The sequence below is a fragment of the Talpa europaea genome (genome assembly GCF_964194135.1).
Source record: "Talpa europaea genome assembly, chromosome: 2".
Classification (NCBI taxonomy): Eukaryota; Metazoa; Chordata; class Mammalia; order Eulipotyphla; family Talpidae; genus Talpa; species Talpa europaea.
Window position 1 is genome coordinate 149336258 of NC_140068.1, and position 141434 is coordinate 149477691.

A 141434-nucleotide genomic window follows, 5' to 3' on the forward strand; every position below is an offset into this window, starting at 1 on the left:
ACTGCTTTCAAGGCATGGTGCAGCCTTACACAGCCTTGCCTTATTCAACATTTTGTCAATGATTTTGGAAAATCAAAAGTTATATTTGTAGCCAACTTGAAGATGATAAATCTTAGAAGGACAAGTACATTATATGAGGAATTTTAGACACAAAAAGAATATGACAGAATAGAACAACAGTCTGAACTCAAAAGTATCCACAAACTTCTGCTTCAGATTATATATTTCATTTATAAAAGAACAGAGAAGGAAATATATGGTGAAACAATAGTATGTAAAAAGATTTGTGATTTAGTTTCTGACAAAATCTACATGAAATAAAAGTTCAGAGGCTAAGTTTTTTTAAGTATGTTACATTGACTATATCTTATTCTCTTGGCACTCTTATCCATCTGGAATAAATATTGTGTTCAGTTCTGGCTGACATAATTTAGAAAGTTTCTTCAGCAAGAATCAATTAACATAGATTTGCTTAAGAGAATATATGAAGTTCATAAAATTGTATGTAACATATTTTGGAGTTTTCTAAGGAAAAATCTATAATTTCTTTCAGAGCCTCAAAATATTTAGAACCAATGTTTTGAAAGGAATGCTGACAAATGACTGTGTATCCAAAGGAGATGACTAGGATAATAAAAATTCTAGAGAATAAATGCTGAGAAGAAAAGTTGAGAAGGGTAAGAAAAAACTAAACTACTTGGTAGAGAGAGATGAAGGCTGATTTTAAATATTTGAAGGAATTTCTTGTTGGTGAGAGCTTGGATCTAGTTATGCGACTCTGGAGAGTAGAACAGGATGAAAAAGCGAACGTTTCTAAGAAGCACTTTCCCACACTTTGGAATCAGAATTATCTTAAGATGCTCTTGGCGTCCCTGTGAGTTAGCAAGTCTCTTTGGGGAGGTATTCATAAAGCTAACAAAGATATTATAAAAACCCTGCCTACTGTATTTTCTTCCTGGGGATTTACATCATGCATGTAAACATATTAACATATTTGGGATGGTAAAGAAACTAAGCATTGTTCAACCCCACCTAATACCTAACACTTTATTAAAAGATAACTTTTAAAAAGCTGAAAATACTATATGGAGGGATACCTTGATCTCAAGGATCAGTAAACTTTTTCTATAAACGGCCAGATAGCAAAAACTTTAGCTTCATGCATCATATGGCCTTTGACACAGCTATTCTATTCTGCCATTCTCGTGTAAACAGTACATGCACAAAGGAGCGTGGCCATGTTCCAATAAAACTTTATTTATATAAAACAAAACACTGGCTAGATGGCCCCACAGTGTAATCTGCCCATCCCCAGACTAGATACCTATTCCTAAAAGCTCTTAAAATTCTAGAAATCTTTGGCTCTGAGATCCGGTTACCCACAACCATAAACAACACCCACACCAACCCCCAGAGTCTTAGAAAGGCTACAGAAACAAACAAGAATATAGAACAAGGTTTATCATGTGGGGTGAGCAGAGATGAACCAATTTACAATTTTTTCTTCAGAGAATAGAACTTAAACTTATCCCAACCCAATATGGTCTTCCAGATAGATTCAAAGACTCCTACGCTCAAGGATCCAGTGGAACATGGTAGAGCATGGGCAGGTGTGAAAGTTTACATTTGAGGAGGTTTGAACCTCTAACTCCCCAAGCAGATACAAAGATGTAAACCTACTCTACCTAAAAAAACATAATTTGGGGGGTCTTGTTGGTGGCCCAGGGGTTGTGTCTCAGTGCTACCTCAAAGCCCACCACAACAGCCTGGATTCGATTCCCAGCCAGGGAGGTGGCCCACATGGTGCAGCAGACCTCTCCTGCCATGCCCGCTGCTCCCCTCAGCAGTGTATTTCAGTCAGTCTGCCTGTTCTGTTCCCCACTCTGTCTCTGGTGAATCTCTCACCCCCTGTGCCTCTGGCCTACACCCCAGTTCTTCTATGCAAAAATACATAAATAAAATCTTTCTAAAAATAGCATAATCTGGGAGAAAAGGAAGATAAAAATTTTTTTTTAAAAAAAATCAAATAAACAGGTTCTACAGCCACAGGTAGGAGGTGAGCAGGTGATTAGTGAGGACTGTATCTTGGCTCCAGCTTCTTCTTCCACGGTCAATTGCACAGCTGGGTGCGTGTGTGTGTGTGTGTGTGTGTGTGCACCTGTTCAAGCCTTCAAATGTGCTGATCTCATATTAATTAAACAACTCCTTCAAAGCAGGTTAAAAACAAATTAGACCCTGCCATCCTGCGCCTGTCCCAACCTTCCCTCAGTGGCCCTTCATCTATACGGAAGCATCTACAGCGGGTAAGATCAGTTTACAAGTTTCCTTGTAATTAAGGAGGCGCTCGTTATCCCCCATCAATTAATGCTGCCACTGCTTAGTGAAAACAGTTGTTTGTACAGAGTGCAGATTAGTGACTAATTAATAGGGGTTGATTAGTTCAGCTCCCTTACAAGGTGGAACAGACAACAGCCACCTTGCATGGACCATAGATGGTCTGGATCGGGTACATCATCAATCTAAAATGAAAGACAGGCATGCTGATGACCCTTGTCTTTTTAAAGAGGTAAGGAGGGCCTCCCCTGGTGGCGCAGAGGTTGAGCACTGGGCTGTGAAGCTGCCTGCAGCCTCTGCAGCACCGGTTCGATCCCCAGCCGCCAGCGAGGGTCCCACACAGCACGATAGACCTCTCTTGCCGCCCGCTGCTCCCCTCAGCAGTGTATTTCGTCAGTCTGCCTGTTCTGTTCCCCACTCTAGCTCTAGTGAATTCTCTCACCCTCCCGCACTTCTGACTGTACCCAGTGCTTGTATAAATAAATAAATTTTTTTAAAAAAAAATTTAAACAGGTAAGGAGTCAGCAGCCCATAGGTATCAAGCTCATCTTTCAAATGTAACATTTCAAATGACCTGAGTTTTCAAGGATCCCTAATTATAATCAGTGAAAAAGGGAGGAAAGCAGAATTATGACAGATGAATGTGGGGACTTGTCTCGGGGCTGTAGAAAAATTGACCCTGTATTCGTAGGACACACAATATACTGGGACAAAGGACATGATATTTACCAATTTTAATCTCACTGTAGATTATTTTTTTAATTGGCAAAAGGATGAATTTTTTTTTAATTTTATATTTTTTACATCATTTTTCATTTTTGCACAATGTATGCCCTTTCATCTTGGTTATAGTCCCCATACAATTCCCACCCCCCTTATTTTGACCCTAATCTCTCCTCTCCTCCCTCCCTCCATAGTGTGTCTCTGATTTATAGTTGCTTGTTGATTTTGATTTTTACTTTATTATAATTAGTCATTTTTCTGGTCCCTTATTTAGGTCTTCTAAAGTCCTGCTATGAGTGAGACCATCCGGTATTTTTCTTTTTCTTTCTGGATTATTTCGCTGAGCATGATCCCTTCCAGCTCCATCCATGTTGCCGCAAATTGCATGAGCTTACTGTAGATTTTTTTATTGTTATTTTTATTAGGAGCATGGAATACTGGATTTAAAAAAAGAGACTAATATTTGAGATTTGACCAGTTACACAGCAAGCAAAGTATTCATACTTCTACTACAGTCATGGCTGTATAACTGTAATAATATAGTTATTGTGGCATATCATAATTACCTGTTTATTATCTGTTTATATGTAGAACTCTTTGGATCTCAGAGCCAATAAATTCCTAACATGCATATAAGGCACCTTTCTATATTAGTAACTATATAAATTGCCATGATTAAACTTTAATTTTTGAAACACTATAATCCTAAAAGCATATGGTTTGTAGCAGATCTGTCATCCATTCTCTCCCTTAACCAGAGGTGTCCCCCAAAAGTAAAGAGAAAATCTATATTCATCAACACCTACTATGTATACTGTGCCAGGCACAACAGCTTCCCTTCTCTTAGATAGAGCTTACATATTAAAGTTCACGTAAAAAATATTCCAGAATTAACACGTATATAGTTGCAAAGAGCAACTAAACTACAAATGCTCTAAAAACTGAGATATAACATTTTCTATTACTTCAGGCTTCCAGTTACCAACATTTCAATGTGGATATTTTTGTCTCCAGTAGATGTCATTATTACCTTTGAATTCTCTCTTCTTTCCTTTCCTCATATTTAACACCTAGTAACATGCATATTATCTTATTATTCTTTGCCTATCGATCTGGTAATTTCTTTAAATGTATACTATACAGTGTCTACAAGGGTGTAAGTGTCCATAACACTAATACACTGCTGGAGGAGATGTATGCTGGAGAACAATTTGAAAATATGTTGAACCAGCATATATACTCCTTGAAATTTAGCCTTCAAAAGCACTCCCACAGGTAGAAGAATCAAAACAGGGGCAAAAAGAGTACAAGGGACTATAGTGATGGTTCATGGGTGAGTTGGTGGTGGGAATTTTACGGGGAATATACCTTAAAGGAGAAAGCATAGAAACATACATCAGACAAAAATGAACAATGATGTAAAAATATATATAAATAAAAAAATTTACAAAAACAAAAGCACTCCTACACTAAGTCAGGTGTAGAGTGAATGGTTGGTTACAAGATAAGGTAGTATGAAGGACTTCCACGTTCTATATTATACAGTAGACCAGTTAATATTGATAAATTCTTAGAACAGAGATTAAACAGAGTAAGTGCACATAAGCCTTATTGACCAAAACCAAAATAAAACATAATGATATAAAAACTGTAAAAAGATAATATCATATTTTGTTTGAACTAAAAATGAAACTGAAGTTTCTGCAGATTTCACATTTCTTTGAGTTGACACCTCCTGTGAATGACCATCCTAAATCTTATTAGAAATACTAAATTATTGTTTTTGCTTTATCTTTCCAATAGAAATACCACCAATGGTTTAAGAAAGTTTTGTGTATCTACCTATACCTTACCCTGAGAAACGGTAGAACACTAAGGAAGTTTGTGAAAGCCAATTTCTTTTCATAGGATATATGACACTCTTCTGCTTAGGGGTCATTTTGGAAATAAAGCAGAAACACTTAGCTTGTTCTCACTCAAACATTCTTTCATGAAAGGTGCTGATGAATGTCTCTAGGTCAGAGACAGGTGGCTTGGGCTAAGTTGATGACTGTGGACATGAGAGCTGCAGGTGGATTGTAGAACTATTTAAGAAGTTAAAGATGGCAGGACCTACACAACTGCAGTTCAGAATACTGGACTGCTTGGAAGCACAAGGAAGCTGCCAAAATTGCAGCAACTGGACTTTGGCTGCAGCTTTTGAAAAAGTACAACGAAGGAGCTGAGAGATGGGAGGGAACAGAAGAAGGAGGCAAGAAGGATCTAAAAGCTAGTGACATCTTCAAGTGAAAACATCACTGCTAGACATGATTTCTCTCTTCCTATAGAGACCCAACAAATGTTCCAAGATCTCAAAACATCATGTTTAACAAACAGAAAGCAATTGACATTACCTACTAACTGGGTCTATCTCTTCTCACATGCTGGAAGCTACCGAACGGACAGTCTGGGAAGCTCAGGAGTGTTACAGCAAGATGCTGAGGGCAGGTCAAGATTAGGACATCTCTTGGCAGCAATTTTTGTTGTTCTCCTGCCAGGAAAAGAAATTAAGAGAAGCGAAGACATTAAGGGCAAAGAGCAGCATGGCAGTGTGCAGGACATAGCCCAGCAGGTTCTCCTGCCCATCTACAGATCGAAGCATCCTTTTTAACACAGTAAAATGTTAGCACTAAAGTTCACAGAGGGAAGCATTCAGGGGAGGCCTAAGGAGTCTGGGACCAAAAGGCAGTGCCTTGTCACTAAGCTTCCAGGTTTTATGGAGGCAACTGATCTGATGGAGATTATGCAGCTGTATGTGAAAGCTCTTGCCACATGATGTGAGTTTTACTAAGTTTTTGTTAATTGTCCAAGTAAGTATTTTGTAACATCTCTCTAAAGTGTCACAGGCTAGAATGACAGCATTCTAGCCTTTAGCAATGTTCCCAAATTTTTAAGTGTGAAAGCCTCGCAAATATTGAGATACAGCTTTGCTGATTCCCCACAAGTGATAGTTCTGCTCTGAGTGTCCATGTATTTAAAAATATATGACATAGTTTAAGAGAATGTGCACAAAATGCATACAGTACTCAATAAATGCCATTTAAATACAGGGAAAAGAATAGAACATATGTAAGATATTTAATCAACAGACTATAGATTATTTAATAAACAGCTGGTAGGGATCAGTTCCTGATCTACAGATTGGACTATTTTCCTCAGAGTAGAAATCAAGGGCCACCTTTTTCCACTGTCTATGTGTTTGAGCAAAGCTGAAGTTATTGTGGCCTAGTGGTTAAGTCTGCACCACGAAGGTCCACTGCAATGGCCTGAGTTTGATCCCCAGCCAGGGAGCTGACCCACATGACACAGCAGACCTCTCCTGTCTCGCCTGCTGCTCCCCTTAGCAGTGTATTTCAGTGGATCCACCTGTTCTGCTCCCCACTCTGTCTCTGGTGAATCCTCTCACCCCAACCCCTGCACCTCTAGCCTATGCTCCACTACTTCTAAATAAAAATAAAATCTTAAAAAAAAAAGGAATCTTGGCCTTGCCGAGACTCCACCTAATTTTAAGTGGAAATTGAAGAGTTTTCCATGAGCCTTGGTCCTGTTATGGTCCTCAGCTTTCACAAATGTCAAATCCACTCCCTGATTAGCTGCTAAGGATGTGTTCAAAATTACAAGAGCTGGCAATATGGCTGATCTATTCTTCAGCTATTACTAAAAGGATAACCTTGAAGTCACTGAACGTTCATTTTATTAAACCTTACTAAAGAGGTTTTATTGTTTTAAGAGACTATTGGGCATTCTCTCTTTTCCACTAGATATAAGATTTATGCTCACATCATTGATCTCACTTCTATTTGACATCTAAAACAGTAAAATTCACTGAAGCAGAGAATAGAACAATGTTTGCTAAGAACTGAAGGGGAGAGAAAGTTACACAATAAGGTAAGTATAGTTAACAACACTATATCAAATACTTGAAATTTGCTAAGAGTGTAGATTCTAAGTACTCTAATCAAACACACACACACTCAACAATGATAATGAAGAAGAAAGTGGTAACTGGAGGCCTCCCTGGTGGCATAAGGGGTTAAGTCTCAGCACTATGAAGCTGTCCACAGCTAATGCAGCACAAGGTCTATCCCTGGTCAGGGAGCTGACCCACATGGCGCATCAGATCTCGCCTGTCTCGCCCACTGCTACCCTCAGCAGTGTATTTCAGTCAGTCCTCCTGTTCTGTTCCCCAATTTGTCTCTGGTGAAACCTCTCACCACCCCCCAACCCGGCACCTCTGGCCTACACCTCAGCTCTGTATGCATAAATAAATCTTTAAAAAAAAAACTGGTAACTATGTGAGGTGATAGATATGCTAATAAACTTGTCTTTGGTGATCATTTCTCAATGTATACATATATCCAAACATTAAGTTGCACACCTTAAATATATATATAATACCTATTTGTCAATATTACCTCAATAAACTTTTTAAAAAAGTTTATGTTCATATTAATTTCATCAAGTCACTACTTACCTAGACTAGTAGGAAAGTTTTCCCAATTCAGACTCCAGAAAGTATAATTTTCTAAATTCAGTGATACATTTTGGCTCAGCATTTTTCTTTCCATAAATTTATTGTGAAAAATAATCAAATGTATGCCCAAAGATTTTCAAAACCAAGTCCACCTCAGGTACCTATTTGGGAATTTCTTTATTTCTTTGATCTTCCCCGTCCTTCCTTCTTGATAGAACCAACATGCTCACCATATTGGCTCCCAACTCTCTCAGCAATGCTGACAGATTCTCCAAGATCTCTGGATTTCTGGAGGAGGCTTTCAGTCCACCACAATTTTCACAGACTCTTTGAAAAAGAAAATAATTTTCTCCTGCTAATACTAACAATATTAACTTCTAATTGTTTTAAAATTTCAATTTGTCGGGGCCTCCCTGGTGGTGCAAGGGGTTAAGACACAACCTATGAAGCTATGAGCAGTTCATATAAAACATACGAACCAGGGCCTCCCCAGTGGCACTGCGGTTGAGCGCTGGGTTGCGAAGAATGCCCGCAGCCTCTGCAGCGCCGGTTCAATCCCCGGCTGTCAGCAAGTGTCCCACATGGCACAGCAGACCTCTCCTGCCACCCGCTGCTCCCCTCAGCAGTGTACTTCGTCAGTCTGCCTGTTCTGCTCCCCGCTCTGGCTCTGGTGAATTCTCTCACCCTCCCGCACTTCTGACTGTACCCAGTGCTTGTATAAATAAATAAATAAATCTTAAAAAAAAAAACATATGAACCATATGCCTATCAAAAAGGCTGAACTTATATAATTCATGTTTTTTTTATTTTATTGAACGTGATTAAACTTTCTTTTAACTTACTTTGGAAATTTCAAAATATTTTAAATGGCTATGCCTGCTGATGGAATTATCCATTGTGATTTTCTGAATTATCCACATTTTTACACGAACTTGGGATACATTATAGTCAAAGGGGAAAAGTTCATTTTTTTAAAGTAAAATATTTAACATTAATGTCTTTAGATGGCATCACAAAAGTCATACAATCCCATGAGTCAGCCTGAACTCCTACAGATACTAAAAGAAGTGTGATGACTCTCAGAGTAATTAAGCAAGATGCACCACCAGATAATAAAACATATTATGACACTCCTGTGATGCAATGTGACACATTTATAAAAATTGAAAGTGGAGCTAAATAGCAGAGAAAAGGAATATAACACATATTTACTTAAAAAGAACTTAGTATCTGGCATGGGTCACACTACTAATCATGGGGTAGGAGGAAGGATAATTTAATAAATGGTGCTAAAACAGTCAGCTATATTTTTTTATTGTGGTAACAGTGGCTTACATCACTGTGTTTTGTAGGTGTAGGATCCCCCCCATTCAGGTGCTGTTACCACAGTACCCCCACCAACAAAGCACTCATGGTCCACTGTGCTCCCTCCCCACTTTGCATTGACCCCTTCCCCTCCACCTTCCATCTCAGTTTTGTAGTCAGCTTTCAAGGGTTTGTTTTTGAAGTTGGCTTTATCTGACTCTTTGTCTGGTTTCTTTATATTCCACATATAAGCTACACCATCCAGTATTTGTCTTTCTCTTTTTGACTTATATCCACTTAGCATAATCCCTTCAAGCTCCGTCCATGTTGGCACCAGTGGCATAAATGTATCTTTTTGATCACTGAGTAGTATTCCAGTGTGTGTGTGTGTGTGTGTGTGTGTGTGTACCACATCTTCTTTTTTTTATTTTTAATTTATTTTTTTATTTTTATATTCCCCATACAATTGTAACCCCCTGATTTTGACCCCAATCCCTCCTTTCCCCGCCCGCCCTCAAAATGTGTCTCTGGTTCATAGTTGTTTGTTGATATTGATTTTTTTCTTTCTTACAGTTATTCTTTTTCCAGGTCCCTTATTTAAGTTTTCTAGATTCCTGCTATGAGTGAGACCATCCAGTATTTTTCTTTTTCTTTCTGGCTTATTTCACTGAGCATGATCCCTTCTAGCTCCACCCATGCTGTTACGAATGGCATGAGTTTATCTTTTTTGATTGCTGAATAGTATTCCATTGTGTATATATACCACATCTTCTTGATCCAGTCATCTATTTTTGGGCATTTGGGTTGTATCCATAGCTTACCTATTATAAATAGTGCTGCAATAAGCATAGGGGATTGGGTGGGGATGGATTGGTGGTGGGAATTCTATGGGGACTACATCTGAGAGGAGAAAGCAAACATTGTACAAAAATGAAGAGTGATGTAATATATATAAATAAACAAATAATATTTAAATATTTAAAATAATATTTAAATAAATAATATCTAAATAATATTTAAAATATATAAATAAATAAATAATATTTAATTTCCACAGGCATTACACCAGTCTAATGTCCCCACTAACAGTGTATGAGGGTCCCTTTGTCTCTACAGCACGTGTTTCTGGTCTTTATGAGATAGGCCTTTCTCACAGTGTGAGACAGTCTCTCCTTGTGATTTTGATCTAAATTTCCCTGATGGTAAATGATGATAAGTGTCTTGGCCATCTGTATGTCTTCTCTAAAGAAGTATCTGTTTAAATCTCCTGCCCATATTTTAATTCAGTTGTTTATTTTCCTGTTGTGGAATTGTATGAGTTCTTTGTAGATCTTAGATATTAGCCCTTTGTCAGATGTATTATGCACAAATATTTTCTCCCATTCAGTAGGGTGTCTTTTCATTTCAATGATAGTTTCTTTTGCTGTGCAGAAGCTTTTTTGTTTGAAGTAGTCCTGTTTGTTTATTTTTTGTTTCGTTTGCTTTGTCATTGCAGTCAAGTTCCCAAAGAAATCACTGAATCACTGAAGCCAATGAAAAGACTCTATTTCAAAAGAAAAAGTTAAGGGATATTTTGGGGGAAAATCTCTGCAAAATTGTATATCCACTGAAAGACGTATCTGTACTATATAAGGTATTCATACAACATATTCTTTTACACAAGCGAAATATTTGAATTACACACACTTCCCTAAAGATGATGTGGGAATGGTAAATGAGCACATGCAAAGATGTTCAGCTAATTAGTCATTAGAGTAATTGATCCCAAGTAAAACCACAATGAGATACCACCACAAATCCAATAGAATGCCTAGAATTTAAAAGACTGAACATACTAAGTTTTTCCAAGAAAATGGAGCAACTGAAAATCTCATATACCTCTTTGGAAAGCAATTTCCAAAAAAAATAAACATACGCCAAACGTATGATCCAGTCCTTCCATCCTAGCTATTTATCAAAAGGAATGAAAACATGTACCCAAACAAAAATTACAAGAATATTCTTAGCAGTTTTATTTCTAATAGCCAAATACCAGAAACAAGTTGAAAGTCCACCAATAGATAAATGGACTTAAAATGTGGCATATTATTACAATGGAATAAAACCAGGAATGCACACCACAAGTAGGAATTTCAAAATAATTATTCTGAATGAAAGAAGTCATAAAAAATAAAATTCTAACTATATAAAAATTCTCAAAACCGTAAACTTGGTTATCACAGGGTTATTGTGAGGCTAAAATGAAAAACCACAATGCAAAGTAATTTGTAATAACAGAAAGCACTGGTAGTCTGGGGTCAGGGGAGGGGCATGAGAGAGCTTCTGCAAGTGATTATATTCATTTATTTGATTTTGGTGATGGTTTCACAGATGTGCAAGTAAATGTGAAACCATCATTAACATGAAGTGTCTATATATATATATATATATATATATATACACACACACGCATGTGTTTATATATTGTGATCAAATGCTGTATTTTAAATATGTGAAGTTGAACATCAATTACACCTTAAAGAAATTGCAAAACTAATAATAATAAAATAAAATCCATGTAAGGAAAAAAAATAAAAGTGTTCCTTTCCCTCAGGTGAGTTCACAGGTAATTTTTTTTTTTCCAATATGGTAAGTGCATAATAGCGATCCACTTAAAATAAAAATTCCTTTTGCCCTGACAGGGGAACAACCTGATTGATGACTAGAGACCAGAACTAGGACAGCATCCACATCCGTCACTGCCTTGGTGTGTTAATTAGAATTTTCAGACCTTCTTGTGGTTATCAATGGACGTTGCAATTCTGGATGCTTTATTTTCTTTTTTATATTTGTGTCACTTTCCAAGTTTTCTCTAATGATTATATAATCCTTTCCTAATAAAACATCATTATTAAAACAAATTTTTTATGGAAAAACTAATTTAAAAGACCTTATAAATACTGTGAACATTGTAAGGTGTTGGCACCTTGCCTCATGGCATCAGGATTCTTCCCCCTTCCGGGATTAGCTGTGCTCCTTTGGGCCCAGTGCGCATGACGACCTCCGGTGCACCGAATAAGGTCATGTGTGTAATCATCGGCCAGGCACTGTTGGCCTGCCTCTTCCGCTTTTCCCCGGCTATAAAGCCCCACTGAAACCGAAAGTGAAAGAGACTTGCTTTAGCTGAATCGAGTGTACGTGTCTCCCTCCGTGGTGTACCCCTGTTCTTTCAGGTCGCTGCTCTCCCCCCGAGAACCTCGTTGACCAGTCCGCGGGCTCTGACAGGTGGCGCCCAACGTGGTGCTTGAGTACGAGAGATTTCCAGTAGACCCAGACGCGGCGCGAGTTACTCAGGCCCCGACCTACCTTGCGGGACAGTCATTAGGTAAGTCTCAGCGTCTGATTTGCTTAAAAATGGGACAGGCACTTAGTGAGCACCAGCTTTATGTTTCCCAGCTCAAGGAAGCTCTTAGGACACGCGGAGTTAGGGTTAAGTCCAAGGACCTCTTTTTATTCTTTGATTTTGTCCAAGAAACATGCCTGTGGTTCCCTAAAGAGGGAACTATGGATGAAAAACGCTGGCAGAGAATGGGAGATGCTCTCAACGAGTTTTACCGAGTTTTGGGGCCTGAAAAGGTTCCCGTAACGGCCTTTTCATATTGGAATCTTATTAGTGATCTGTTGGCTAAGCGAAAAACTGATCCTGGCTTACAACATGCTATTTCTCATACTGAAAATATCCTTAAAAGTGCCCCCTCCTGTGTAGCTGAGGCTCCCCCTTCCGGGGCTTGCGGTGAGGACCTAATTTCATTCCATAGTGAGGATGAAGAAACTTTGCCCCCAAAACATGCAACAGGGGCCCCCAAACCTTATGATGAGACTAATCCCCAAAATAATGCACCCCCAGTGCCAGATGGTGCCCCCCAACCTGCCGGCACCCCCGTAAAGGAGCCCCATCCAAATACACTTCCCCCATGCAAAAGCCTCTACCCTTCTCTGCCGCGACCCCGCCGTGGGTCTCCTCCGGCTTCCGAGGTGGACTGGGGCGAGTTGGCAGAACAAGAGGGCCGCTATCGGCGCCCCCCCCCATTGCCAAGGACCCCATTAAAAAGCCTGTTTTAATACCAACACTTGAGACCTTGGGAAACCAAATTAATACTCTTGTTGACCGTTTTGATAAATTGTGTGCGGCCTTCCCCGTGTCTGCTGACGGCCCTTCTGCTCCGCCCCCACAAGTTAATCCGCCGCCATTTTGTCCTTCTTCTGTTCCCGCTTTGCCGCCATTTTGTCCTCCTCCTGCCTCCCTTGTTGCCTTGCCGCCCTTTTCTTTGACTCCTCCCGCTCAGCCGCCCTCTCCATCCCTCCCTCCTCCTTCGCGCCCTGCTCCATTACATCTCTTTCCGGTGGTTGAAACCACCAACGCCCAGGGCGTTGCGCAACGTCATCATGAGCCTCATAATTTCCGCAACGTTAACTAAAAGAGGCCCTTTATGGAGCCACGGCGCCCTTCACCCTCACTGTTTTGGACCCCTTAGCCCAATCCTCTCTCACTCCGTCGGATTGGTACTCCCTGGCAAAGGCCACCCTTTCTGGGGGCGATCACCTCCTTTGGAAGGCTGAGTTTGTTGATAATTGTAAGGTTTTTGAAAGACAAAACCACGAGGCCCGCAATGGATGGACCCTTCAAATGCTAATTGGAGAAGGCAATTATTCTGACCAAAATAACCAAATCAATTTTCCACCCGGCCTTTATGCCCAAATTAGTGTTGCTGCCCTTAGTGCATGGCGCAAACTTCCCTCAAAAAACAACACTGGTACCCCCTTAATTAAAATACATCAGGCTTCCGGGGAACCCTATTCTGATTTTGTTGATCGCCTCCAAACTGCTGCAGAACGCATGTTAGGAGGTACAGCTGGATCCTCTGACTTTGTCCGTCAACTGGCCTTTGAAAATGCTTCTCCCACCTGTCAGGCCGCTATACGTCCCATTCGCCGGACCACCTCTACCATTATGGATCATGTCCGTGCGTGTGCAGACATTGACCCTGACTGCCAACAAGGACTGGCCATGGCCGCTGCCTTCTCGGGACAGACGGTCGCCGCTTACGTGGCTGGCCAAACACAAGCTCAGGTTACTTGTTTTAAATGCAAAAAACAGGGCCATTTTGCTAGAAATTGTCCCTGGCCTGCTGCTCCTGCAGTATCCTGTTCGTCTCCGTTTCCCTTCACTAATCAACAACCTCAGACCACGGCTACTACTACCTCCGCTTCTTCCCGACTCCCCAACTCTGCCCACGCTGTCGTAGGGGTTACCATTGGGCCCGCGAATGCCGCTCCCTCACTGACTCAGATGGAAATCCCCTACCACCCCCCCTCACCCCGTTCAGGAAACTTCAAGCGGGGCCAGCCCCAGGCCCCGCAACAAACAATGGGGTTCGTTCCATCAACGACCAGTCCCACCCCGGTAAGTGGCCAACTTCCCGAGCCACCTCAGGTAGTGCCGGATTGGACCTCTGTGCCGCCACCGACACATTATTAACTCCAGAAATGGGCCCACAGGTGTTACCCACCACGTCCACGGGACCGCCCCCGGCGGGCACCTGCGGCCTCCTCCTCGGCCGTTTCTCTCTCAACCTCCGGGGCCTGCATGTCTTTCCTGGAATCATAGATCGAGACTTTACGGGCACCCTTTCGGTTGTTGCCTCCGCATCTCTCCCGTTACAAATCCGCCAGGGCCGAGAAATTGCCCAGTTGGTTCCTCTCCCCCTGTTGTCCGGGCCGCGACAACAAACCCTTCCTCATCGAGGGTCGCGCACTAATGTCACAGATGTCCTTTGGGTTCAGCCCGTAACTAAGGACAAGCCCTCCCTTACTCTTTCTTTGGACGGCTGCTCTTTCACCGGCCTTATCGACACGGGAGCAGATGTCTCTATCATCCCCCCGTCTGACTGGCCTCCCTCCTGGCCCACCGTAGCCACGCTCACCAACCTTCAAGGTATAGGACAATCTGCCAATCCATTACAAAGTTCCAAACTCCTACAGTGGACAGACACAGAGGGCCATGCTGGCCACGTTCAGCCTTATGTCTTGCCCGGCCTCCCGGTTAATATCTGGGGTCGGGACCTCCTCTCTCAAATGGGTCTCATGATGTGTAGCCCTAACGAGGTGGCTACCGCTCAAATGCTGTCTCAGGGCTTTCTTCCGGGTCGCGGCCTTGGATCCCGCCTTCAAGGCATCACACAGCCCATCCAACCTAAGGGCCAGGTAAGCCGTGCCGGACTGGGAAGTTTTCCGTAGAGGCCATTGACGTTCCTGTACCCTCCCCGGACATCATCTCTATTTCTTGGAAATCCGATGACCCGGTCTGGGTCGACCAATGGCCTCTGTCCCAAATTAAACTCCAGGCAGCATACCAACTGGTGCAGGAACAGTTGGATGCCGGTCACGTTGTGCCTAGCACGTCGCCCTGGAATACACCTATTTTTGTCATTAAAAAATCCGCAGGCAAATGGCAACTCCTTCAAGATCTCAGGGCGGTTAATGCCATTATGGCACTCATGGGCGCCCTACAGCCCGGCCTTCCCTCACCGGCTGCCATCCCAAAAAACTTGTTCCACTTGTTGTGGATCTTAAGGACTGTTTCTTCTCCATCCCACTTCACCCCAATGATCAGAAAAGGTTTGCGTTCAGCCTTCCTTCTATCAATTTTCAACAACCTCTTCAGCATTTCCAATGGGTGGTTCTTCCACAGAGTATGGCTAACAGCCCTACTCTCTGTCAACTTTTTGTTGCCCGCGCCATCCGGCCGGTACATCTTCAATGGCCCTCTATTTACATCATTCATTATATGGATGACATCCTATTGGCAGGCAACCCCCCCCAAGAGGTTCTAGCCTGCTTCCACTCCCTTCACTGCCATTTAACTCGGGCAAGGCTAACAATCGCCCCTGAGAAGGTTCAAATTTGTGACCCTTACACCTACCTTGGTTTCCGTCTCGATGGTCCGTATATTACTGCTAAAAGTGCAACTACTGAGACCGACCATCTTCACACTCTTAATGATTTCCAGAAACTTCTGGGGGATATTAATTGGCTTTGCCCCTATTTAAAGTTGCCCACAGCAGACCTTAAGCCCCTTTTTGATACCCTCCAGGGCGACCCTGATCCTGCGTCTCCGCGATCTCTGTCCCCTGAGGGCCAGATTGCCTTACAAAAGGTACAAACTGCCATTAATGATCATTTTCTTGTAAGTTTGGACTATTCCAAACCATTTTCCTTGCTTATCTTTTCCACTCAACACTATCCCACTGGGCTCTTTTGGCAGGACGACCCTGTCCTGTGGCTCCATCCATCAGTTTCCTCAAAAGGGACCTTTCTCCCATATTATGACCTTATGGCTGACCTGATTGTTCAGGGACATCTTGCATCCCGCAAATACTTCGGCCTTGAGCCTTCTTCTGTGGTCACTCCTTATTCCAACCACCAGATTGACTGGTTGCTACAGTCCACTGACGCTTGACCCAACGCACTGGCTTCCTATCTGGGCGTTCTGGATAACCATTACCCTCCTGACAAACTTGTTCAGTTTGCTTCCAGCCACCGCTTTGTCTTCTCCAAAACCACACAAAGATCGCCCCTTCCGTCGGTCCTCACAGCTTTCACCGACGGATCCTCCAATGGAACAGCCGCATATGTGGGCATGGTCACTCCACTGCCTGGAAAACCCCTCATTCCTCGGCCCAGCTTGTAGAGCTTGAGGCGGTGATCACTGTTCTTTCTTCCTTTGCCCATCAACCTCTTAATTTATATACGGATAGTGCTTACATCGCCCAGTCGGTCCCCCTACTTGAAACCGCCCCATTTATCAAGACATCCTCCATGGCTGCTGCTCTTTTTCAGCGGTGCCAGGCGGCCATCCGGAACCACACTGCTCCTTTCTTCCTCGGCCATCTTCGGGCCCGTTCGGTTCTTCTGGGACCCTCGACACACGGAAACAACTTGGCCGATGCGGCCACTCAGACAATTCACGTTCTTTCGGTCACCCAGGCCCAACAAGCCCATGACCTCCATCATCTCGATGCCCGGTCCCTGCGTGTGTTGTTCCGTCTCACCCGAGACCAAGCCCGGCACATTGTTCGCTCCTGCCCAACGTGTGCTACTTCCCTTCCTGTCCCTCACTTGGGTGTCAACCCTCATGGTTTGGCCCCTCGAGACCTCTGGCAAATGGACGTCACCCACGTTTCTGAGTTTGGTAATCTCAAGTATGTTGTCCATGTTTCCATTGATACCTTCAGTGGATTTTTAGTGGCTTCTCCCCATGCTGGGGAGGCCACCAAACATGTTCTCTCCCATCTCCTTTACGCCTTCTCTGTTTTAGGCGTGCCTAAGGCCCTTAAGACTGATAGTGGACCGGGCTACACTTCCAAGGCATTTTCTGAATTCTGTGCCACCCTTTCCATTGCCCATGCTACTGGCATACCCTATAATCCCCAGGGACAGGGCATCGTTGAAAGAGCCCACCAGACACTCAAAACCGTTCTTCACAAAATCCGCCAATCTTCCTGGTACCCCTCCCGGTGGGCGCCCCGCAATGCCCTGTGTCATGCCTTGTTTATTTTAAATTTCCTCCACCTGGATGATGCTGGTAAAAGTGCAGCCGACCACTTTTGGCACGCCTCCACCTCCACTGAGTTTGCGTTGGTCAAATGGAAGGACCCACTTACCGGCTCTTGGAATGGTCCAGACCCTGTTTTGATTTGGGCTCGTGGAGCGGTTTGTGTCTACCCCCACGACGCTGACTCTCCTCGCTGGCTCCCAGAGCGCTTGGTTCGTGCTGTACCTGCGCCACCCAGTGCCACTGCAAAACCTCTGGACGCCACCGAGGCGCCCCGTCCACCCCTTCCGCCCAGGGAGGCTGAGTCCCTCTGAGGTGTCTTTTTGGTTTCCTTTTCAGGATGCCTGTGGCCACCTGGATTCTCCTGGTTCTTCTACAGTACCCTGTCGCCCGTGGCTTAGCCGGCCTCGGACCACCCCCCTCTCTCGCATCCGCGTCTTCTTCCTTGGATTCGCCCTGCAACTGCAAGGCACTATCTAGCACCATCCAAGATCTTCAGGACCAACTAGACTCTCTGGCCGAAGTTACCCTCCAAAACCGACGTGGTCTTGACCTCCTCACCGCCGAAAAGGGGGGCATTTGTGTGGTCCTGCAGAAACGTTGCTGTTTTTACGCTAACAAGTCCGGCATCGCACGCAACAAGATCCGCCAGCTCCAAGAGGACCTAGACAGACGTCGACAGGAACTTGCAACCAACCCCTTATGGACTGGCCTTAATGGACTTTTGCTGTATTTGCTTCCCCTGTTGGGTCCCCCTATTATCCCTTTTATTGCTACTTGCTATAGGTCCTTGTGTTTTAAACAAAATTGTTGGGTCTGTAAGGCAACAAATACAGCCCCTGAGGCGAGACCTATCCAGGAGCACTATCACCGCCTGGAAATGCTGGAAAGCGGGGACGCATGTACGGATCTCCGGTCGCCGTCTGCGCCTGGCCAGTAGGTAGCACAGCCTACATGCTATGGGAGTCCCACCGTCCTCACCTTTGGTAGCCTTTAACGTCAGTCATTATCCAGCTTCCTGGCTGGGCCCACCCCCCCCCCTTGAGGATGCTGGAATGGATAGCCAATGACGGGTAAGATGGAATGCGGGACGAGACCAACCTAGACAGCCCGTGCTCCCCTTTCATCTAGGACTGTCGGGTGATGACGGGTAAGGCTTGTCCCTGCAATTCACAACCTAAGACAGGCACATTCCTCCTCACTAATAAAGAGAAAAGGGGGATCTGTTGGCGCCTTGCCTCATGGCATCAGGATACTTCCCCCTTCTGGGATTAGCTGTGCTCCTTTCGGACAAGGTGCGCATGATGACCTCCGGCGCACCGAATAAGGTCATGTGTTTAGTCATCGTCTAGGCACTGTTGGCCTGCTTCTTTCACTTTTCCCCGGCTATAATGCCCAGCTGAAACCGAAAGTAAGACATGCTTTAGCTGAACCGAGTGCACGTGTCTCCCTCCGTGGTGTATGTACCCCTGTTCTTTCAGGTCGCTGCTCTCCCCCCGAGAACCTCGTTGACCAGTCCGCGGGCTCGGACAATAAGGATCAAGCACTTGAGAATAGTGGAAACGTGTGCCTGAATATTGACATGGCCACACAGAAGGATTTCCGAAGAAACCACACCTGTCTAGGAAGAAGGGACTGAAGGAAAGCTGAATAATTTGTTTTCTTTAATAATGCTCTCCATTCAGCTTTGGGATCATCTACCACAAATCCTTGCCTTCTGTTAACTGGCAGGACAGTAAGGTCATCCTGCTGGACCAGAGAAAGTCAGAGGAGCCTCCTGCCCTTCACCCCAAAAAATCCAGACTGCAGCCAGGGTTAAACAGCCGTAGTCTTTGTTATTTGTGCACTCTTGATGGACACTGAGCCATAGCAAGGACAGTCTGACCTTGACAGCAGTGACAGCAGGCTCCAGAGCCTGGCAGCAGAGCACCGCCTCTCTGCAGCTGTGGAATGCATGAAAAATCTCCCGTAACTTCTCAGAGCAATACCAGCCTTTGGAGACATTGCTGTTTTGGTTTTTTGTTTGTTTGTTTTTAATACTTTCACCACGTGAGTGTTGCCTTGCAGACACAGCACACACTTGATGACTGCATCAATTCACCTGACAAGAGATGTCTGGTCCCATTCACCTACAGCGAGAGAACTGTGCCCTCCTGAGTCAGCGTGACCCCGACACAGGGTGTTGCAGACCCTGAACCACCACAGTGGTCAGGTTCCAACTACAGCACTGGCAGTCCCAGAAGTCCTGTCATGTACAGCTGCATGTTCCCAGCTACCCTCACCATCCAGATGTTTGTGGGAATAGTGGGAGTGAAACCACGGGCCTGGAGGTTACTAAAAAGCCAATCAGAATTTTGAAGACACAGAATTTTTTTCTTTCATAGAAATACTCATGTTGAAAGGATTCGGCGCTCTCACCACTTAAAACCCATTTCAGCTAACCTGAGTTTGTCTCACCAGTTCTAAATTGGGAAAAAATATATGTGCACCTCAAACACCAGAGATTAGGGATCAGGGCACCCTCCTACTCCTCACGATCCCGATTGATTCACAAAGCTCACTAGCCCAAATGCCAACCAGAATAGCAGCTTCATAAGTGGCTATTTCATCTTCTTGAGAAACAAAAAGCGAACACCAAGCTCTAAGGCCAAGACAGGACCTCCTTCCTAGCTCTTCTCCTTGAAACACGCTCAGCACAGCAGTCAAGGTCACCTGACACAGCCATCAGATACCGGTAAGCTGGACCCTGTGGTGAATCTGCAAAAGAAGGTCCCAACCCATCTGCTTACCCTGGGAAGGAAAACCCATGCTAACCTCTTGCCCTTCTTGTAGATTTATGAAAGCAGCACAAATAGACTCAAGTCGGATTTATACTTTGGAAGAAAAATAACTCTAGCCATTGTGCTGTGCACAGCCCAGTAGTTCACACCCACCAATTAGCTACTTATGTTTCTAGTTACTAACATGAGCAAAAGGTAGGGTCAAGGAGACAAGAAATGTTTACTCCAGAACAGCCTGAGGCGGTCCTATGAATGACTGGGCTATAGGTTTCATGGAACTGGATATCCTGACACAAGTTAAAAACCCCAGCTTGCAGGGCCTCCCTGGTGGCACAAGGGATTAGACTCAGTACAATGAAGGTATCCGCAGCTACTGCAGCATGAGTTCGAGCCCTGGCCTGGGAGCTGACCCACATGGTGCAGCAGACCTCTCCTGTCTTGCCTGCTGCTCCCCTCAGCAGTGTATTTCAATAGATCTATCTGTTCTGCATCCCACTCTGTCTCTGGTGAATCCTCTCACCACCACCCCCACACCTCTGGCCTACACCCCAGTTCCTGGATGCATAAATAAAAAAAAAACAGCTTTTAAAAAAAAACAGCTTACTAGAAAGTTCAAAAATATATTGTCAAAGATAAATATTGAATGGTTTCACTTATATGCAGAATATAGAGAAAGCAAACAAAGGGTCAGGAAAAAGAGAAAATTAGCAAGCTGACCATAGATCTGCGGCATCCAGCAGAGCAGGGGGAGTAAGAAGGGTTAGAACAGGGGAGGGAAGAGCGCAAAGGACTGTGGTGATGGATCGCGGCTGCAACATTGGTGGGAAAACTATGAGGACTACACCCAGGGGAGAAATCAAACACTGCCAAAATTAACAACAATGTAAGAAAATAATATTTAAAAAAATAAGTGTTTTTTCAGCAAGTGTTAATAGAGAACATTGAGCTAGGGAAATGCTAAAGGAGGAACAACTCTCAAGTGTCCCCAGTCTGACAGCAGAAGGACTCAGGCTGGTGGCCCTGGCAGTCTGCCTACCCAAAGGAAAACCCAGCAGGTTGTGGGAAGTCCTGCTACTCTGAAGTTCTGAACAACTGCCTTGCACGGCTGCAAAAACTAACATTTGTTTCTTACATCAGCTGCTCTACCATCCAACTCTAAGAGCATTTGTTTCCAACCCCACTGGTGCCATCTTGCTTTCCTGCCCAGAGACATGACAATCACTTGGCAGTCACATGACAAGTGTTTCCTAATGGTCTGGGTGCATGCCCAAACAGCATCGGTTGAGGTCTAGAAAGATTGTGCACAGTAGGGCTAGCCCCTTTAAAATGATTCCCATTTTACAGATGAAGAATCAAAACATAAGCACCCAACATTCACAGCCAGTGTGTTGTAGAATCAGAAACTGCACCCGAGTGACCTACCTCCAGAGTTCATATCAACCACTGCACTGTGATTTATTGCAAAAGGGAAAATCACTCTCCTCCGTGCAAAACAAAGACTGAACTTTGCTCTGGTTAGAGAGAAGAAAATTAGCCTCCACTCAGATTCTCCCCTCAAGAGAGAGGTTTAGCATTCATAAGGGGCTGAACCATCATCTTGTCTAATCTCTGATCTGGAGCATAGATCTTTTCTATAAAACACCCCAAACAGATCATACATCTCCCAGTAATACCACAAAGCCCAGAATTAATGAGAATATTTATTGAGTGAACCTTCTGCACATGCTTTTCCTAAGACCTTCCCATAAGTTTAGTCCCTATCATGTAAGAAGTTCAGAATCCTCCTTTTCAGATTAAAAAATATAAGACTGGGGACCTCCCTGGTAGTGTAGGGGTTAAGTCACTGTGCTATCACGTTAGCAGCACTGCACCTGAGTTTGATCCCTGGCCAAGGAGGATCGACACCCCTTTGCAACACCCCTTTGCCTGTGAGCAGGTGGAGATGCAGGTGGGGGATGCAAGCCCATGCAGGGCTGCAGCGTGCAGGGAGCATGACATGACACCTGAGCCTCTGTCATTCTCCGTGACATCAATGGACTCTTTCTGTGAGCTGCCTCTCTGCTGCTTCTCTTTATTTAATCTGTTTTAAGCAAAGGAACTGACAAACTAAACCAAAACAAACCCTAGGAATGACTGCAGAATGAAGACTACTAGAGGGGCAAGAGAGGTAGGGTGGGAAGAGTGGGGAGAGGGGACCCGATGGTCCAGGGTAAAGGACTGGGGGTCTCGGATGGCAGGGCTGGTGTGTGACGAGGAGGTGTGAACAGATTCCCTAAATCATATACAGTGTTGTAAACCCATGCTCCCTCAATGAAAAATAATAATCATTCACTTGCTTCATCTTTCATTCATTCAACAGGTATTGAATGAGTGTGAAGTAGGAGCCGTTGATGGAGGTGGGCACTGAAGATAAAGAGTGAGTAAAATAGTAATTCCTCTCCTGGAGCTTTTATGCTGTTGGCAGGAGAAGGAATATGGGATGGGAGAGAAGGGGAGAAGAGACTTAAATATTTAGATCTATAGATATCTATAAATACCTATATTTTATGTAGATAGATATCAATATTGTTCCTCTTCATAATGTTTATCTTCATAAGGTTTTACCTTCTGTAGGTTTCTATGGATAGATTAGGTAGGTAGGTAGGTAGGTAGATGATAGACAGAAGAGATTTAAATATTTAGATCTATAGATATCTATAAGGGCTTCCCCTAGTGGCGTAGTGGTTGAGCACTGGGCTGAGAAGCTGCCCACAGCCTCTGAAGCACCGGTTCGATCCCCGGCTGCTGGTGAGGGTCCCACATGGTGTGCAGACCTCTTCTGCCACGCCCACTGCTCCCCTCACCAGTGTATTTTGTCTGTCTGCCTGTTCTGTTCCCCGCTCTGGCTCTGGTGAATTCTCTCACCTTCCCGCGCTTCTGACTGTACCCAGTGCTTGTATAATAAATAAATAAATCTTTAAAAATAAAATTAAATTAAAAATGGTATCTGCAAATACCTATATTTTGTGTAGCTAGATATTAATATCGTTCGTCTTTATAAGGTTTAACCTCATAAGGTTTTTCCTTCTATAGGCTTCTATGGATAGATTAGGTAGATAGATAAGTAAGCAGGTAAGTAGATGTCAGATAGAGAGAGATAGACAGACAGACAGACAGACAGATAGATAGATAGATAGACAGATAGATAGACAAATAGACAGACATACAGACATGGAGAGACAAGACAGGAAGAAGGAAAGCTTCGGTGGTAAGGATTATGATAAGAAAGAGGGACAGACAGCATAGGAAGGGGGAAGTATTTTATATCAGATGGGAAGGGAAAACTTTGCTGGTAGTGTCCTGTAGAGAGACATTAAGCAAATATTTCATGTACTTTGGGGGAAAGGATAAGGCCATTATGTCCCATCTTAAAATACCAAGAGAAATGCCTACAGATCGCCATTTATTCATCTTGGAGTATCTTAGTGATTTTCTTATGTTGGACTGTGGGAGACACAAAGATGAAGAATAGCTGTGAGTTGTCTTGAGTCAGGTTCCTTGAGAAAGATTCTGAGACTGAGATTTATTTGCAGAAAGGAGTTTTATCAAGGAGTGCTTTGCTCTTTCCCCTCCCCCTTGTTCCAGAGTGGCTGAAAAGGGTTAGTTTTTCAGTTTGTCTTCATCTGACTATTAAGTTAGTTACTTTATATTCCACATACTAGTGACACCATCCAGTATTTGTCTTTCTTCTTCGAACTTACTCCATTTAGCATTATCCTTTCAAGCTGCAACTATGCTATTGCAAATGGCATGAGTTTATCATTTTTGATTGCTGAGTAGTATTCCATTGTGTATATATACCACATCTTGATCCACTCACCTGTTCTGGAGCACTTAGGTTGTTTCCATAGTTTACATGCTCACTGCTCTCATAGGGAGCTCTGAAGCTGGGATGGCCCTGCAGAAACCAGGACAATGGAAGGGCCTCTGAACTCCAGCCTCATCTGGTCACTAGGTATAGACTGTCCCCAAGAATGGCGTGAAACCTGGCTCGACTGCATTTTTCAGTAGAAGTAATTGAAAGCAAGGGACTCTGATCATGACTGCAGCCAGCACTCCCAGCAACTGTGGAAATAAATGAATGAGCATCCTGGTTCCAAAAAGAGGTCTAGACAGCACCCCGTGCACCATCTTTGCCCAATGTTGTCTCAGTAGGCAGCAACATAAGACTTACAAGTTAAGAACATCCTGGGTCAGAGTCTCTGGGTAAATCTTGTCTCTGCCATTTATCAGTCCTATGATTATGGGCAAGTTATCTAATCTCATCGTGCCTGGGCTTCCTCAGCTGTAAAGTGAAGGTGTCTATTTCCAAAACAGCTCTAAAGGTTATATGAGTTGCTTAGGGAAGCATCTGGCTCACCATGGCAAGTATCAAACAAATGTTAGGATGTAAATTTTCCCTTTTTGCTCTCAGGACACACCCTGGTATATATTACTTTTTCCATTTTATTTTTTTTTAAGATTTATTTATTTATACAAGCACTGGGTACAGTCAGAAGCACGGGAGGGTGAGAGAATTCACCAGAGCCAGAACAGGGAACAGAACCGGCAGGCTGACGAAATACACTGCTGAGGGGAGCAGTGGACACGGCAGGAGAGGTCTGCGTGCCATGTGGGACCCTCGCCAGTGGCCAGGGATCGAACCGGTGCTGCAGAGGCTGTGGGTAACTTTGCAGCCCAGCGCGCTCAACTGCTGCGCCACCAGGGGAGGCCCTACTTTTTCCATTTGAACAAATTAGTTCAGATGACTCATAAAGGAACCACATGTGCACTTGCCTGTGCAACCTTCTTCCCTTCCTTGCTTTGTAGCCTGAGTGTAATTGAATTCCTGTATCCCACCATGCCTGAAATTAGCCTTTGGGTTTGCTAGATCATGAGTCAAGAAATTCTTATTTTGAGTCAGATATGCGTTGCATTTTTTCACTAGAAATTCTTGCCTAGGCTAGCAAACCTGAGCCAGGGAGAATTCAACTTTGAATTCTGTGCAAATAAGCACAGAATTAGAGTCTGGCTTCATGAAATTAGATGAAAGAGAATGAAGAGCTAACAAGCAATCCACAACCACAGCCTACGAGGGCCCTGTCAAGTGGAGAATAGTCATTGATGTGATGCGCTCTGTGGTCTTCCTTCACCAAAACCCTTAAGGTCAGTCTGATATGAGGAAAACAGACAAATTCCAAAAGAGGAGGCTTCTACAAAGCACCTTCAAAACTGCCAAAATTATCAACAATAAGGGAAATCTGAGAAATAGCCATAGCCAGCATAAGCCTAAGGAGACTTGATGACTGAATGGGATGTAGAATCCTGGGTGAAATCATTAACAGAAAAAGGACTCTATGGAAAAGTAATCAAAACTGAAGAAAATATGAAGTTTACCTAACTTTAAAAAAAAAAGAGAGAGAAAGAGAGACAGGCCTCCCTGGTGGCGCAGGGGTTAAAGACAGTGCTATCAAGATATCACCAGCCACTGCAGCAAGAGTTCAATCCCCGGCCAGGGAGGTGACCCACATCTTGATCCACTCACCTGCCACATGGCGCAGCAGACCTCTCCTCTCTCACCCACTCTCAACTCACCTATTCTGTTCCCTACTCTGTCTCTGGTGAATCCTCTCACCCCCGCACCTCTGGCCTGTACCCTAGCTCTTGTATGCATAAATAAATATATATTTTATTTTTAAAAAAATTAAAAAGAGATAATCTGTGCATTCATTTCCACTTAGTCTTTGCTCTGAGGATTTGAGTGGCACAGTAATATGATGATAAAATGTCACTCTTAAATCACAAAACTATCTCCCATCTCCCTGGGTTACACTTTTTCATCCCAAATTCTCTTCTATACATTCAGCACACAAGACTTTGATCATGAACTAGGGCTCCAAGAAGTGCAACCCATGGCCTGCACTCGAGAAATCTGCAATCTGGGGAACATCGGGTGCAGGAGGTGGGTACCCAGCAGAGGCTCTCAGACCCAGCACCACCAGCAGAGCTGTCATTAGGGATTGGCTTGGAGAGGTCAGTCCTTGACTTGAAGGACCTTGAACTTTGGACAGCTGGACGCTTACAGGAAAAAAGAAGGGATTTTTGAGTTGACTCACTGGGTCTTCTTTGAGAAATGACAAAATCCTTAAGCCAGATATGCTTCAGAATTGAAAAATCTTCAGAATTTTAGCAAGTAAATATGGTGAGTCTCTGAGAAATCTAGTAGAATCTGGAGCCATTGTCCATAATCAAATGTATTAATATTATCAAAGCAAAACACTAATATTCATTCTCAGTATAATAAGCCTAACCATTATAAGTAAACAGTGTTTTATTTATAATGAATTCCAGTTAGGCTTTGCACCAATGAATTTTGGTGCCAAACAAATTGAAATTATTGGTTTTCAGAGATGGGAGGTGTTGGAATTTGGATGATCATGATTAACCCTTTCAACTCCAACCTCAACCATCCTGTCCCACCCTATCCCTGGCTGAGCTTGGTTTATTTCCTAATCCTAAGAAGGATCATCTTTAATGCTCTGTTCAAGTGTCTACCAGCCATATAATAACAATATCTGTGTTTTGGAGGAAGTTGACTTGAATTGGTTTATCTCCCCAGCATGCTTCCTTAGTTCTGCCCTCATCCTCATATTACCCAGTAGTTCTTAAACTTGAGTATGCATCACAATTCCTTGCTAAAAACAAACTACTGGGGCCTGCAGTCAGAGTTACTGGCTCAGTAGATGTGGTCTGGGACCCCAAACTGCATTCTGAATAAATTCCAAAGAGCATCACTCAGACACTGCTGGGCCTGGACCATACTTCAGGCACCCATTGCAATCCACATTCTCATCACACACTGAAGTGAAGCATGAATAAGCACTCAAACCCATTTTTCATCTTCATAAAGATTACCTCTCAAATGACCCCAATGTGTACTTGATGACTCACAGCTGCCTGCCTGTTTGACACATATAGAGATGGAAAACCAGCTGGATACTTGTTGTGAAAAGCTCGGTTGCCATGGAATTTTATGGGATGTCACACTGAGAAGCCCAAGCTAAATTCTTCACTGATGCAGGAATCGAAACAGCAACTGTACATTCTCATGGGTGTTGTGATGGTGGACAGGGTGTGGGGACAGACATCTGAGGAGGTGTGAAGCTATTCCCCTAAGTCATACACAGTATTGTAAACCAGTGTTACCTTGATAAAAAGAAATTGTAAAGATAAATATAATAATAAAATTAAAAACTAAAAAAAAACAACAATTTTAAAGCAGGCTGGGGAGGAAGGTTAGACTTTTAGGGGTGAAGTTCTTTCTTTCTCAAACTACTGTGCCTTGTTGCTATGTGAACAAAACAACTTTGCAACTAATTTCCAAATGTCACTAAAATATGCAAAACACTGTTCTCTTTTTATCATACATGACTGTCAGCCAACATGGTAAGTCAGTGGATACATATTTACTTACTTCAGGAATCAGGAAGTTATGGAAACCTTCCTGAGTTGACTTGCTTAATTTCTCCACTTGCAGACCAGTTGCTAACTTCAAGAAATATCTTCCTTACAGTCATCTATATTTTTTCCCAAATCTGTTCTTCCTTAATTATCTTTCAGAGTTTACCCACTAAATTCAGGGAAAAAAAAACTTTCCTTTTCTTACTTCCTCAGTGGTTCATTTCTGAGGGAAGAAATGACCATATTTGATAAGTAAAAGCTAGTATAGATCTACTCAAAGAAAAGAAAGTCACACATTTTTAGACTGACTTAGATACAAGAAGCAGCACCACCAATATCTGAAATTATTGGACTCTTCTAAAATTGACAAGATTTTTTTCTTCTTCATATTTCCCTAGCACTGCATTTACACAAATATCTTAATCATTAAAAATATACTTCTGTTGTATTTTATCTCCTTTGTAATTTTGAATATTTTAGATGCATTCTTTTTATTTGTTTCAATTTTTTGGAATTTTTATTATTTAACCTACATCACCAGTTCGATGATTTAGGAGGGGTGATCTGGAAACCTAAATTTATAAATTTATAATTTTGTAAATAAAGGAATAGCCTTTTTGCTTCAATAAAGATCTTTTTGACTCAATAAATATGTAAGTCAGCCCATTTCTTACTGAAGGACTGGTGAATGTTTGTAATCCTTTAAGCAAGTAACATGTATTTAGCAACAAAAGCCCTAACTAAACATATCTCAGTTAGCTCAGGGATTATCAGGCTGAACTGTGTGAATATTTACTTTGCAAAAGAGACTCTTTGCTTTTCAAAAGAATTAGCCACAGTTTCCTTTAAACAGTTTTCCAAGTGACTAATCTTACTTCTGGATATAAAGCTTGGGGCTGCTAAATGGATTTTTAACATTTTCTCTGCTTTGTGTCCTACAAGCGCTCATTCTTTCATATGCCTTAATCATCCTTTAAAAACAAAATCAGTCTTGGGCCTCCGTGGTGGTGCAAGGGGTTAAATCTCAGCACTATGAAGCTATCAGCAGCCACTGCAGCAGGAGTTTGATCCCTAGCGAGGGAGCTACCCACATGGCGCAGCAGCCCTCTCCTGCCTCACCCGCTGTTCCCCTCAGCAGTGGATTTCAGTAGATCTGCCTGTTCTGCTCCCCACTCTGTTCTGTGAATCCTCTCACCCCCCACACCTCTGGCCTACAACGCAGCTCTATATGCATAAATAAATAAAATAAATCTTTTTTTCAAAAAGTATCAGACTTGGCTCTAGAAAAGGACCAGGCTGTTATTGGTCCTTTAATGTTATAGGTTCCCCTGCTCTGGCTACCTGCTTCCATAGAACAAGAGAAGAACCCCACAACTTACTAGCTGAGAAAACTGCTGCCCACAAGGTATACATTTTCCTCATCCAGATACCCCTATGCCTGCAAATCGTACCATCAGTGATGGATCAAATGTGTATTTATTGGTGCTTATTATGCAGCAGATGCTACTAGGCTCTTGGTGTGAAGATAACCAACTTGGTCTACCCACTGAAGTGACTCAGAGTGTATGGGAAGATTCCCTTCTTTGGAGTTAAAGCTTGTTCTTTTTCTGTAGCCCTTTCAACAGGCAGCTGTTCATGGGTATATTTCACAGCACAGCATGGTACGAATCTGTTCATCGATTTTTTTTCCTCCAAATCCTAAGGTATCTGTGGGAGAAGGCAATTTTTAAAGGAAACAATTCTCACAAGACCCAGTTTGAGAAAAAAACTCACTTCTGCCTCCTGTAAGACTCATTTTCACTATGCCTGAGAGCCGGCCAGCTGCCATTACTTCAACAGAACACTAGATGGCGCCAGAAACCGCCTCGTGAAGGTAACTTCACAAGCACCCCTGGGTCCTGCCTCCTTTTTCGTGGGGAATCTTAGCTTTTCACACAGTGCTGCGCATCTGCCCTCGAAGGACACGTCCTTTTCCTCCGACAAGGGCTAAACAAACAAGCATAAGCTGATATTCTAACAAAAGAAGCCCCCACCATGATCACCGACCAGATCCAAGGAACCAGCAGAAAGGCACCCAAATTTCACGACTTTCCAGTAATCCTGAGTTTTCATTTCCTTCTATGTTAATAAGTCAGAGGGGCAGGGAAAGGAAGGACTAGAGTCAAAATAAGGGGGGGGGGGTGCAATTGTATGGGGAAGATAACTATAATGAAAATGCATACATTGTGTAAAGATGAAAAATGATGTAAGAACTATATAAAATAAAATATTTTTTAAAAAGTCAGAATTTCACCTCGCCCCATGAGCAGGATGTGAGAACCAATGCAAGCAGAGATCTGAAAGGCTTTTAGTAACTGTGACAGATTATTTAGCAATTGCCATTAGCACACATTTGTGTGCCCCCAGCCCACACACATACACTCCCTCCCACCCATTCCAGATCAGAGGGTGTGAGGAGGCAACACCAGCTGAGCAGTTTCTCTAAGAAGGCCCGAGGTGTTCTGCCCAGGAATGCAGTGTTTCCATTGAACTTGGCCAACATACTCAATAGCATATCGGGGGAACAGACGTGTTATTCAGTTTTTGGATACCAAGGCCTTGCTCTCTTCACTCTGGTTTAAGGTAGGGCCCCAACTCAATTCCAGTCTCAGGCAGAAACCCTGAGGCACTCATTCCTTATCCTCTCAGCAAACTCCAAGTGAAGCTGAAATCTAAGCAAAACAGGTAAAGTAAAGGAAAAATAATTTAAATCTCCCTTTTCTCCCATATCCTGGTTTTAACTTTCCCTCCATAGGTAATCCCAGGCTGTCTCTATTAGGTAGGGAAATAAACAGTAAAAGGAATAGATACTCAAGCATGTTATCCCTTCCAGATGCGTTTATACGTTAGGAATAGTAGCAAAAGAGCAATGTTTCATCCAAATGAATACATCTCTAATGGTTGACTATGAAGCACTGTAGGGACAGAGATTTTTTTTTTTAAAGATTTGTTTATGTATACATACAAGAACTGGGGTACAGGCCAGAGTTGTGGGGGTGAGAGGACTCACCAGAGACAGAGTGGGGAACAGAACAGGCAGACTGACTGAAATACACTGCTGAGGGGAGCAGCGGGAGAGTCAGGAGAGGTCTGCTGCGCCATGTGGGTAGCTCCATGGCTGGGGATTGAACTCACGCTGCAGTGGCTGCTGATAGCTTCATAGATTGTGTCTTAACCCCTTGCGCTACCAGGGAGGCCCAGGACGGAGATTTTAAGTTACTATTTCTTGACAGCATTTTTTCCTTCTGTCCCCCACCTTCTTCTCTCTGGCCTTTGCAACAGATCATTCTCTGAAATGTGCCCGCTGTGCTTTTTTCCATTCCACCATAACCTTAGCAACCATACTTTTAAATTTACATTATCTTTCTTTCTGACTCTAAACTCATTGTTGAGATTCTTCTCCCTCCCCATACATACACACTCACAGAAATGAAGCTAGTCCCCAAACAAGCCCCAGAACTTAATTAATAATAACACTTTAACTCTTGCAATATTTTACAATTAACAAAGTGTTTGCATCCAGTAGTCAAAGGAGAAAAATGAGACACCATTCCATTGCCTGTGATCTTGGGCCTAACTGACCGCACGATTCAAACCCAAACACGGACCCCTGGTTCTGGGCAACCAAGGTCTGCTCTGGAGGAAAAGTATGAAGACTAAATGATACTGCCATACTCCACCTGCGACCTGAGGCCCACAGACTTACCATGAGCCCCAAAGGCAAATTATATCTATAGTCAGCATGGGGGAACCTCACTATCAGGGGTGGGGGAAGCAGAACAAAGAAGTCTTATCTCAAGCCCTCCACACTGTTATGTCCCTCAGCTTCGTTGAAACATGAAAGCGAAATTCCACTCTGAGCTGAACAGAGTAATCTTCCTGCATCCCAGATTCAGCCTTGGACTCTGGACACCCTGAAAAACTGTGAGATAGGGGGAGGAAAGCAGAACTGTCAGAAGCAAAGAAATCAGGGCTGTAAAACCCTAGTCTTCACTCCAGATTTCTTCATCCTCCCTGAGGACACCCATATGGAAAGTACATTCTAGGTGGTTGTGAAAGAAAGAAAAGCACCGCATACCCCGCATGGCTACTGAAATCCCCACCAATGCGTCTTCCTCCCATTGGGCCTTCTCACGTGGGTTTTGCCTTTGGCCACAAAGGGTTGCTGGGTCACCCCTTAGGACAGCCCCCTCCTGCCACACACACAAAAAGCCTTTGTGGGAGCTGGCACCCCTTTCTGACTGGGGATAGGAGTCTGGAGAGAGCCTCTGTACTGAAACAGAGCACTTTTCACTCCCGAGAAGGGGATAACTGGGGATTAAGGAGAATTAAGAGAGCTACTGTGGGGGCCTCCCTGGTGGTGCAAGGGGTTAAGACAAAGCACTATGAAGCTATCCACAGCCACTGCAGCACAAGTTCAATCCCCGGCCAGGGAGCTAACCATATGGCAAGGCAGACCTCTCCTGTCTCACCTGCTGCTCCCCTCAGCAGTGTGTTTCAGTCAGTCTGCCTGTTCTGTTCCCTGCTCTGTCTCTGGTGAGTCCTCTCACCCCTGCACCTCTGGCCTGTACCCCAGTTCTTACATGCATAAATAAATAAATCTTTAAAAAAAGAGAGAGCTGCTGCACAGGGCCACCCATCACTCAGGGTAGAGTCCAATAGTGGCAGCTCTACAAAAATCTCTTTTCAACATCCATATGAAATGGTTTCCTCTGGGAAAGCTGGGGAAGTGGCAGTAGCCCTCCAGAGCACCCCATTTCCAACACGGCCCCTCCATGTTGTAGCCGGTGAATCCTCTCACCCCTCTACCTCTGGCATACACCCAGTTCTTGTAGGCATGAATAAATGAAAATAAATCTTAAAAAAAAATTTAACCCATTCACATCTTCTCAAATTTATCCCTTCTAGATCTGCTTCTTGATCTGAGAGTTGAGCTCAATGCCAACCCTGCCTTTTAAATTGTGAATGTAGGGCCTCCCTGGTGGCGCAAGGGGTTAAGCACCACACTATGAAGCAATCCGCATTCTCTGCAGCACAAGTTCAATACTGGGCCAGCCAGGGAGCTACCCACATGGCACAGCAGACCTCTCCTGTTTTGCCCACTGCTCCCCTCAGCAGTGTATTTCAGTCAGTCTGCCTGTTCTGTTCCCCACTCTGTCTCTGGTGAATCCTCTCACCCCCCATACCTCTGGCCTGTACCCCAGTTCTTGTATGCATAAATAAATATTTTTAAAAAAAGTTAACAATGCTAAGAAAATGCCAATGCTAAAAAAAAAAAAAAAAAAAAACCAGGGTCACCCTACTTGGAATTTGCCCAGGAAAATGCTTTACTTGGAAAAGAAAAAACTTTAGACAGTGGCCACAGGCCATTATTGCGGTTGTGGGATTCCTTCCGCACAGCCCCAGCATGGCTTTGCCCAGCACAACAGGGGCCTCTTCTGATACTGGCTCAGAGGGCATTCACCCCATCCAAGCTCCTACACTCTGTTTTCCTTGGAACTTTCTTTATAAACACTTAACTATAGCCCGACCCCACTTATCTTAAATGAATGTACCAGGCATGACTCCTGGGACCAAGCCAGAAAAATAAGGAGACAAACAACTCTGACTACTTTGCTAATGTCTTCCTGATCAAGGAAGGAGAGGCAAGGAGTCTCAAAGGGGGAAATATCACTGGAAACAGTAGGTGGAAGAACCAGAGGAGGAAAACATGCCAGTTACCATTAACTCAGAACAGGTAACCAGTTGGAAAGAACCGAGCTGCGGCTTCTCCACAACACAGGGGTTAGGTCATGGACATTGATGGGTAAGTGGTATGTTTTGCCAAACAGAGAACGCACTTCTCAAGTTCATGCTTTGCATTCAAGAAGCCTTAATCCTTAATACACCATTTTTTCAAGGTTTATTTATTTATGTATATAAGAACTGGGGTACTGGCCAGAGGTGTGGGGGGCTGGGAGGGCTCACCAGAGACAGAGTGGGGAATAGAACAGGCAGATCTACTGAAATACACTGCTGAGGGAAGACAGGAGAGGTCTGCTGCGCCATGTGGGTAGCTCCCTGGCTGGCCGGGGATTGAACCGTGCTGCAGTGGCTGTGGATACCTTCATAGTGCTGCAACTTAACACCTTGGGCCACCAGGGAGGCCCGGATAATTAATTTTAGATGAGGTTCTCAGGGTGGTGGTCCCATGGCAGGATTAGTATCCTTATAAAAAGGACTCAGCGCTCCCTTCAAGAAGAGGTTGTGCGTGCACAGCGAGATGGAGGTGTCCTACAAGCCCAGAGACAAAGCCTTGTAAAGGGAAGACAAACCTTGCCAGCAGCTTGGTCTAAATTTCCTGGCTTCTAGAACTTCGAGAACTATGTCTCCACTCTCTCAGTCACCCAGTCTAAGATATTTTGCTGTGGAAGCCAAGTTGACCAGAACAGGAGGACTCAGAAGTCACAGTCCTTCCGTTAAGTTCCTCCCCAAGGCCTGAGGCTCAGGATATCCTAATATCACCACAGGAGGTCAAATAAATCAGGTCACTGAGGGGCCTCCCTGGTGTAACAAGGGGTTAAATCTCAGCACTATCAAGTTGTCCAAAGGCACTGCAACATGAGTTCAATCCCCGGCCAGGGATCTGACCCACATGGCGCAGCAGACCTCTCCTGTCTCCCCGCTGCTCCCCTCAGCAGTGTATTTCAGTCGACCTGCCTGTTCTGCTCCCCACTCTGTCTCTGGTGAATCCTCTCACCCCGGCTCCTCTGGCCTACACCCCAGTTGTTGTATGCATAAATAAATAGTTCAACTAGCCCAAGAACCTCCTATTTTCCAGTAAGGGAAAATTTCCCCTCCATTCCTACATACCTAACACCTCAACTGAGTCATCCAGGAGCAGTCACTGAATCAAAAGGAGGTGAGCATAGCATTTACTCAAGTGTTGAGAAACACATGTTTCAAACAATATATGAAACAAGACATCAAGAGGAGCTGGCAGTTGTCTTTGCCTCTGTACAGTGAGGCCCAAGACAGATGTTCTTTGGGTTAAATGGTTTCAGCATCTGCAAGGCCTCTGAAAAATATCAATTTCATATTGTGAGTAACTGAAATGACTTCTGTATCTCCCACATCTGATTCCACATTCCTGGTGATCAAGCTGCTTCCGCAGCGTCCACAAGGACTCTCAATAAATATTAACCAGGAAAATCTCTCCCCTTCCCTGTTTCTGGCTTTGCCATTTCATTCTGAAAGGTCTGTCTGAGGCCTTCGTGTTTGCTCTATTCCTGTGGAAAACCCCCAAGTGAGGATCAGGCCTGGTTTAACCTGCTTCCGACTTAGTCAGGAGTTAAACTTTTCTGACTATGAAAAGGCCTGTTCCATGTTCCAACACCCTGAGGGAGCAAGTTAATCATAGGGGGACCCTGCTATGTTCCTTCTGAATATTCTAACTCCTCAGCAGCAGCAGTGCTCTCTGTTCTCACCACTGCTGTCTCCCTCTCCACATCAGTCCATTCCTGAAACCTTCCCATGCCTCTTTTCAGAATATGTCTACAGGTCTTCGAGTTCACCCCTGTTCCAGATCATCCCCTACTCTCTGACACATGTCACAATGACTTGAAAAGATGCTCAACTTACCCACGGAGGTGAACACCAGGAGAACGTGAACTATGTCTTGTTTATTATCACCTCCCCACCCTCGACCTTCATCCATAACACCAGGCCTGTTCCGTCATGAACATTCAACACACTTTGTTCAGTGGCTTGATTGGGGTTTTCCTTCCCATCTCAGAGTTCATTTCTGTCTAAAGTGCTGTGGAACATGCTCCAAAGAGGTGGGACCCTGTACCCCCAAATTGCATACAATGCTGTAAACCGCTGTTACCGCAATAAAAATAATACAATGCAAAATTTTAATGAAAAAACAATGGTAGGGCCTCCCTGGTGGCGCAAAGGGTTAAGACACAACCTATGAAGCTATCCACAGCCACTGCAGCACTAGTTCCATCCCCCGGCTGGCCAGGGAGCTACCCACATGGTGCAGCAGACCTCTCCTGACTCACCCGCTGCTCCTCTCAGCAGTGTATTTCAGTAGATCTGCCTGTTCTGTTCCCCACTCTGTCTCTGGTGAGTCCTCTCACCACCCACACCTCTGGCCTATACCCCAGTTCTTGTATGCATAAATAAATAAATCTTTTTTAAAAAATGGTAATAATAAAACCAAGTCCCAGGGATTTCTTTTTTTTTTTTTTTTTTTTTGCCATAATATTAAGAGAGAGTATTTCAATAGAATGGCCAGGGAATAAAGGAAGCTACAGAGAAGAATGAAAATCTCTGTGGTCTTCAAACCCGGCCTCAGCTCTCTGGTCAAGGCACCCACCTACTTGCCTAGAGTCACACCAGCTATTCTTATAACAGTGGGGGACGGACTGGTTTTACCTGAAAAGCAGCTCAATCAGCCTGGAACTTTCCAGGGCTCCCTGGATCTCTAGTGAGAATGACCCCGCATTTAATTTAGATTCCTTTTCACCATAATCTCAAAGCATTCTCTAAGTAAAGAACTGATCTTTATTAAATCCTATGTTCAGTCCTCCTCCCACCCATAATTACTCCCTTTTGGGTCTTTGCAGGCAGCCTGAGCTGTGACACTGAAGAAGGGGAGGGGCCCCCCACAGCCATGACTGCTCACACTGCTGGCCTCCAGCTGCCCCTGGTCACTCACAGGCTGGACTGGCGACTGCTACTGTCACCAATTTCACGCATGATGTTGTCCAGGAAGTGATGCTGGGAGCATTTTGCAGCGACTGGAACAATGTTTCTGCCATATGTTCCTGCAGCCAGAACAATGACAAGGCTTCTTCCAATTCTGTCTCCCCCACAGGCTTGGAGAAAGCTCTTTGTGAGGCCTGGCTGAGTCACAGATGGACACTGGGCTCTGGACAGCACCCCCCCGCGCCCCGTCCCTCACAGATGCTGAAAGAATTTGCATATGATGAATTCCATCTGCCAAGTTTTTTACAAAAGCAAAAGAGAGGCATTTTTCCCCCTTCAGAGCTGATGGTGGCTTTGACCATTAGAATGCATCCAAAGGCAAGAGCAGCTAGAGACATGTAGGGTAAAGAAAATGTCAGGCTTTTCTGCCCTTCCGCCATCAGGATAGATGATGGATCCTTGTCCTGAATGCATGCCTGATGGCGGGCACCTGGAATAGGGTGTGGGCATAGGTAGATGGGATTCACCTGGGCTAAGACTGTGCTTTTAAGGGCGGCATCACGGGGACGCCAGCAGAAGCTGAGAAAGAAGCCGATGAGAGAAGCAAAGAAGCAGAAGCAGAGAACACCAGAGAGCCCAGAAAGAGTGAAGACTTGCTGGGGGCTGGGAGGCCTGCCAGCCTGCCAGCCCCCGAGCCAGCACCCCTGCCTGCCATATGCCTGGTGAACGCCAATAAAAAACCTGCAAAACCAATGAGGACTCTGACTCCGCCTTTACCCGGTCTGCATGGGACCAGAAAACCTGCACTGTGGCCAGTCCTGCCCTCTACAATTGGCGTAAGTCGGCAGGATCCATGCAGACGGGTACTGGAGCCCTCCGAAGACCTGGAGGGACTAAGGAGAACAGACTGTTTGCCTGTGATGACGCTGGAGGCGTCATGGCGGCACAGAAGGTGGACAACGTCCACGAGCTACAGGACAAGACCTGGCGTGAAGGACACGCCCGAGAGAACCAGCCAACGACACCCGAAAGGACCGGCCAATGACCCCTGAGGCAGCAGAATCGTCGGGGAGGAGAGGACCACGATTCAGCGCTCGCCGGTGCTGATGCAGGGAGAGGCCAATGGACTTCAACTGATGGACATGGACTGATGAACTTGGACTGACAATCCCGCCAGAAGGCGGAGGACCTTGGCAGGTTATGGGTTTTTTTTTGTTGTTTGTTTTGAGAATCTGGGGGTGGCCAGTGGGCCTTGATGGCCAAAAGCAGCCTGTGCATGCCCAGCAGCCAGGTGGAGGAGAAAAGCCAACTGAGAAGGCAAAAGCTGGTGCTGATGCTAAGTTGAGAAGCCCTGAGCGGCTGTTAAGCAGCCTGGGTATGCTGAAGCCCTGGGAGTCTCGTAAAATCACCTGTGGGTGATGCCCTGCTCATGCTTGAGTGAGGGTGAGGAGCTGAGGAACCCGTCCTTGGGGGACGGGTGGGGAATGTGGCTTGGGGTGGAACCCAAGCCAAATGTAGAGTTTGGATCCCCGACCCATGTGCTTGTGCAGTGGGTTGGCCTGAGTGCAGGGGTCTGCGAGTCCCATGGGTGGCCATGAAGGCCGAGTGTTGGAGCGACTGCAGACAGAAACCCTGAGGGTTGGCGATTACCCACAACAGAAGAGAATCGCCAATCCCAGAGCTAGTGCATCCTGGGGGTGGATGCTGTGTGTGTGTGGCTTGTAGCTGAGACGACAGCCAGAGAAGGCCAGGAAGCCCAACGGCTCCTGGTGTGTTGCAATAGATGCCGTGAGTGATTCCCCTCCCTCGTATGAGCAGTGCCTTCGGCAGCAGATTTGGTGGCTCACCTGCTGGTACCAATAATTGTCTTTTGCACTAGGTTGGGGCCCTGCCTGGACTTATTTGTGTTCTGTTGTATTTTGTTATACTGTGATGTATTTGCTTTTGTGGGCCATGGCTGCATTGTTTGTTTGCTAAGTTGTATATATGTAGATTATATGGCAGAAAACCCTGAGGGGGTGGACTGTAGGGTAAAGAAAATGTCAAGCTTTTCTGCCCTTCCGCCATCAGGATAGATGATGGATCCTTGTCCTGAATGCATGCCTGATGGCGGGCACCTGGAATAGGGTGTGGGCATAGGTAGATGGGATTCAGCTGAGCTAATACTGTGCTTTTAAGGGCAGCGTCACGGGGACGCCAGGAGCAGCAGTAGAAGCCAAAGCCGTAGCCAAAAGAGAAGCAGAGAAGCAGCAGAACGAACTCCAGAGAGCTCAGATAGAGTGAAGACTTGCTGGGGGCTGGGAGGCCTGCCAGCCTCCCAGCCCCCGAGCCAGCACCCCTGCCTGCCATATGCCTGGTGAACCACAATAAAAAATCTGCAAAACCACTGAGGACTCTGACTCCTCCTTTACCCGGTCTGCATGGGATCAGAAAACCTGCACTGTGGCCAGTCCTGCCCTTCCAAGACATTAAGCAAAAAGCCCAGCTTCCCTCCATGATGATTCCCCCCAGTGGTGATTTGGAGAGGCTGAGTAGCCTAGGGGTTCTGTGGCTGCATCTGAATTCAATCTGCCCAGCACTCTGCCCTTCTCCAAAGAGACCGTAGGAACTATGGCTGTGGCTTCTTACAGACCCTTGCAGAGATCCTAGAAGACTGTGACCTCTATTTGGGAACTTTTTATCCCATATGTTGGAAAAACACACAGGACATCCCAGACTCCTACACACTCATCTTTAAAACCAAAGTCACAGGGAAATATCTCTCTCCAGGTCCCTACCACGTAGCCAGTGGCTGAACTGGGAGCCCAGAAGTCCTTCAGGTTGCTTCAATTTCCCTCTATCGGGTGAGTTATTTCTAAGCAGTTGGTTACTCTCCTTTCCTCTACCCTGATGATTACATGAAGTTTGTTGCATTTCTCCTGTTCCTCCCCAAACCTCTGCCCACAAAACTATCAAGAGTCATTTCTCTGATTTCATCACCCCCGGCTCAAAATTCTTTTTTTTTTTTTTTTAAAGATTTATTTATTTATTTGTACAAGCACTGGGTACATTCAGAAGCGCGGGAGGGTGAGAGAATTTACCAGAGCCAGAGCGGGAGCAGAACAAGCAGACTGATGAAGTACACTGCTGAGGGGAGCAGCGGGCACGGCAGGAGAGTTCTGCGTGCCATGTGGGACCCTCACCGGTGGCCAGGGATGGAACTGGTGCTGCAGAGGCTGCGGGAAGCTTCGCAGCCCAGTGCTCAACCGCTGCACCACTGGGGAGGCCCCCCTGGCTCAAAATTCTTCAGCAATGCCCCATTTATCTTGGAGCTGACTCTCCGGTAGCTTCAGGCCCTCCCAACCTGTCACCCATACTAACACCCCAGCTCCTCCTGGACTCCAATGATCGTAAATGGCATTGAGCTCCACAAACCTACCAGCCTGTTGCATTGTAAGGAACGTGTTCTTATCTTTACCATGCATTTACTCTCCGTTTTGTTTCCAGCCTTCAAGACCCCCAAATATTTAACGGACTTAACTAATTTCTTTTTTTAAAAGATTTGTTTATTTATGCAGACAAGAGCTGGGGTATAGGCCAGAAGTGTGGGGGGTGAGAGGATTCACTGGAGACAGAGCAGGGAACAGAACAGGAAGATTGACCGAAGTACACTGCTAAGGGGAGCAGCAGGCGAGACAGCAGAGGTCTGCTGTGCCATGTGGGTTGCTTCCCGGTCGGCCAGAGAGCGAACTCATGCTGCAGAGGCTGCAGACAGCTTCACAGACTGCATCTTAATCCCTGTGCCACTAGGAAGGCCCCTAATTTCTTCTTTTTATGTAGAATAACTGGGGTGTAGACCAGCAGACAGGGGTGAGAGGATTCACCAGAGACAGAGTGGGAAGCAGAACAAGCGGATCTACTGAAATCCACTGCTAAGGGGAGCAGCGGGAGAGACAGGAGAGGTTTGAGACAACATATGTGGGTCAGTTCCCTGGCTGGGGATCAAACTCTGGCCATTACTGTGATAGCACTGAGACTTAACCTTTAGGCCAACCAGGGAGGCCAGGATTTAGCTAATTTCATTCTGTCCCCCTGTCTAAATCATTAGTCCATTCTTATCTTATTTTTTTTATTGCCTGAGATCAGCCAAAATTTGACACATTCATTTTCCCCACTCTACCATCCCCAAGCAAGGAAATTTCCAAGGGTGTCTGGCAAGGAGTAAGCTCATAGTGAAGATGACCAGGTGGCAGGCAGAATAAAGAAGCAGAAAGGAACTATGTCTTTGGTACCTTGGAGTGACTGAGTCAAGTCTGTCTGGAGTGACTCTCTTATCTAGACTTTTCAATTTTCATCAGCCAGCAAATTCCCTGCATTGTTTAAGGAAGTTTGAATTGAATTTTCCATCTCTTGAAACACAGAGAACTTTATCTGGTGCTGCAGAAACTAACCATATTCTCTTTGAAACAAACAACTTTCCTGAGAATAAATGATAAAAGAATATAAAGCCAAGAGGGCTCAGTACACAGCAGCCAATAGTCTCAGGCAGCTTGCATTCTAAAGGGAAATTTGCCTGCAACTTCTTGAGGCTCTAGTTTCTTGTGCTTTTTCCTTCAATCTATAAATTTCATGCATTCCCAACAACTCTTTTTTTAATTTATGACACAGTTGCTAGTAATAAAGTCTGGAGAGATGCCCCAGTCTGTTTGGACAGCTACAACAAAATACCACAGACAGGGTAGTTTATAACACAGACATTTGTTTCTCACAGATGTGGAGGCCAGAAGTTCAAGATCAGGGTGTGAGCCTGGGCAAGTTCTGGGGAGCACTGTCATCCAGGTTGTAAGCTGCTAACATCTCTCTTTGTCCTCACATGATGGAGAGTAAGCTGCTCTCCGGGAGCACAGTTAAAAGAGCACTAACTCCATTTGTGAGAGCTTTGCCCTCATTATTTAATCACACCAACCCCCCCAAACCTCACTTCTTAATACCATCTTGGATATTAGGTTTCCAACCTATGAATTTCAGTGTCTGAATTCAGACCACAGTGAAAGAATTCTACAGTTCCTTCATGCATGCATTCAGTTGTTTTTGTTTTTCTTTTTAAATAACACTTGTATTGAGCATGTACTATGTGCTTGCCAGTGGGAATCACATACTCATATGTACCTGAGATCTTCTAGCCTCAGGTCACAGTTTGCCAAATGTGGCCCCTATCCTGTTTTTGTAAATAAAGTTTTATCAGAACCCTGTTGTGTCCACTGGTTTGCATTCTGCCTGGGGCTGTTTTCTTAGCACAATGGCAGAATTAAGTCATTGCCACAGAAACCATATGGCTTGCAAACCCTAAAATATTTACTATCTGGCACTTTACAGAAAAAGTTTGCCAACCTCTGCTCTAGGCTATTCACCACCATGAAAAGTTCTGGTTACAATAAACCTCCCTTCCCTGAAGAGCTGTAGTGAAACATACTTAACCAACTTCCACGCAATGCAGTCCCAAATATCAAATTACACTCCTTAAAAATAAACATAGGGGAAGAAAAAGAATGTTTTTAAACATACATTCAATTGAATGCACTTTGAGTTTCCAGAACTAACTGGTATCACAAATGAAATGCAGGCCCCATGAACCATTATCAGGATTCTCCTTGATGGAGGGGGAGGGAACCCAAAACCCACCCCAGTTGGTGCCCACGAAAAACCAAGACAATATGACAGACAATATGACTCATTAACAAAGAAAAGAGGTCAGTGTTTTCTCTATCTTTTCCCCTGCTCAGCTTACTGTTCAGAAAAAATGACCTGATTTCAACAAATGAAAGCTTAGGGCTAGGAGAGAAAAACCAATACCAGTCCATTTTTAAGAATGAATGCCAAAGGGCCTCCCTGGTGGTGCAAATGGTTAAGACACAGCACCATGGAGCAATCCTCAGCCACTGCAGCATGAGTTCCATCCCTGGCCAGGGAGCTACCCACATGGTATAGCAGATCTCTCCTGTCGTGCCCACTGCTCCCCTCAGCAGTGTATTTCAGTCAGTCTGCCTGTCCTGCTCCCAACTCTGTCTCTGGTGAATCCTCTCACTCCCTATATCTCTGGCTTGTACCCCAGCTCTTGTATGCATAAATAAATCCTAAAAAAAAAAATGAATGCCAAAGCTGAAATCTAGAAATTAGGTCTCTGTTCTTCTATACTGGTCTGTGGCAACCCACAGGTCAGCTTCTAGTCTAAGTAGCCCCATTACTGGGAGGCTTCCTCAAAGCTCTTCATGGGAACCAGAAGGATGAATCACTCCTATTAGTGCACAATGGAGTGGAAAAGCACAGCTTGTTGGCTCCAACATATGCCTACGAGGATTTGCTTTGCCATTTATAATGTCTACAATATAAAAGAATGTGTTTTCCTTCTCTGAACTGTGTTTTCCTCAACAAGATGCAGGATGCTAATTCCAAAGGTTGCTAGAGCATGGGATGGGGTCATCTGTGAAAGTATCTAACAACATTACAGACACAGAGCAGCTTCCTTCCTCTTCCCTTCATCCTTGCACATGTAAGAAAATGAAAAACCTATCCCAGCCTGAACAAGAAAATCAATTTCCTAGTAGTGGGAGTCTTTCCTGCATTCAAGGAAAAACAATAGTTAAATGTTGAGCAATACAGAGATTGAATTATGTTCTAGGACTTTCTCTTCCCCATTACCTTGACTCCCAAGCCCAAGATTAAAGATGAGCATAGGCTGCTATTGCTAAATGAACAGACTGCTGCAGGCATCCATCAGTTGTAACCACTGATGGAAACTTGGCCACTGCTACCCTCTCCGAGGCAGCCTGACACACTTGGATCTAATTGGCAGTCTCTTTTAGAGCAGCCAAAAAATATAGTGTCAAACACATCACAGATCAAAGCAAAGACAGACTCGCTAGCGGCCACAGGGCTTTGATTGCCCAAATTAGGCAGGCAGGTCTGTGGGCTTTGTTTCAGAACAGGTAAATGCTCACTAGCTTGTTTAATGGAAACTTCTAGAAGACCCAGATTTAGCTAGCGGGATGCAAAACATGAAGGAACAAGAGACAGCATTCAGGCTAGCTGGCAGCTTGGGTGGTCAGAAGGAGAGACCAACTTATTTTCATCTTACCTCCAAGTAATTAGGAAATTAATTAATACACTCTTCTGCATTTCCATATGATGAGTGAGTTAGGCTTTTCAAGAAGAAATATGCCCCAGTCGTGAGCTCAAAAATGTCAACGACACCTATCAACACTCTTAAACACTTTATTTGTAGGAAAAAACAAAATTTCTACTTTTGATAGAAAACAAAAAAGAAATTCTAACTCCAACATTACATGGAAATACCTATCCACTAGGACTGAAATGCTATATTCCCATTGAATATGGTTCATCTTTTTCCCCTGAAAAATACAGAAAACTTTATCCAGTAAAATATACATGCCACACAATTTTGCATACAATTTCAGGACTGAGAGTTTTCCTGAGAACCGCCCACGGGTCCCCCTCTCTAGCTCTGTACATCCTAGGTTAGAGATTCCTGGGAAAAGGGCCTCCCCTGGTGGCACAGCAGTTGAGCACTGGGCTGCGAAGCTGCCCACAGCCTCTGCAGCATCAGTTCGATCCCGGGCCACTGGGCGAGCATCCCACATGGCGCGCAGACCTCTCCTGCTGCCTGCTGCTCCCCTCAGCAGTGTATTTCGTCAGTCTGCCTGTTCTGCTCCCTGCTCTGGCTCTGGTGAATTCTCTCACCCTCCCACGCTTCTTACTGTACCCAGTGCTTAAATACATACATACATACATACATACATGCATACATACATACATCTTTAAAAAAAATAAGATTACTGCGAAAAAAAAGGACAAAGTCATTTACTAAATAATGGTTACATGATGATTTGTTATTTCTTCTAATTTATGCAAATCACTTTTCTCATTAAAAAAACTCCAATTTAGACCTTGTAAGGACCAGCAAATATTGTTTTAAATATTAACACTAAAGTACCTGACAAATAAGTTGGACACTCAAATATCATCCATTATTATTATCACTACTGGGAGGAAAAGAAGATTCTGTGGCAAGCTTTGATTCTTTAGCGTATGTATCATTGCTGAAAGGTTTTACAAAATCCCTTCTCTTACTGGGTTCACATATATGACCCAGGAATTCCATAAATTTTGAAAACACTAATGGGCAGGGATGAAGGGCACCCTGAGACCCCCAAACTTGCACACTCTAAATGTGTTCTGCCATTCACCACATGAAGACAAAGCATAATCTCAGTATGTAAGACCTTCCAATAAAAAACCAATTTTATAGAATTAATGTGCATTTACCCCTTGTGAATAAATGCCAAGTCAAAAAGGGTTGGCCCATAGTGGGGAGACTAGGGCCTGAAAAATTGCCCCAACTGTAAAGCACCTCCTGCTGGGGACCCACCGGAAAGGCCCAGAAAGGGCCAGGCAAGTCTGGAAAGAAAAAAGCAAACTCAAAATACAAGTCAAGTCAATAACTGCCACTGTCAGCCTCCCCATGGGTCTCTCACACACGTCTGTCTCTTCCAAGTGTCTCTTTCCATGTCCCCTCAAGTCTCTGGCACAACAAGTTCAAGGCTGAGAAGCAAGCTGGCCTTCTTCACATCTCTCTCTGCTCCACATACCTCCTCCAGGTCTCCTGTTCCCACTCAGCAACACCCTTCATCAGATAGGGCAGGAAACATGGAACCTCCCCTTTTTAGGTTTTAGAGTAGGTTTAGGTTCAATTCTACACTTCTGGACACTCTTCTGCTCACCTCGGTTGAGTTACTGTTTCTAGAATTGCTTTTACAAGTGTTCCCAGATCACCATGCAATTGCTCTTCAGTTATCATAGTTCTTTCATATGACTGTCACTCTGCTTTGTTTAAAAGCTGCCTTCTTCCCTCTTCTAAGACATCAATGCCTAAGTCCAGAGAGTGCTGAAGAAGGTCCCTTTCAATCAAGTTGCCAGTTGCAGCTTCTCCACTTCAATCTCACTGTCACTGAAATAGCCTGTCACAGGCACCTTCTAACACACAGGCGACCACACTGCACAGCATCACCGGCTCCTAGGTGCTCCATGTCAGCTGTCTATGTAATAATGACTGCTCCTTGCATCTGTGATCCCTCAGTTTTCAGAGTTTTCTTTACTTCTTCCTAGTCAATTCCCCACTCCGTCAATCCTGTTATGGATACTAACTCTTTAAGTTAAATTTTCCTATTCTTATTGCAGTGTGACTCTTTTCTGACTGGATCCTGATTTACACACCTGTGAAACTTTATAAATTCACTTAAGTGCACAAAGGCCACTGTTTTAAGAACATAAAGTGCTGTTTCCCTAGGTATAGTGTCACGGAACTGGCATATCAAAAATTACAAGAATCTTGCAGTCAGGATAGACAATTAGAGCTACAATTATGTTAAGCAATTGGGTCAGGAAAAAGACAAAACGTGCAAGCTGACCATAGATCTGAGGCATCCAGCAGAAGAGGGGAAGGGAGGGGGTCAAAACAGGAGGAAAGAACACAAGCGACAATGGAGATGTGGATCACAGGTGCTGTGTGGTGGGGGAACTACAGGGACTATACCGGAGGGAAGAAATCAAATATTGTACAAAAATGAACAACAATATTAGAAAATAAATAAATAAATTTAATTATAAAAAAAGTTTCATCCTCAACCCACCTAACTGCTATGAATATTAAACTATTTGCTAAGCTAAAGTCAATCATTGCTATAAATCTGTACCTTTTAATATATATATATATATATATATCAATATTCCACATCTGTAACATTTGAATTTAGGGGCCTCGTAGTGGCGCAAGGAGTTAAGCATAGCACTGTGAAGCTATCCACAGCCTCTGCAGCACAGGTTTGATCCCGACCAGCCAGGGAGCTACCCACATGGCACAGCAGACCTCTTCTGGCTCACCCGCTGCTCCCCTCAGCAGTGTATTTCAGTAGATCCACCTGTTCGGTTCCCCACTCTGTCTCTGGTGAATCTTCTCACCCACCCACACCTCTGGCCTGTACTCCAGTTCTTGTATGCATAAATAAATAAACCTTTAAAAAAATTGAATTTAATGGAAATAAACACAGATGCTCTAAAACTGAAACACTATAATTTGTACCCTTCAGAGAAAAACTTGTTTATAGAATATGTTCTAATTTTTTTTTCCACAAAGAAATTCTCAGTTAATCCCCAAAAGAAGAGGTTGCACAGGCTATATAATCCCAATGCAAAAACAAACTTAGGAAATTTTCTTATTTTTAAAGAAAAACAAAATATACTTGGAAATCAAAGCCTGTCTAGGTAAAATCATTAGCAAGAAGTCAATATGGTGATTATTTTGCAGAAAAGGCCAATAGTGACATTATTTATTAAAATAATATCATATGCTCTCACAGTTACATTGAAATGAAAATTCATGGTTTTAAATCTTTTCACAATTCAATAAGAATGAAAATTAGTGAAGCATTAACCCAAGTTGAAAAAGAGATAATTTTTTTTTAAATCTAAGGAAAATTAAAGATCAAAAACAAAGTAATGATTTAGAAATAAAAGCAAATTACTAAATCCAAGAGTTATTTGTCTGAAACGACTAAGGAAATAAATATCTGGCTGTTAAGGAATACCAGAGAAAACTGAGAGGAAACCAGATAAAACCATCATTCCAAGATTCAGAGATTGTTTCTGATAACAAAAGACGTTTCTCTGACTCAGTTCTTAAAATATTCACCCTCTCAGTACAACACAAGTATTAAAAGAATGGCTAAAGCAACAATAGCCTAAACGAGTACCTATGGGAGAATTTAGGAAAACTGTCCAAACCTTTCTCTCTTCAAATAAAAGATTTCGCTTTTCTTCCTTGAATATCCACTGATCAGCCCTTAAGAACTATTGGGGAGCTGATCTCTCCTTCCACGATTTGTACAGTGATTGCTGTGTTGGTCTCAGATCGTTATACACAGCTATTCTTTCTTGTTTCCTAAAATAAAGGGTATTGATTAACAGAAGGCCAAAGCCAAATTGGCCAGAATTCCATGTTCCTTCTCCCTGACCCCTTTCCTGTGTTCAGCCATGTTAAGCAGAGCTCCAGAAGCTACTGTGTCAGACCTACAGAGAGCAAAGGGCTTGTATTTTCCAAGGGCAAAGGAATATTCTAATAAGAACGGGCCAATCATCAATTATAAAATAGATTTGAATGTGTTAAAAGGTAGCGCCATAAACTTTAGTCTTTCACATATAAAACGCAAGTACATAACATAGGATTACATCAGTTTAGCTTATTAGCAGACAGAGTGGCAGCTAAGGAAGGGAAAAGACACACCTCGTTGCACTTTTTAAAGGGAATTCCTTTGCAAGTAAATGAAAACAACATGGTTAATTAACTTCCTCAAAGTACTTTCAGAACTCAGGTCTATTTCCCGTCTTTGTTAAACTTTAGTTCTCCTGGTTTTCCAAAAAAAAGATTGAAAGCATTTCTTAAGCACCAACGAAATTCATAAATATAAGAAACTCTCCTCTACCCCCTATTTTCATAAGGATTAACTAAAGTTATAAAATGAAGCAGAGACCCATCTCCCACACAGTTTTTCTGCATTTGATCTGGCTGTTCTTTCATCCTGCTCTATGAGTAATTTTATTTATTCTCTGCTTTGTTCCAAAAAGGATTTAAGGGTAAGTCCTATGAGTAAGCCTCACATTACAAAAAACCCTTTTTAAGCTGACTCTGGATAATGGACAGATAACAATTGTACGGAAGCTTTAAGATTCAAGTAAGAAAACAATAATATATGGAAAACTTTTTAAAGCACTTGTTATGCAGATGCTAGTCATCAAAATGCCAGCGAAGTATATTCATATACATATATAACATCTCTCTCGTCTGCTCTCCCTTGCCTTATTTGTCCAAAGATACTATTTTGGACCAGGCCTTCAGCAGACATTACCTGGACCACCACAGCCGTCTATTAAATGGTTCTGCTACTTTCAACTTTTCCCCTTACAATTCAACTGAGACACTGCTGTCAGTTTAAACAGCTAAAATGTGCCTTTGCACATATCACCCTTCCAGCCCAGAACTCTTACATGGCTGGCTTCTCACTGTACCAATAACCCACCAGCTCCTGAGCACGGTCAAGGTTCTCTTATATATATCATCCTTTCCTGGCTCTCCTCCACCCCAAGAGTAATTAGTTTCAGCTTAATAGGCCTATTTATTGCTCCCCAAGTCACCTTGCTCTCATCAGTCCCCTAGCTGCTGTGCACTCACCTCTTCTTTATGATCACAATCTTAACAATCTTTCAAAGTCTTGTAAAACCCCTAACCAGAATGTTACAGCAACATCTGTCTTACCCTGGATGTTCACAGCACCGATGGCTACCACCTACCTGTCATTTTTCGGGCATGATCTGATATGTATATTTATCTTCCGATTGGCCAAAATGTCCTTTCTCCTAAGCCAGACTAAGTCACTTTAGGCAACTAAGTGCCACACATTTGTTTGTGCAAAGCAGCCATTGAATATATGTTTCATCATTGGAGCAGTAACCTGACAGTCTTGGCTTCTTCAGTGTGTTCAGCTATATGTACATGCTTCTCAAGCAGATGCACCCTAGGGGTACAATGTACATGTCTACCTGTTTCATCACAAGCACCTTCCCGCTGCTCCCCTCAGCAGTGTATTTCGGTCAATCTGCCTGTTCTGTTCCCCACTCTGTCTCTGGTGAATCCTCTCACCACCCCCACACCTCTGGCCTGTACCCCAGTTCTAGTACACATAAATAAATAAATCTTAAAAAAAAAAAACAACGGTTGGTAGTTTGTTTTCTTCTCTATTGCATCTATAAACTGCTTCCTTTTCAAGTACGGAAGGTTTTTATCAGTTTGGTTTCATTTCCCCATTGACGAAATAAGAAACCATCTGTTCCCACACTAGAGAGGTTACCATTTTCTAAGAGAGTAGATGATCAGGATTTACATGCTCTGATGGCACACTCCAGTGAGTCTGATCACCGAAAAATGAAAGAAAAATGTGTAATGGGATGAATGAATGAAAGAAAGAAGGCAAGACCTTAGGTACAAGTCACAGGGAAATTTCATTTTTTGAAGTTTTTCCATGAGTCTACACACACTTCAAAAAATGTATTCAAGTATTTTGTTTGCGATTTTTTGCACCTCTTGATCTTGATGTCCTTTGGACAGTCCCTTCTTGCTGTTTTGTTCTTTTCTCTTTTATGGCATAATTACTTTGCGACCAATTACTTGTACAATGAAAATACTTGAGGCGAAGTTGCTTTGGTGAAGCTACGTTAAGAGCCCTGGAGGGAACAAGATAAAGCAAAGCATTTTACAAAGTCCATTTACTTAGATAATTGGCAGTGTTACCTTGAAAATGAAATCAAAATCATATCGAGTAGATGATAATTTTCAAATGAATTTTAAGGATAATAAAATTAGAAAGTGGAACAGGAGATGTGAAATAAGTTTCCAGTCCTCAGCAATTCATTTTGCACACAGTGCTTCCAAGCCATGTCTTCCCTCCATGGGTGAATACATGTAGCTGCTTAAGGAATGTCCCAATTGAGGATATTTACATGGAAACATCTGAGAAATGCCCTGTAGATTATGAAGATATAATGGAGAAAAAATAAAATCATTTCCATTTTTTTCTTCCTATCATGCAATCAACACACACTTTTCTTTTATTAAATTTGGTAACAGAAATTAAATCAGAGGGTTTTTTCTAAGTCCTTGTTTTATTTCCTTGGTTATGATATATTTGTGTTGCCAGATGTAAATACTAGAAATGAATTTTAGTATGACTACTCTTTAAATTATTCAAATGTTAAAAGCCCTGAGTAGAAGGGTTTTGTCACAAACGGGAACTATCATTTGTAAGAATAGATTATTATGGGTTTCAAGTGATACACAGAAAACTAAACACATTTTACTATATAAAAATCTAAGCTGTGTAAGATTCTTTGATATTTAAGGTTTTATTTCTATTTTTTTGAAATGCAGAGGTAGTTTTAGGCTCTACTTTTATTAATTTTTTTTAATGTTGTGTGGAAGAACTGGGGTGTGAGCCAGAAGTGCTGGGAGTGAGAGAATTCACCAGAGACAGAGTAGGGAGCAAAACAGGCAGATGCACTGCTGAGGGGAACAGCAGGCAAGACAGAAGAGGTCTGCTGCACCATGTGTGGGTCAGTTCCCTGGCTGGGGATCGAACTCAGGCCTAGTGGTGATAGCACTGAGACTTAATCCCTAGGCCACCAAGGAGGCCAAAGGTTCTACTGTTAAAAATAAAGTTTGTTATTTAAGTTGGAAGAAATTTCTTTGCACCTAAGTAGATGTATTTATCCATCCACCTACCTATTCACACACATTCATTTACACAAATACACACACACACACACACACACACACATGCATGCACAGTCCCATACAGCATTCATTAACACATATATACCTTAAATTTAATTCAATTCACAGACTGTGGAATGTGTACTGGAAATATGAGAAAAATTAATAACAAGCAACTGAATGTTAAGAAAAATCCTCAGACCGACAAGCAGAATAAATAGTCTATTTTGTGTTTCAAACAAGGACACTGAAGTTCTGATGTTTTTAATATAAATACTAGAAGAAACATGTCCCTGGAAATTCCCCAAGCAACTTCTGTTCTAAGTCTTTTCAACCATCAAGGGGTGTAAACAAACCATGAAGTTCAACCACTGTTCTTTGAATTTGCTCCTTTTAAATAAACTGGTAATATATTTCATATGCTACTGAAATGATCCATACTTTAGTGCCAAGAAACTTTTTCTAACAATTAACAGTTCCTTGTCTAATTAGAATTTCCCTTGGGCTAGGTAACTTCAAGTATAGGTGCTCTCAGTGGGTGCTAGTGATCTTTTCCATCTTGCAGGAAAGATTAGATTTGCATTTGAACCTAGAAAACAAACGCAATTTTCTAGATGAGGGAACTGAGACCAAGATAAATTGTAACTGGCCCAAAGCCATACAAGACTAGAAGAGCTCTCCTATCTTCTTGTCTTCCACTACTAATCAAAATAATAGCCATTCTAATTTAAAACAGTTAACTCCCTGCTGTACAAAAACGGAAGTTAATAAATGAGTTGTTTTAACCCAAATGCCCAAAAATAGATGATTGGATGAAGAAGATGTGGCACATATACCCAAAGGAATATTATTCAGCAATCAAAAAGATAAGCTCATGCCATTCGCAGCAACATGGATGGAGCTAGAAGGAATTATGATCAGTGAATTAAGCCAGAAGGAAAAAGAAAAATATCAGAGGGTTTCACTTATAGCAGGAATATAGGGGAACCCAATAAGACATCAGGGGAAAAAATCACAACAGTACAAAACACAACTAAGCAAAAACAGACAATTATAAATCAGAGACATCCTGCAGGGGAGGAGGCGGGGAGAGGGATCAGAGGGACTGAGGTGATGGTGCACGGGTGCATTGGGGAAGGAAACTCTATGGGGATTCCACCTGAGGGGGTGGGGGGGGAGCAAATATTATTTAAAAATGAACAATAATGTAAAAAATTTTAAAAAATAAAAACTCTTAGGAATGCTAAAAAAAAAATTGCCATGTTGAAAAAAAAAATGTATGTGTTGTTTTAAGTCACTTTTTTTTTTTTTTTAAAGATTTATTTATTTATTTTTACAAGCACTAGGTACAGTCAGAAGCGCGGGAGGGTGAGAGAATTCACCAGAGCCAGAGCGGGGAGCAGAGCAGGCAGAAGGACCAAAGTACACTGCTGAGGGGAGCAGCGGGCAGCAGGAGAGGTCTGTGCGCCATGCGGGACCCTCCTCCAGTGGCCGGGGAGAAGCCGGGGATGGAACCGGCGCTGCAGAAGCTGCGGGCAGCTTCGCAACCCAGCGCTCAACCACTGTGCCACCGGGGAGGCCCTTAAGTCACTTTTTAAAAAGTTACAATAATGCCACCTGGTCCTCCAGCTGGTTCATGCAAGATAAGGGTTCAGATTTCAGTTTCTTGCTAGCCCACTCTGGTGGCCCTGTGCCATTAATTTTTTTTCTTTATATAGAAGAACTGGGGTGTAGGCCAGAAGTGGGGGTGATGAGGGGACTCACCAGAGACAGAGTGGGGAGCAGAGCAGGCAGATTGACAGAAATACACTGCTGAGGGGAGCAGCAGGCCAGACAGGAGAGGTCTGCTGCTCCATGTGGGTTGGGGATTGAACTCGTGCTGCTGTGGCTGGTGATAGCTTGATAGCATGGTGTCTTTAACCCCTGCGTCACCAGGGAGGCACAGCAGAAGCCATCTTGTTGCAAACAAGGTGTCTGTCCCCACCCCCACACCATCTGTACAACAGAGGGTGAGGCAGACGGGGAAAACAGAGGATGCTGCACATTTGTTCAGCGGCCAGGTGACATCACTGTCATTCTCTCCCAACCCTCTGTTCACGTGCTCTTGGGATGCCAAAGTCCCAGGGCCTGGCTGGAATTTGGGACACACCATGCAGGGAGGTGTATGGATTTCTGGAATTGTTTGCTTTCAGTTAAACAAACAAGCTTGGCTTTAAAAAATAAGTCTGGGCTAATCAATAATGAGAAGTCTCACAACTCACCTTTGTTCCCTTTCTTTGAATGTGCTCAATAAAATTAATGTTAAGCAACCATCTACTCCTTTAAAAGGAAAAGTCGTGTCAGGTCACCAGGAGGTTACAAGGTAAAATGGCTAACAGACGAAATTTCCTTTCCAGCAAAAGCCTGAATTCTAGTTCTAGATGAAAAAGGAAGCAAAACTGATAAAATGATACTGATAACATTGAAAAGCAAAAGCAGAAAATAGACCTCAAAGTACAGCTTTACACACATCAGAAATTAACTCCAGACGTTCATTATTTATAGCACCATTTCTAGCCTCTGAAACTCCAGTCAGTTTGATAAAAAGTTACTGACACATGTCAGATCACAAGTGGGCAGTGTTTTTAGGATAGGATTTGGATCTGCACTAAGAACAATTTGCAGCAACATGGATGGCGCTGGAAGGGATCATGCTCAGCGAAATAAGCCAGAATGAAAAAGAAAAATACCGGATGGTCTCACTCATAGCAGGAATTTAGAAAACCTAAATAAGGGACCAGGAAAAAGACTAAATATAATAAAGTAAAAATCAAAATCAACAGGCAACTATAAACCAGAGACATACTGGGGGGATAGGGAGGGACTAGGGTCAAAATAAGGGGAGGTGGGCATTGTATGGGGAATATAACCAAAACGAAAATACATGCATTGTGCAAAACTGAAAAATGATGTAAGAATTATATAAATTATAATATAAAAAATAAAACCTGTCCAAAATAAATAAATAATTAAAATGCTTCAAGGAAATTGTAAAAAAAAAAAAATCACTCTGAGTCTTGGTGGTTAAGGACTGGAAGAAAACTGGGAGAAACATATATTTTGCATATGCAGGGAAGAGGCACCTGCTAAAGTAGACATTTACTGGGCAACCCCAAAGGGAAACAGGATGGTGTGAGTCCTCACCCACACATTTCAAAAAACTCAGAAAAAGACCCCAAGGCAGCCACGCTGGGTAAGGTTAAGAGAGGGTTTATCTACAAGGGAAAAGGGAACGTGAGGGAGCGAGAGAAATTATTTGCCCAATATGACCTACCAGTAACGCTGGCAGAGCTGAGGTGCCAGGTGCATGCAGAAGGCAGGTAAAAGCAAGCAGCCCCCTGCAGACCCAGGTCTTTTCTTCACACCACAGGGCTGTTCAGCTTGACCCTTACTTCCCAGCAATCCCCCTGTCAAATGTCAAGTGTCGTGGTAGATAATGGCGTGATGGGAGTTGTAGTCTTGGAAGCCGAGGACTGCTTTAGCGCGAAGGTAGGGGTGGAGACCAGAAAACATCAGTGCATGTTCATTTAGGATGTACATAATGTTGCCATGTAAATTATAAATCTAGTGAATTTGGAGAATTATAATTAGATTTTTCTGTAATTCAATTATTTTCATTTGTTAGGTAATAAATCCAGCTTTTCTTTAGACTCCAACGATAGTATCCAAGTACATTATGAAGAAGAAAATGAAAATGAATTTCTTAAAATAATTTAATAGCAATGGTAATGTTTTATTTATATAAACAGATCCAGCTATAATTCTAGTTCCAATATTGGCAAGTCACATTCACGCCATCTAGATATTTCTCTAATGAATGGCATTCCATCCCTCTCCCCTTCTCTAGTTAAAGCCCAAGAAGGGACTGGGGTTGATCTCAAGGGGTAGCCAAACTACAGTCTGGTTATTTTTAATAATAAGTTATTCTATTACATACACTTCCACTGAGGCAGGTGATTAAGAGAGAGGACATTCTCTTGGGACTCACAGACAAGAGGGCGAAGGCAGGCTCAGAGTTATTGACTAATAAAAGAGCATAAAATTACTTTCTAGTCTTGCATACTTCCTAGTCTTTGCTGGCTGCCATACATTAATAGTGTGAAGCTTGGCAAGACAGGAACACAAATTCTGCTTTCCCATGAAAGAGATCAAATGAATACCTGCTGCATTTATGTCATAGGATTATCCTCAAACATTCTTTAAGAAACATGTGCAAAAATATATAAATAAAACATTACCATTGCTATTAAATTATTTTAAGAAATTCATTTTCATTTCTTCTTCATAATGTATTTGGATACTATCTTTGGAGTCTAAAGAAAAGCTGGTTTTATTACCGAACAAATGAAAATAATTGAATTACAGAAAAATCTAATTATAATTCTCCAAATTCACAAGGTTTATAATTTACATGGCAATGAGTTTGCTGGTTAGGGCATTGATTAAAATCACTACTGTAGAAAATGGCTCATTCATTAATTCTTTGGGAATGCAAATTCAAGTTTAGCAAACAATAAGCACATGCCAAATATGAAATAATGTTGACATTCCACGAGATGATTAAACCAATTAAGAAACCATAACCCAAAGATGTTTTAAAATTATCGTACTGATTTCCTCAAAACCTCACGACTAACAAATGAATATGAATTGTAAGTCAATTGCAAACCTTTGTACTGGGGTATCATATTAGAAACAAACATATAGCATTCAATAAAAAGGTGTCAGCACCAGAATAGTAATTTCAGTTCTGCAGAAACACAAATTCCGGTTGTTAAATGACTTCTGGCATTCAACTTTGGGCATGTCCTGCCTGGAATACTAATCAAATGCATATGACCTTAAACACTAGTATAAATCCATTAAAAATCATAACAAGGAAACACATTCCTCTAGGAGACTTTTTGGAAGGTTAGAAGTCACCTTACAGAACCCTTAGTTCAACCCTTATTTTTCAGAACTAATAACTTTGCTACCAGGCAACATTTTAAAAACATGATCAAAGACCTATATTACTGGTTATTTCTCCGGATAATGATTAATGCCGGCGCCCTGATTGTGTGGATTATCACACACACAAAGTCTGCAACAAGCGAAGGCATTACACTTGCTCCCTTACCTTCTAATGAAACAAGGCAGCAAGGGTTATTTCCATAAATAGTATCAAAGATTTGGGTACATTTTGTCAATTCTGAACCTAGGATTTAATAGCGACTTGGCTGCTTCCTGGATGATTAAATTGAACAGGTTTTGAACACACAGCATAACAAAGGTTAAAATACTTGATTTCCTCCACATTTATTGGGGCTAGAGAGACTAAAGCAGCTATTTTCCTCCCAAATAACTGGAAAAATAGAATACAACAGCAATTTCTTAAAGACATAACAAAACTTTCCTGGATCATAAATCAAGATGAGATGTAATAGCCTATAGACATCAATTCTGACAGCTTTATAAAATGTCATTCATCTAAGGCAATTCTGAAATTGTCCTCAAAGCCACACATCTATACATTATTCCATATACATAAAGGAATCCACTGATGAACAGAAAGTCTTTTAGAAGCACTGTTTAGGGAAGGTTAGAGTAATACATATTTAGATTCTGGAGAATATTTAAGAGACAATGTGGGTTTCCAAGTGACAGTGATTTACATTCAAATAAACGTAGGGTTTCAAACTTTGATAAATAAGGTGTTCGTGATGCAGGCTACAAGAAAATTCACACAGTGAATTGCTCATTTTTCAAAGGCCTCTTTCAAAATACATTTCAAGTCCAGAGCAAACATCTATGGCATGAACAAATAGGATGCCTAAGATTCTAAAATATGCTCCCATAGGGCTTGCGTCCTCACCTCCCCACCAAGTAGATGAGAAAAATTCCTCGAAGGGGCACCAACCAGATATGCCATTTCAACCACTGGGTTTCTTGATGGTGGGGGTTAATATCCAGATCACAACTTGGTGAAGGATTTTTTATTTCTCTTTCAATGGACAACGCTACTGCAAACACAGAGAGTTTGCCACAACATCCAGATATTATTATATAAACCCATATTTCTTCCTAGGACAGAGAGTATCACTAGGAAAGTATAACTCACAAAGGAAGTTGACAATTTGACTGGACAACTATCCAAGCCCAGAACTTCACTGTTAGCAGAGTTGCCAGTTTCTCCTTTAAGCGAGGCCTCCAGAGCCTTTGCGCCTCACTTTCTGATGCACAAAGAGACATATTTGGGCTGAAACTACCCACTAGTCCCTGCAGGCCCTGACTAACAGTTTCACGCAGGCGAACTCATTTAGCTATTTGAGGAGGAAGTTACCATTTTCAAGCACTTTTTGATCTTTAAAAACTTTAAATCCAGTCATTTAAGATCTGTTAGACAAATAACACCTCTGTCTATCCCCCACAAGAAAGTAGCTAATTCTTTTATACTTTCTGGGAAGGTAAGTTCCTTCAATTTTGCCAAGCAATTTTGGTTTTCTTCTACCTTCCTTCCAAATTCAGGAGCTACTTCACTGTTAACACAATATTGCAGCTTCCTCGAAACCAGTCCCAATTGTTTAAAAATTGTGGACCCAAACTTGGAAAATTTACTAATAAAGGAATACATTGCCACTACTGACATTCTTGATACAAAAATTCAATTTCAGTTGAATTCTGTGATCCCCTGAGCAATTATAAATGCCTTTTACTATAATGAAGCAGTATAAGACAAAGCAAACTATTCAAATATATGTATATGTGTAACTATACCAATCTGAAACTCATTGATAAAAGAGGGTGTTGATTTTTTTCCTGAAGTGTCGAGAGTTTCAAAGGAAAATTAAGACACTTAATACTGAGAAATTTCTAATAAGCCATTAAAAATGTTTTTTGGTTGGTTGTGATTCAAAAGTTTTCCCAGAGTTCCCATCTATGTTCTATACAAACTGTAAATGAAAAAAGGTCCATGACCAATGTATAGTAATACATGTATCAGATGTCAATATGTACATATGAATTAAAGTTCCTTACATATACACAACCAGGATACCTTCCATTACATAGCAAAGCATCACTCTTGAATCATAGGTCCAGGATAGCAGCAATTTAATAGTCTAGTTACCTCAGAAAACACCATGTGTTCTGATGGTTCCTGATGAGTTATCCCTGGCTTCAAGGAGCATTCTCCATTATCACTTGAAACAGTTCGCAGGAAGTACCAGGCTACATTGCTAATGGCAATTACATAATCCTGTCATTGGAGAAAAAAGCTATTGTCTTTTCAAAACCCGTTTATTCAAAATCTGACGCATGATTTAATGGGAAAAATAAGCCACAATGAGGTGACAGAAATCCAAACTATTTGAGATAGTATAAAGCATTGACTTTTTATCTCACATATTTATGGTCGTTTTTTATCAGTGCCTTAAACATTCAGAAAGTATTCAGATTGCCCTAGCAGATTCTGAAAGGACAATACTAAACTTTGCTGAGAAGAGAGCTGCTCTGAATTGTGTATGAAAACATATAAAAAATGTGATTATCAAGTTGAGTTTCCACAAACTGAGATGGTAGGATACTGTACTCAATATTGTTTTAGGAGTTATGTTTACGAGGCTATAGCTTTGCTTGAGTTATGAACTTGTAACCAAAATTTACATACATTAAATGCAAAACAAATCTTTAGATTGATTTATTAGTCAGAAAGAAAAAACAAAATGGCTTTTAGAGAAACATTTATCGTGTGTGTACTCATGGGTCTACTCATGCATGCCTAGTGGATAGAAATTCTCGCTAGGCAGCAAGTTATATGGATTCTAGATGGGCACATGGTAAATTTTAATATTCACTCTTGGTGTGTACTGTTAGGCTCAACTCTAAATCTGCTGGCTGAATGAACACAGAGCTGTTCTCTAAGATGAAGGTTTTAAAACTCTGCCACTCTGCCCAGACTTCACATAAAATAATCTTCCAGACTACAGCGAGTGAGTGTAAGCGAAGAGTTTATCGCCTTCAAGATGCTACACTTGCCAAGGGAGAGACAATATTGTTTTACATGCTGTGACCCTTTTACTGGGAAGAGACAATTCCCTGTGCACAGCAGTTTCTCCTGCTTGGAGCTGAGATCACACGAGGAGAAAGCGATTGTGTTTCTGCCAAGTCACTGTGGGAATGCTGGGAACAGCACATCCAGTAGCCGGCCGAGGCAGAGCCACTGTCTCAGCTCCCCAGATAAGCTGCCTGCTTTACAGCTTTGATGAGATTTTCTCTTAAACAGTCTTATCCTTCCCCTCCCATGTGGTGATCTCCCCCATGTTTCTCATGGTGCCCAACCAACACAGAACACTGGCTTCGCAGTTATCACGTATGTTGCCAACCGTGACAACACATTTATTAGATCGAATGTTCGCACAGGCCCCTTAGATTTGGCTGGAAGTTGAACAGTCCAGTGGAATCCTTTGAATATGATAAAATGATGATGTGTCAGTTCCTCCCCCACAACTCCGAAGCTTCCCAACATAATCCATAAGCGCAACCTGGGCTGAGAGACCCGATTCTCTTTACACACGCACCAGGCAAGTTCAAAGTCTGAACACAGAGGCACTTCCAAAGTTTGGCTAGAAGGAGGCAAATTCACTAAGCGGGGCTTTATCGCTGTGCTGTCTCGTATAACCCAGACATCCGTGGCACGTGGACAGGAACAGAGATCTTTAGGTTGTGGGTGGGTCGTGCTTTTTCTTCTTGCCCCGACAGGACTTGCAGACACAGCAGATTATACATGGGGAAGCCAGGAGCAGCAAGGGCGAAGTCACCAAGGCAATGATGCCCAGCCCAACGAGGATCCCCACCACCTGGAAATTGAGAACAAAAACTATTTCAACAACTCAGTCTTCGATAAGCTGAATGTTTATGTTAAAAATCCCCAATACAGGGGCCTCCCTGGTGGCGCAGGGTTTAAGTCTCAGCACTATCAAGTATAGGCAGCCACTGCAGCATGATTTCAATCCCTGGCCAGGGAGCTACCCACATGGCACAGCAGACCTCTCCTGTCTCGCCCGCTGCTCCCCTCAGCAGTGTATTTCAGTCAGTCTGCCTGTTCTGTTCCCTGCTCTGTCTCTGGTGAATCCTCTCACCCCCCACACCTCTGGCCTGTACCCCAGTTCTTTTATGCATAAATAAATTAAAATAAATTTTTAAAAAAAACCTCTGATACGTTGGTGTTTAGAAATGGGGGCCTTAGTTGGTAATCAGGACATGAGAGTGAACTCCTCGCAATAGGATTAGTGCCATTATAAGAAAAGACACCAGGGAATTCACTTCTGTCTCCACATTGTAACTGTGAGAAGACAGTCATCTGCAAGCCAGGTCTCCTCACCAGAACCCAACCATGCTGGCACCCGGATCTCAGGCTTCCAGTGTCCAGAGCTGTGAAAAGTAGATTTCTCTTGGGTAAGCCCCTAGTCCATTTTGCAGTGCTTTGTTACAGTGGCCTGAACTAAGGCATCTCTTAGGCATATAAAAAGGGGTCGACTATGGGGCATTTTAGCCAGTGCCCAGCAGTGGTCTGAAGTGGATATAAGCCGGGGAGACACTAAAGACTAAATTAAAGGTGAGAAGAACAAACCAAATGGTAACTACTCAAGCATAGGGACAAACTCAGCATCATGACCTGTTGTTGTTGGGTCTCTCTCTACCTGAGTTTCCTCAACAGTCACATGGAGATACTAATAAAGATTGCTAGGCTGTTAACACTGATGCCCACCAAGGGAACACAACTTTTATTAAATAGGCAACACTATTAAAATTAAATCAGGAGTCCTTTTAAACCTGTGCATAAACACACAGGGCATGTACAGAAGGATTTTGGGTCTCAAGGCAGGTGGTGGGGGAAGTCACAGGATTTTAGGGCAATGTCTTTTCACACAAATAAGCCTTAAAGTGCTTTCAGAAAGTCATTCTGTCATTTTATTTACAAGGACATTCTACAGGCCACTATATGTACAGTATACTATCAGTGTGGTTAGCTTGGCTATTCCAGTGCCCTGGCCCTGTGCTGCTCCTCAAGGGATTTGTCCTCATGAATGAACATCCAGTCATTGCTCTATGATTTTCCTAGCCCTGTCCCAGAACTTCCTAGAACCTCCCAGGTTGGAAAGGATCAGGAAGGGATAGGGTGGGGAGTGTGAATATGTCAAGTTTGCAAGCCACCCGGAGTCTCCTTTATCTCCTTTGAAGGTCAGAGTACCTGTGTTCGGTTCCACATCACAGAGGCTCTTGAGTGACCAAGCTTATTCCTACACGGCCCTTTGTCATAATGTCTGAGGAAAATATCATTCTGAAAAACAAGAGAGAGGTTTCAGTCAACATGGGGTTTTGAATTGAAAGGTGGACACTAACCACACAGTGGATCAGCTCATGGAAGCCAGGGCTCTGTGGTGATATTACTGATGGTGTCTAGGAATTTCAAATTGCTCATCTTTAGAATTTATCTTAGTGGTTTTATAAATCACTGAGTTAAAATACATCCTAGTCAGTGAGTCTTGACAGAGTCTGACAGAAATTAATCAACTGTCTTTAAAAAGTAGCTCTGGTTGGGCCTCCCCTGGTGGCGCAGCAGTTGAGCTCTGGTTTGCGAAGCTGCCCGCAGCCTTTGCAGCACCAGTTCGAGCCCCGGCCTCCAGGTGAGGGTCCCACATGGCGCTCAGACCTCTCCTGCCGCCCGCTGCTCCCCTCAGCAGTGTACTTTGGTCCTTCTGCCTGTTCTGCTCCCTGCTCTGGCTCTGGTGAATTCTCTCACCTTCCTGCGCTTCTGACTGTACCCAGTGCTTGAATAAATAAATAAATAAATCTTAAAAAAAAAAAAAGTAGCTCTGGCAGAGGTATGAGGTGGAGTGAGAGGACTCTGAGGAACGCAGTTGTGGTACAAACCAGGTGAGATGAAATGTCATTGGCTGAGGAATGGAGAACAGGAAAACAAAGTCATGAGATATCAAGAGAGTGACTAACTAGATGGGACACAGGGAGAAAATACCACAGATGAGGAAGAAGTCACTGGGGGAAAGGCTGTGACTGTCGAGAGAAATGACAACATGGAGGTTTTTGTCAGATGATGACCTCAGTTTGGACAAATTGAATTTGAGTGACACCTTAGATATTCAAGCCACCCTGTTCAAAAGGCAACTGGTTACACAGATCTGGAGTTTAGAATCAAGACTTGGGGGGTCCTCCCTGGTGGCTCAAGGGGTTAAGCACAGCACTGTGAAGCTATCTGCAGCCACTGCAGCACGAGTTCGATCCCCAGCCAGGGAGCTACCCACATGGCGCAGCAGACCTCTCCTGTCTCACCCGCTGCTCCCCTCAGCAGTGTATTTCAGTCAATCTGCCTGTTCTGTTCCCGGCTCTGTCTCTGGTGAGTCCTTTCACTCCCCACACCTCTGGCCTGTACCCCAGTTCTTGTATGCATAAATAAATGAATCCTCTTTTATAAAAGAATCAAGACTTGTGAGTCAGTGCACAGGGCACACAACAATCCACAAAAGTAGAGAAGATTATTCAGGAAGAGAATGTAGATTGAGAAGTCAAGAGACTATTGAACATCTAAGAATGAGTCATGGAAGAGCCTGGAAGGAACAGGGAAGTGGCTAGAAACATAAAAAGGAAAGCAGAAGAGATGGTACCACTGAACAGAGGTGGTCAAGATGTCACAGGCATCAGGGAATCTAAGTAAGATATGAACTCTAGTACCCATTAGATTTTACATAAAAGAAATCACTAGAAGTCTTGTTAGAGCACCGTGAGAGCGTAACTAGGTAAGGAAAGCTGAGTACAATGCAATTATTCAAGTGTCAGCAACTGGAAGTGATTATGGGTTTTGAAATTTAGCTTCTAAAGAAAGGGGAGAAATTGAACGGCAGTAAGGGAAAGACAGAGATTTGAGAAAAGTGCTACTTGTTTGGGGGACACAGTTAAATGCACGTACATGTTCAGAGAGTGGAGAGTGTGTGCTAATGTCACAGAGAGAGGAGAGATAACTGAAGAGGACAGGTTCTGAGGTGCCCAAAACAGAGGACTGAGAATATCTTCTCTGAAACAGTAGGGACGAGAACCAAGATAAAGACAGACTCAAAACTCCAGCAAAACTCGAAACTCTGTCTGTTGTCTGTCTCAGGCTGGGCTGTTGGGCACTTAAACCCTTCCCTTAGATCCATGCTCTAAAACTTTCCTATAAACAACAATCACCACCACCATATGACATAAAACACTTGTCTAGAGAAAAACATCAGGTCCAGCAAGACAATGCCCCTGGCTATGACCGAGAAAAACAATGACTAGAACAAAGAAGTTTCAACATCTGAAGTGTGTGTATCCAGCCATTTCACATCTGTACCATTTCATTGCATGTACCAGAACAGTACAAGTGACAGAATAGTGTGTTCTTTGCAATACCATTTCCCAAATATATTGTAGCCAAAGGATACAGGGATCTGGTGCACACATTTATTCCCTTACACTCTTGCTTCTCCTAAAGAGAACCTCATGGGCTTAGAGTCCTTGTGGATATGAACCCAATTAACAGTCTGTTAAAATCTGAAGGAAAACAAACAAGATTTCTTTCATTTGCAAAGCATGAGGGGTGTCCAATCAGTTAAATTCTGATTCCGAAAATCCCTCATTTGGAATTATGACAGGTTTCAAATATCAAACATAATGGTAATTCAAGGGGTTATGCTAAATAGAATTTTTTAAGAATGAAATAGTTCTTTCAACTGGAATAGCTGAGCTTCTAGAACCTAAAATGTCCATTTCGTAGATAGGGGATCAAATAAATATAATATCCTCAGAGGAGTCTCTGGTGAATCCTCTCAACGTCCCCCCAACACCTCTGGCCTATACCCCAAATTCTTATATGCATCAATAAATAAATCTTTAATAAAAAAATAATATCCTCAGAGGAAACCTTATCTTCTATAAAGCAGATTGCCATCGTATCCCCCAAAATCACACACAATAAGGAATTTTGCTGCATTTTATCAGAGGTAGATTTTGCTACCATACAGGTATATGTAATCAATAAATATTAGGCAAGTATTAAAGTGTGACCTCATGTCTCTGAAACTTAGCCCTGAGACTGGATCATCAGGTCAGGGGTTAGATAATAAGGTTCTTGGGGGTCTCCTGGTGGCACAAGGGGTCAAATCTCAGCACTATGAAGCTATCACCAGCCACTGCAGCACAAGTTCGATCCCCGGCCAGGGAGCAACTCACATGGCGTAGCAAACCTCTCCTGACTTGCCCACTGCTCCCCTCAGCAGTGTACTTTGGTCAATCTGCCTGATCTGTTTCCCACTCTGTCTCTGGTGAATCCTCTCACCCCCCCCCCACACCTCTGGCCTACACCCCACTTGTTGTATGCTAAAATAAACACATCTTTAAGAAAGAAAAAAAAAGCTTGCCTGTAGTGTTAAGATGCACACTTAAGGTAATCTAATAGAGGTTTTATAGATATCTAAAATAGCAGGTATAGGAAGTCTAATTTAAAAAAAGTAAATATCATTTTGTCCTTGCAGGACAAAAATAGACTCATTATTTTAAAAGGAAAATCTGTAGGATGCTAACTGTTGAACACATACTGTTATGGTGAAAGGTCATTGAAGCCTCTTGTAAATGGAACTTACATCCAGGTTCTGGAGACAGTACCAGCAAAATGTGTGCTTGCAGTTCTTGCACATCATCTGGGCACAGCCTTCGTTGCGCTCAATATAAACCCGGCAAACAGGACACTGCTTAATGGGGGCCTCTGCATCTGTCCCAAAGAGGGTGCTAGAAACAAAATGGAGACAAAATTATAGGATGGGGCTCCAGATTTCCATTTCCTGATGATGATTAGTGGTGTTGAGCACCTTTTCATGTCTTCCTTAGAGAAATGACTATTCAGTTCCTCTGCCCATTTTTAAACTAGATTTTTGTTGTTGATAATGTGTTCTTTGTATATTCTGAACCACAAGGGAAGAGTGGTCTGAATATCATTAATTAAATAGTTAATCAGTGCCCTTCTAGGCTCAACTTTATGTTCTTCAAATGAATTCCCAGGGCTCCTGAGGGGTAGGTAGTTAATTCTTCATTATCTGTGCTTAATTCATTGCCAAGGAAAAGGATGGGGGTAAAAGCAGGAGAGGCACAGATTATAAACGGTTCAGATAACTCAGAACGAAAAAGTCTCTATCTTTGGCTTTGCGTGAACTATGTAATTATACTTTCCATGGCTAATTTAATTCATTATTTTGCCAAATTAATATTTCATTCCCTGAGCACACACTGTCTAAATAAAAAGTGCAATAAGTCTAACACACAGCAGAAAAATGTAGCCCAGTATCTAAAGGAGTGTAGATAATCTAATGACCTGTTCATTAAATAGTGGAGGAAGTGGAAGGGGGACTCAATAATCAATAACTTAAAATAAATGACCAATATTATTGAAAAGCCCTACTCCAAGCAGAGGAATTAGCACAGGCTGACAGCTTAAAGGGGCATGGAAAAAAAGAAACAAATTGGGGTGGGTGGAAGGGTGAGCTGAGTCATAGCTACTGTTCATCAAAACCAGCACCCAGCACCCCTCAAATCCAGAGCGCTGTCAATGACAGGTTCTCGCCATAACCATATCTAGCAGTATGACCGTTACTATTTTAATTCCCCTTTTCTTCCAGACAGGGAAACAGACTCATCGAAGCTGAGGGACTTATAGGAGGTCACACAGGTACCAAGAGACAATGTGAGAACTTCATTTTTCTCTCCTCTTAATTCTTCTCTCCTCCCAGGCAAAAACACACTTCTTGCAATGGCAGTAAAAATACAGATTTTTTTTTTTTGGTATAAGGAACTATGCCTGCCATGTGCATTGTGTCTTTTTCCCCTCTTGATTTGTTTAGGGGCCTCCCCTGGTGGTGCAGGTGGTTGATTTGTTTGGTTGGAGACTCAAACCCAGTGTCACAGGCAGGTAGTATTACTGGTTCTGAAAAATGGTACTGCACACTCTGCCAGGCTGGGTGATTCAGCCAACTGGACTGTAACACTTGTACTCCTCTTCTTGCTGGTGCAGAAAAGCATAGCCTCAAGCAGAGCAAAGGATCTAACACAAAGATCTCTCACTCTGGGCTCTGTCACTGCCATAAAAACCCTCTATTGTAACAGGTAGGGATTTAATAGCTTCTCATCTTAACAAAATTTCAACTTAGAGCCATCTTTTCAGGGTATAAAGCATTAAAAGGTAAGCTCCTTTCTCGCTTATGTAAGAATTTAGGACCCTAGACACTGCAAGGCTGTTATTTTTGTTGTTATGTTCTGTCCAAAATGATTGGCACATCTTCCAAGATGGCAATTTAGTCAGGATAGAAAATAATTTCTGCGCCACTTTGCAAGCATTAAAAACAAAGTCTAGGGTCTCCCTAGTGGCACAAGCGGATAAGTCTCAGTACTATAAAGCTATCAGCAGCCACTGCCGCATGAGTTCAATCCCCCAGCCAGGGAGGTGGCCACATGGCACAGCAGACCTCTCCTGTCTCGCCCGCTGCTCCCCTCAGCAGTGCATTCGGTCCGTCTGCCTGTTCTGTTTCCAGCTCTGTCTCTGGTGAATCCTCTCACCCCCACCCCACCCCCACACCTCTGGCCTACATCCCAGCTCTTGTATGCATAAATAAATAAAAATCTTTACAAAAACAAGGTCTATTAATAATAGGCAGTTAAGGAACCTAAACAAATGACTGTGGACAAATCATGACTTCCTACTAAGACTCAATGGACCATGTACCTCTCTGTACCAACTTCAGCATTATCTAGAAGATTCTGCTGGGCTCTATAACTAAAATTCCTTTAGAAATGTTCTTTTGGTTCTCTTTGGCAACAACTTACCAATGCTTAGGGGCACTCCTCAGGAAAGTTCTTCAAGGTTATAATCTCTTAACTGCCACCAAAAAGTAATTCCTTCTCCAGACAACATATTTAGGATTTATAAGAAAAATGAGGAATCCTGAAGTTTCCTCTCTTACCCATGCTCTGTTGGCAGGACGACAGGCTGGTTATCTCTACAGGAGACTTCTGCATGCCAAGCATCCTTGCAACATGAGCAGAACTTCAGGTGGCAAGAAGGACACTCCACCAGCACAGGCTGTCCTGGGTCCCCAGATGAAACTGAGCAAACAGTCTGACAGTCAGCAACGGGACACCATGTTCGGTAGGGGTCCAGATGGACTTCTAAAGAATAAAGAAAGAAAAACCGATGGTCTATATGTCATGCATTCAGACTTGAGGCTCCAAAAAAAACATTTCTTATTATTTATTTATGCATACAAGAACTGGGGTGTAGCATGGGGTGAGAGGATTCACAAGAGACAGAGTGGGGAGCAAAACAGGCGGATCCACTGAAATACACTGCTGAGGGTCTTTCCTGGCTTCTGAGGATCTATGAATCATAGATTTCCTTTTTTTTGTTGCTATTTTGGCCCATTGATCTCCAACACCCACTCTCTTGAATTATTAGAAAGTGAATGAAGCAACATAACAGAAGCATAAGAGGCAATATCTGTAGATCAATTCCTTATAGTAATAAGTATAGCCTATATGGGTATTGTCCAGCCTTACTTTCAGATGTTCCTAAAGAATAGAAGTGACTCCCCCATTTTGTATACGGCTTTCTGGAGTCTCTTGGAGAAGAGCTTCCCACAAAGTAGCATGGGCTTATCAACAGAGCCACACATCTAACTAGAACACACTGGAAAGGTGTCTAAGCCCAGCATGGCATCTGCCCTGCAGACTCGCTCCTAGAAGAGCAGCTACAAGTCAAACTCAATGGAGATTAAAGAAGTTTTAGGTATTTTTCTAAATTACTATAATTTGAGATGCTATTAAGAGCATGACCTTGCATTATGTTCCCAAGTAAGAGTAGGTCACAGAAGCCAGACTAGGAAGAAAGAAAAAGAACTGTGCAGGGGCACCAGGAATTGGTTCAACAATAATGGCAAGAGTACCCTTCACAACAATGATCTAAGAAGAGTTTGAGGGGAAGTGGAGCCCCCCCCCCCGGGCTAACAAGACACTTTAGAATAAACACTACATTACTATGACTTTTGGCCTAAGGAACACAGTTATGTAGATAAACAAAAGGCACAGTTCTCCAAAATATTTTAAGATGTGGCTTTAAGCCTTCACATTTTATTCTGGAAGTTGAACTTGGAAGAAAGTGAATTAATGCACAGTCAACTAATTTCTTCTACTTGGGCAGCAATAAAAACTTTACATAGCTTTAAGGAGGGGTAAGTGCAGAAATTCTTAAAAAGAGAAAAAGCAGGGTCCTCTATAAATCAGTCCCAAACTAACATGTTCCCAACATTTTAACATGAACATGATTTAGAAGCGATTAACTGTGACATACTTGAATAGAAGTTATACAAATTCACAGACATGAACTGGAATTGTGAAAATTAAAGCTGATTGCTGAAGTAAAGCCCCATGCTGTTTGATCTTAAGACTCTGCTTGTCCAGGGCCTCCCCAGTGGTGCAGCGGTTGAGCGCTGGGCTGCAAAGCTGCCCGCAGCCTCCGCAGGGCCGGTTCAATCCCCGGCCGCTGGTAAGGGTCCCACATGGCGGGCAGACCTCTCCTGCCATGCCCGCTGCTCCCCACTCTGGTTCTAGTGAATTCTCTCGCCCTCCTGCACTTCTGACTGTACCCAGTGCTTGTATAAATAAATAGATAAATCTTTAAAAAAAAAAATGACTGCTTGTCCATATAAATCATGCAAGTGAAAAAATGCTATTTAAAACTATTTTGTGCTCTGTACTCTGAAAAATTGGGGGATATAGAAATACTCTTAAAAAAAAAAAAAACCTGCTATGAGCCCAAAAACCCCACCTGAACCCAAGGGCTGATTTTGCTTTACAACAACTGAATCAAAACTCTTGGTCTGGAACTCTCAGCACTAGCTATGCACAGGTGTTTTTTTAATTTTGTTGCGTATTGTCTCAAATAACATGAGTGATTTTTCTTCTATCCTTTACATTGTGAGTTGTGCCCCAAAAGACATCACATGATTTTTGCTAGTGGGAAACACCACATACCCAAATTAATTTAATTATCAGTTGATAATTAAACTGTTTTACCTTTTATGACCCATGGCATTTTTAATCAGGCTAAAGTTAATTTGCTTTCTGTTATCTCAAAAAACAAAGGTCTTCTGCAGATAGTTAAAATGCAATTAAACTAAGCGGATCAGAATGAACATCCACTACAGTAAATATGCCCAAACAGAAGGGGCCCTCTGGGTCACGAGATAACTTGCTCACAAGAGAGTTGATGCAAACACATAGTATTTCAAACTCATAAACAGCTAGCGGTCTAATACAAAAGTTAGGAGTTTGCATAACTCGTTGTTATTGAGTATATGATAGGATCAGGTGTGTTTTATTCCTATAATATCATTTTCTATGCAAAAACATAATCATGTTATTAAATAGATTTGAATCTCCAATATCACCATGAGAACCTTTTCTCTTTATTTTTTTTCAGACTTTATTTACTTTTGTGTAGAACTGGGGTGTAGGCCAGAGGTGGGGGTGGGTGAGAGGATTCATCAGAGACAGAGTGGGGAGCGGAACAGGCAGGTCTACTAAAATACACTGCTGAGGGGAGCAGCTGGAGAGACAGGAGAGGTCTGCTGTGCCATATGTGGGTTAGCTCCCTGGCTGGCACCGAGAAGGAGCCCCTAGGCCACCAGGGAGGCCCCGAACTTTTTAAAGCAGCAACTGATGCTCCATCTCAGCAGCCATGATCTCCTTGGAGGGGGTTACAAGGCAGATTCAAGCTTAGGGTAAGAGTTTGCTGGATGAAGAGCACTGACATGATAGATGGTGTAAGAAATTAGCATTCTCAAGTTTCTATACAACTTCCTAGCATCTAGGACAAGGATGGAAACATGCTGAAAAGATGTGGATTAAGATGAAAAGAAAACACAAGTGACATTGTGCTAGACATTCAGTCAAGGAATGATTTCTTTCTAGAAGATACTTTCTTAGTTTGGAGAACTAGGGGTAGGGGGAAGGGAAGATTATTGGTATAGGTTCAGTGATGATGACAATAACTCATTGAATGTACACTGTGACAGACACATGATTGTTTAAAATATTTTTAAACATTCTTGTTTATTTTTTCACAGCATAGGATTTCTCCCCTCAGGTGTGGTCACCATAGTTACCCCACCACCAAAGTGCCCACAGTCCTCTATCACACTCCACCACACTCTCCTCTTGTCTGCTCTCCACTCTCCCTCTCTGTGCCTTCCCTCCTGAGTGCCTTCAATCTAACGTCTGCTTTCAAGGGCCACAGACACACAATATGACCTTATTAACTCTTTACAACAGTCCTAAGATAATCATCCCACTACTATCCCCATTTATAGGGAAGGATAAACACACAGAAAGAAGCAAGTACTTAATATTGCACCTCTCGAGAAATCTTACCTGACCTGCTGATCAATGTCTTTCTTTGCAGATAGTTTAATTTTTTAGAGGAAAGCTGTAACATTTCAAGGGTGCTATTTTAGATTTAAGACTCGTCAACAAGGAAGAACTGGATAGTCAGGTAGAGGAAATGTAACATTGAGAAGAAAGTGTTATCATCCCAAAGCACAGAACAGCTTAGAAAGGAAACCCTAGACTTAGTCATCCATTTACCACAAAACACTAGAAAAAGCAGGCTCTGAAAGAAAACACACACACACACACACACACACACATACGCACACAAACACGGTAAAAATGGACTTGTGATCAGAAACTATGACAAGGAAGATGACTAATAAGAGATGGGAAGTGTTAAAAAATAAAACTGAAGTGACAACAAGATCATGAAGTATCACCCAGTCTAAACAAAACAAACAAACAAAAAAAGCCACTAAAAGAAACCAAATATCTACACAGGAGCTCTGGTGAGATTAAAACCTTAATAATCCAATCAAATACAAAGACAGATTGGGAGAATTTCTTCAAGAACAATTTAAGAGGGATGGATGAACTTCGAGGAATTGTGCCATCCCTGTCAAAACTCAAAATTTTCAACAAGGAGGCTGAGTGCAGTAGGGTTCACAGACAACAGGACAACACATTCCTATTTTGCTTCACTTTTTATGGAGGAAAACACTTGGCACGCGGATGGCACTTCAACCAATTATAACAGTTTCTAAGCACTGTGATTATGAATAACACAAATATCCAAGTACAAGCACATGAACCTACCAAGACACTTACAGTTATTGCAAGTAAAATGTGGGCCACAAGAAAGTAGGAAATGCGCTTAAGGACCAAAGATGGATCATCTTAACCCAATTTTCAAATGAACCAGTAGATTCTAGAAAACCAGCAAAAGTCTAACATTAATCATCAGGCATGGGCTTTGAGAACCAGTAGAAAGAAAAGCAATAATCACTAACACAAGCCAAGCGTGGTATTCCCTTTTCTTTGTTAACATTGGCAGGCTGACACAGAAAGAAAAAGCCACAAACACTGGGGCAGCCAATGGAAAAGTTACAGATGGATGGAAAGTGGATTCATAGAATAACCAATCAATGCCAAATGGCATTTCTCTGCTTTGTGTAAACAGTGATGATTTGGGTCCAATACTATGCAAAAGATTTCTCCCTCACAAAGACTTAGATGACAGCAAAGTCAATTAAGGCAAACTAATCATATCTGTGACATAAAACAGGGGAGAATTAAAACACTGGATGACAAACTGAGAAAAGATTAGTAAGCAGCAAGAATTAGAAAAAACATTAATTTTTCTCTTTTCTTTCTTCTTAATCCATCAGCATTTACATGTCTGGATAACTTTGGGGTTAAATTTGTGCCCCTTCATGTGTGCAAGTGCTTCATTCACCCACCAAAGTCCTGCCCACTCTTTTTTCCTCTACCGCCTGCTCCCTCCCCACCATTCCCACTGGTAACCAATCTACTTTTCACTAAGTCTAAGAATTATTTTTGCTGTGTTTTTCTGATCTATGTTTTTTGGTTATTTATGTAAATTTTATAAATAAGACACAGAGTTGCCACAATGATTCTACATTTTTTCAGACAACAACAATCTCTACAATTCTATCTCAGAGTCCAGTCAATGAGTTTATTTTCTGCCAGTTGGTTGCTTTAATCCACTCATAACATTAGTATTTAATGAATCTCAAGATCTGCTTCTTGGGCCTCCCTGATGGCGCAGGCAGTTAAGCACTACTCTGTGAAGCTGTCTGCAGCCTCTGCAGCGCGGGTTCAATCCCCGGCCGGCTGGTGAGAATCCCACATGGCGCGGCAGACCTCTCCTGTCTCGCCTGCTGCTCCCCTCAGCAATGTGTTTTGTCAGTCTGCCTGTTCAGTTCCCTACTCTGGCTCTGATGAATCCTCTCACCCTCCCGTGCATCTGGCCTGTACCCCGGTTCTTGTACAAAAATAAATAAATCTTAAAAAAAAAAAAAAAAGATCTGCTTCTTAACAGTTCCACATAAAATTATGTTCCTGGACTAGGCCTCAAATTCACCAAGTTGGTGTATCTTAAGTTTGAGGTGGATTTGAAGTCTATTACCTAAAAATGAGGTATACAATTCAGACAAAGGTTATCCCAATCAAGTAAACTCCACTATGTAGCACTGTATTAACATAAACTTTTACTTCCAACAATAATTTTTTATAACAGATGACAGAGATGAATTATGTGATTAGAAATTGCCCTCCTTAGTCACTTAAGATCAAAATGTCTTGCCCTTGATTTACTGTTTATAAAATGAAGGTTGAACCAGATTTAAGTATTTAACTTCAATATTTTATAGTAGTAAAAACTGCTGAATTGAATAATAAAATATAAACAATGAAGAAGGAATAAATAAACATGAAGAGTAATATCCAGGACAAGACAGCTCTATAAATGGGCTAAACCCCTGGTTACTGAGTAGGGCTGGTGAGATTGACAGCTCTCTTCATTCCAGAAGTCAACCTAACTCCTTTGACTTTCTTCAAATAAGAGCCCCCAAATCATGGCACATTCATCCTTGGGGTGAACACTTGGAATGTTTATGTCCAATAATAATTTATTTTGATAGTGAAAGGGTATTCAGATAAAATGGGGGAGTAAGGCACAGATGTTTGACAACATTATGACATCAATAAAGCAGCTCCTGATAATTATAATAAACCTAATCAGCCCACAGAGATTATGGAGAGGTCATATACTATCCTGTCATTGAATTTCTCTCATTAACTAAGAATCAACACAGGAAAGATGCATCTGCCATTAAACCTAAAATTAATCTGACTCTGCTGTTTCTGAGTCCAGGTACAACATTTTATTTCCTAGCCTTCTATCTGCATCTTCCTACACAGCATATATTTATCAGTCATATGAAATACAAGTAATCTAGTCTAAAAATCTTTCAGTCAGTTCCACCTTAACATATCAGTCTTAAAATTTTAAATATGCTCACAAGAGGTTAATTTGCTTTGGGTTTACTGAAAAAAGTAAGCTTATGAACTGAGCCAGATCTTGGTCCTAGGTTGCAAATGCAATTCTGTAAATGGCTAAATTGTTCCTACTCATTTTGTATTCATGCTCTACATGGCTTTCCTTCTTTATGTAAGGATTACCTGTGAGGGCTTTTGCAAATTTTTTTTTTAAGATTTTTTTATTTATTTATACAAGAACTCAGGTACAGGTCAGAGGTACGGGAGGGTGAGAGAATTCACCAGAGACAGAGCGGGGAGCAGAACAGGCAGACATGCTGTGTTTGCTTCGGCAGCACATATACTAAAATTGGAAAGAACAGGCAGACATGCTGAAGACACTGCTGAGAGCAGTGGGCGAGGCAGGAGAGGTCTGCCATGCCATGTGGGTTCCTCCCGGGCTGGGCAGGAATTGAACCCGCGCCACAAAGGCTGTGGACAGCTGCACAGTGCGGCGCTCAACCCACTGCGCCACCAGAGAGGCCCCTGTTGCAAATTTGTAGGGTAAATGTCAGGCTTTTCTGCCCTTCCACCATCAGGATAGATGATGGATCCTTGTCCTGAATGCATGCCTGATGGCGGGCACCTGGAATAGGGTGTGGGCATAGGAAGATGGGATTCAGCTGAGCTAAGACTGTGCTTTTAAGGGCGGCGTCATGGGGACGCCAGCAGCAGCAGAAGCAGTAGCAGCCGAAGCTGAAGCCGAAAGAGAAGCCGAGAAGCAGCAGAACGAACTCCAGAGAGCTCAGATAGAGTGAAGACTTGCTGGGGGCTGGGAGGCCTGCCAGCCTCCCGGCCCCCCAGCCTCCCGGCCCCCCAGCACCCCTACCTGCCATGTGCCTGGTAAATCTAAATTAAAGACCTGCAAAAGCCACTGAGGACCCTGACTCCTCCTTTACCCGGTCTGCATGGGATCAGAAAACCTGCACCGTGACCAGTCCTGCCCTTACAAAATTTAAATGCGACAAAGGTAATTGTGTTTACCAAACTTATTGATACTGGTTGTTAAATGTTTGCTTTTTCCCTTCCCCTTAACTCTAGACTGTATTAATCCAGATTAAAAAGTTAGCAATCAGAAATCTATGCTTATGCTAGCTTATTTTATAAACTCAGTGATACCACATCAGTCCGATGCTTTCTAAGGAACAATCTTTCTCCTACTTCTCAGATACAGAAAAATAAACCATCTAGTTCAAGAACATATTACAGTGTGACAAGAGAGAAATGACTCCTCAGAAAGATCAGTATCGAGAGGGGTGAAAAAATTACTACAGAAAAAAGGCAGTAGAAATACTGCCTTCAAAGTGTAAGTACTGAAAGCTAGATAAATCACCTCATCCAAAATCAGAAAGAAAATTAGTCTGATACATAGTAAATCACATGAAGATAATACACTCAGCCATCACTATAGTTACAAAAGTGGGATCAAAAGAAAAGATGATGCATATTATGAGGAGCAGTAAAAACTGCTTGCACTGATTAATGTTTTAAAGTGATCTTCAGGAGTGGGGAAAGTGGTGTTGAGATTCATTTTGAGGGCCTCCCAGGTGGCACAAGGTGTTAAGATGCAACCTATGAAGCTACCGCACCTGCTGCAGCACGAGTTCAATCCCTGGTCAGGGAGCTACCCACATGGCGCAGCAGACCTCTCCTGTCTCGCCCGCTGCTCCCCTCAGCAGTTTATTTTAGCAGATTTGCCTGTTCTGTTCCCCACTCTGTCTCTGGTGAATCCTTTCACCCCCCCCATCTATGGCCTGTACCCCAGTTCTTATATGCATAAATAAATAAATCTTTAAAAAATATTAATTTTGAAGGTCGCTTTATTGGTAATGCTGTTTTTATGAAACTACCCAACTTTTGTAGAACTTCTATCACAAGTCAAATTAAAAATGCAGACCAAGATAAGCAAACTTCTACTTCCTGCTAGTCTGCATTTTTTTCTGGCTGCAGTTGAGAAAGTTCAAGTCTCAGGTTACAGTTACTCTTCTCCCCTTTCTGTGTGGCTTCCTTAACAGCCCACAACTGCCTTAACAGTCCATGCAGGTTTCTGTAAAGATGACACCTGTAAAACTCTATTCACCATCAAGATAAAAAGGCGAGTGCATACCTCGTTCAAATTTTAACCGCTGATAAAGCTGAAACTGATCCACAGGCACCAAACAGGCAATCTGAAATCAAAGACAATAGAAAGATGAGATTTTAGTCATCATAGACACCCCAGTACTCTGCTTCTTGTTGGGTTATGTCTTCTCTATACCAGTTGTTTGCAAACTTCTTTTTCTCCACCCTGTTCATGTAGTAACACTTATAATTCCCAAATCATGCCTATTACCTGCTACAGCATGCACGGAGCCCCTTCCATTCTTACATTAGCATCCACACAACCTGTGTTGGTACTTCCCAAATTATTTGCATACCTATAGGAAAGATGCTCCTTTCTATTTTCTCCTGTATTACTTTCTTTTAAAGAGTTATTTATGCATACAAGAACTAGGGTACAGGCCAGAGATGTGGCGGGTGAGAGACAGAGTGGGGAACAGAACAGGCAGATCTACTGAAATACACTGCTGAGGGGAGCAGCGGGCAAATCAGGAGAGGTCTGCTGCGCCATGTGGGTAGCTCCCTGGCCGACTGGGGATTGAACTCGTGCTGCCATGGCTGTGGATAGCTTCATAGGTTGCATCTTAAACCCTTGTGCCACCAGGGAGGCCCCCTTCTCCTGTATTACTTTAAGAAATTTTTTAAAGATTATAGTTCTAGCTCTAGTATCCTTAAAAACCAGGGTCAGGCAAATAGTGGTTTGGGAATTAGGAAAACGTCTAGGTCACCTACGGAAGAGTACCCTCTAAGCAATGGATAAATCATGTCTTCTGACAAAAATCACCTCCTAGGGCCCTTGATTATCATGCCTTGCCACCCATAGCTAGAAAAGAAAAACTTAAGATATTTTCTGTGGTTCACCTCCTTTTTCCATTTCAGATGGCAACTGGATCCAAAGTCTTACGGGTGAAAAAACAGTGATTCATATCTAACCAAATGACATTTCAGATTAATCATTTTTAAATTGCATTTCAAAGACAGATGCAGGAAAAACTGGTCTTAAACTGGCATTCTAAAAATAATAACTCCATTGACGTCAACACGTCAGTATACTGACATTGCTTAAAAGATTTATAACTGAGAAAATTAAAGGAAGTGATATTAGGGTCCCAGGCCTCCAGAAAATTGATACAGGACACACAGTATTAGCCTCGCCAATTCTAACACTAAAGCATTACATGAATTTAGTATAAAATGTGTTTCAGTAGATGTTGTGGCAACTAACGGAGAGGTTTGCTTTGAGAAAACCAAACTAAAATAATGCAGCAAAAATGGTACAAAAATTATACCACATTTTAAAAGGTATTCAAAATCAAATTCCCCCCCCCACCAAAAAAATCCAGTGTTTATTTTCAAATGAATTAAACTAAGTTAGCTAAAATGCAGGGGAAAGATCATAAAACAGTCCATTCCAAGTCAAGTTTGGTAAAACATGAATTTAATTTAATATGATGATCTTTTTCTCCATCTGGGAGCAAAATGTTGCATTTTCATCTGGCACCTTAAATAAAGACTCCTTCATAATCACTGTAAAAAATTGTGCTTAACTTTATGTTGTGGGTATTTTATCATAATTTTTTTAAAGTAGGTGAGACTTTTACTATACTGAAAGCCAGCTTTGTCTCATCTGTTATATTCACTTGTCTTTCCTGGAAGACAAAGGTGTCCCAATAAAAATGCAAATTTGGAGACAGAAGGTAGAGGTAAGGGATTAAGGAATTAGGCATTAAACTCAATTCCTGACTTTGTTACTGCTTCACAGTAGGTGGAGGGCAAATAATCTATTACTACCTTGATTCCTGGGATGACAACATCTGGTCTCAGTAGCATGCTATAAATCTATTCTTAAAACCTCCCCAGCTATTTGAGGTATTTGATTCTATAGGACACTCCTGTAACACCCACCTCCATTTAAAATAGCTTTGGGACTAATAAAGACCTTATTTGAAACCTTCAAAGTCAACCCCTAAACATTTTTTTTTTCAATGTTAACCAATTTATATAACAGCTAAGTCAAATATAGGTTATGGTAGACAAAGCAAACTGGAGACTGTATGTCGGATAATGATGAAATGCTAATGAGAAAGTGAAAGTAATAGGTCAACAACAGTAGAGATGAGTGTTTCAATTTACATTAATAAGATAAATTTTATCAGAGTACATAGTACTGCCAATAGAAGCCTCTGATGTCTTTTTTTTCATTTCTTACTCTGCTATGACTCTCTTATTTACTATATTATGGATCAAAGGTTTGTATAAAATTGAGCGTTAATAAGATAAACCCATTTTTTTTTTACAGAAATGCAGTAATCACAAAATGTTTCCTTTCTCACTCTACTTTATCCTTTTGGAATAAAGATAATTTCTAGCTACTCAGCCTTGCATCCTTCTCCATATATCATCCTTTACAGTCTTTTCTGGGAAAACACTCACTGGAAACTGGAGATTCAAATAAGGAAGGACATACAGAAGTTGCTTTCAATGAATTTAAATTACTCATAGAGCTTCCATATGATCCAGCAATTCCACTTCTAGGTATTTACCCAAAGGACACAGAAACATCAATTCCAAAGAGCATCTGCACCCCTATGTTGATAGCAGCACTGTTTACAATAGCTAAGCTTTGGAAACAGCCCAAATGCCCAAAAATAGATGACTGGATCAAGAAGATGTGGTACATATATACCATGGAATATTACTCAGCATTCAAAAAAGATAAACACATGCCATTTGCAGCAACATGGATGACGCTGGAAGGGATCATGCTCAGCGAAATAAGCCAAAAAGAAAAAGAAAAATACTGGATGGTCTCACTCATAGCAGGAATTTAGAAAACCTAAATAAGGGACCAGGAAAAAGACTATTTATAATAAAGAAAAAATCAAAATCAACAAGCAACTATAAACCAGAGATACACTATGGAGGGGCAGGAGGGGAAGAGAGATTAGGGTCAAAATAAGGGAGGTAGGAATTGTATGGGGAGTACAACCAAAATGAAAATGCATGCATTGTGCAAAAATGAAAACTGATGTAAGAATTATATAAAATAAAATATATTAAATAAAAAAATAAATTACTCAGAAAGCACACAGGTAAAATTTTAAAAATTTATTCCTTAAATTTCATCATTTCTTGGATTTCACAAATTAGAACTAATCCTCTGAAATGTTTCTATTTTACTTTTAGCTCCAGTTGAGAGAAAGCTGGGCACAATCAAAAAAAAAAAAAAAAAATGACCCAAAGCACTAACTTCCCATTTCCATTGCCATTTGAAGCTCAGTTGCTACTGTTATTTTACAATCCTAATATTGAAATAAATGTGTTAGGATGTCACCAGATGACAGGTAAAGGGATACTTCCTTTTTTTAGGGACAATAGTCACAAGAATTCTGACAATGAATGCGAGACTGAAAATCCTAGTGAATAGTATGAGTGATTATAAAGAGGAATCTTCTGATATACAACTATCCTCTTCCTGCTAACAAAGGAATTCCTAAACATATAAAATCATACCAGGACATCACTTTCTAACATTTTGATTTGAAGTAATTTTAGACATATAAAAAGTTGCAAAAATAGTAGTTCTTAACTGCCATTCTCCCAGTTAACATTATGTAATGTTAACACCTTAGATAATAGTAGTTAATTAATAAAATAATGAAATTCACACTGATACACAGTAATAAACTTTTGCAGGCTTTCTTCAAATTTCCAAAACTGGGCCTCCCTGGTGGCCAGGGGTCAGGACTTAGGGCTATTACCACTACGGCATGAGTTCGATCCCCCGGCCAGAGAACTAACCACATACGGCACAGCAGACCTCTCCTGTCTCATCTGCTGCTCCCCTCAGCAGTGTATTTCAGAAAATTCAAATTCACCTGTTCTTCTCCCCACTCTGTCTCTGGTGAATCCTCTCACCCCCCTGCACCTCTGGCCTACACCCCAGTTCTTCTATGCAAAAATTTAAAAAATTAAATTAAAAAAAATTCACAAACTATCCCACTAATGTCTTTCTTTTTTTCAGCCCAAGGTCCAGTTCAGGATCCCACCATGCATTTACTCTGTGGAGTTCCTCGTTGTCTTTGCTTTCATGACCTTGACATACTGGAAGAGTCCAGGTAAGTTATTTTGTACAAAGTTCTCCAATTTCAGCTTGTCTGAGCCTTTCTCATGATTACATTGAGGTTGAGCATTTGAGGCAAGAAAATCATAGAAGTGATACTGGGCCATCGGGAGGTACATGAGGACATGTACTGGTGATGATAACTTGTTAACTTAGTGAAGGTGGTGATGATAACTGGTTAACTTACTGGTGATGATAACTTGTGATGATACTGGTGATGATAACTTGTTATTACTGGTGATGATAACTTGTTATTACTGGTGATGATAACTTGTTAACTTAGTGAAGGTGATGATAACTTGCTGGTGATGATAACTTGTTAACTGGTGATGATAACTTGTTATCATTACTGGTGATGATAACTTGTTAACTTAGTGAAGGTGGTGTCCGCAAGATGTCTCATCCTTTGTAATCAACAAAAATATTGAAGGGAGATGTTTTGAGATTCACCAAGTATCCTGTTTCTCATCATACCCTTTGCCCATTCATCTTTGAATCTATTGATAATTCTTTTTTTAAAAAAAAGATATATTTATTTTTGCATAGAAGAACTGGGTATAGGCCAGAGGTGCGGTGGATGAGGGATGAGAGGATTCATCAGAGACAAAATGGGAAGAACAGGCAGATTTACTGAAATCCACTGCTAAGGGGAGCAGCAGGCGAGAAAGGAGAGGTCTGCTGTGCCATATGTGGGTTAGGCTCCCTGGCCAGGAATCAAATTCAGGCCACAGAGGTGACAGCACTGAGACTTAATCCCTAGGGCACCAGGAAGTCTTGCCTCTATTGATAATTCTTGCCTACAATAATTATTAATGTTGTATTGCCTAACCATCTATTTCCTTCCTTCATTCTGTACTTGTTAATTAAAATTCTATTATTTCTTTAAAAAGTGTTTCTTTATTTTAATTTAATTTCCTTTATTTTAATCGGTATGAACTACCAATACATATTCTTTCATTTGGTTCTAATCCATAACTAGCCAGATCCATATTCAAGTAGTAAGAAACAAAGGCCTTCAAATAGCATCAACTACCAAGAGACCTCTTCCCTTAGATCAAATGCTAAAAAAAAAAATCCTTAACTTGATTAAAAGGTATTTTGACTTTTTTTTAATTTGTGCTAATTTATGTGTTAAAAAGAAATTTCTCTCTCCTATTCAAGCATGAAAAATGACTGTTCCTCCTCCTCCTCATCCTAAAAATTCTTTCCAAAGAGAAAAATTAATTAAAAAATTAATTAAATTCAAATAGTGAATAAATTCAGTTATATTTTAATAGAACAAGAACAATAATATCAAAACAATAATAATAAAGAGCTACAAATTACCTATAATCACTTTTCTTCTATTAAAAATGATCCTGAGGGGCACATGATAAAAATACCCAGTTGCTACTCTGCTGATAATCTCCACTTTAACTTCACTCCACCTACAGTAGAGTATACACAGGGAATTCAGAATACACCAATAAGTGGCATATTTTATACTCATAGTATAGTCCCTGAATATATATATATATAGATAGATAGATAGATAGATAGATAGATAGATAGTCCCTGAATATACACCTATCTGCAGAAACCTCAGTACATCCTCCCACCCCACCCCTGTCTTTTTTCCTAAGCTCCTCAATATATATTCAGGGACTATAAATAAACATTAATACCATTATGCTCACTGAATGCATCTAGCATCTGTGATTGAGAAGCATTGACAAGTGAGGTAGCCCCTTCTATGCCATTATTAACTGTGATCACAGCATCTGAACCAGCATTACCACCACATTGACATTAGCCTTACAACAACCAAAGGAATAAAGCAAGGGGTCGGGGGGCGGGGCAGACAGCCGAGTTATTTGCCAGAGAAGCATCTATGTTGAAAAGTTGTGTGTGTTCTCAAAATATCAATAAACACAATATGCACTGTCTTTTTTTAATTTAAATTTTATTTTTATATTTATTCCCCATACAATTACAACCCCCTTATTTTTACCCCAAGCCCTCCTTTCCCCACCCCTCACCCCCCATAGAGTGTCTCTGGTTCATAGTTGTTTGTTGATTTTGATATTTTCTTTCTTATAGTTATTCTTTTCCCTGGTCCCTTATTTAAGTTTTCTAGATTCCTGCTATGAGTGAGACCATCCGGTATTTTTCTTTTTCTTTCTGGCTTATTTCGCTGAGCATGATCCCTTCCAGCGCCATCCATGTTGCTGCAAATTGCATGTGTTTATCTTTTTTGAATGCTGAGTAATATCCCATGGTGTATATGGACTACATCTTCTTGATCCAGTCATCTATTTTTGGGCATTTGGGTTGTTTCCAAAGCTTAGCTATTGTAAACAGTGCTGCTATCAACATAGGGGTGCAGGTGTTCTTTGGAATTGATGTTTCTGTGTCCTTTGGGTAAATACCTAGGAGTGGAATCGCTGGATCCTATGGAAGCTCTATGTTTAGTAGGTCCAGAAATCTCCACACAGCTCTCCATAGTGGTTGGACCAGTTTATACTCCCACCATCAGAATATGCACTGTCTTTTACTTAGTAAAATGAAGTGGTTAAGATGAAGAAGCTGGGGCCTATAAGTACTACCAGAGTCTGGAAAGCAGGAGTGAAGGAGGAAAAGTCCAGACTTAACTTAGGGTTGTTCCTTTAAATCCTCCTTCTGCTATAGTTGCTTTTACAGGCCAAAGACCAGAATAGGTCAGTATATCTGGAGATGGAATTGACGACTAGTTGCATGACCCATGCCAAGGTTTGGGCAATTTTGGGGGTGCCATGACTTGCAAAAATACAGGCAAGAGAAACACGACTAGCCTGTGGCTAAGTGTCCTACCACACCAGCACCGAAACTAAGAATGTTTCCTGGGGCCTCCCCGGTGGCGCAGCGGTTGAGCGCTGGGTTGCGAAGCTGCCCGCGGCCTCTGCAGCGCCGGTTCGATCCCCGGCTGCTCCCCGGCCACTGGAGGAGGGTCCCGCATGGCGCGCAGACCCCTCCTGCCGCCCGCTGCTCCCCTCAGCAGTGTACTTCGGTCCTTCTGCCTGCTCTGCTCCCCGCTCTGGCTCTGGTGAATTCTCTCATCCTCCCGCACTTCTGACTGTACCCAGTGCTTGTATAAACAAAAAAACAAACAAACAAACAAACAAACAACAAATAAATAAAAACATGCCTCTATAAAAAAAAAATCTAAAAAAAAAAAAAAAGAATGTTTCCTGTTTCAACTGAGAAAATAAGAGGAGAAAATGGAAATGGCGTGTGCCCCTGAGTTCACACTTGAACCAAACTCATGTCTCCTTATTTCCATGCTAGCTATTAAACCCTGTCTGAGATCCAGAAGGCAGGAGCCACATGCAAAGTGAAAGAGAGGGGAAGGCCTCGAAGTCCAGTGCCTGGAAACTTCTCCATAGTTCCCCCAAAAGGGGCTGCATTTACTGCTCTGTACACCTATCTGCAGAAACCTCAGTATATCCTCCCACCTCACCCCTGCCTTTCTTCCTCGGCTGCTGTGTGTTCTTTGTCCATGGAACACTTTCAACCCAGGGCTGCTTAGTCTTCCTAGATTTGCCTTTAGTTGATAAGCAGCTTAGAAACATTATTTTCCACTTATACAGTTTTAAAACATAATTGAGCTATGTGCTAAAATAGAACTCATCTGGGAACCTCAAACATATCTAGAGAGTCTGGTGTGTGGCACAGTCTATATCCTTCATGTTAAAACTGCAGGAGAAAACTTTTCCCCAAAGTTTTACATTTCTCCAGCCAACACATGTTGCAGCCAAAAATGATTATAGAAACACACAGTACCTTCCCATTCAGACCCTTCGCCAGAGTGGCAAGGTCACAGTTACTTGCCTGGACAACGTCAGCTCTCCTCTGCCCCAGCTTTTGCAGTGCAAAAAATGGGAAGAAAAAGTTCAAGAAATGGCAAGAGGAGGCAGTGCCAACAGGCTATAAGGGGGAAACGTGGATATTGGTAATTCCAGCACCTCTGCCAAAGCCACCGTAAATAAACATGCAATGAGTAAAAACTTTGCTTCTTCTGCAAATGCAGCTTCAAATTTCTGACACTCCATCCCCCCACCCCTCTGTCCTACTCCTCCAGGGTGCCCCACCCCAAACCCTTTTCCCGTATAAACTCTGGAACCCCCATTCCTGGCAAGAGCAGCCACACCCCCTCCTTCCTCTGGTGCTGTGGCACTAGCAGAACAGGCAGGCTGGTCTTTCCTGTGTCCTGGGGTTTAGAAGGAGGATTGAGGGTAAGATGCTGCTCCAGGGCCCGCACTGCCAGCTGGTAGTGGGAGGAAGTTGAATTTCTCCAGCCATGTAATGGTTGTTGCTACTCAAACCAGTTATATGCTTGCCACTCAAAGCTTACACGTTCCAGACAAATTGTGCAGGTTCTCCCGGTCAGTGACCGTACACGACTTTCCCGAACGCTGCAAAGGAACTGCTCACATTACTCATCATGGCCTCTTTAACAAGGCTAACTCCAAGCACAGGCCTTGCCTGAAGTATTGCTGTTAGAACAAACAATCTGTGTCCCGCCTTTCATAATTCCATATTGGACAAGATCCCTGGATCAAGTACATTGAAAGGGCCCTGCAGAGCAACAGCTGAAAGAACCAGATGATGCAAAGGAGGAAAGTTTGACTTTTCCCTGGCTCCCAGCAGGCGCATCTCCAGAGTCAACGCCTCCCCCAGCTTCCAAGACACTGAAGAGGAAGCTGCCTTTTCTACTGTTTCCTACATCAGCAAATAGTCCTTGAATGGGGCGTTTCAATACTTTGCTGATGAAGCTATTTTTGATAAATAATGGTTGAGAGGCAGACAGCTGAGTCCATTTAGAAGCATTAAAAAGACAGAAGGGACCCAAAGCCAGCAGGAGACAGACACACAGAACAGAGTCAGCAGAGCAAGCAAGGCCTGCAGCAGGAAAGATTCTGGACGAAAGAGCTGAAATTCTTGAAATCCTCTGAAGATGAAGAAAGGTTATATTTAAATGCATTTTATGAGACAATGCATGATGAAGGATCATATAATGTAATACAAACAACAGCAACGGAAAGGAACTTGAGCTTTAATCAGAATTATTTTTGGCAGGCAAAGTGTGTAGCTCTAATCAAACATTTGTTTGTTTGTTTATTTATTTATTTACTTCATCATTGTTCATTTTTATTTTTTTTAAAGATTTATTTATTCATGCATACAAGAACCAGGATACAGGCCAGATACATGGGAGGGTTGAGAAGATTCACCAGAGACAGAGCAGGGAACAGAACAGGCAGACTGACTGAAATACACTGCTGAGGGGAGCAGTGGGCGCGACAGGAGAGGTCTGCTGCGCCATGTGGGATTGTCATCTGCCGGCCGGGATCAAACCCATGCTGCAGAGGCTGCAGACAGCTTCACAGTGCTTCATTCAATCACCTGCACCACCAGGGGAGGCTCCATTGTTCATTTTTAAACAATGTTTGCTTTCCCACCCACCCCCAAACATTTTTTATTATTTTTTTATTTTAAATTTTTTACATCATTTTCATTTTTGCACAATGTATGCATTTTCATCTTATAGTCCCCATACAATTCCCACCACCCTTGTTTTAATCCTACTCCCTTCCTCCTGCCCCAAACATTTTTTAAAAGACAGAGGAAGTAGTCATAGAGATAGAATCTGGTCAAGTTATTGTGGATAAGGCCTCTTGGGGTGTACTCAATAATATCTATATTTGGAGCTACAGGTTACTACAGTAACTATATATAAGGGGCCTCCCCGGTGGTGCAGTGGTTGAGCGCTGGGTTGCGAAGCTGCCCGCAGCCTCTGCGGCGCTGGTTCGATCCCCGGCTGCTCCCCGGCCACCGGAGGAGGGTCCCACATGGTGTGCAGACCTCTCCTGCCGCCCGCTGCTCCCCTCAGCAGTGTACTTCGGTCCTTCTGCCTGCTCTGCTCCCCGCTCTGGCTCTGGTGAATTCTCTCGTCCTCCCGCGCTTCTGACTGTACCCAGTGCATGTATAAACCAAACAAATAAACAAATAATAAATAAATAAATAAATAAGACATGCCTCTAGAAAATTAAAAAAAAAAAAATAACTATATATAAGGACAGCCTGATGGAAAGTAAGTCAGAAAGGAAGTAGATAAAGCTCCAGTTCATGTGTGTTTGGTATTTGTTTTGAAAGGATTGGCCCTGTATAAACTGAAGAAGCTACCGATAGCTCCAATGTCTTCTATTCATTCCTCAATTCAAAATAAAAGACATCACAACCACAGTTGTGATGAAAAAAAAAAAAGTAGTGGCAAATGGGTTAAGAACATTTGATTACTGTACATGATGATCCATCTTCAATCAGGCTTAGTGAGATCAAAGAATACAGAAATGGCCTGTCAATGCCTTGGAGCAACTGCTTACTCATTTCATGGGAAACCTTAGTTTACTCTAGAATATGTTTTTGTCTTATTCTTCCAAATGTCCCCTTAAAATTTTTAAGAGTCATTGTAGATTTGTTTGATTTTCACGTAGCCTAAAAGTAAATTTGTTTTTTAGAATAAAACTAAGTAGAACCTGAAGTAGGAAAATGTTAATGAGTACGTTTATAGTGGGAAAGAATAAGGATTTAAAAAGATAGGGGAACTGTCCTCAGTAAGAAAACCAAAAATGTTAGCTCTGTTCTAGAGAGTTACAAGAGAAACCAAAGACAGGTCTTCACTCACCACTGGCTTATCTGAACACATAATTACTAACATTTGATAGCCAATTTTTTTTAAACTTTTTTAAAAAGATTTATTTTTATTTATTTATGCATACAAGAACTGGGGTACAGGCCAGAGGTGTGGCGGATGAGAGAATTTATCAGAGACAGAGTGGGGAGCAGAACAGGCAGATCTATTGAAATACACTGCTGAGGGGAGCAGCTGGCAAGACAGGAGAGATCTGCTGCGCCATGTAGGTAGCTCCCTGGCTGGGAATCGAACTCATGCTGCAGAGTCTGTGGATAGCTTCACAGTGCTGTTCTTAACCCCTTGTGCCACCAAGGAAGCCCTGATAGCCAATTTTGATGGCCCCTAAGGACCATTCAAGGAGAACAACACTTGCAACTGAACTTTCTGGAATGATGTAAAGTTCTGTTTTTCAAGACACTGTGCAAATTATGGAACACCTTAAAAGAGACAAGTGCAACCAAAGAACTGAACTTTAAAGCTGACTGAATGTTAACTCATTTAAATATAAATAGTCACAAGTAGTGGTTACAGGATTGGATAGCACAAGTCTAGAATACTGCACTATGTTCCACTTCAAAGGCTTGCTTTAAAACTTCATCAAGCAATTCATTTATGTTGAACAGATTTTACATACAGGAGTCAAGTCAGACAAAACACAGCTCTTGGGGCCTGCTCCATCGCACGCTTTGCACGTTTAGAAGGATCTGACTCATTGTCAGTTTCCTCCTCTCTGCTAAGTCAGAAGTTCCAGGATGAGAGCAAAGGGACTGTCCCACTCACCTCTCTATTCTGGTCTGGAACAGACACCACACGCTAAGCACTCTTAATACACATTTGTTGACTGATCAGATGGGAAGGAAATACACAAGAAAAGAAACATGTTTCCTAGAAGGATTATATATAAAAAGATGCCCTTGAATAGCTGAGTCTCATTTTATTTTATTTTTTTAATTGAGGAAACACTGGTTTACAATACTGTCTGTGATTGAGAGGTACAGGATCACACCCTTCAGGTGTATGTCACCACGCCACACCCTCCAACGAAGGCCCCCACAGTCTGTCTACTCAGCCCCCTTTCTAATCTGCTCCCCTGTCTCCTCTGAAACTCATTTTAAAAACCATTTCCAAGTTGCACAGATCAACAGTGTTCTTGGTAGCTGACCTAATATTTTCCCACTTGAATTTCCTTCTACCATTACTCACACAAAAGTAAACAATTGCCTCTTACCACAAGATTTACATATTCATTATTGCCTTTTTATAAAAAAAACTCAATTATTTCATGATTTCCCTAAAATGAGTCACATCTAAACTATCATCCTTCCGTAAAAAACACATCAAACTCACTTGTCCTACTGAGCTGATATTCCACAGGCAGAACACAGGACTCCCAAATGCAGACTGCTTGGGAATGATCTACATCTTTCTGACTGCTTTACTTACAATCCACATATATTGCATATATATCTACATACACTATTGAGATTGAGCTTCCAGCTATGGGGTCTTTATCAGGATCCCATTATCCAACTAATTCTACTCTTAAAGCCATGTGATTGAGGTGGTAGGAAAGAATTAGATTGGAATTCTAGTGTTCCTGCTTTTTAGTTGGCCACTCCTGGACAAATTGCTTCCACCCTCTGGACCTCTGCTTCATGCATTTGTGGAAAGGATCCAATAATATACTATGAGAGCAAGCAGAAGACGATCTGGAGCACAGCAGGTATGGTATATCTGGTGAATGAATAACTTATTTCATCACTGTCTTGGGACCTCTATCAGAGGCTTACAAGTGCCCTAAGAATGGGCAATAGTTCATTAACTGCCCACTTAAAGAAAGCAGGATCTGAAGATTAAGAGTCACAAGAAAAGCAAGTTACTAATAATGGATTGAACAAAGGAAAGAGATAAATCAGCCTTAAGAAAATGGGAGAACTCACTCAAAAACCGCATTTTTGAGGCATGCTAAAGGTCAAATGAAAGGTACATCTCTGCTCTTTGGAATTGGCTCAATCCAGCCTACCTACCTTTGTGAATCACCATAGTTTATATTATCTACAACTGTGGCTAATCTGTTTTAAATTTATCTTTCCAGTATTATCTTTAAAAGATTAAAACCACAAGGCCACTCACTATTCAGTCTCCAAACTTTACATTTGATGAATTTGATTTCTCACACATTAGCCTATTCTAAAGCTTCGTCAACACTTAGATAGCATCTAAAAATAGAATGGAGGTAAATAACAGCTTTAACAGTTTATATGAGGAATCTAAAGTTAGATAGCAATAAGTTATGCCTTTAAAAGTTAACCTTTGTAGTTTGTTTCTAGACTCCTTGGTAAGAAAGTACGCAAGGAGACAAGGCCCTGGAAAATCATGTCAACAGGAAAGAAGGGATGATACTGGCACTCATCCATACCTCAGCCTCCTGCAGGGTCCCATGGTTGAGGCACACCATGTCAGGACAAGTGATGGGAGACCCACAGCCTTCTCGGATTGCCAGCTGCATATACTGTTTCAAGCACTAGAAGTTAAAAAGAAACAAGACAATTACCCTCAGCATCCAAGTAGCAGGCTGATTATATAACACAACCACCACTGGCTCTTCTTCCTTAATTGGTAGTCTTGGGGTTCTTGTACTCAGGAAACATAAGTTATCACAAGTGTGGATACTCAAAGAGCCATCACTTTGGAAAGAATGCAGAGACAGGCGATTAATGATGTATGACTTCATCCTAAGAATATTGGGTTTATTCCAGGCAACAAGTCAAATTCCTCTATGCTCGCACATTTTTTTAAAAGATTTATTTTATTTATTTATGCATACAAGAACTGGGGTATAGGCCAGAGGTGCAGGGGTATGAGAGGATTCATCAGAAACAGAGTGGGGAACAGAACAGGCAGATCTACTGAAATACACTGCTGAGGGGAGCAGCGGGAGCAACAGGAGAGCTCTGCAGCACCAGGTGAGACCCTCGCCTGCCGGCTGGGATCAAACCCACACTGTAGAGGCTGCAGACAGCTCCACAGTGCAGTGCTCAACCGCCAGCGCCACCAGGGGAGGCCCTCAACCCTTCTTTCAACAGATATTAACCTGAAAGTAAAAGATAAAACTTTAAAATATCCAAAAACTGGCTCCTCAATTTCTAATTTCTTATTATTGGTTAGCTTTTTTCTTAGGAATGATGAACATAATCAAGTTCAAATGTCTAAGAATAACCCAGAAGACACAAGTTAGTCAATGAATTGGGGACTCGTAGGAAGTGGTCGTTATTTACAATGTGTTTGGATTTTTCAAATTTAGATACTTATCTGTCAAGCTGTAGGATTGAAAATATTATCACTGTACCAAATTTTCATATCAGTTTAACTGTTAGATAAGTCATGTGGTCAGAATATCAATGACATAATTGTAAAATCTATTCTTTTCATTGATCACTTTTATTTTCCCCATCTGAAAATAAAACTAATATCATGATTATATTATTTCAGAAAAATAATGACTTATTTGATTGAAATTCTGTTACAGTGTACTAATGAAACAATGCCTAGGGCAACCCATTAAAACCAGTTTTGTTATTTCTTTACATGGTGAAAAATTCTCATCTCATAAAGGTCCTTTTCAAAAACAATTTTATCAAAGTTTGCAACACTGTCAGGTAAGTAGCTTCACATTCAACAAATGTATATACCACACTACACACACAAAAATCTACCACCATCTAGTTAATCCCCTCTACCTGGTTCTACCTTCTCATGTCCACTTGCTTTGCCTTTAATAATCACCACTGTGTTGTCAGAATTTATGTTTGTTTTTGTTCCATTTTATCTGCTCCTTTGTTTTGTTTCTTTATATTCCACATGCGTGAAATCACATAGCATTTCTTTCTCCTTCTGATTTATTTCACTTGGCATAATCCCATTAAGGTCCATCTATGTTGTCACAAAAGGCAAGATTTATCCATTTTTTATGATTTTCATCATGGGAAAAATAACTACAAAATAACCAAAATATCCCAAATAGAACTTAAATTATGCCAAATTCATACAATGGAGTGATGAAGAACCATGACAAATATTTTTAGATGATATCTAAAGACATAGGGTAAAGCTCATGATTCATTATGAATGAGGTCAAAAAGGTAATTTAGTATGCCTTGGGTAATACAAATATCTAGGAGTAGGGGGGTCCTCTTAAGTCACTCTTCTCACTACAATTGACCTCTTAAATAAAATTACTGTATTTTAACTTCCATTTCTTTGTTCAAGAGAGGCTCAAGCATCATCTGCTCTTAGAATTACCTTGCCAGGCCTGCATTCCAGTGTTAGGAAAAAAAGAGCAGGGCCTCCCTGGTGGCACATGGGGTTAAAGTCTCAGTGCTATCAAACTATCGACAGCCACTGCAGCATAGGTTTGATCCCCGGTCAGGGAGCTAACCCACATGACACTGCTCCCCACTCTGTCTCTGGTGAATCCTCTCACCTCTCCACACCTCTGGCCTGAACCCCAGTTCTTGTATACATAAATAAATAAACCTTAAAAAGAAAAAAGACCAGGGGCCTTCCTGGTGGCGCAAAGGATTAAGATGCAACCTATGAAGCTATATGCAGGCACTGCAGCATGAGTTCAATCCCTAGCCAGGGAGGTGACCCTTATGGCGCAGCAGACCTCTCCTGTCTCTCCCGCTGCTCCCCTCAGCAGTGTATTTCAGTCAATCCACCTGTTCTGTTCCCCACTGTGTCTCTAGTGTATGCTCTCACCCCCCACGCCTGTACCCCAGTTCTGGCATGAATAAATAAATAAATTTGAAAGAGAGAGAGAGAGAGAGAGAGACAAGAGGAGGCAATATTTAAAAAAGAAAAAAGACCAGCAGTAGGAAATGAGGAGGAAGAATGTCAATGGGCAGGTACGACTCCAGAAGGAGCAGCATAAGTGCAAAACCAGGAGGCAAATGAAGAAACAATGAAGGCCCGTGACACTTGAGGACCTTGGAGCCTTCTACCTGCCACACACAATCCAGGGCTACCACCTGGATCGTCCCAGCTGCTACTTGAAACTTAAGTTGAATAACTTAAGTTGAAACTTAACTCTAATAACATAAGGCATCTGGGTTGAAGGGAAAGGTTTCTGAGAAAAGCAAAGTGAACAGTTTGAAGAACATAACCTTCTATCTGGGGTGTGGCCCCAATGCCACTCTCTTGGGTGACTTTGGGAAAATTACTGACACTATGACAACCCAGGCTTGCCTCCCTGAATTTTAAAAATATAAACAATATCTATTATGGTATTTGTCGAGGGTGGATGGCATTTGATATTTAAACCCAGTGAGGGTTTAAAACACACATAAACACAAACCTGAAATTTTGTATACAAAGGTTCCAAGTTCCAAAATATTTGGTCATATTTGGACTACATTTCACCTGGTCTTAGACTTCCTTTCAAATGCATTGGGAGGAAACGTTAATCCTTAGGCCTTCTGAGGTTATCTTTTCTCCATTCCCAGCAGGGAAACAGCTAAACCACTTATGGTAGAGAAGGTTCATCTGCAGAACAGGTATTTGTAACAGAACTACTAGCCCTCCTCTTCCAGCATCTCCTTAGAATTATTTGCATCTATAGAAAAGGCTAAGCATTAAGTAGGAATTAAAGAGGTGGTATGAGTCTTTATAAGCAAAAAAAAAAAAATCCATTTTAAATTACATTGCAAATTTGTGAATTCAAAATCTACATTTCCCCAAGAGTTTATAACAGGTATGTCATATTTATTAATGGTAGGTTCTTAGGTATACTGAAACCACAACACATAAACCAGTGACTTCTGCAGCTTCTCACTAAACTCACCTGTTATGTGACCCACTGACTTTAGGAGAGAAGGTAGATCTGGGTACACTGACTACATGGTGTTAGTGTATATAATCTAAGAAATGAGAGAGATTTTAAGATTCCAAAATGCATGTTGCTAGGTAATGCACAGGCACTTAACACTCCATCAATTGTGGACAGCCTATCCAAAAGCAAAAAAGGAAAATAGGCAGCCCAGCAATAACAGGCAGTTATTGCTTCTCATTGAATTTTCAATACTCTAGGCTCATTATTTGTTTTCCATTAGCTTTCACTGAAAAATTAATCTGAGACCCTCCCTCTCTTCTTTAAGACCTCTGGCTAAGGCACACCTGTTCTGTTCCCCACTCTGTCTCTGGCGAATCCTCTCACTTCCCACACCTTAGGCCTGTACCCCAGCTCTTTTATGCATAAATAAATAAATCTTTAAAAAAAAAAAACAGTTCTGGAAGTAACTGTCACCTACTTGTAAAGACAGAACAATAGAGAAAGAAAGAAAACCACCATCACTTAGATTGCTAACAATTACATTCCATTAAACAATAGTATTAAACAAATTTAAGGGAAATATTTCCAACATAACATTTTGAAAGTCCTAATATCACAAGAAAGAAACAACTGTGTCTTTTCAAGACTCAACATTTCACTTTAATAATGAGTTTGGTTGAGCACAGAAACATTTTAAGTCATGAATGGGCATGGGTATGTAGTACCCATGTAGTTGTTACTCAAAAATCACCCCAGGGGGCCTCCCCTGGTGGCGCAAGCAGTTGAGCACCGCACTGTGAAGCTGTCTGCAGCCTCTGCAGCGCCGGTTCAATCCTGGCCAGCCAGCGAGAATCCCACATAATGCAGCAGATTTCTCCTGTCTCGCCTGCTGCTCCCCTCAGCAGTGTATTTCGTCAGTCAGCCTGTTCTGTTCCCTGCTCTGTCTCTGGTGAATTCTCTCACCCCCACACCTCTGGCCTGCACCCCAGTTCTTGTATGCATAAATAAATCAATCTTTAAAAAAAATCACCCCACAGCTCATAGGGGCCTCACGGGCAACAAATATAAACCTAAATTTATGATCCTCTCCCCTAAATCTGGCCCTTATTCTGTTTTCTAGCTCTACAAAAGGCATTTCCACCCCCTCAATTATACAACCCAGAAACCTGGAGTCATTTATGACACCCCTAACACTCTTTTGTACCCTTCTATCCAATTAATGCCTCCTGGACTTCTTTACCTGGCTGGCAAATTACCATCTCAAACTTCCCAGAGTTTTGGATTCCACCTTCCTCAATATACCAACACACCTGCTTCCACACATTCCCAGTCTTCAGTAAATAGAACCACCAGTAATTATTCAATCGCTTAGCCCAAAACAACACAAAGCACTGTCATCCTTAATTCCTCTTTTCCTCAAACTCCACAACCAAAGCTTGTCTCAAATATAACAACCTCTCACCACTCCCACTGCAATTCAAGTCCCCCTCATCTATTTCAAGCACTCCTGCAGGAGCTTCCTGACTAGTCTCTTGGTTTCTGTTCCACACAGCAGCCCGGGTTCTTTTTATAGAGCTTTTCAAAATATAAATCATATGTTATTCTCCTGCCAAAACTCTCCAATGAATTTGCATCTCATTCAGATTGCTTCACAAGCCCCTTATCTGGCTCGCAAGTCCCTACATGTTCTAACTAGCTACAGCCCTGACCTCATTTCTACCACATCGTCCCTTTCTTGGGTATATGGGCCTTCTTGTTATTTCTTGAGTGTGTCAAGCTGCTCCTTCCGTTAAGTCCTTTCTTGGTTTGTGCCATTTGATTTCCTCTCTCTGGAGTGCTCTTCTCCTACATGGCTCATTTTAAGTTCATTCAGGACTTTGCTTAATGTTCACCCTTAATGTTAGGCCCTCCCTGGCTAAAAAGGCTAACCTGCCCTCCCCTATCAGGCCTCCTGACACTGCTTTATTTCTCTACAAGCACTGACCACTACCTACGACTATCTATTATGGACTGACTTGTTGCACCACTGAGAAGTTCACTGGAAAGGCAGGGATTCTGTCCTGTTCTCTGAAGAATCCAGAAAAACAGGTGGAAGGAACTACAGGACATATTGTTACATGATTTAATAAGTCCTCTCAGTCCCATTGATTTCCTAATTATAAACCAGGACGATTCACCTCCGCCACTCCCTTCTGCCATAACCATCGACGATCTGTCATTACCTCTTCTTGCTTTGGCTTCTGCTTTAGCCATTGGCTGGTCTTCCTTGGTCTGTTTTTGTCTCTCTAATTGATTCTACACGTTGCAGGCAAAAAGATCTTCTTAAAAAAATTAAGTCTAATCCCCTCTCTTTGCTGCTAAAAAATCCCTTGTCTACATTATCAGAAATTGATGTCTTTGCTTAAATCATTGTCTCCACCCTATGAGAGTGGAAGAACTAGGGGGAATACAACTGAGTGAAGAAATCAAATACTAAGCAAAAATGAACAAGGAAGTAAGAAAATGAATAGATTTAAAAACTAAAAAAAAAAGTATTTGTTACCATTCACTAGTAATTATGGCAGGAGAATATTACACTTTAGTCAGCTAGGTCAAAAGTTCCCCAGCAGAGGGCAGAACCCTGAAGAAAAGGATATAAGCAGATATTTTTTTATTGGGGGAAAAATGGGCAAGACAATGGGGACTGTAGGATGCCATAGGGAAAGGCTGCTTTAAGGAGGAGCCCTGGGCAAAAGGAAGAGGGGTATTTCAATAGGAGGGTAGACAACCTCAAAGATAACACTCACCTACTTGACATTCAACTATGTTACTGACAATGCTTCTCGGACCTTAATGCCCACTGAATAGCTCAAGGATCCTGTTAAAAAGGCAAACCCTGTGCTTCATCTCCACAGTCCCTTCTGCTCTTTCCTCCCCTGTTTTGACCTCTCTTGCTGCCTCTCCCCTGTTGGAGGCCTCAGATCTATGGTCAGTTTGACTGGAAAATCAAATCAGTTTGACTGGACAAGGTGTCCCCCGACACCTTGTTTGGTTTCTCTATATTCCAAATATAAGTGAAACCATCTGGTATTTATCTTTTTTCCTTCTGACTTACTTCCCTGAGGATAATCCCTTCCAGTTCCATCCATGCTGATACAAATGGCATGGGTTTATCTTTTTGATTGCTGAATAGTATTCCATTGTGTATACATACAACATCTTCTTTATTCATTCTTCTGTCTTGAGGTGTTATGGTGATGGGATAAGTACGGGGACTACACTAGAAATCAAATACTGTCCAAACATTAACAATGGTGTAAGACAACTAATTAATTAAACTAATTAATTTTGTAAAATGCAAATTCTGACTTAGGAGATCTGGAGTGGAGGCTAAATCTCTTTCTTTCTTATAACCTCCTATGTCTTGTAGCTGCAGCTAATACACAGACCAAACTTTTGAGTAGCAATATCTAGGAAAAGACTCTCTACACCAGATGTTTAACAGAATCATCTGGGGAGCTTTTCAAATAGCCAAAGCTCAGGCCCAAGTAAAGACCAACTGGTTTAGAATTTCCGAGGGAAGGATTTTATGTATGTGTGTGCATAAGTTTGTGTTTGTGCTGCTCTTTTTTTCTGGGAGAGGAGACTAAGGTCCACCTGTCTGTTTGAGAACAGTCATTCAATACAGGTGATTAAATCTGGGCCCCAGTCAAAAGTACATCCAATTCCCACCAAGCAAGAGTGATCAAACACTTCTATCTTTATCTCAAGTGATCATAAACATCTAAATCAAGAAACCCCATGACAGAAATAGCTCTGAAGAGAAATCCATTGGAAATGCTCCAGTCTAATCCAGTCCTCATAATAAAGCCAATGAAATCTGCTAAACTGCAAGAACATTGCAATCAAAGAAGACACTAGCATCAGAAAGCTCTGCTTTAACACAAGTGATTAAAAAACTCCTCCACTAACCTTCCAGAGCTTTCTCTTTCATCCCACCTATGCTGCCTTTTAACAGAAAGAGACCCCAACTCTTACACTGGTTCCAAAGAGAACCATCTGCACCATTTTACAACACAGTCTACCCAGAAATGCAATCCATGGTTCCAGGAGAAAGAAAACAAGAAAGTTTGCCACATTTACATCCTTCCATTTACTCCAAAGAAACATTAGACTTCAGAACCACCAAGCCTCAGCTGGCTCCATGGCCCCAGCCAACATGCAGGATGGGCAGAGAAAACAAGCACATCCAGATTAAACATCAGCATGTTCCAAATAATTCATTTGTCACTTTCTTCACCCTGATCTGTGTACCTAGAGAGTCCTATGTAAACACACAGACAAACCTTTGACTATCTCAGAATGCTCATAAAGTCTTAGCAACACAGAATGGAACACACACTAAGTCAACAATGGGTCAGGAAACTCTTTCAGGGGTCTCTCCTGTGGCCTAGGGGTTAAGTCTCAGCACTATCACTGCCAAGGCCTGAGTTCGATGCCCAGCCAGGGAGCTGACCCACATGGCACAGCATGTCTTGCCCGCTGCTCCCCTCAGCAGTGTATTTCAGTCAATCTGCCTGTTCTGCTCCCCACTCTGTCAATGAATCCTCTCACCACCTCCCCTCAACTCTGGTTTGTACCCCAGTTCTTGTTTGCATAAATAAATAAATCTTTAAAAAAAGATTTGACTTTACAGGCAGTCTTCAATAGCCTAGGGTGTACATATGGTCACTCTTCAAAGAATCCAAACAAGAAGCACTAATTTAGTTCAAGGTTTCGAGTTCCTCATTTGTCCCAGAAAAGTGAAGAGACCCGCCTAAGGAAATACAGCATTTTAATAGCATAGTGGGAAGCAGAACTTCAGATTTTCCAGTCAATAAACCTAAACTTGTTAATTGTTTAAGATCCTTTTTCTTTCTCTTGTTCTCATCATGCTCACATGAAACTTTATGTTACTGCAATTATTGTATAAACACAAATGTGAGATACACTGCTGAGGGGGGCAGCGAGGAGCCAGGAGAGGTCTGCTGTGCCATGTGGGTAGCTCCCTGGCCGGGGATGGAAATCATGCTTCAGTGGTTGCAGATAGCTTCACAGTGCTGCAACTTAACCCCTTGCACCACTAGGGAGGCCCCTTCCTTTGCGTTTTCTTTTGTTTGTGAACCCTCATACATTTGCTATATTTTCAAGTTTGTAGAATACTTTTGTAAAAATTCCACTAAGTACTTGAAATTTTTGAAAAGAATACGAATATCCATTATAATACATAAATGAGAGAATGATGCTAATGCATGATGAACTACATTTTTTTTTCTATACCATATAACTTAAAAAGCCAGCATGAAAAATGGCTCAAATCAACAACCCCAAAATTGGACAACCCTGATCTGTTAGTGTCCTCAAGAAGATCTTGTTTCTTTACATGATGGTGAAGCACTATTAGCTGAGAAGACATCTAAGCTGTAAGCAAAAACTTACGTCTTGGCTCCATTTACAAAAAAGAATTTAGATTTGGGAAACATGAATTTTGAAAAAGTAGAAAGGTTGGACAGTGACTAATGGTGACTAGGTGGTATAGGTTGAGGCTTGTTTTATTTGAAATTAAGTTTGAGATGATTGTATTAATTGCTGTGCAGCAAAATGAAATTATCATCCTACTTCAAATCTACATCAAACAAAATTGCCACTATTCCTCACCTCATAATTTTCCCCCAAATCTTTGTTCTGAAAACATGTGAATGTTTCTGACAATTCCTAAAAAGCAAGTTTCTAGAAATCAGGGAATTTTATGTGTGGTACTTACTTTTTAAAATTTTAATTGCCGTAATTTGAACCAGCCTTGCTTTTCTGCCTCTTACTAAATCCATATGCTTACTGCATACCCAAGATTTTTTACACTCTTGTTAAAATCTAACCTAGTTACTATCCTTGAACTGCCACTTTCCAAATGTTTTAAGTTAGCACCATATTTTAGCAAATTAGACTATCAAGGCAAAAGCCTAAGTCAAAGCCATGGGATAGCCATGTCTGAGATTGGTGTCAGAGCTCACAAGAGACAGAGGGGCACAGGGGGCCAATGTACTTAAAAGGACATGACCTCGAGGATTCATATGTGAGTCCCCAGCAGCTGGCCCGCAAATATCCTAGATCAGGGAATCAGAAACCCCTGAAAGATGAACAGAAACCCCATTCACTTGGCCCCACCCTCAGAGCTGCTGATTCAGTCTGTCTCGGGTGGGGCACAAGAAGTGATAGTTCTGACAAGTTTAGAGTTACTGCTGAAACTGCTAGTCTATGGGTGACGCTTTGAGAACCAATGGCTTAGAATGCAAATATTCATCCTATGAATTCTGTTACAACCCTTGTCTGTATTCCCACTGTTAGAATTCATGGAATCATGTGATTTCATGCTGTTAGAACTAAAGCATGAGCAGGGTGGGGAGAAGGGAGTAGGATCAAAACAAAGGTAGGAAGAGCACAAGGGACCATGGTGATAGTTCATGGGTGAATGGGTGGTGGGAATTTTATGGGGATTATAACCAAGATGAAAATGCATACATTGTACAAAAATGAAAAATGATGTAAAAAATATAAAAAAAAGAACTAAAGCATTAGAAATAATGGAATTTTTACCAACTTAAAAACTCCTTTTCCTTCTAAAGATCATCAACACCACAAACCATAACATTTTTCAAAAACTAAACACTGTTCCATTTTAAGACAATTTGCATTGAGCACACTACCTGGAAAAAGCAGACTCTGACTATAATTTTTTCTCCAGTTGTAATAGAATTCTGTGTGCTTTGAAGTCGCCCATTCGTTTATTACTCTTAGCACATAGGCATCACTTAGAAACTGCTACTAGACTGAGATCCTCTTAACTTCCACAAACATGATGCATGAGGGCATGAGGGAGGCAGGAAAAAAACAGCCTTTGAACCAGGAGGCCTGGACTTGACCCTGGATTTCTGTTTTGACATGCACTGGTGTGAGAACCAGACTGCTTGATCTCATAGCCCTTGCTTTCTCAAATAACTGGTCCAAAGTCATTCAGTCAAAGTTCATGGTGCACTGCTCAATCCCTTCAGTCTGGGGCCATCTGTATTCAGATGATGCACAATCTGGTTTCTGGGGAAACCTTGGGTGTCCTCAAACAGTTGCTCCTCACATCTTGTATTGACTAAATTTCTATGTATCTAAACTGCAACTGTCAAGCTTTGGAAACCAGAGGTAGGATCACAAAAACCTAACATAAACCTCATCCACTACTTCTGCTAACAAATAAAATTTGGGGAGCATATACCATGTCTAGGCAACACACTTTGCATTTTCCCAGAAGCTGTTCTTATTCAAACCACTCCAGCATCCAGGAATTAAGAGTATGGTACTTGGGTAAGTTAGTTAGTTCCACACTGGCTTTCCTTATCTGTAAAATGGAAGGTGTAGGGAAGCAAAATTTTGCCATCCCAAAATATGACATTTTGCCAAATTTCATGGGAGGGGCAGGAAGGCTGGGTGGAGGTTTGCTTTAGAGAATTGTATTTCTGTGTAAAGTTCTTTATTAAGGGTGTATACCAAGAAGACCCACTCTCCTTCTCTCTCTCTTTTTTCCAAGATTTATTTTTATTTATTTATGCAAAGAAGAGCTGGGGCGCAGGCCAGAGGTGAGGGGGGGGTGAGACGATTCACCAGAGACAGAGTAGGGAGCAGAACAGGCAGATCTACTAAAGTACACTACTGAGGGGAGCAGTGGGCAAGACAGGAGAGGTCTGCTGTGCCTTGTGGGTTGCAACCTGGCATAGGATAGAACCCGGGCCTTAGTGACTAGCAATAGCTTGACAGTGCTGAGATTCCAACCCCTGCACCACCAGGGGCGCCCTCCTTCTCTCTTGCAAAGAAAAAATTAAGTCTGCATACCTGAGTCTCCTGTACCTTTCCTCATAAGTCTCCATAACTAACCTCCTCTTAGTCTCCCCACCCAAAGCCAGCTGTCTTAGCTAAGCTATTTAGATGGCTGGTCAGTTAGTCATGCTGGTCTCTCGCATGAACGCCAGAGGTATATATGTGGTTATTCAACTTTTTTTACTTGTTCTTTTATCAACCTTTCTGATGCTTGTTTGATTATCTGCCAACCTAAAACACCTAGAGGTACAGAATGATTTCCGTTGTGCTCCAACAAAGGCAAAAGTAAATGGTGGAAGTGGGGGAAATCTTGCAGGATACATGTAACATGTTAGGTACTCAAATCCTTTGCTAGTCTTTCCTGGACTTTTTTATATCAATCAATAAATGGAGTGTCAAAGAAATTGAATAAGGAAACCTATATTCACACTTTGCCAAACAGTCTCGGGCCTCCCAACTAGGAGTAGGAAATAATTCAAACCAGTAAGGTTTTCGGTTCATATAGAGCTATTTATTTCCACAAAAATGAAGCTCTACCATGCCTGACCAGATTTCCAGAGATGTTGAACATATTTGCAATCCACAACGTAAACAATTTTTTTAATATTTATTTATTTATACATAGAAGAACTGGGGTGTAGACGAGAGCTGTGGGGGATGAGAGCATTCACCAGGGACAGAGTGGGGAGCAGAACAGGCAGATTGACTGAAATACACTGCTGAGGGGAGCAGCAGATGACATAGGTATGCTGAGCCATGTGTGGGTCAGCTCCCTGGCCAGGGATCAAAATCAGGCCTTACAGGTGATAGTGCTGACACTAACCCCTAGGCCACCAGGAAGGCCCCCACAACCAATTCTTGATGAATTAAAATGTTCAGGGAAAAAGGTTTGAGTTAATTCAATCTTCTAGTTAACTCACAACGTACTTAGTTTTAACTCGAGTAAATTTTTTAATTTCCCTTTACAACTTAGCAACATTTTGTCATTAAAAATATAAACTTTTTGTGATAATGCATCTCCCATTATCACCATTATGAGTGTTATCATTCACTCATTCATCTTATCTACGTGTAGTGTAAATTTCTAGACACGGTTTACTTTTCTATATTTCTTAACACTCACTGTGGAACCTATGGTATAAAAGCAGCTGAAACTGTACTGATGCCAGGCACACTGTCTATTTTTTAAGGACAGAATCACGAGATTAACTGGTTTTGCTACAAATTGTTTCCTCCTTAAATGAGAACCATAAATCAATGAGATGCATTCTTTTAACACAGCAGATTAGAAAAGGTGAGATTTTCAAAAGGTGAGCTATTTCCAGAGCATCAACAAGGCTTTCCTGCGCTCCTGGTGGAACTGCTAAAATGTCATATCAGTAGGGGACACAAATGCTTCTACATGTACGTACATTAACTTTTTAATCAGGCAATTTCATTTCCAGAAATATATCCTTAAGAGATACATTTTCACATTTATATAATTACAAAAATTGCCAACTGGAAACAACCATTATTAGGAGGGGCCTAATTAAACAAATTTTGATATAGCATGCTATGGAATCTAACACTTTAAAAGGAAGTTAGGCAAGGTAGGTTTGCACAGTTTCAAACAGAATATGCCCACAATACACTAAATGAAATTTGTAGAACTTAAAGTCCCTACAGAAAAAGAGTCCATTTCTCTGTTGAGCAATGTGTGTGAATATGTATACCTAGATGTGTTTATCCACACTCAAAGAAAGAGTCTGGAGGGGATACAGGTAAACTGTTCATATAGTCTATACTTTGGAAGTTTCATTTTGCGTAAAACCAGCATACATTTCATTTACAATTAAAACTGGCCATAAAAAGAAGGGTGCCGGGAAAAAATGGTAGGAGAAAGGAAAACAGGTAGGATTCACTGTATTTCTAAATCAGTTCTCTACTCCTACCAGCATACGTGAAACTGATCACCAAAAACCGCACTGAGGGCCTCGCTGGTAGCGCAGGGGTTAAAGACACAGCACTATCACGCTTTTGCCAGCCACTGCAGCATGAGTTCAATCCCCAACCCACAAGGTGCAGCAGACCTCTCCTGTCTCACCAGCTGCTCCCCTCAGCAGTGTATTTCAGTCAGTCTGCCTGTTCTGTTCCTACTCTGTCTCTGGTGAATCCTCTCACATCCCCTACCCCACACCTCTGGTCTGTACACCAATTCCTGTATTCACAAATAAATAAAAAAAGTGTATCTTTAAAAAAAAAAAAAAAAAAGCTTTGCACTGAGCTGACAACTCAGATTAGGACTGCAAGTCACTCTACACTGGCAACCATAGGGAAGAGAGGATTCAGCCTTGTGGACTTTGTGTCTGTCTTCCTTTGGTGGCCTTCATTTGCCTGCTGACTTCCTATTTCTACAAAGAGATAAATGGGAACTGAAATCCTATACATAACAGCCTAAAATGATGGCAGACTTGGTAAGTAGTTCAGTCTAACTGGACTCATCTGCCTATGGCCCAGTAACCCATCCCAAGTACTTTGGAAAACTGATATTTAGGTGGAATGATCGCCTGGGACAACTCAGTGGGTCTCAAAACATGAGTGCACAAATCCAAAAAAGTATTATATTAATAAATATCTATTGGCTATCCATCTTGTGACCTTTAAAACAGGAATATTTATGTATTTTTTAAAAAGATTTATTTATTTTTGTGAAGGAGAACTGGAGTGCAGGCCAGAGATGCAGGGGTTGAGAGGATTCACCAGAGACAGAGTGGGGAGCAAAACAGGCAGATCTACTGAAATACCCTGCTGAGGGGAGCAGCGGGTGAGACAGGAGAGGTCTGCTGTGCCATGTGGGTAGCTCCCTGGCCAGGGATTAAATTCATGCGCTTTCAGTAATCTGCCTATTCTGCTCCCCACTCTGTCTCTGGTGAATACTCTCATCCCCTGCACCTCTGGCCTACACCCCAGTTCTCCCTCACAAAATAAATAAAAATTAATCTTTGGGGAAAAAAATGGGGTCTGAGCAGGCACTGTACAACAAAGGTAGAAGAACTGAATGACAGCAAAAAGGAAACTGATTTAAACAGGACCACATGAATCCTTAACACAGGTAGTGGTATTTTGACATTTTAAGAAATGTGACATTCGTATCCAAGTGGATAGGAGGGAAGAGATACTGCAGACATGAAAATAAATACTCCTGGGGTCTCCCTGGCGGTGCAAGGGGAGCATAGCACAGCACTATGAAGCTATCCACAGCCTCTGCAGCACGAGTTTGATCCCCAGGCCGGCCAGGGAGCTCCCCACATGGTGCAGCAGACCTCTCCTGTCTCACCTGCTGCTCCCCTCAGCAGTGTATTTCAGTAGATCTGTCTGTTCTGCTCCCCACTCTGTCTCTGGTGAATCCTCTTACCCCCCCCCCCACCTCTGGCCTGTACCCTAGTTCTTGTATGCATAAATAAATAAATCTTTTAAAAAAAGAAAAGAAAAGAAATACTCCCGACCCCCAACTGCAGTCTACCCTAGCAGTTACAGCATACATTAATGAGGATATCCAAGCTATCTCACACACTTTCCTTTATCCTACTCCAGTTCTGTCTCCCTTCATTCTTCACCCTATGCCAAGGCTCCCACCCCACCGCCAAACAAAGATTCCAGTGCTCATAACGCTCTTTACCATGGTGGACAAGACCCTCCATCTCATCTCTGCTGCCCTCTCCAGTCCCACCCTCAAGCACACCCACCTTCCAACCATAGTTCCAGGGATATAGCTCAGCGGGCTTCCAGGCAGGCCACTCTCCCTAAGTTCTGCACCTTTACACTTTACCTGTCACTTCCCCCAGCAGCACTCTACCCACCCATGGCCCCACCAATATCATGAAGGGTCTGCTTTCCACACCAAAGCTGGTCATGTCTATGGACACAATTTGCACAGTGTCAAATGGAAGAGTAGATCAGGACTATGATGAGAACAGAGGACATCGGAATAAAGTTGCGCCTTCAAAGAAGCAACAAACTTGGATGCCTCAATGGATGAAAACAAAGTTGTCTCCCTGCATACCCAACTCGCCTGCTCTCTGATCATGGTTTGAGCATTTGGCCAGCATTTTGATCTGTGATTCAAACAACTAAACTATGACAAGTTATGCCCTGAAGAAAATAAATACATACAACATACAAGCACAGATTATCAACCTACCATTTTTATAACCTGCTTTGTTTAAATAGAAATTAAATAGCGTTCTATATCATAGGATCATCCCTGTACCCCAACATCATATGCTTTTCTAAGAGAATATAGAAAAGCCTGAAGTACTCGTTCAACCCAAGATCAAAGTCAAGGATGTTGTGCAAATGAAGCCTGTCTCAAAAGAATTGCATCAACTGAGGGGGAGGGAGGACTAGTACTATTTATTAGTATTCCCACATTAGACAGAGCACTGTGGGAGAATTTTTAATGACTAATCTTGTCTTTGCCCTCTAACAAGAGATAACCTTCCTTCAAACAATTCAGAGCTAGTGAGTAGAATAAAAATTAGATTTCACCCATTTTGTTCCAGAGAGCAGAAGTAGTACTAGTAGGTAGGAGTTATATAGAAACAGGTAGAAACATGTGGAAGAAACATGTACATTTATATAGAAACATGTAGAAGAAAAACCAATCATTTCAAATCAGACCCAAATAACCAATGTTATGGTATCTGCCAGTCTGGGAGGTTTTCAAGCAAAATCAAACTAAGACCAATATACATATCACTATATTCAAGCCAATGTACTCAATGCTTTAGATTATATATTGCAGTCTTCTCTATAACCTTAACATGTGAGTTATTATTATCCCTGTATTATATAAAAGAAAATGAAAACTTGGACTACTCAAAGGTATTAGCAGCTTTGTTATGTCCTGCTGGTCTATTAGTGGCCTGGATTATTATGTTTCCCATCTAACCTTGTTTTCATCGTTGCCCCCTTGTAGTTCATTCTCTGTACAGTCAGGGTGATTGCAACGGTTAATTTTCTGTGTCAACTTCACCACACCATGGGGTGCCCAAATATTTGGTTAAACATTATTTCTAGGTGTGTCTGTGAGAATGCTTACAGATGACATAAGCACTTGAATCTGCAGATTTAGTAAAGCAGACTACCCGCCCCCACACTGCCCCCTGCCAATGTGGGCCAATCTCATCTAATGGATTGAGGGTGAACACAACAGAAAGGCAGAGCTTCTAGTGTGAATGCACTCTCTGCCTGGACCGCTGAGCTGGAACATTGGCCTTCTCTTCCTGCTGGCTGGAATGACCCTTGATTCTCCTGAGTCTCACTCAGGTTTGGAGACAGCAGATTGTGAGACTTTGCCAATAACTGTGTGAGCCAATTTCTTACAGTAGATCTTTTCTCATATACACACACACACACACACACAGTCTCCTTATTCTATCTGAACACACCAAGCACACTCCCAACTTAGAACCTCCATACTGCTTTCCTCTGCCTAAGACGATATTCTCCCGGGTAGCTACACCACTTGTTTCCCGTGATTTCCAGGCCTCTGCTTAAATAATAACCTATCAGGGAGACTTTCCTGACCTTTCATACTAAAGTTGAAACCTTTTCTCCCACAGTGCTCCCTACCATGCTGATTTTCCTCACAGCACCAATCTTCACTCAACTCCTGTATTTTCTTGTCACCATCAGTGCCTTTCATGAAGATATGAGCTACCTGACAACCACATCTTCCATTATTCACCACTATAACTAGACCATCAGAACTGTGTATGCACCATCAATATTTGTTTAAAAGGTCAAGTCCAGGCAGCCAGATTTGAGACCCATTGATTTAAATACCAAACTATACATGTCCCCCAGAAAAGGATTTCTTCCATTAGGAGGGTGGGGACATGAGGAGATCTAATGTCCCTTCCTATTCTTGGACTGTCACACTGAGACAGAGTCATTAGGGACTTCAGAGGGATTTTTACCGTGTTTTCCTCTATTACCACATTTTACCACTTCCCTTGAATAAGTAGGTGGTTAGCATGGCCATGCAGGAGATCATGGGTTCAGGAAGCCAGTTCCCTAGAGTCATCTGTGTGTTACAACTGGCTGCTTTTCAGATGCTATCTGACCCGTATCAACACCATTGTGGTGGAAAAACATAGTGTCAAAATTAACATTTCATTTTTTTGACTTACATTTATTGAGGTAATGCTGAGTAACATCACAGTATCTGTCTTATAGGTATGGCTTGACACATTTACAATGGCATGTTATTTCACCACACCTACCACCAAAGTCCCAGAAACCCTCCATTAGACCTACCTCTCCTCTTTGCTCTCTCCCCACCACATTCCCCATCTTTGTCATAGTCCAAATGCATATGGAACCACAAAAGACTTTGAATAGCTAAAGCTCTCCTGTGAAAAAGAGGGAAGGAGGGTATCACACTCCAGGGTTCAAACTATACCATAAAGCCATAATAACTAAAACAGCATATTACTGGAACAAAACAGACACACAGACCAATGAAGTTGCATTGAGAACCCAGAAATAAAATCATATGTTTCTGGAAAACTAATTTATGATAAAAGAGCAAAAATATACACAGGAACAGGACAGCCTCTTCAGTAAATGGTGTTGGGAAAACTGAACTGCCGCATGAAAAGAATGAAATTAGAACACTATCTCATACTACACAAAAAAATCAACTCCAAAGGGATAAAAGGCTTAGATATAAGATCTGAAGCCATAAAATACATAGAAGAAAACATAGGAAAAACACCGCATGACATAAACTTCAGGAACATCATTGAAGACTCACCTCTGGAAGCAAGGAAAACAAAAAAGGTAAACATCAAACTAAAAAATCTTCTGGACAGTGAAACAGACAGTAACCAAAATGAGGAGACACCTTATTGAATGGGAGAAAATATTTGAACACCATACATCTGACAAGGGACTGATATCAAGATCTACAAAGAATTTATACAAAAACTCAACAAAACCAAAACAAATAATCCTATTAAACTAATGGGCAGAAGAGCTAATTAGAAACTTCTCCAAAAGGGATATAAACACACAGCCAACAGACATAGAAAAAAATGTTCTTGTTCACTTATATAGGGAAATGCAGATCAAAACCACAATGAGATAACACCTCCCACCTGTGAGAATGGCGCATTTAAAAAACTCAAAACAGCAAGTGCTAGAGAGGATGTGGAGAAAACGGAACCCTCTTATACTGGTGGTAGGTTTAGTAGTCTGGTCTAGTCAGTATGGAAAGTTACGTGGAGGTTCCTCAAAAACACTAGAAATGAATCTGCCATACCAGCAGTGAACAGCAATTCCAGTGAGCCAGCAATTCCAGTCCTAAGAATCTACCCTAAGGACACAAAAACATTAATTCAAAAGGAAAACTGCACCCCTGTTTATTGCACCACTATTTACAATAGCCAAGATATGGAAACAATCTAAGTGCCCCAATACAGATAAATGGATCAAGAAGATCCATCCTGGTGTAACACAATGGAGTACTACTTAACAATCAGAAAAGATAAACTCATGCCATTTACAGCAAACTGGATGGAGCTGGAAGGGATTATGCTATGAGAGTTAAGTCAGAAGGACAAAGATAAATACAGTTTGGTTTCACTTATACGTGGAATATAGAGAAACCTAATAAAAGATCAAAGACAAACCATGAAAGCTGATCATAGATCCAAGGCATCCAGGTGGAGGGATGAAAAATTTACATTTTAAACCAGTGGTTTGACTAAGTGATAAAAACGTTATCATAGAATTATCATTAAAACTCTTAGGAAGTATGGTAAAGCAAATATAGTAAAGCCTTTTACAAATAAATAAAGATAAAGTTACTGACTCACTAGAGATCACTCAACGCAAAGATAAGGGAAAGCTTCAGACTAACCTTGGGATTCTGAAGCCTGCTGCTAGGAACATGGGCAAGCGCTGCTTTCAATTCTTTGGGGATTATATCCAGATGTGAAATTGCTGGGGACAGGGGAACACTAATCTTACAAGCCAGTGTATTTTAGTGCCAGAAATGAACAAAATAAGAAGGACTTTCACTGGGCAGAATTTACTTCTAGCTATTTATGTATTGGTACAAGTGGACATGAAAACCCAGAGAAATTCAGAATTTGAAAGTTTAGAAAGGTTGGTATGTTACATGACCAAAAAGGGAACAGAAAAATTGTTCTGTGATATTGCTTGAGTAAGTTGTCTCATTATTTCTTGCAATTCTAGGGAGTTCTCAATAAAAGACACTTAAAATGATACCAGACTAAACAAATCAAGCCGGCAGGTAATTATATCGTTACATTATTATTGGGAGAAAGCAGCTCTTAAATAAAATGAGACAATCTTCCATCAGACTCTTTTATATCCATGAGAAATGTGCTCAACTATTCACTTTCCAAGTCACATTGGTCTTTTTTTTTTTTTTTTTTTTTGGTGTGTTCTTTCCTGTAAGTGCTCTTTCTAGATCTTCAACTTTCAATGCCCAGTCATAAGGTACACTTTAAACAAATTGAACAGGGAAATTTACATATATACTGTCATTGCTAGTCCATGGCTATCTCAAAATAATAGGGAGGTTGAAATCACCAATTTAACCACTTTTTTCTGAAAGGTTAATAAGGCCGTCAGTCAAGTCTTACAGGATTTCCTTTCTCTAAAATACTTTGGAAAACCAGAAGTGTTCAGCAAACTGGGAGAACTTAGGAAAGAAATGAATAATGATGCCAACGTACTTAGGGGTTGATATTGAGCTAGCTGCTCTTCTGGAATTCTCATTTGATGCCTCCTTCAACGTTGACAAAGGGATTATCCTCCCAGATGAGGAAACCAAGGATCAGCACAGTCAAGTCTTTGTCCAAACTCATACAAGATCATCTAATGACAGCAAAGCCTCAGCTTGAATCTGGGCTTTCCTGTCTCCATATCTGTGCTTTTTCTGTTTTCATTGGCATGTCTTAAATTGTTTAATTGTTTATTAACATTGTTTATATGTTCATTTAGAAATGTTTTTGAAATAACATTGGATAATGTTATATAAGGTTCAGGTACACAGCATTATAATTTAATGTGTCTGTGTTACATTATGACCCACACCAAAGTCTAGTTTCCATCCACCACTGAACAATTAACCCTTTGACCCAATTTGCTCACCACCCATTCCTCTTCTCTGGCAGCCACTACTCTGTTGTCAGAATCTAAGGGAGTTTTTTGCTTGTTTGTTTAATTTGTTCATTTGCTTTGTTTCTTTATATTCTACTATGAATGCAATCATGATTTTAGTCTTTATCCACCTGACTTATTTCACAGTATAATCACCTCAGAGTTCATTCATGTTGTTAAAAATGGCAAGACTGGGCATCCCTGGTGGCCCAATGGGTTAAGACACAAACTCTGAAGCAATCTGCAGCCTCAGCAGCACGGGTTCGATCCCCAGCCAGCCAGGGAGCAGCCCACATGGCACAGCAGACCTCTCCTGACTCACCCGCTGCTCCCCTCAGCAGTGTACTTCGGTCAATCTGCTTGTTCTGTTCCCCGTTCTATCTCTGGGTGAATCCTCTCACCACCCCCACACCTCTTGCTTGTGCCCCAGCTCTTGTATGCATAAATAAAAATAAGTCTTAAAAAAAAAAAAAGGCAAGGCTTCCTTTTCCTAACTCAGTAGTATTCCATTGGGTATATATAGCACATTTTCTTCATCTGTTCACCTGTTGCTGAGTACTTAGGCTGTGTCCATGAGTTGATTATTGTGAATAAGGCTGCAGTGAACAAATCAGTGCATTCATATTCTTCAGATAAATGTCTAGAAGCATAATAGCTGGATTATATGGTATTTCTAGTCTTACAGTTTTTAAAAATCTCCATACTGCCTTCCTGGTGGATGCATCAATTCAAAATCCTACCAAGTATACATAGGTTCCCTGTTCTCTACATACCTCATCGCGAGTTTGCTTTGCATTTCCCTAACAATAAGTGAAGATGAAATCTTTTCATGTGCCTGTTGGTCTTCTGTATGTCTTCATCAGCGAGATGTCTACTTAGATCCTCTGCCCATTTTTAATTGTATTGTTTGTTGTTTTGGTGTTGAATTGTCTATATATTCATCCCTTGGCAGATGTATGAGTTGCAAATATTTTCTCCCATTCAAACACCTTTCCGTTTTGGTGCTGATTTCTTTCTCTGTGCAGAAGCTTTCAGGGAGAAATTCCTTTCTTCTAACACAGATTATCAGCTAAAAATCTGGGGAGAACCACTGCAGGTTCTTTGTTTTACTTGAAAGTTACCTACCCAAACGGATGCCCATACATGCACACAAACACACACACACACAAACACACACACTGCAAATCTTCCAAAACTGTCTCCCAGGCCACCATACGTGGGCTTTTCTTAAAGGTCACCCCACAGGCCCCAAGAAAAAGAAGGGCTTGGTCTAAAAGTTTTATATTTCCTCTCACTTTTTAAACATTGGAAAAACCATTTGGCTCAGAGAAATGAATAGTAAAAGGAGTTCTAACTACCTGGTGCCAACAGAACGTAATGGAAACAAGGCAAGAATATGGCTGGACTTTATTTTCTTTTCGCTCAGCACATCCTGTCTTTAATCTGAAAGGTAAATAGGCCATGCCCAACATCCCAACTCTTTTCAGGTGAAATTATCTAGGTTATAAAAACAAGCAACACTGTGTTTTCATTATTCCTTAGTTCGTAGCGGACAGAAATAGCTTCCAAAATAAATCTGAGAGGCAAATATCATGCACAAGGGAGCAAGCCCGCAAATTTTCCCTACACTGATAACTGACTTGTGTGAACTTTTTTTCTTTCACTTGAATTATAATTGGGTCATATAATCTGACAGAGTGTGATACAAAAGTCAGAGAAGAAATTCTTGAATCTTCATATTGGGGCTTTTTAAATCCAAGGAGGGGGGGTAGAGAGAGAGAGAGAGAGAGAGAGAGAGAGAGAGAGAGAGAAGTAAAAGACAGGGAAGAGGCCATTTGCATATCATTAGTTAGTAAATTAACATCCTTGAGATAGCTAAATTACAAATATACATACTTTTGCAACACCTCTTTCCATAGCCACTAAAAATCAACTTATTTTATTCTGTAGCACACCCATTCACCTATGATTTTAGTCTCCTTTGCCAATTTTGTCCTGTATATTTAGCTTCCGTTGCTTTCCACCACCCTTTCTCTGGCTATTAAAACTCAGCAAATAGTCTAACAAAAACCATCTTCACCAATACAACATGTTAAGCTTCCTCTAACAAGACTCTGGATACATCGATTGATTCTTTGAAGCAACATCTGTCACATTCCTTTCACTGGATGTTATTTAAATCAAGAATTACCTTCATGGAATAATTTAAAGCAGCCTTCCTCAGAGGACTGGTTGCAGGGAAGTTAATAGGTATTCCACTAAAAAAGGTGGCATGGTCAAATGGAAATGCTTCGTCAGGAAAGTTAAACAGGGTCCCCTTGCTTTCCTTTTAACCACAAGATTTCACAGAGCCTCTAAAATGCAAATATATATTTCATCCCTCTAAGAGGAACAGAGAACATGCCAGGTTCCAAGTTAATTTGACAATGGAACACTTTATTCAAGGTCATTTCTGATCTTTGACCAGAGCTGGAGGTCTGTGGAACAGACTTGGGGTGGGGGGACCTATTTAAAGGTCAGGTTTCCTCATGAGGAATGAGCTGGCTAACATCTACTGGTCATGGCAGACACTCCACATCTGTCCATTCTGGACTCCCAGAGCGCACTAATGTTAGAAATAAAAAGAATTTAAGCTCAAAGCAAAATGGTCAGAGAGAATGCTTAGAGAAAACAAGATGAGGCTAGAACATACCAAAATTTCACTGAATATGTGAAAATACATTTGTGTAGCACCATATGCAGCAAAAGGACCTTACATTTAGACTTTCTCTAATGTTGGGGAGAAAAGGGAACTATCTCAGCAACCCATTTAGAATACATATATGCCAAGAAGTCTTTCCCAGCCAATAGTTTGGGAGATGTCATCCAATCCAATTTAAAATTGGAAATCACTAGTACATGTTGCATTAAAAATATCACCAACTTGTTTTCAGCCTTGACAATAAAAAACACATTTGATATCTTTAAGGACAAATTAAAACATAGGAGATTAGATAACTTTTTAATATTTTTAAGGAAGGGCCTCCCCTGGTGGGGCAGCGGTTGAGCGCTGGGCTGCGAAGCTGCCCGCAGCCTCTGCAGCGCAGGTTCGATCCCCGGCTGCCAGCAAGGGTCCCACATGGCGCGCAGACCTCTCCTGACTCACCCGCTGCTCCCCTCAGCAGTGTATTTCGTCAGTCTGCCTGTTCTGTTCCCCGCTCTGGCTCTGGTGAATTCTCTCACCCTCTGCTTCTGATTGTACCCAGTGCTTAAATAAATAAATAAATCTTTTTTAAAAAATTAATATATTTAAGGAAGAAATACAAACTCTAAAAAAATTTAGGGTAGTATTTCAGGTGAAACTGATAGCAATTGCAAATTTGCAGACATTCATGTAACTGAACACACACAGCTTACTATTTTGAGAGATCATAAGGAATGGGGTATCAGGAAGCCAAGGTTAATCTTTATAGGTACAAATAGTTCCAACGTTGGAGAGATACCAAAAATACCAAGCCATTTGATTTCTACTTTTGAGCACTTAACAATGAGGAAGTATGATTCTAGATGCCAGAATAATGTAATTGCACTAACTTCCACCCCCAAACTGCTGAAGAAAAAATGAGAAGCAATTGTGCTATTTTCAAATGGGAACTAAGATCTATTGAAACAAGAGGTCAGTGCCAGCTCCTTGTGAAGATGAAATGCAACCTTTGCTTGCATACCCTTTACCCAATGTTGACACACAAAGTTGAATCCCACACTATTAAATCTCTGAGCAAAACCTGAATTCCATATCTTGCTTTGAAGCTTCAGTAGCCCTCAGACAAAAAATTTCCATCCTGGCTTTAACCAAATGTGGCTTCTGATTCATTGGTTTCAAGGATTAGCAAGGGTCCAAAACATATGTGAGAAAGGCAGAGAAATAATCAAATTTGAAGCACAGCATTCTTAAACAAAGCAAGACCAGAGGAAGCTGAAGCTGCCCAGTAATGACAAGGCCATTTCCTCACTTCCTATAAAGCAACACAGGCTGACAAGATGAGGAGGAACCAGCACAAACACCATTTAGTGGGTCCTCTCCGTCTCCACACTCCCAACCCCCATTTTTTCCCTAAGTCCAATACTATACGACTTACCTATTTAGCCTATTTATTGTTTATTGTGTAGCTTCCTTGTTGGTCCTAAGAACAAGGCTCCCTGGTGAGTTTTTAACTGATAACCCTGGTGCCTGGAACAGTTCTGGGACACAGATGTTGCTCCCTAGATAGTTGGTAAATGAATGCTCAAACAATACTATTCTTTACTGTCCTTGGATCCTATAGTACAAAACATAAGAAAAGGATTTTAGTCATTTCCTTTTTACCTAAAAATAATTCTTAGGCTTTTCCCCCTAAATCCTTAATCCAAAAAAAATTTTAAAAGACAAATGGATACAAACCAGTTTGAAAATGTGCCATGTGGGTTAACTGATTTCAGCTTAACTTGCTTTTTTTTTTTTTAAAGTATGCTTGGTAAACATGTCTCTTTCTGAATGATTCTAGTTCCTAAATGAGTCATTTTTCCTTATTCCCCTTGATTTAAGCACTGCTCACTGAAATAAACCATTAGATCCCCATCACAAGTCAGGGTACTAAAGCCACATTTGTCTGGTGATTATGGTACCGGTTATGTCATAAACGCTAACTGTCCACCCACATAAAATCTGCTGAAGCAAAGAAAAATGGTAAACATTATAATGTAAGTATCAGGTCATCCCCTTCACCATGCCACGATGTCTGGCACTCTTCCTGGGTGGCTGGTTCTCAGTCCATCCTCAGTTTAAAAGTGGGGGTGATTCAAGCACATAGAGGAAAGAATCAGGAAAATAAACAGAGGAAGCACCATCCATTCCCGGGTCCATGAATGAAACTCCAGAATAGCTCTATTTTACCATCTGTTTGTTTTTCCATGAGAAGTTTCTAAAATTTGTTATTTGAAATATTCTGATTGGGGTTCTAAAGGCACATGTGGCAAGGCAGCCTTGGCCTCTGGACATCAGTGTGCAATCTCTCCTTGAAAGCTGCATCTCAGAGTGGCCTCCCTGGTGGCAAAATGTTAAGTCTCAGCGTTATCACCTCTACAATCTGAGTTCGATGCTCAGCTAGGGAGCTAACCCAGATATGGTCCAGCGGACCTCTCCTGTCTTGCCCGCTGCTCCCCTCCACAGTGTATTTCAGTCACTCCACCTGTTCTGCTCCCTACTCTGTCTCTGGTGAATCCACTCACCACCAGCACCTCTGGCCTACAGCCCAGTTCTTCTATGCATAAATAAATCTTTAAATAAAAAAATAGCCTCATCTCAGAGATCACTGCCCCAGGAGAATCCCTCTACCATCAGTGGGTGGGTAATGCCATGTCTTGTATTGTTCCCTCCATGTGTCTCTCTTCTCTACAGGAAGCATCTTGTTCCTCCTATATTCCTAACATCCAGTAAAATGTCTGGCTTACAGTAGAATCCAAAAAATGTTTGGATAAATAAAAATTTGAATAAGAACACATAAGTACACACCTCTACTAATGACTTTGAACTTTGAACTGTCTTGATACCTTAACCAACCATCCATCAGGGAAACAAGGATGAAAAGTCACATGCATTGATACCAAGCATGAAACTAAAAGAGGCAACCCCACTCCTAGAAATCTATATGGTTCTCTTCATTGTGGGGAATAAGACACCTTCCACATATTATGACTATAGCAGAAGAGGACCTTTGACAAATAAAAACAGTTGTGTATTATATACTTTGTTGGAGATGAGCAAATAGAGGGAAAATTCAGTAAACTGCTACCTAATTTCCTCATCATTCAAAAAACACAGTGAGTTTTGATAGTTAACTAAGTTAAAAAAAAGTCTCTATTTTGTTCCTTAGCTAGAATTTTAAGAAAAACTCTACTTATAAAGCCAATAATTAAATTTTACACATACACGCAACGTGAGTGCACACACACACGCGCGCACACACACACACTGCAGTATACTTCAAAACCAGTAAATAATGGTTTTATGATTCAAGATATTATTTGGAAAGAGACCCAAATGTGCTTTTGATATTATTTAGATATTGCTTTGAGATTATTTGGATATTGTTTTGATATTATTTGGAAAGAGACCCAAATGTGGACTTTCAAAGCAGGATCCTATCGTAACAAACCATGGCTTCCCTGCCAGCCACAGTAATACACCCTGTTCTTTCACAATTTTTCCCTTTGCCTTTGCTCATAATGAAACATCAAGGAAAACTTACAGCTGTGCAAAAGATGCACTGGCACTCCTGCAACGTGGTCATCTTGTCCAGAGACTGTTCGCACAGGCAGAGTTTGCAAGTGACGAGGGGGGCCAATGCCAGGTCTCCAGGCGTTGGATTTTCAGTGGTCATGGTGAGACAGTGCAGCCTGCCAACTGAGCCCATCAGCCTCTCTTCAGTCTTCTTCCGTCTCCTCAATCCCTACAGAAAGGTCCAAAGAACAAAATATTTTATATATTGATACAACTATTGCAACCAACAGAGCAAATCCTCACCCTCTCTGATCTCTCAGCATACAGCAAATGTATTCCTGAAAGCACGGTCTAGAGAGTTTGTCCCTTTGACAAGGTATCTCTGGAATCCTAAAATTTTAAGGTGATCTCAGTGTTCTTATTTCTGGAATATAAACTACGGAAATCAGAAAACCACTATGAATAAACATGCCACTTCAGAGCCAAAGCACTTTTATAAAAGATTCAATGGATACAAAGATTACTTAAGAACAGAATGTCACTCAAAAAGTTAAAGAATTATCACAATTCAGCAGACTCTACTTCTAGGTATATACCCAAAACAGATGCTGGTCCACCCCTGTTCATAGCAGAATTATTCCTAACAACCAAAAGGTAGAAACAATCCAATGTCCATTAACAGATGAATGGTCAGACAAAATGTGTTGTAAACCAGGCCTCCCTGGTGGCGCAAGGGGTTAAGCACTGCACTATAAGCAATCCTCAGCCTCTGCAGCACGAGTTCTATCCCCAGCCCGCCAAGGAGCAACCCACATGGCAAGGCAGACCTCTTCTGGCTTGCCTGCTGTTCCTTTGAGCAGTATATTTCAGTCAGTCTTCCTGTTCTGTTCCCCCACTCTGTCTCTGGTGAATCCTCTCACCTCCCACATCTCATCTCTGGCCTGTACCCCAGCTGTTGTACGCATAAATAAATAGATCTTTTAAAAAAAAAAGTGCTATAAACCTATAATGGAGTATTATACAGCCTTTAAAAAGGCATGAAATGCTGACACATGCTACAACATGAATGAACCTTAAAGATCTTCTACTAAGGGCCTCCCTCGTGGCACAAGGAGTTAAGACGCAACCTATGAAGCAATCGGTAGCCTCTGCAGCACGAGTTCGATTTCCCGGCCAGCCAGGGAGAAACCCAGATGGCGCAGCAGACCTCTCCTGACTCTCCCACTGCTCCCCTCAGCAGTGTTCTTCGGTCAGTCTGCCTGTTCTGTTCCCCACTCTGTCTCTGGTGAATCCTCTCACCCCCCACACCTCTGGCCTGCACCCCAGCTCTTGTATGCATAAATAAATAAATCTTTAAAAAAAACACAAAGGGCAAATACTATATGATTCCATTTACATGAGATAGCTAGAGCAGTCAAATTCACAGAGACAGAAAACAGAACAGGGTTACCAGTGACTAGAAAGAGGAAGAAAGTGATTTGATGAGTAGGGAGTTTCTTCTCGGAATGAAAATGTTCTGGAAATAGTTTTGGAGAGTGTAGTGTTTGCACAACACTGCAAATGTACTTAAGACCACTGCCTTGTACAGTTAAAATAGTCAAAAAGGTTAAGTTTTATGCTATGTCTATTTTGCCACAACAAAAAACTATTTTAATAGTGTGAATGTTTGCTGTATTTCTTCACATGCATTAAATCATTTACTCTTCTGCAGCCATAATGATTATTTTCTTCACTTTAGAGGTGAAGTCTTAAGTAGTTAAGTGACCACCCAAAGTTCTCAGAGTTTGTCCATAGAGGAGCAAAACTCAAACTCTCCATCTTCTGAGGCAAAGCCCAGGGTCTGGTGCATTATGGTAGCACTGTCTCACAGTGGCTACTGATGTGGTGGGGTGGGGCAGGGAGAGTGAGAAGAAAGGTAAAGAGAGAGAGAAAATACGAAATCCATGACAACAGCTATCCTTAAGGTCACTGAAGTTGTACAGGAATAAAATTTGTCTCCACATGTAGTATGACTATCGAAAAGGGGATTTTTTAAAAAAAGATTTTATTTATTTATTTTTGCGTAGAAGAGATAGCATGTAGGCCAGAGGTGCAGGGGGGATGAGAGGATTAACCAGAGGCAGAATGGGGAGCAGAACAGGTGGATTTAGTGAAATACACTGCTAAGGGGAGGAGCAGGCAAGAAAGGAGACATCTGCTGCACCATATGTGGGTTAGCTCCCTGGGTGACGATCAAATTCAGGCTGTAAGGGTGACAGAGCTAAGACTTAACCCCTAGACCACCAGGGAGGCCCCTAGGAAAGGCAATTTCTATACTGAAAAATAAAAATTCTTTTTTTTATTTATTTTTTCAAGATGATCTTAAATTTATTTTTTTTAATTTTTTTAAATAAATTTTATTTTTATATTCCCCATACAATTGCAACCCCTTTATTTTGACCCCAATCCCTCCCCTCCCCGCCCCCCACCCCCCATAGAGTGTCTCTGGTTCATAGTTTTTGTTGATTTTGATTTTCACTTTCTTATAGTTACTCATTTTCCTGGTCCCTTATTTAAGTTTTCTAGATTCCTGCTATGAGTGAGACCATCCGGTATTTTTCTTTTTCTTTCTGGCTTATTTCGCTGAGCACGATCCCTTCCAGCGCCATCCATGTTGCTGCAAATTGCATGAGTTTATCTTTTTTGAATGCTGAGTAATATTCCATGGTGTATATGCACCACATCTTCTTGATCCAGTCATCTATTTTTTGGCATTTGGGCTGTTTCCAAAGCTTAGCTATTGTAAACAGTGCTGCTATAAACACAGGGGTGCAGGTGCTCTTTGGAATTGCTGTTTCTGTGTCCTTTGTGTAAATACCTAGGAGTGGAATTGCTGGATCCTATGGAAGCTCTATGTTTAGTAGGTCCAGAAATCTCCACACAGCTCTCCACAGTGGTTGGACCAGTTTGCACTCCCACCAACAGTGCAGGAGAGCTCCTTTTTCACCCTTGCCAACATTTGTTGTTGCTAGTTTTTTTTAATATGTGCCATTCTCACTGGTGTGAGATGGTATCTCATGGTAGTTTTGATTTGCATTTCCCTGATGACAAGTGATGTTGAACATTTTTTCATATGCCTGTTGGCCATTTGCATTTCCTCTTCAGAGAAGTTTCTTTTTAGCTCTTCTGCCCATTTTTTGACAGGATTATTGAAAAATAAAAATTCTAACTGAAACCTTCCACTAGATTGTATTCAGAATATTTAGAGACAAATTGCAAAAGTAATCTTCCTGCATATTCATATTTTATAGCACATAAAGTCACCTCATGTTCTGATTAAATAAGAGCAACATTCTAAAACTATTACTCTTTTAATAAGTTCTTCCACAGAAATAATTGCACGTAGCCTCTCATCCTACAAGAACCATTCTATCCCTCCCAGGTTGCTTCAAGGTCATCTTGTCTCTTACTACTCCTTTGTTTGTGAATCACATGCTTATAGGTTAAGAAGTCAAAATTATAAAAATATGAAGATATCCATCCCCTCCAAAAGTTTCCTCCTTCCTTCTTTATTCAGCATTATTTTGTGTCTGTGAAGAACACAACATAAGATCTACCCACTTCACAGTGTTAACTAGAAGCATTAGCTCTTCCACAAATGTGTACTGTTAAAAAAAAAAATTCTGTGGCCTCCCTGGTAAGTCTGAGTGCTATCATCCCTACAGCTGAGTTCAATCCCCGACCAGGGAGCTCCCACATGGAGCAATGGGCCTCTCCTGTCTCGTGTGTGGCTCCCCTTAGCAGTGTATTTCAGTAAAATCTGCCTGTTCTGCTCCCCGCTCCGTCTCTGGTGAATCCTCTCATCCCTACACCCTTGGCCTACTCTCCCCAGTTCTTCTATGCAAAAATAAATAAATAAATTTCAAAAAATTCTACTGCACACATTTTAAAGACCTTCCTGGCTTTATTCAAGAGTTCCTGAACTAGGCTTTAGCCCACCTAGCAAAGAGAAAGGAGTTTGAGAAGCTGTACAAAATACAAAAATTTTATATGTAGAACAAGAGAGGAATATATGGGAAAGTAAATTGCTTTTGGCAAGGTCAAGTTCCTTTGGGGGAGGCAGGGGTCTATGAGGCAGAAGACCTCACACTAGTGCAGACCAGGTGGTTCCTGAATGACTAGTTTATGATTCCATTTCTTGGAGAAGACGAAACTGTAATTAAGTCTCAGTTTGGTGACAGGGAGTTTAGCATGAGTGTCTATTTTGGACCCATTGTCTGTTTTCAACAATACTTATCTATAATCTCATCAAATTGTATATGCTAAATATGTACAGTTTTTTGTCTGTCAACCATCCCTCCGTAAAGTGGTTTTAAAATATATAATTATGAAAATGGCTTATGCCATTCAAAAACTTTTTACAAAACAGAGGACTAACTTCTTAAAAGAAAAACAATTTCCAGCATCCAGTCTAGGCAGTATTTGCGCCTCAGTGAGAGAGAGGCACAGTCACATATTTTATCTCTTCTGACGTGAACAATCCAAAACAATTCTTCAAAAAGAAGTGATTTGTTTTTCTGTGGACAAAACAATTCCCCAATGTGTTTAAAGCATGGGGGAGTTATAAAAACAAAATATTAACTGCTGCCACATAAAAGAATAAGGCAAGAGACCCAGTGTAGATCCTGCTGACCTCCCAGGCACCATCACAGAAACCCAGGGCTTCACGCTGCACAGTTTGGAAAGCAGCCCTTTGGTTTTTCACTCTGGGCAAAAATCAATAACGAGCATTTTCAAAATGAATGGCATATAGTGAACACTTCATTCAAAAAGAATATCAAACAAGGAATCCTTTCATCACTGGGTCATTAGAAATGAAGACACTCAATGCCATTTGCAGCAACATGGATGGAGCTGGAAGGCATGATGCTCAGTGAAATAAGTCAGAAGAAAGGATCTTCCCTGGTGGCCTCCCTGGTTAAGTCTCAGCACTATCACGGCTACGGCCTGAGTTCGATCCCCAGCCAGGGAGCTAACCTACATATGGTGCATGGATACATCAATCAGGCGTAGTTAAAGAGGCTAAGTGAAACAGAAAGCTATCAGAATCAATCAACTGGATTTTACTGATGTAAGAGAATTCTGATGGACCTAAAATCCCAGGGGATCTGTGTTGAGGACTTAATTCCAGTTTATATCATGAAATTCTCCAAGTTTGCTCAAAAACAGGGGTCAGAACAGAAGAGGAAGCTCCTGAATATTCTCAAAATGTTTACATGCCCTGTGAGTGTCTCGCCCACTGCTCCCCTCAGCAGTGTATTTCAGTCTATCTGCCTACTCTGCTCCCCACTCTGTCTCTGGTGAAGCCTCTCACCCCAGTGAGAGCCCTGCACCTCTGGCCTACACCCCAGTTCTTCTATGCATAAATAAATAAATAAATCTTCCCCAAAAAAGTGAGAAAGAAAAAGAAAAATATTGAATGGTCTCACTTATAGGGAGAATATAAGGAATCCACAAAAGGATCAGGAAAAAGACAAAACTTGCAAGCTGATCACGTAGACTTGCGGCATCCAGCAGGGAAGGGGAAGGAGGGGGCGGGGGTCAAAGCAGGGTAGGGAAGAGCACAAGGAACTGTGGTGATCATGGGGGCTGTGGTAGTGGGAGAACAGTGGGGGCTACATCCAAGGGGAGAGATCAAGTACTGTACAAAATTGAACAAAGATGGAAGAAATTTTTTTAAAAATTAAATAAAACAAAAAATTTCAAAAAAGAAAAGAAAAGAAAAGAAATGAAGACACTCAAGCAATCATCAGGGGAAGCCTCAGGGTCCTGAAGGCAATGCTCTCCATCTAGATGTTGGTGAATGTCATCAGTGTCCCATGTTTCTTCCTTTATTCTCAGGAAGATTCACCAGGCTCGACTACGTGAAACCACCATTGCGGTAACTCACATCCTGTCCAAACAACTAGCACGTGGTGTGCAGCTCAGAGGGGGTGCCCCCCCCAAACCAACTGTATGGCATTTCCTCCTGGCCCACCCGGGGACACCACACCTTTCATAGGTACCCCAGCAATTCACACCCACCCTGCTCCAGTTTGGAAGAAAACCTTTCCAGAGAACTGGCAATTCGTTCTTACTGGCTTACTCAACTTGTTTTGCCTCATACCTCACATTTTACCTAAAATAAGAAAGTGACTTCAATGTTCCACCCTCCTGCTTGATTTTAAAACGGTAACAATTATAATTACTTTTACGGTTATTACAAATGTGACCAAGCTTCTTATTGGGCATGAAGATCCCAATGGGAGAAGAATTTTGGCAGACAATGCCAGAGGCATATTGGAAAGAGGAAAAACCTGTATAGTTGCCTTCAGGGTTAAACTTTGTGAAGTCACTGCAAGGCTGGGGGTGGGGTAAGGGCAGATTTCACCCAAATTGTGAAGTATCCCTTGCTTAAATATGACTGATCACATAACAGGACAGATTAGCTGGGACATGCAAGAAAGGAAAATCACCGTGATACAACTGATGCTGCACTAAATCACCAGGCATCAGCAGACCCACCTCTCTATGAGTCTCTCTGGCACTATAAAGTGTTCATTATATGAGAAGCAAATACTATCTGATAGGAAAGAACAGGAAAGTCACTTTTTCCCTCGTGTGTTTTCATTAGAATTGCCAAAGAAAGGAATACTTCAGAAGCTGTGCTGGAAGCACCGGATGTATAAGGAATTTTCATCTTCTGTTGGCGGCCTGAAAAAGCAATCTGCTCCCAAAAATGCAGAGAGTGGGAGAGCCAACATTCAGAGTATTTTTAACTAATGCAGTTTATGCCTCTTCCACTACTCATGATCACAGCAGTTATTCTACTGCATGAAAAGATGAGGGGATTGGAAAGGGTACTGCTTTACTAGGATACTTATCTCCTTATCCTATATACTAGGAATTTTTACACTCACCTGCAAAATCTTTTAAATTTGGATACATGGATAAGGCATAGTTAAAGAGGCTAAGAGAAACAGAAAGCTATCAAAATCAATCAACTGGATTTTACTGACGGACCTAAAATCCCAGTTGATCTGTTTTGAGGACTCCATTCCACGCTATGTTATGAAATTCTCCAAGTTTACTCAAAAACAGGGGACAGAACAGAAGAGGAGGTTCCTAAATATTCTCAAAATGTTTACATGCCCATGGGAGACATTGACAGTCATCCCTATGAGGCCCCAGAAATAAAAGGTATGAATACATGACTCAGAAATTGCTAACAAAGGAAGGATATTCAGGAAGGATCAGTGGTGGGAAGATAAGGCTGAAGTGTCACCTTGTATCATGGAGAGTCTCTGGAAAAGAATAGTCAGTAATTGAGCAGAAAAGATCTGCGATCCAAAGGTCTACTCTCTGCCTTGTTAGGAAAGTTCTCCCATTTTAACTAGGAATGAGATGTCAGACAAACAGCTTCCAGTCAATACAATCTGAAAATTAGTATTATGTTGACTTAAGCATTTATGCCCAATATAGCGATTTGTTGAGCTACTGGTTCATGTTCTTAGCAGAAACTACTAAAGACTCAAGTGGTACTGACCCAGTCTTATAAAGGGCTAACCATCAGCCATTTAGCTGAAGCTTTACACTACCAGTTGTCTGGAATGGAAGGTAGATCAGTTGGCCGACAGAGGAGCGAGGGCAATGGATGTGGTACCAAATGAAGCAAGGAATAAGTCAGGCCTCTACCCTGACTCTCCTCCCTGCCTGAATATTCCTCTGCTCCTCTGTCATTCCGTGACTTGATGAACCACTTATTCTGTTAGGAGGTGCATCTTAAATATTAGGAAGAACCCTTTCCTAGACAGTCTCTTTGAAATTAAGTTATGAATAAAGTCTTTTATGACTATTTTAATAAGTTCTAATTTTCCTTGCAGCTGTATTGATATAACATTGTATAAGTTTAAGATGTACAGCATAATGACTTGATGCATGTATGAACTGCAAAATGATTCCCACAGTAAGATTAATTATCAGGTCCATCATCCTCATATAGTTACAATTTCTTATGGTGCAAATCAGATCTAATTTTTATATTTTTCCCACAGAATATACAGGAGAAATAGATGGGAAAGAAATATGAGATCACAGTCCACAACTCACGAGGCACTGAGATAAGCTAATTCTAAACCCTACAGAGTAAGGGCAGGGCCTCTGGGACGTCAAATTTTTAACATTTGCAAAATGCCACCCTTTTTCTCTGAAACACAAATTCTTTTTTCTTGCCTTTTCCCTATATTCTCATTACCACTGCAAGGTATGGCCCAAGAGGAGAAAATCCATCCCAGCTTTCCCAACAATATAAATTTATCAAAGAAGGTAGGAGTGAATATGAGAATAACACTCAATGATATTCTTAGCATTGTAATTTTATATTATATTCATCACATTCTCTCCCTCTTCTACTCCACCACTGTGTCCTGCCCACCTCTTTTTTAATCAGTGGTTCCCCTGCCTCCCACAATTATTCATACAGCCCTGCTGAATAATTTTCTTCCCCCTGCCTGGCATAACAACAAAGCCGAGAAGCAGGAAGGAACGCCACTTAAAGGCAGGTCAGACAATGATGTAATTAACAGATGAAGGAGAAGTGTTATTTCAGAAAGTTCCATAGAGCAAAAGACAGACTGGTTTCCTGGATCATGACACTACCAGGAAACTAACTAGTCATTAAAGCACAAATATCTAAATTGAAAACTTTCTCCAAATGAATAAAAGCAAGAGTAAATATCACCCCATCGGGTGAAAGATGTTTCACATAGAAATTTTAATTAGAAACAAATTTTAAGCCAGTTTGGAAGAGGAATTTCCTCTATCCCACTCTAAGCAAGATGTAGGATGTGTGTTTCTATAGGTGTTTGCCAAATCTGTTTCTTAAGGAATCCACAATACAGGAAAGGAAGTCTACCCACAAAGCACCCAACTCCACACGTGATAAGTGCTAGGGACACAAAAGCGATTAAACCCAGTCTCCACTTACAATAAGCACACTAGCTGAGAAGCTGCTAACATAGTTTCATATAATCATACACATAAACCCACACATTCTGTGAGTTTATAGCTGCAGTCACAAGTCCACCAAAGAGAGAAAAGAGATGTCTTGTTTATCTCCCAAGAAAAACAAAGAACCAGTTGATTCAAGAGCTGAATTTAAACTCATGACTGTAAAAGATTAGAAACCAATGATAGATACATGGCTTTCAAAAATATCCTTTAATAGAAACTAAAAGCCATGTGATCAACACCATTTTCAGCTGTGCACTAGTCTACTGCTCTTAGACTGCTGTGTTTTCATTTCAAGAAAGGGATCTTATCACAAATAAGAAGTTCCTCATTTCATGTTACAAAAATACTGCTAGTCACTTTGACTTTCTTTAAGGTTTAAGTTTTTAAAACTACAGTAGTATAAATGCTCATGGACCGTTCAGAAGTATTCATTGATCAAATAAACAGCAAATGCCAAAATTAATTTTAAAAAGTTAAAATATGGATGTAAGACCTCCCACATACCTAAAAGTAAAAAAAAAAATAATAGGTTAAAATAAATAAATTAAGGGCTTTGATGTCTCTTAAGTTACTTTTCAGGTGACATGAGGGAAATATTACAAAAAAAAAAAAACCATCTAGATGATCTAGATGACAAACATGCAGTTATTTTTTTTTTTCTCATGTAAACCAACATGAATTAAGAATCACCACTCTAGTTTAAAGTTACTTCCAAGTTTAGGGGAATTCCTTCAGGACAGAGGAACATCTCATATATCTTTAGCTCCCCAGCATTCAGCAGAGTGCCTGGCAAATAGTAATCACTTAATAATACAGGGGGTCATTTTTCTGAATATGCATGAAGGAGAGAAAATAATAAAAGGCTAGTTCTGTATTCCTTTCTATTAATTTAAAAGCTGAAAATCTTGACAATTTACCACCTTTGAGAAGTTTCTATAAATTCAGGCAGGCATTCTTGAAAAGTCTCCCTTCTCAGTAGCAGTGGCTTCCGATACCTGTTCCCCAAAACTCGAAGGGGACAGCATGACTTGTGTGACAGCTGGGCCCATTTTCTGTATCTAGTATCATCAGTTGCACAAAGTAGGTTTAGTCCCAAGACTCTTTGGACTTTGTTCCTCTACCAACATTTGGGTTCAGCATGATTCCTGACCTCTACCTCAAACTAGAGAGTTCGAATACTAAAAAGCTCACTCAACAAGAAAGTCAGTTCCTAAGTGAAGACCAGGGGGAGCACAGAAGCCAGGACTAGCAGAAACTGATTCTGATAGTAGGTCTTGATAATAGGTTTCTAAACACCCAAAATTCTGAAACTGCTTCTCAAAAGGGACATTGAAAACACACTTTCTTAAAGGTATTCAAGGTGATACAGAGAAAGTTTGCAGGCAGTTAAGTGGTCTCAATAAACAGATAAAATAAGCCCTCTTCTTTCTGCGAGGGCATATTTTTCTTTCTCCTACAGAGTTTGGCTCTGAAAACCTGGTTGATAACCTGGGAGACCCAATAACTGGCTCTTTTGTAAAAAACACATCTGCAACTGACCTAGTTTGGAAGCCTGGATGCCTTTAAATTGCCAATGAACTAAAACCATTCATGAGAATGGGGCTTTTGAATGCTGGGAATGTTCTTCAGGGCTCAGCACAAAGATATTTGGCATAGGTGACTGTAAATATTTGTAAAACGCTGGGTAAATGGACAGTGTTTGACCACACTCAAACCTTACTTCCAGCACAGTAGAGTAGGAGCAAGTTATCTAGGGTGATTGGTTTAGGGGTTTTGGGTTGAGTTTTTTCTGTTTGTTTTAAATAAAAAGCCAAGCAAGCTCATTCAGCTACTCCACATCTTTTGACATTCTCTATGTATGTTTACCTTGTGTTTGTTTACTCATGAAGACAGTTTCAATTAGTCAGAAGCTTCTTTTTGACACAGGATTTTTTTTGTCTTTCCTATTTTTCTAAGTTATGCCCTCCTGGAAGAACAGCATATTAGTCACAAGTGTGCAAAGGTGAGGCAGGAACTGTGGGAAAATGTAGCCTTGGATTTCATAATATGATTATCTCCAAGTGAATCTTTTATGCATCTGCAATAGATATCTTTCTTTTCCTCCCTCTCTCCCTTCATCAAGGTGGTTTCAGAAATATTTAAGGGATCGCTAGCCAGGCCAAGGACTAGGGATAGGGAAAGAGGACAGTCAGAAGGAACAGAGAGAGGAATTAGAGGTGAACAGTGGGATTGCGAGGTGCATCTCAGAGAAAGTGTAGCATTTTAATTAGCCAGCCACTCAGTGTAGACCAGCTAGATTCCTTTCGCCTGTTACCCACACCCTAAAAAGTGAGTCATCTCAAAGTTCATTTCTTTTGCTTCTGGACCTAGAAACCCCCAGTGTGCTGCTTCAAAAATGTTAGAATGCTTAAAATGTTCTTTAAGTCCATACCATGCAACATTCCAATAAATACCCAGAAGTGCCTGTCAAGTTAGAAGAATTCTGGAAGTCCTATTAGGAGCTTCAGCCAATATTTTGATAAGATATGTGCAGCAGAAACAACTAAGAAAGTGACAGACTGAAGTGGAAGTAAAAAGACGGAGAATATTTTCCCAGGAAAGGGTATCCATTGCTGAGAAATGTGAATCTGAGACGTTTACGCAGCAGGAGTAGACTTATAGCCCAACCCCTGAAATTAATAAGAAAAGCAAAAGCGCCCTGAAAGGGGTAGGAAGCTGAAGGCACCATTGCTCTGCTGAAACAGGAATCAGTTTCATTTTAATTTAAACTTCCGAACAGCAGAAGAGCATCAGAGGTTCTCTGTTTTATCAACCACCCCCGGACAAAATAATCGCTATACTCTGTGGCCAAGATACCATAAGATACCATAGTTACAACATCTTATTCATCTCTGTGCCTATCAACGCTCTGCTGTGGATTCCACCTAACAAAAGGTAAACATCTGAGATGATACCAACTTTTGGTCTCCCCTTAAGAAAAAGGGAGATTTGCTCTAATCTTGAATTGTACCATCCTGTCTGCAGCGACGATCTCATTAGGAATTAAGCCGGTTTCTTTTGACCTTTACCAAGACACCTATTTTTTAAAAGCTAACAGGTGTCTAAGGCATTTCAGGATGAATTCAATTCTGCATGGTTGGAAGCCCTGGAAGCAGAAAACAAAACTAGAACTACGGTATCACAATGAGCCTCTTGTTCTTTTATCTCTCTTAACTCGACACCTTTCCTGCCTTGCAATGCCTGCAGCCTTTTCACAAGCTGGAGAAACCTACCTGGCAGGAGAGTAGATGTTCCCGTCCGCAGCCGCGGGCTTCCGAGCAGCCACCCTCGCGCACCTCCAGCCGGGCAGCTCACACACCCCGGAGGAGGAGCTGTTTCATGCTCTCTTCCTCCGAGCTCGGGGGCTGACAGCTCCACACTTTGCAGGATTGCAACAGGACTGGGCCTCCCAGACCTCTCGGGTCAGAGCAGCAGGAGTGCCTGATCGCCTCCTGGCCTTGGGGAGCAGCTGCGGCGCCCGGGGAGCTTTGCAGGTCGTGGGGCGCAGCGCCCCAGCAGCCGCGCAGCGAGCAGCGCGTCCATTTATACAGGAAGCTCAGGCGCGGCACTTCCTACTTCCCATCTGGGGCGCACTTTAGCTGCAGGTGGTGGGCTTAACCCTGTCCGAACCCCGCGGCCAGAGAACAGGAGCCATGCAGCGCCCCGGCGATCAGGACCTGTCTGTCACCCTCGTGGGGCAGCTGCAGCAGAAATCCCCAGCTGGGTGTGCGCAGCAGCCCCTAGTGTCCTTCCTCCTGCCCCAAAGGGGACATTTCACCTCCTGGCTTGGGGAGCTTGCTGTTACTCTGCAGTCCTACCTCCTCCCCAGCCCTTTAAATCTCTTCCTCCCACGTCTAACAGCCCAGACCTGCCTCCCCACCTGGCCAGAAAACCATTTTTATAGGAACACTTCCCATGCACGTCTCATCCCAAACACCTTGTACCTGATTTGTCCTTTTGCGCTGAATGATAAAATTAGAACGCACGCCCATCAGATCAGGCCTGGCTGAGTTTACCTCATAAAATGCAGGCACACCTTTATGGAACAATGAGGCCTTTGATGTGCATTGTCAAATTATCTGGGGAATGCTTAGTAACCTAACAGGTTGTAATCTCAGTTACAGAAACTGTAACTACACGATCGATCCTGAAGCTGGGGAGGCTGAGGGAGTGGGAAATTGGGGAGAGAGTCCAGTACCCACTTTCCTCACTCTGAGACCTTGGACACTGGATTTTGTGTGAGGTTTGTAAGTGATTGTTTATCTGCTCACTCCCCACATACACCTCAGAGATCACATTCACTCTTGCAAATCTTTTGAATGCAGCAATTTAGAAATGTCTGCTCTGTGCTCACCAGGCAACCTCACCCCACTTTTGCAACCAGAGTCAGAAATGTGTTTCCTAAAAGGAAGGGACGGCAAGCCCTTTGTTGAAGGAATCAAGGTGCCAGTGAAGTGGCAGCAGCAGGCGCTGATCCAAAGGACATAAGCTAACTAACTGCCTCGCAGCCCTTCGTGGCGAAGAAAACCTCTAAGTCTAAGCCAAGTGCTGAAAAACACAGGGGATCCTGGTGGATGAAGGTAGAACAGGCAGGGGATCAGCCCGTTGATGGGGTAGGGAAGGGAAGGAAGACAAGGGAAATAAGGCAGTAAGAGGGATCCCAAAGTAATAAAATCAGCACCTATTTGAGCTTGAAAAGATCTTCTAACTAGTTTAATACAAACGCCTACTTTGAACGATGAGAAAACTGAAGTCCAGGGAGATTTAAGGATTGGCTTGAATCAGGGAGAGGCGAAACTAGATCCTAAATCTGTCAGATGACCACAGTACATTTCAATTTAAACCACTCGGCCAATGCCTAATTTCCAATTCAGCTAGCAACTTAAGGTCTGAGATAATCAGCCTCAAGATGTTCTTTGGAATCTGACCCTTATTGATAGAAATGAGTCAGGAGAGGTGAACACAGCACCTTCTTAGAGGTTACTTTATTCATTAGTGTTAATGCAAAGATGGCACCTTAATGAGGGTGCATGGGTGCCTTGGGGAAGGAAATTCTATGGGGACTCCATCTGAGGGGGCAGGGGGAAGCAAATATTGTCTAAAAAAATGTGAAAATTGATAAATGTTAAAATAAAAAAATTTAAAATTATAAAAAAAGGCACCTTAAGCCAAAGTTCAGCACACAAGTTCACTTTTTAAATTATTATGCAATTAAGTTATCTTTTGTCTACAGGAGAGGGGAAGAAGCTGCTGCAGAGATGAATAAAAACATAGGTCAAGCAATAATCATGCTGCCTATTGTTGCAAAGGGTGGGGAGGGGAAATACTGTTAATGAAATAACAGCATTTCCAACCATGCAAGTTTATGCAAATTGCATTGAACTTTTTGTAGGACTAAGTCACCATGCAGAACACTGCAGTGTTGGGTGAAAATTCATTCAGATATGCTAAACAGGTCTACAGTGTGCATTCGTTCATTCCCTCCATCATATATTGATTTCCTCCTCCCGGAGAAGCTAGTAGGTGCTAAGAAGACAAAGATAAGTGGATGTGGTCGCTGTCATTGAAGAGCTCTCAGACCAGGGAAAAAATCAGAGCAGCAAATCAATTACCAGGGTACAATGACAAGTGATATGATGGACTTAACATGATGTGCTATGGAGCAGAGAGGGCTAAACAAAAGGGGTCGTGAAAGAATCTCACAAGGGTTCCCTGAGAAGCTGACTTAAAGCTGAGTCTTAAAATGCAGGCTGGGGAGGGAAAAAGGGGAAGTGGTGAGAGACAAAAGCCAGTGCAAAGGTTTAGAGATGTGAGGCACTGGATGATGCGATGCATCATTCAGAGCAAAAGAATTCAAAATAAAGACTGAGGACCCACACTGATAATGGGCATGGAAAGAGAAAAGAACAAACAGAGAATTCAGAAAGAGAAATGATGAGGTCTGATATCTGATTGGATGTGAGGGGAGAGACTTAGAGAAGGGGGTGAAGGAGGGAGAGAAGAAAGAGATAAGAGAAGCCCAGGCTGCTGGCGGTGCCATTGACTGTGGGACTATAGGAGAAGCAGTGGTGAGGAAAGTGATAGTCACTCTATTTTTTTTAAAGATTTTTTTAAATTTTATTTATACAAGTGCTGGGGTACAGGCCAGATGCAGGGGAGGGTGAGAGGATTCACCAGAGACAGAGTGGGGAACAGAACAGGCAGACTGAAGAATCACATTGCTGAGGGGAGCAGCGGGTGAGACAGTAGAGTTCTGCTGCTCCATGTGGGATTCTCGCCAGCCGGCCGGCTGGGATCAAAGCCACGCTGCAGAGGCTGCAAACAGTTTTACAGTGCAGCACTTAAATGCCTGCACCACCAGGGAGGCCCCTACTCACTCTATTTAAAGCCTGCCAAATCTGAGGTACCTCTAGAACATACTAGAAGACTAGCCTACTAGACTGTCAACAATGAGAGATCTGGGGTGGAGAGTTTGTTAAGAGTTACCATCATTTAGGTGGTGGCCACAAATGAGGTCACCAAGAACTGAGATCACCCACAAAAGGTAACATGTTGTAGAGGGAAGCAAAGGTTTTAGACCCAACCAACTCTCTCACCCCCTCATTATCGTGTAATTGGAACAAGTTTTAACATACTCAAAACTCATTTTTCTCACCTATAAAAGAAGAATGATGGTATTCATTTCATCAGTGGTTGTGAGGGTAAATGAAAAGTTTGTAAAGTAGCATAATGCCTAATGGTTCATACAAGTCTTGGGGATGAAGCAATGAATGTCACCTGCCAGTATTGTGCAGTGCACAACCTACTCAACTGAACAGTATGTGCCTGATCTCACACACTGTAGGAACCAAGTCAATGTGATTCATCTAAGAAGGAAGGGAAAATGGAAAAGAAAAGGAATACCAATATTTATTTAAGGGTACATAAAAGAAGAACCCTGTAAAAAATAACGTAATCTTTGATACTCAGACTGAGCAGGGAAACCCAGCCACTATAACGTACACAACACTTTTTATCTTTCTGAGCAATAATAGACATAATATTACAAACCATTCACCAGATTACAGGCAGACTGACCTTCATATACTAGAGAATCATTTCCTAATCTGAATTACAGACCTTCCTAAAGTAAAGACAAATAAATCTTGACATTAATGGTAAAAGTAATCCAAGCTGCAGAAATTGCATTAACTTTTAATATACCTAAAGTCATAGAAAAGCCAAACTAAAATAAATTCAAAGCACAGTTCTTCCTTTATCTGAGGCCAAAATATACACATATAATAGTAGATAAACAAATGTGTAAAATATTTATATAATAATATATGCACCTGGTATATACTATTATATATACATAAAATTATGTATATTATAAAATGCTTTGTAAAGAATTAACAAGTAGAATTTCTTCTTTGGAAATTATTCTTTAATTAACATAAAGAAAAATCAAAATTCATTCTTATGCTATTGAAATTACCCTTCCAATTTAGTGTGTTAGTAACCCATACCTTCCACTTGACATCTTAATTACAAACTGTGTTAAAAAATAAAATTTTTTAATGATTTGTTCTGTTTTAAGAAAACAAAGAACACAAGTATTGGGAAATCAGCTTCTGCAATAGGTGCAATTTTCTCTCCATGGGAGAAGATTTAAGGCAAAGGTCATGTGTTCTAGTAATCTCTTATTTCCAAACAGCCACCATTGCACTTGTATTTTTCTGCTGTATCTAGTGGTGCTCATCTTATGCATTCACCCAACATTGACTAAGGTATTGAGTACAGAACTAAGAGTAAGACACAACACCAATTAAGACGGAAAACAGTTTTAAAATGTACATTTCTGTATGTGGGTGGTGCAGCAGTCAAACTACATGGAAGTCAAAACAGGACCCAGAAATGATCACCCAGTTACCATTGACTTGACAAAAAAAAAAAAAAAAAAAAAGTGCTCCAAAAGTTTGAGACTTGCCATTGGTTCTGCTTCATAAAAGATCATCTCAATCGCTCATAAAAGTGAAAAACAGCTGGGCTCCAACAAGAAAAACCTGATCAGACCCTTCTCAAATTGGTACCGCTCTGTGTCACACAAGAACCCATCAGGACCTGAGGGGAGAGCAAGACTCCAAATGCTTCACTTCTTGGGTCACCTGAAGAAGAAAGGAAGTGGGTCCCCTGGATTAAAGGGATAATTGCACAGTGAAGGATCCAGACTTTGAGTAGTGAACTTCATGTGGCATATAGAGAAGTTGATTTAGATGGACACCTGAAACTCATATAAGTTTATATATTTAATATACATATAAAATATATTTATATAATTATATATTTGAATATATTTTATAAATATATGGTTTATATATTTTATATATAATAAATTATAATGCAATGTCACTTCAATAAAAATTATAATTAAAAAATGACTCCAAGGATTCAGTTGTTCAAGACTCCTAATAGTCTATATATAACACCAGTGGTAAGCTGGGGTTATGAGTTGATGAGAAAGTGGCGTTCAGCACTGTTGTTCATCACCTAACTCAAGAAAACAAATAACCACATTAACCACATGAAGATTCTCCACTAGAGTCAGCTGAAATCATCTTGAGATGCCTTAAATTGGCAAAGTTTGCATTAATCCTTCTACTAATATGAGTATTGCCTCCCAAATCCTGCATAAGACAATCCTGCAAAAGATCCCCAGGGTTTCCCCTCCTGATTTAGGGGTTAAGTCTCAGCGGTGATGTGATATCACTATGATGGCCTGAGTTCCATCCCTGGCCAAGGAGCTGACCCACATGGCACAGCAGACCTCTCCTCTCTCGCCCGCTGCTCCCCTCAGCAGTGTATTTAAGTGGATCTGCCTGGTCCGCTCTCCACTTTGTCTCTGGTGAATCCTCTCAACATCGCCCCAAGTCTCTGGCCTGCACCCCAGTTCTTCTACACAAAAAAATAGATGAGAAATCTTTAAAAAAAAATCCCCAATGTCCTCCCCCTACCCCGTGCTGTCATCCCAGCCAATGTACTAATTGGTTTATAGGAAATGAAAGGCTCAGCACTGCACAGTCACGTCCTACGTAGACACAAAGGACTCAGCAGAAATAAGTCACACCACTTTTTGGCTTAAATCATGATGATCTGCATTCTTGGAATTAAGATTCCCCTCTAGAGATCAATTAGTCATAGATGAGAATATTAAAAATATGAATTTTCCAATGGGACTTTATTTTAATAGGCACCTTTAAAACTTTTCCCTATGGAACAGGAAAAACAAAATAAATAAGAACACAAAATTAGCAGGCAACTACAAATCAGAGACATTCTGCAGGGGAAGGGGAGGGAGATTGATCAAAACAGAGGAGGGAAGAGCACAAGGGACTAGGGTGATGGTGCACGGGGGAATTGGTGGTGGGAATTTTAAGGACTGCACCTGAGAGGAGAAAGCAGACATTGTACAAAAATGAACAATGATGTAAAATATATAAAAATAAATAAATTAAAAAAAAAACTTTTCCCTATGACATAGATGGCAGATTCCACTCTTTTCCCACCATCTCGCTTCCCCCCATCTTATCTCTCTCCCTTCAAAATAGTGGCTAATGAAGTCCACAGTGAAACTAAGAACTGATAGAGCTGGCAAACACTGTTATCTGCAAAAGACCAAAGAAACTGAAGTTGAAAGCACGATGGAAGGTTGGGTTTGATGACTGCTGGATGGGAAAAATGCAGGTACCTTGAGGGAAGGCTTCCATTCTGTATGCTACAAGACAAAATAAGCTCCTGCCCTGGGAAAGTCTATTTTCTTTCCACATCTACCACTGTCACCTGAAGTCCTCCATATCCTCCTCAGGATGTCTTAAGGTTGATGGTCTTTTTGGAAAGGCCTCCTCCTCACCCCACAACACCCCCAGCACAAGCCGCAGGATACAAGCACAAAGGTCCTCAGAGACTTGACCAGGTTTTGAAGGTTGTAGAAAAAGCCATAGAGTCTGCAACAAGGCTTAAGTTCAATCCTCAATACAATGGACTCTCACAGACACCCTAAATGGTGTCTCACAAATCAGTGTTCCCTAAATGGATCCTCCTCATTCCTCTTACTCCTGCAGAGGCATCCTGTTCAGACTAAATATATAATTATCAGTTCAAATATGCAATAATTGTACAAACTCCTGCTTACAAGATGAGTAAGTAATGCAACATGATGAAGAGCTAACACTGCCGTGTGATATTTAGGAAAGTTGTTGAGAGGAAATTCTAAGTTGTCATCAGAAGGTGAAAAATTTTTCCTTTCTCTTTTCTTTGTTTCCTTTCTATTGTCTCTAGGAGAAGGGTGTTAACCGAACCTGTCATGGTCAAAATTTCACAATATACATGACTCAAACCATCCTCCTAAACACCTTGAAGTTATTTGGCGATAGGAGAATTATTTCCCAACAATAGACAAAGTAAATAAGCAATCGTAGTCAGGTCACACAAGAATTTTTTATTCTTATGATGAAATTATGAATTCAACTCATGAAAGTCACTGTGTCACTAGTTGTAGATAATTAATGATTTTGTAAGGTCAGTAGTGAAAAAAAAATGATTTACTGCCCAGGGTACTCTCTGTTCAGATACATAGGACTTGTCAACTCAGCGCTCTATTTCTCATTTATGGTACTCACTAAACACTCTCTATGTCCATCTTGCTCAGGAGTCTGTCAGTATTTTCTTCATTTTCCACTCACATCAGTCCCTCAAACACCTATGTCCCAAAGTTAACAGTCAATGGTGTCTTCTAAGTGTGTTTCTCTGCTCTCATTTAATCATACTGATGTCAGGGACACACACACACACACACACACACACACACAGAGAGCTCTAAATTATCTATTCATGTTCTTTCTCCATTTAGCTTCAGAATATTTATTTTCTAGTCTGTATTTATAAAAACTGCCTGCAATATATTGCAAATACTTCTTTTGACAACTTATGACAACTAAAGTCCATTAATTTCTTTTATATAACTTTGCAGGGCATGTTTTTGTTGTTGTTGTTGTTGTATATGTTCTAATATGCCTTCATGTCTTCATAGTGTTTGGGATTTCCAAACTTGCTTAAGGTTTCCCAAGCTTTCCATTATGTATGTATGTTTTCCTAGACAATCTTGTGAGGTAGATTTTTTTAGAATTATCTTTAAATGATATATGAAGAATCATGTTATATTTTAACCAGATAATAAACTACTTACAGGAGAACAATTTATTAAGTAATCCAGAATTTTTCCAACAAATTGGACAGCAACCTCTATCAAACACCATAGTGTTTTATAGTTATTCTTATTTTTCTTCTTTTTTTAAAGATTTATTTATGCAAGAACTGGGGTACAGGCCAGATGTGGGAGAGAGTGAGAGGATCCACCAGAGACAGAGTGGGGAACAGAACAGGCAGACTGACTGAAATACACTGCTGAGGGGAGCAGCGGGCAAGACAGGGTAGGTTTGCCACACCATGTGGGTATCTCCCTGGCTGGCCAGGAATGGAAACCACACTGCAGAGGCAGCGGACATCTTCATTGCGCAGCACTCAACCGACTGAGCCACTGGGGAGGCCCTATTCTTATTTTTCTTATTTATGGCTCTAATAGGGTATTATCAACAAAAACTTTATTAGCATTTTACATAATTTCTTAAAACACATGTCACTGTTCTATTTTTAAGTTGTGGGAAATTTATATACTACATACTTTTATGGTGTTAGTTTAAGGGAACATTTCTTTCCATTCAAGGGAAATTTCCCTCCATTTCTTAGTGCTCTGAACTAAAATAGAAGTTCTCAATTTGTACATTTATCTTGCATACAGCCACTTCCCCAAATATCTTATTATTTCTACTAGATTGGCTGTTGTTTTTGTTTGTTTAGCTTAATCTCATGTCTGTGGGTGTGTACACATATATATCAGTCACAAAAAAAATTATTTCCTTATCCAATAACTATAAAGCAATATAATGTTTTATTGCATTTTCTAGAACATGGAAATATTGTTAGAATATTACTTAACATAATGATGAGTAAAATTCTGTGCATAGGCATTCAGATATAGATCCTTATTGAACTGGATTTAAAATTTTCCCACTTAAGTTTGCTGTTTGTTTTTCACAACTAGTCTTTTTTTTAAAAAAAAAAAAAAAAGATTTATTTATTTTTATACAAGAACTGGTGTACAGGTCAGAAGCACAGTAGGAAAAAAAAAAAGAAGAAGAAGCAAAGTAGGGTGAGAGGAGTCACCAGAAACTGAGTGGGGACCAGAACAGGCAGACAACTGAAATACACTGCTGAGGGGAGAAGAGGGTGAGACAGGAGAGGTCTGCCAAGCCATGTGGGTAGCTCTCTGGCTCACCGGGAATTGAACCCACACTGCAGAGGCTGCGGACAGCTTCACAGCACTGCACTCAACCCACTGCGCCACCGGGGAGGCCCTTTTCACAAATAGTCTTAATTAAGCCTAAAAAGTTTCCTTTTATTCTTATCTTAAGTGTTATATTTGGAATAGCACTGAACTTTATCAAATGGCTTTTTGGCAACAATTGATATACTCATGTTACTTATTTTTTAGATTTCTGATATTATAGATTAGGTGGCTGGGTTTTCTGATATTACCTAAATTTATAATCCTGGGATAACACCTTCTTGATCATCTTATCTTATAATGGGGTTGAAGTTATGTTGGATCCCTAAAAAGAGTTGGGAAGAAACTTTTATTTTCTATAATGTGTAAAAGTTTAAATCATACAGCAACTAACTAATATTTAAGATAGAATGACCTCAAAATTTTTCATTCAAAGCAGGATACTCTGAGAATGAACAAAGATGCTAAAAAGCAATTAAAATCATTTAATTTAAAAATATCCATTAAGTGACAAAATAACTGTTTTTATTGTACCAGTGGCTGAGAAAATAGTTCAGGTTTTCAGGGCCTCCCTGGTAGTGCAAAGGGTTAAGTCTCAGTACTTGGAAGCTATCAACAGCCACTGCAGCATGAGTTTGATCCCCAGCCAGAGAGCTGACGCACATGGAGTAGCAGACCTCTCCTGGCTCACCCGCTGCTCCCCTCAGCAGTGTATTTCAGTAGATCCTCCTGTTCTGCTCCCCACTCTGTCTCTGGTGAATCCTCTCACCCACTGCACCTCTGGCCTGTACCCAGTTCTTGTATGCATAAATAAATAAAACTTTTTTAAAAAATTAAATTAAATCAGTAAAATCTCTTGTAGACAGATTTTATCTCACTTAAGTTGCTAAAAATGTTATTTTGATGATAAATTTTTAAATAAATCTACAGTAGAATTTATAGTAATATTAAATCTTTAAACTTCAGTAGAACGATTTTCCCTTTTGATTTCATGAATTAGATGAAAATAATTAAACCATTTGTGTTTGTTTTTTTTTTTAAAAAAGCAACTGAATTTCTGTTGGAAGCATCTGGTAATAATTATATAAAACTGTGCAAATTTCTTTTCTGCTAAAGAAGCTGACAAATTAAAAACTCTTTGCCTTTTTTTATGTATGCACAAAAAAAACTTAAAATTAAAAATCGGTAGAGTAGATTTATTAGTTATTTGATCTCAGTGAAAAGCCATGTTTCACAGTCTGACAAGAAATGACACCTGGAACTACATATAGTTGGACAAAGTATTCTTCCAATAATGATAAATTTTTTAAATAGATGCAGATGCCACATCAGTCAACTTGTGAATTGCACATTCATGATCATCTATCTGAGAAACTCAGTACTTTATTTTTCATTACATTTTGCAATTCTGGGCCTCCCTAGTGGCACAAGGGGTTAAGTCTCTGCCCTATAAAGCTATCAGCAGCCTCTGCAGCACAAGTTCAATCCCCAGCCAGGGAGGTGACCCATATGGCACAGCAGACTTCTCCAGTCTCGCCTGCTGCTTCCCCTCAGCAGTGTATTTCAGTCAACCCACCTATTCTGCTCCCCACTCTGTCTCTGGTTAACCCTCACACCCTACCCCCACCATCTTGTATGCATAAATAAATAAAGCAAATCGTTAAAAAAAAATTTTTGTAGCTCATTTTCTACCTAAGGGGATTATTCCAAATTAAGTTTTGAAACAAACAAAAAATAGCTATAGACTTACACCAACAAAAATAAAACCACCAGGCCAAGAGCATTCAGATTTCCCACACTTTCCACTGCCCAGGGATCAGTCTGGCAGCTTCCATGCTGTTGAGCCCACAGTGGGTGCCATGGCTTAACTGACTGAAGCATCCACAACTTCTCCCACCGCCAGATTGGAATGAGGGAGTTAGTCCTTAGCCACGAGTGTGCGAAAAATTTTATTTTATCATCAAATGCTTTGCATGCTATTCCTTAAAGAGAGATGGAAGTGAACTTGCACTTGGAGAAAAGCAGATTTATCCTCCTCATCTCTCAAATACTACCACACTTTATTTTAGTGCATTTTATAATAATAACATTTCCTTAAAAGCAAAATATCCCAACCAAGTTCAAGTGAGACATGTCACTAGGCACATGTCACTAGGCACAATCTGGGAATTCCATGGTAACTCACCTGTTTGAATTTTCTACAGCAGTCAGTAGTGGTCATTTATATTTACTTAGGAGTGTCCATTTCTTCCATATTTTCAAATTTGTTTCCATAGAATTCTATACAGTCTTCGTAATTTTTCATTTTGAAAATAAACTATTTCAATTTTAATTGAAACACAACATTGCATTTTAACATTCTAAGTTTTAAGTGTGCATCATTAAAAATCAACATTTGGATGTACTAGTTTAAGTTCACCACCAAAATCCAATTCTATCCTTCACCTTCACTGGTGTAATTTTATAATTTTTTCAGACCTTCATGCTTCTGTGGTCATGTCCGTTTCCTTCCTAATCTTTTATATCTTTATTCATTTTCCATGTTTCTTCTTTGTCTTATTTAGTCTTTTTACTTTTCCCTCTTATATTAATAAAACTTTTAAATTGATCAGCTTCTCTTCCTAGGTGTTTCTGGTTTTGCTTTTGCTTTTGAAGAGGCAGGTATTTTTGCTGGCCTTCATGAATAATCAAAATATTAGCTATAAATTTTCTTCTGAGCAAAGTTTTTGGTAGACACGATACCCTGAAGATTTGGATATAAAACATAATTTTAATTGATTTCTATTGAACCTATCATTGATCTTTGATTTGCTCGTTGATCAAAGGTTTACTTGGGAGAGTGTTTCTTAATTTCCAAGTACTTTTTTTGTTCACAGCTTTAGCACGCATTTCTTATTTAATTGGATTATGGAAGGCAATGTGATCTAAAAAAAGCCTCTCCTTTTAATAGGTTATAGTTTTGCTTTTTTATAGGTTAATAGTTCCATTAATTTCTGATAATTAGGGTCTTGAAAATAGCACATCTCCAAAGAAATGCCTCTGGAAGGTCTTTTGGTGATGTGACCAGGTAATCTGCTCTTGTCACACAGAGCTAACTCACAATGACAATTGTACATGTGTCACTACCCTCTTGCAAAATGCATTCTAGCTTGCAAATCTGCAACTATTACTCCTCTAGACAGAAAGCAAGATAATTAATTTTTTTAACAGTCAAATGATCATTCCGCTTTGGAATTTTAACACCAAGTTTAAATGTTCATCTTCCACCCAGCATCTCAATCCCCCCTCAGCATTTGCAGGCATCAGGCAAACCTGCTGCCTACCTGCAAATGCAAGAAAAGAACAGATGTCAAGTATGCCTCAGCATGATTCACGGAAAGCCTAGTCTGGAAGAATCTAGAACTATTTTCAATACAAGTAACTGCTAAATATTTAGTCCCACCAAGGCTTTGAAGATTCTGTACTCAGATCAGCCTTGGTGATCTAAGACTTGTACAATGAGCACATCTAAGAGAGGAAATCTTGTTTAAAATCACCAAGGAAATTCCAAACTCTTACAAAAGAATCACCGGAAGTTACAGCAAAGATCTACTTGAAGGCAGGCTGTTGTTTTCTTAAGGTTTCTCCTGAAAGTTCATAAAGATGAGGTAGAAGTTTCCCCAAGGTTTGATGACTTTAAAGCAGAAACATTCTTGAGCATGGAATGGTCATGAACACTTTGCGTCTACTACGGCTTTTCATCATCATAAAAGTAGTCATCACAGAAAATAATCTAAGTTTATCTAATGACAACCTCTTTATCACATTATTAGATGCTTAGAAACTGCTATAACAGGAAAGACTCATTACAACATGGATTTGACTGTAAAGTTGCTGCACAATGTAGAGCATTTAGGGTTAAGACTCCAAGATCTTTACTGCTAAGTCAGAAAGAATCTCTTAAAACTTCTCAGATTTCAGATAGTGATGTCAGCAAATTCTTGTTTCAAATATAGACCAATATATCTATCTTATATTTACTTTGAAGTAATTGTTCCATAAAATTAATTAAATAAATCATTGCATCAAATGACTCCATGAGATCTAACCCTATCTGGTCTTATACGATTGGTCAGAGACAATTCTGGTTAATAACTTAAATGAGGGCCTCCCTTGTGGTGCAGGGGTAAAGTCTCAGCGCTATCACCTGTATAGCCTGAGTTCAATCCCCAGCCAGGGAGCTAACCCACATATGGCACAGCAGACTTCTCCTGTCTCACCCGCTGCTCCCCTCAGCAGTGTACTTCAGTCAGTCTGCCTGTTCTGCTCCCCACTGTGTCTCTGGTGAATCCTCTCACCCCCCACACCTCTGGCCTGTACCCCAGTTCTTCTATGCAAAAAAAATGATAATAATAACCTAAATGACATTTTTAATTGACACAAAATTCAAAGTAGCATATTAACTGCTTCCTTTTTAGAGTCTCCTGCCCTTTTGATTTTACAGCTTCATTTTAGTCATACTAAATAAACTATTATCAGGCACCCCAAATTTCTCATT

At 41.4% G+C, this 141434-nt stretch overlaps 1 protein-coding gene across 1 annotated transcript; it reads right to left on the bottom strand.

Moving 5' to 3' along the window:
• Window positions 1–59569: 59569 nt before the first annotated feature.
• Window positions 59570–115639, bottom strand: RNF144B (ring finger protein 144B; the record flags this gene model as incomplete). The annotated part of the gene is made up of 7 exons (XM_084259619.1): window positions 59570–59710; window positions 61105–61194; window positions 64535–64679; window positions 66902–67106; window positions 75490–75550; window positions 88737–88841; window positions 115475–115639. The coding sequence occupies 7 exons, from the start codon at window positions 115637–115639 to the stop codon at window positions 59570–59572; spliced, it is 912 nt and encodes a 303-aa protein (XP_084115745.1).
• Window positions 115640–141434: the final 25795 nt, after the last annotated feature.